Here is a 144,179-nt window from a genome sequence, read left to right on the forward strand (position 1 = left end):
CTACGACCACATTTTGTAATTTTTCCCCATGCTGCTTAACTATTGGTCCAATCAGCATACACCTAATTAGTGCCCAGTCTACAGAAAATGACAGCCGTTATCAGACACAAAGAGAGCACAGCCTGACAGGACCTGCAACTGAAGGCCACAGGTCTTTGGATCAGTCTCAAAGTTAGATCATCCGAACCTCAGCGTACTCCACTGGAAACCCAATTGTGGTTGTTCTTAAAGTGTACCCGAGGTGACATGTGACATGATGAGAAACATGTGCATGCACAGTGCCAAACATTAATAACCAGGATGTTTTACTTGTTTTATTTTGCTGTCTGAAAGAGTTAATTTCTAAGCATGGAAGTGGCAGCTTCTGTCTGGTCGGAACCTTGTCCGGAATATAGTAAACATCACTGATAAGCAAATTACAGCCATAAATGTTTTCCTGGCAGAATACAACTTCTGAGGACAGGGAGAGATAAAATACATGAACTATTGACCTTTTTCTAACTCTGGGGCACTTAATAGGCTGCCACTGATTAGGGAGTCAGTAAAACATTCAACCTACGTTGTAAAGGTTTAAAGGGAAGGTCCAAGCAAAAAAAAAAAAATGAGATTCACTTACCTGGGGCTTCTACCAGCCCCATGCAGCCATCCTGTGCCCTCGTAGTCACTCACTGCTGCTCCAGTCCCCCGCTGGCAGCTTTCTGACCTCGGAGGTCAGGGCCAAATTGCGTACATTTTTACACATTCCCGCTAGTGCAGGAACATTAACACATACATTTTTACGCGTTAGTGGTGAAACACGTAAATTTTTGTTCCTGCACTAGCTGGAATGCGTAAAAATGTATGCAATGTGGCCCTGATCTTCGAGGTCAGAAAGCTGCCAGCGGGGGACTGGAGCAGCAGTGAGTGACTACAAGGGCACAGGATGGCTACATGGGGCTGGTAGAAGCCCCAGGTAAGTGAATCTCATTTTTTTTTTTTTGCTTGAACCTTCCCTTTAAGTATTAAAAAAAAAAAAAAAAAAAAAAATACATGGGATACTTTTTTTTTTTTAGGAGGAGGATAAATATAATTGTTTATCTCATCTTTATTTTTACCTCGGGTTCACTTTAAGACTAATACCGTCTAATCTATGTGGGTCTCAGATCATGTATTACACACTGCGTGGAAAAAAAAAAAAAAAAGCAATGTATTGCCAGATTTAACATTATAAAGAAATTCACAGGCTCAAGACAACTAAACATTTGTCTGACAATATTTATACAGATGAATATGGAAATCTAGATACAGAAGTGTACACTGCATTGGTTACAACACATGGGAGGGTTGGAATCAGCCCTGGAGACTCTTGAGCCCACATACGACGAATATCGAACTGGCAAGACCCTGTTTCCATCAGATCCTTCTACAAACGCCCATCAAGTCCTTTAACACTTCTTTGGGTTTTGTCCAAAGCCTAAAACTCTCTAGCTTCCTGAAACTGCTTTAAATAGTCTTCTTCTGAAGGGTTTTCAGTACATTTTTGGCCATTGTTTGGTGGGCGCACCTCATTGTATCGACTCCAGTCTCCTTTGCACATGATCCATGGCAATACGTCCACTTTGTAATGAAGTTCTGCAGAAAATTCAATGCTGATCAGATTTGAGGTACCTGCTCCCTTACCCCGTGTGATCAGCTGCATGCTGTCATCAAAGCAGCAATGTTGAGCTGCTAAAGTCGTACTTTCCAAAGACAGCATTGAACGAATGCAGTATCTGGCTGTGGGCTTATAGATCTCCAATTTCTCCTTTGGACCGCTGGCATCCTTCCATCGAAAATCCTTTCTTTTAATACGGTCATATATATCGGCGGTGCTGTATGCAACTTCGGTTGGGTATGAGCAAGGACAGCTTGGAAGATCGTTGGCAACCTTATGCATATACTTTTTCAGAAACTCACTTTTGCAGTTCATCCAACGTTCACAACTATCAGTATCTACAAGAGAAGGTAGAAATTCATAACTACACATTAGGCTTCTCATTAATGGGTAATAAATAAAAAATAATCGGAAGCTGTAAAGAGAAACTTTAACCAAGGATTGAGCTTAATCACAATCAGCAGCCAATAACACCTTTCCCATGAGAATGATTTACCTTTTCTCAAACAGATTATCAAGGACATTTGTCGGTAATGCCAGATTTCTACTACTTACTGTAAGTGACAGCAACATAGGAGAAAAGTAATTTATGGCTCATTTTACTCTGGGATAAATGTACTTCCTATTTGTGTGCGTTTTAAATTTTCAGATTTTCGTGATCGTTCCTTTTTAAAGGGAATCTGAAGTGAAAATAAACTTATGAGATTTTTTGCATGTGTAGTACAGCTATGAAATAGAACATTAGTAGCACAGATGTGAGTCTCATCTGGTTTCCAGTACATGAAGAGTTAAACTTCAGTTATCTATGCAAAGGAGCTTCTATGAGATCTCCAACCAAGCTTGGTCAGCTACAGGGCCATTTTCTGTAGCATTTATTTCAACATGTCTCTCACGGTTGGTTTTTTTAAGGTTTTACTACCAGGAAGTTCAAAGGGTCATTAGCTCTGCTCTGTTTCATAGTTTAAAATACAGAGTGTAGTTTGCATCATTCTCTAATATTTGCAGTTTACAATGTTATAAAAATAAAGCTATATAACTAAAAATAAAAACATTAGACTCTCTTTGCTACTAAATGTTCTATTAATTATCTTTACTACACATACATTATATCACAAGTTTTTATTCACGTCAGTGCTACTTTAAATTAGAGCCTTTTTATGTTTTACTCTTGTTTAGCTGCTGATTAAAAGGCACTATGAGCAGAAAAATATACATTTTAATTTGATAATGTATTTTTGTTTTGCAACTATCCAGTAACAGCAATGGGAGTGCAACAGATGGGACTGTCCTAAAATCTAACCTTTCACTTTTGATTTAAAGGACAACTGAAGTGAGAGTTATATGAAGGCTGCCATATTTATTTCCTTTTGGGGCCGATTTCCACAAAGTGTGAATTCAAAATGCAAATTTTTTGCATCGAAAATGTAACCACCTTCTTCAATACAAAGAACACTTACCAACTCCAAACAACTTGGTGGCATTGAATTCTTCACTTCCTGCAAGCAGGCTCACCTCTGTTGCTGCAGTCCTGAATGTATCTTCAATTCCTGGGGAGGATGAAAAGCAAGATAAAGAACCACAGCCAAGGACTTTGATGCACTGATGGAGTACAGCCAATTCTTATTTCTACGCACAAATAGGTGCAGGTGGCTTGAAAGGATAAAAAGCAGGTGAAAACAGATTTTGTATAACATCTACAAAGGACAAAAACTACAGACATCAGTTTTACTTAAAGAGGAACGGTCGCGGAAATCTTAAAATTTAAAAACGCATACAAATAAGGAGTACATTGCTCCCAGAGTAAAATGAGCCCTAAATTACTTTTCTCCTATGTTGCTGTCACTTACAGTAAGTATTAAAAAATTGACATTACTGACAGGTTTTGGGCTAGTCCATCTGTCCATGGATATTCTCAGCATGGCCTTTATTCTTTATAAAGACATTCCCTGAAAAAGATTTATACAAAGATGCTGGCCAGCTTTCCTGCTCACTGCACACTGTTTGGCAGTTGGATAGAGCAACTGCTATTCACTAAGTGCTGAGAACCCCCCCCCCCCATGAGAAGATGGGCTAGTCCAAAATCTGTCGGTAATGTCAGATTTCTACTACTTACCGTAAGTGACAGCAACATAGGAGAAAAAGGGATTTATGGCCAATTTCACTCTAAGAAACGTACTTCTTATTTGTATATGTTTATATGTATTTAAAATTGTAAGATTTTCACAACAGAGATCCTTTAAGTTCCCGGCAGTGATAACCAACAGGCTGCTATGCAATAATGTGATCTACTTTGCATGCAGTAGTTTCCTTCATTTGGCCTCACTGTTTTATCAGTTTAGATGACTAGCCTGACTGTCTTTTAGTAAGAGCTGGTGGTGTAGCCAATGGTGAACTGCATTTTAGTTTCTGGGGGCAGGAGTACAGTTTTGTTTATTTGTGTCTACAGTATGAACCAAGGAGCTGCTGTTCCACCAAATTATCTGATCATGACATATCTCTTTCAACCCAGCATACTGAGGAGGTTTTACACCTAAGGCAATGTTCCACCCCATCACATTGCCGCAGGGTCCTCTGAATCCAGTTTTTGGCAGAGTGGGCTAACAGGGTCATATGCATAGCGCCCCCCCCCCCCCCCCGTGACGTACTCTCTGCTGGACAGGAAGTACATCACATTGGTTCCCAGCTCCCCAGCCGTATTAGTGCCATTCCACGCATATGCACCGACAACAAATTTAAAAATTTCTGCGTCGCACTTTGGACTTCTATGCATCCTAGGCTGCATCGCGGAAGTCGCACATTAATGCCCTGTTGACTTTCCAGCGCAATGCAATAGGGTAAGTGTGCTATGCCCCACAGACTTTCTTTGCTGTTGCATTTCCCTGCTTGCATGCAGAAAGTGTAACGCAATGTAAAGAAAGTGGCCGAGTGTAAAACGGGCCACAAGGTCCATGAGAGAAGAAGCACACGCATTTAGAAGCGAGGTGTCCAGGCTCTTACCTGTTGCTCCCTTCTCTCCCTGCTACACTTCTGGCCCAATGTATTGTTTGATTAGGTCACACCCATTTAATAGGGGCTTGGTAGAGAACAATCTGGAGTCTGTACCGACGCACCGGCAGAAGATCCACACTAGCAAATAGACTTAGATGAGTGCAGACCAGCCATATTAAGCCATGCAGTTCAGTCATCCCTCCCTTCCCCCCATTAAGTTTTTGGGGGCTATTCCACTGGTCTGGTGGTAGAGGGCTAAAAATCAAATCCATGCTGGGAAATTGCACAGATTTTGGTCAGAGAGGACATTCAAAAGGGAAGTAATCTGTGAGGAAGCCGGATTATTTATGATGGCGTTTAAAACCTTCTTTTGGACCCCCCCCCCCCCAAAAAAAAAAAACCACCTGACAACCCCACAAAACCCAAAACACACTGGAACACACTGGTAAACTGGCAGCCCAGTACAGTGAAGTAAGCAATTGCAAGATGGAAGGATAGAGTAGAGTAGGGACTCTCAAAACTGGCTGCCAACCAGCAACCATGTGGGGAATGCACATCCCCATACAGCGCTGCGTAATATGTTGGCGCTTTATAACTACAATAAATAAATAAATAAATCCCCACTCAGGTACGTAGCTATCTCCCTGGTAGTGGTGGGTGTGACAGAGGTGCTCAGAGCTACTGATGGATTGCTACTGTGGCACCTGATGAAGTGGGATTAAGGCCCACGAAATGCATTGTCACTGAAATACTTTTACCATTAGCAGTCAACTTTGTACTGTAGGTAGACAAGCTCTTTCTGAACACAGGTGTGCTTTGCTGTGTACATTTTATACTTCACAAGGCACAATAGAGAACTTGGAAAAAAAAAATCAGTTAATGTTTTCACTTAATGTTGAGTACCACTCAATCCTCTAAGTCATCTTTTGGCAGCTCTGAGCATTTCCTGAAGTTAGTAAGAAGTGTAAAATTTCAGAACCGATGAGGTGTTTGTCATTAAAGTCTGTGTGGTCCTGCAAGTCCCTTGTAGCCCTTTTTTTGCCATTTCCAGCACGATGCATTTATAGTTAGTGAAGTTTTTTTTTTTTTTTTTTTTTTTTTTTTACAACTTACAGGAAGCCAATATAAGACTGATTTTTATATCAGTGCACATGTTGCTGTCTTTGGCTAGTGGCTGAACGTGCCTTGGTACACTTCAGCAGTCGCTGTGCTTTATAGTACCAATTACAACAGTAAATTTGTGTTGGCGTATTTTCTGTGACTGGCTTGAGTGCAAAAAGAAGGACACTGGTGTGACTGGAAATTTCTCACAATCCCATATTACTTATGCTGAACACATTCTTGTGGTTAAAGATGCTTTGGCTAAAGGGGGGAAAAAAAAAACAAAAAAAACTATATAGAAAAAGAACTGGGAGTAACCGTTATTTAAAAGGATGTGAATGATCAATGCAATACCAAACTATAGGTGCTAAAATGACAGAAAAAGGTAAAAAAACAAAAAAACAAACAAACACAAACAAACATGTAAAGCATTACTGTACCCTCTTAAAAATCAGTACAGCGTTCTCTCCAGAATTTTTTTTGTCAGCTAGGTGGCATGAAAAAGTAGCCGAGTGGGGAAGTAAGGGCCCTTTTCCACTAGGAAGTGCAATTGCAATCTCGCTGTGATCACGTGACGCAACCTACAATTTCCACTACCCGTGATATACATATAGCTGCCGGGAACAAAAGCACGATCCCGCAACAATTGCAGTTCGGAAAAAACAAAAACTATGCATGCTAGTGGGAAATGAGCACCGCGATTGACATGTTATTGCAGTGCTCATTGTGATCAGCAAAACGGCTGCGATCTGCTTTCTGAAGCAGATTGCAGCTAGTGGAAAAAGGCCCTAAGGTCATGCTGGGTGGAAAGGGAAGGTTAGACCGAAGTAAGGTGGGCAAGTAGGTCAGGCTGGTGGCTAGTGGGTTGGGTGGGTGGTTAGGTAGGTCAGGCTGGTGGCTAGTGAGGTAGGTCAGGTGGGTGGCTAGTGGTGTGGGTAGGTCAGGCTAGTGGGGTAAGTGGGCAGGTGGTCAGGCTTGTGGGGTGGTCTGGTTGGTGGCTAGTGGGGTAGGTAGGTCAGGCTAGTGGGGTGGGTAGGTGGTCAGGCTGGTGGCTAGTGGAGTAGGTGAGTGGGTAGGTGGTCAGGCTGGTGGTTAGTGGGGTGGGTGGGTAGGTGGTCAGGCTGGTGGTTAGTGGGGTGGATCAGGCTAGAAGCTGGTGGCTAGTGGGAAGGGTGGCTCAGACTGGAGTCTGGCTGCTGGTGGGTTACGTTGGTGGGCTAGTGAGAAGGGTTTGCAGCTCACCTCGCCCCCCCCCCCCCCCCCCCCGCACGGCAGATAGAGCCTGGAGCCAGTGAAGCTTTCTCAGATGCTAGAGCACCAGCCAGCAGCCTGGTCCACGCCGTCTCCTCTGTGTAATGCTGCGCACACCAAAACAGGAAGTAGTATGTGCGGCATCGCAGAGAGGGAGACAGCGTGGATCAGGCAGCTGGCTGGTGCTCTAGCGTCTGAGCGTGCCATGAAACAGTGAAGCTGTATCTACCGCCTGTGGAGCTTGTTGGGGGGGGGGGGGGGGGGGGTAGGGGGGCGGGGAATACTCCACTCAGTATGAGGATTCACCTACCTCACACTGCTCGGCACTGCTCCTGGCTGAGATGCACTGCCCCACGCCGATAACGACGAGTCTTGATTGTTCCACCCCAGCCAATCACAACCCACAGCACTGACTTTTGGCAGTTTGGCGGGTTTTCAAAAAGTTTGGGTGGCCCGCCCACCTAATTAGACCTGAGAAGAACACAGATAGCAAGGAACGTGTACACAGCAAGTAAGCAAATCAGGGGTTAAAGCTGTGTACATACACTACATGATGAAATTCAGCCAAGGGGGTCGATAATGGCCGTCTCTGCTGAGAATCAAGTGTGTGTATACAGCGATCAGCTAGGCGGAACGTCCGAGAGCATTTTTCAACCCAGTCATCTGGATCCCTGTGCCGCTCCCTCTCCCCCTGAAAAGCGTTGTCTATGCTTATTAAAATTCATATTTATATGAACTAGTTATTAAGCATAGGCAACGCGTTTCATGGGTCTGCGCTTTCCACTTCCTCAGGCCAAATACAGTGCCAAAAGGTGTAGTATATTCACCACTGGGTGCCGCTTACCTCCTTGGTATCAAAGTATACTCCTCCAAAAGGAGGATGAGAAGTACCAAGGAGGTAAAAGGCACCAAGTGGTGAATATACACCTTTGGCACTGCTTTTGGCCTGAGGAAGTGGAAAGCGTAGACCCATGAAACGCGTTGCCTATGCTTAACAACAACAAGTTCATATAAATATGAATTTTAATAAGCATAGGCAATGCTTTTCATGGGTTTACGCTTTCCACTTCCCTCAGGCCAAATACAGTACCAGAGGTGAATTAATCACTGGGTGCCTCTTACCTCCTTTCTACTTCTCGCTCTCCTTTAAAAGGGGTATCCTTTGATACAAAGTAGCTTTGCAGCCATTAGGACCTTGTTTTTCCATGAGTGCGACGGCATCCAATTCCGGCTGGGCAGCCGAGTGGAGTCTGCTTATACATCTCCCCCGGCTTCCTGTAGTTGGTTGCCCCTAATGCCACCTCCCATTGGGAGTACCTAAATTGCCTCTGAAATGTATCACGCAGTCTGTAACTACTGCACCATTTAGGTTCCCATTGTTTCTTTTTAAGGGTGTTCGGTCACGCTCCACTCCAGTTCATAGGGATTACTGATTCTCTTGTGAAAATGAAAAAATCATATATTGAATTTCATTACCAGATCAGTGTAGCAACAATCTGGGCAATCTAATGTGATGTCCGCTTTAAAAATGTGTGACTATCAAAAAAAACAAAAGAAAAAAAACAAAAACAAAAAACACCACTTTAGAGATTCTATTCCTAGAGGACGGCAAAATCTTATTTAATATACTGGCCTCTAAAGTGCTGAATGCACTGGAAAGTCACACAGTTCCCCTCTTCTTTCTGGGAGGACAGAGTATGTAATGAATGCGTTATCGGGACATCAGGAATGCATTTTGTGAGCCAAAGCCAGACTGTACACTTTTCCAGGTGTTTTGCCGCTACCTCCAAGAACTGGCCAAATTACCCTTCTCTTTTCCTCCTCTTTTAAAATGCATTAGTCATATGTGTGCAGTGCACATCCACAGAACACCCACTTTATATTTCAGAGCGAGCATACGGATTGTGTCAGGGTGGGTTTGATGTGGTGGGAAGGAAGGGCTGACAGCCGCACAGATTTTTTCAGTTTCAGTTTCTCGGGAGTAATTTTACTCACCTGGACAGTTTGGCATATCACAGGTCCTGGACTCTGTGGCTGTGCAGGCGTATCCGCAAGACCTGGTACGCTTCTGGTTCCCGCTGCCGCAACTGACACTGCAGACAGACCAAGGGCTCCAATCCTCTCCATCAGCATACTCTGTGAAGAAAATGAGAAAACTTCATATATGTCAGCATGGCCTTAAAAAAGGGGCTTGACCACTATTCGTTTTTTTTAACCATGTGTGCTGTTGGGGGGAGTAAACATTTATTTTTTTCACAGGTGCACATTATTTTCTGGTGAAGCGCTGCCCACTTTACGATTATTTTCTAGTGAAACTTTGCCGCATTTTGATTATTTTCTGGTTAAAGATTGCTGCATTACGATTATTTTCTGGTGAAACGCTGCCTACATTACAATTATTTTCTGATGAAACGCCTACATTACGATTATTTTCTGGTGAAACATTGCTGCATTATTATTTTCTGGTGAAACACTGCCCTATTAAGATTATTTTATGGTGAAACATTGCCGCATTACGACTATATTCTGGTGAAACATTGCTGCATCAGGATTATTTTCTGGTGAAACACTGCCCCATTACGATTTTATGGTAAAAGTTTGCTGCATTATGATTATTTTCATGGGGGAGGCACCACAGGTTCTCTCGCCTGGAGTGACAAAATGGCTAGAGGCGCCCCTGCATTTGGGATTCGCCTTCTGGCAACATCTGGAGGATTTTGCAGCTCTTGGTGGTGTCTTGGGTGTGCCGCAAGTCATGCCAGAAGATGTAATCTGTGGTTGCGAGTACATTGCATTCACAGACTAGGATCTACCGGCAGGCATTTTGGCACGTGAGAGAGAACACCAGAAGCTTAAAAATCCTCCTGCTGGTTGAGTGGAGAAGATAGAAAATCCCGTATGGGCTGGGGGCTAGAAAAGCAGCGCCTTGTAGGAAAATAAAGATGCTCCCCCAACAGCCCACACCATTTCAAACCCCCCTTATGGAGAAAAACAAAAAAGTGCTAAGGCCACTTTAAAATGAGATTTCAGTCTGGATACAATATTTTTTATAAGTGTTGCAGAAAGATTTATGCTATATTTAGGGCAGTCAAAAATTAACTCCCATTTCCATGCAGCCATGCATTTTTAAACTTGGACTGTAAGACCATGTTGCAATCTAAAATCTGTACTCCGTGTTGCACTAGTTTAGGATAAGTGCAGACAGTCCAGTTATATTCCTTTACCTGCAGGAATAATTAGCTGCACACAGAACAAACAATTGTGGCTTGTTTTCCACACCTGTGCAAACTGAGTGGCTGTCAGGCAGCTCTGATACAGGAAGCTCTGAGTATCAGATCAGTGTAGAGCAATCAGAAATAAATTATGGAATTTGGAATTTCCAGCAATTTGTAGATTTGAACTGAAGGGTAGCAACACATCTGGGTTGGTCAGCTGTGACCATGGGGCATATTCACTAAACTGTGCCAAAACACAACATAACACACTTTATACGGGTCAATGATGCGGGTTACGCTATGAGCACTACGCAACTAATGCAAGTACCAATACATCTGCTGTGTTAAGGCAGTTAAGTGAACATACCCCATGTGAATAAAGAACAGATTCCGGACTACATTACCCAGTATTCTTACATAACCGCAGAAACCAAAATTTACCCAATCTATGTAGGGCATTACATTAGCAGTGCAAATCACACTGAACATGCTAAACACTATGTAGCCATTGCATGTGTAATGCAAGTTATGCTACTTGTGTAACATGCTAAGTAGATGGTGTAATGCCCAGTAAGCTTTATGTGTGTGCTCGGTGCACATACAGAGCATATTCAGTGCAGATTTCACAGTCTATTGATCCTCTACTAATATGAAGTTATAACTATCTGCCAGGTCTTTTTCTTCCAAATACCTTCCCCGAGCTTGACGGCTACCTACACATAGACCTGCCTTTTCGCAGAAAAGGGCCTTGGCATTTCTCTATCTCAAACTAGAGAAAGTTGCAAGGCATTTTCTGCAAGCGGGGAGGAAGCGGGGGGGGGGGGGGGGGGAGGGGGGCAATGCAGTGGAACTGGCGGACACGGGGCTTAAAAAGGTTTTATAAAACTTTATATTAGTAGACCAGAGTGACCAAGCAGCTCAGGGTGACCCAAAGTACTAGGAATGTATAGGGGGATAAAAGAGACCAAAAAGCCCTCCTACTAAAAAAAACAAAGCTTGGTGTATTTGCCTTCTTAAAACAGAAGGAAATATGCAAGAATTCAGCTATAAATGAACATTTGTGGTTATCCACAATGTACTACTACTGAATATGCAAATTATCCCTTTTTTCGCCCTTGGTAAGCCAAGCAAGCATCCAGAACCACTGGTGTATAGTAAGACTATAGCTTTCATTTTTACACAGCCATATCAAACCCACATGTAGACAGCCTGTTTCGGACTTTTGGCCCTCATCAGTACATGGCAGGGATTGATAAGGCTGTATGAGATAGGGCTTGGACCAGTACAACAGAGTAACCAAGCATCTCTTAGTAGAGGATCGATAGAATGTGAAATTCACACTGACTAAGCCCTTTGAGTTTAATGAAATTTTGTAAATATACTGTACCTCTGTGTCTATGTAAAGAGACAGGACTATTTCACAGTAAGTGGAATGTGACTAATTGTAAGCTCTCAAAACTGCTAACAGGAAACAGGGTTTGTGTTTTTTTTTTTTTTGTTTTTTAAGTCTGGAGGGATAGGGGGAATAACTGCAGGAAAATGCAGCTTCACAGGGGATTTTTGAATATGACCATTTCAGTTTGGAAGGTAGTACTTTAATACGTTACACTTGTCAACATGGCTGCTTTTGGAATCTGCCTCATTTCTGGGTATAGTTTGGGCATCAACTTGCCCAGGGCCAGCTTTCTGGAAAAGGCCACAAAGGCCCGGGCCTTGGGCGGCTACAGCCCAAGGGGGCACCTGAACATGGAAGAGGGGCTGTTACATATGAAAGAGGAGACTGAAAATGGGGAGCAACACATGAGAAAAGGAAGCGGATGCCTTAAAGAGACACTGAAGCGAGACTAAATCTCGCTTCAGGTCTTATATATAGCAGGGGCACGTGTGCCCCTGCTAAAACGCAGCTATCCCGCGGCTTAACGGGGGTCCCTTCACCCCCAACCCACCCCCCGCAAACCTGGGTCGGAAAAAGGTCGCTGGAGCTGATCTTCCTGGAGGCAGGGCTAACGGCTGCAGCCCTGCCTCCAGTCGCGTCTATCAGACGCGCATCGCCGCCTCTCCCCCGCCCCTCTCAGTGAAGGAAGACTGAGAGGGGCGGGGGAGAGGCGGAGGTACGCGTCTGACAGACGCGCATGGGGCAGGGCTGCGGCGGTTAGCCCTGCCCCAACCAGGAAGCGCTCCCCCGCTGCTCGGAGGGGGTTTGGGGGGACAGGGACCCCCGTTAAGCCGCGCTATAGCGGCGTTTTAGCAGGGGCACGCATGCCCCTGCTAGCTATGAGGTCTGAAGCGAGATCTATTCTCGCTTCAGACTCTCTTTAAGGACCTGTTCATGAAACAGGGGGCTGCATATGGTGAATGGGAGGGGCAATGCTGTACATGAAAGGGGAGCCACAACATATTGGCCTAGCCCTTGGGGAATAAAGTATAAATCCAGCCTTGAACTTGCCTCATTTGTGTCTGCTACAAGCTGAATGGCCGGTATGACAAATGGATACACTACTTCCACCCAATATTTTTTTTCATAGAGGCCATTATACATCAGTGGAAACTAACTCTTCTACATCAGCAAACTGTCACTCCGCAGTGATCAATGTGTATGCAGTGCTTATAGCATGAGGTGTGTAACATGAACTTACCATAGTCAGGCTGTTCTTTGAGATCAAACGTGCGATGGCTGGGTCCTTGCCTGTTCCAGCCACCCAGAGGATTTAAGAAGTTGCTATCCTCGGTCGTACTGTCATATTTGTAATCCTGGCCTCCATAATTTATCCTGGGCAACGTTGATGACCTCTGCCACCAGCTCCTAAAGTCTGGTGATGAGACCGGCCAGCTGGCCTTACTCTCTTTTTGCATTTCATTTTCTGGATCGGTGTCAGCGCTGTTCACCACTTCAATGGTGACCTGAGAAATACAGGAAGGCAGGGGGGAAAGGGTAAGACAATTTTCCTGTGCAATGGTGACATTTCCAAAATAAAATAATAAAAAGCTACTTTCTCTATAGATTTACAATTAAAAAAAATTATGGAACGTACAGAAAATACAAGCCCCTAGAATATGCCAAAGGGAACATCTAAGACCACTGCAAATTGTACTTTTCTTAGAGTATCTAAGATGTATAAAGTTTAAGGCATGGAACCCACTAGCAGTGCTTTTGTAAATGCTTGTAATTAGCAATATATGGGTGTAGTCCCACTTAGAGGTGATAAAAAAAACAAAACAAAAAAACACCCACAGCATTACATTAGCAAGACCTTTACAAATCATTAGTGCTTAGGAAAGCGCCGCTAGTGGGTTCTAGTCCTGATGAAGGTGTGTTTTTAATGCTCAACAGTTCAAGGTACAAAACTACATTTACATGAGTACATAGATGCTGTATGTGACTTGGGTCAGACAGTGATGTCGGTTAGGCAATTATAGTCCAGTCATGCCCAGCTTGGCACTTCATATAGTATGGAGACCGTTTCACTGCTGCTTACAAAAATAAATTTTTAGGAGGCGAAGGCAACAATATGGGGTTAAAAGAGGAGCTGTCAGCCATACGATCTCAGAAAAAAAACAACACATATAGGTATATAAATACTTGCATAACAGATGTATTGCAAGGTCCACATTTTTTTTTTCTATAGAAAAAGCCCTAAAATCAAAGACAATCCATTTTGACTGTGTATCTTGAAGCCAATCCTGACATCGTGTCCTCCCTTGTCTCAGCATGAGAAATATTGGCCAGAGAGGAACAGAGGTGTGGGAGGGGAAAACAGGAGATAAAGAGGCTTCAGCCAAATCAGGCTGCATTAGTTATGCCTGAAGGGAAAGTAAAGAGGTAAACAAGAAAACCCAGCATGCCCTGCAACTTCCTTTGTGCGGCAGATGTACCAAATAAGAACCAGGGAAACTGGGGAATGATCTTCTATGGAGAAGAAAAGTAAGAGAGTGATTTTAACTTTTGTATTGCCTGGTTAGCATCCTTTTTACTCGTTTAGCAGATAAAAGAATTGATTTTTTTATTTTATGCCTGACAGTTACACTTTAAAGAATTATTTATCCTACAAACAAAATCATGAATGTTAAAAAACAGGAAGCAACACATGACCATGTTATTGATTTGTGGGTTTATATAGCTGACTGCGATGATAGGTTTTATTTCTTCCTTTACAGTAAGGGTACTTTTCTACTAAAATCATGCAAATTCACATGCTATTTTGCTGGATCCGAAATTGCATTGAAGCCACACTTTTTGGGAACCCCCAGCTGTATTATTGTATTCATTCACCTCTTTTTGGTGGTTGATTTTTATGTTCCATACAGTGGAGTGTGACCACCCAGGAGTTTCCACGGCCAACTAAGTGGCATATTATAGGCATATTTAGTGGTTGATTACGCTGGCAACCCCCTTTTTTTTTTTGAGTGCCCACTAACTGTACTTTGTCTACTTGAAACACCTTTATCAGATATACTGCACTACATTTGGCTCAGAGATTCTGTTGGGTTTTTATGCTCAAGTTAACAGATCACCCGGATCCATCTTACAAGACTAGGGTGAGACTATTCACTTGTGGGTAAGACGAGACAAGACTGAATTGTTAGTAAGAAAAGAGGTCCCTCTTTTCTTACTAACAATTTAGTCTTGTCTCTCATGTCCTAAGACTGGGTTGAGACTGTTCAGTTGTGAATTGTTCAGCTTTGGATAAGAACAAGACTGCTATAAGACTGTTGAGTAGTAATGCCTGGTACACACCATGCAATTTCCCGTAAGATAGATTGTCAAATACATAATTTGTCAGGTCCGATTTGATTTCCAATCATTACTATACAAAATCAATCAGAACTCAGATCGGACCTGATCCATCTGCATGGTATGTACCAGGCATAACATATGAGGGACAGAACTTTTGAGAAGTAAGATAGGAGATACAAGACTGGGATGAGACTGTTGAGTTGTGGGTAAGATATGGAGGTCAAAACTGGGATGAGACTGGTGAGTTTAAAGGTAAGATATAAGAGACCTAATTGGCATGAGATTGTTGAGTTGAAGCGGTTGTGGGCCGGGGACCATGTAGGCGTCTGCAAAAAAAACCAAATGAGGTCCCAAAGCTGGTGCACAGAATAATTGCTGTAATGAAAATCAGAGCCACTATTAGCAGCTTTAATGCAGAATTTATAAGTGCACCTTTAACATTTCCACTTTTAATAAGCTTTTTTGCTACAGCATACATGAGGGTCACATTTACACCTTCATAATGAAGCATAGGTTTCCAGAAAGCAGAAGACATGTGCTAGGCAGATGGCTGACAAGCACCAGCAAAGTCAAAAACAGTAACATCTGCTTTAGGCTGAAGGTTTAATATATTTTTGCATACACCTAGAGGCCAGACAGTCCTTTTTCTAATAAAACAAGGATTTGGATATCACAAAAAGCAGACGTAGCAGGTTAAGACTTCCTTTTTTGGGGAGTTATCGTGAAGACTAAGGCTGAGGATTTGTACGTTTGAGAGCGACAATAAAAGCTGGCATAATTTGCTGCACTTGCTGCCAGATACAGAGGAGATGATGATTGTTACTAAAGTCTTTGATGGGAAGCCAAGCCATGACTTCTTGATCGCAGCTAGAGGAGGTTAGACATTTTCACAACACTTTTATCATTTGGATAACCTAACAGGGATAAGCAACCTGTCACACCGCAGCTGTTAGAACCTCTCTAAGTCTTTTGCATAAGGTGCTCATACGGCCACTTAGGCCTGGTGCACACCAAAAAACGCTAGCAGATCCGCAAAATGCTAGCAGATTTTGAAACGCTTTTTCTTATTTTTCTGTAGCGTTTCAGCTAGCATTTTGCGGTTTTGGGAAGCGTTTTTGGTGTAGTAGATTTCATGTATTGTTACAGTAAAGCTGTTACTGAACAGCTTCTGTAACAAAAAACGCCTGGCAAACCGCTCTAAGTGCCGTTTTTCAGAGCAGTTTGCGTTTTTCCTATACTTCACATTGAGGCAGAAACACATCCGCAATCCAAAATCTGCAGCAGCCCGGGAGTATGCGTTTCTGCAAAACGCCTCCCGCTCTGGTGTGCACCAGCCCATTGAAATACATTACCCAAGCGGATCCGCACCCGCAAGCCGATCGCAAACCGCAGCCGAAACGCTCTGGTGTGCCCTAGGCCTTAAAGAGGAACTTTAGCGAAAAAAAAAAAAAAAAAAAAAAAAAAAATCGATACATTGCAAAGTGAGAAGTTACAAATAGAAGAGAGATCAAGAAAATGACTGATATCCACCAGTTAATTTGTTAATATTGTTAATATTGTTTGAGCCACAATCAGTCTGTGCGTAATCATCTTTACTACTGGAAGACCTGGAGAAAAAAAAAAAAGAAAAAAAAAAAAAAAACACACAACACACGACAGCACCAACTGCCATTATCTATAACTACACCCCCTAACAATTTTGATAGGCTAAAATATATATAAATTTTTAAATGGATATACATATGTACAGAGTCGCATACTGGTTGCTTGGCAGTTGGAAACAGCTGATATTTCCCACGATGCAACAAGGTTCAGACAGGAAACTGTCAGGACCTTGGTCCTGACACCAGGGCCGGATTTGTACTTTTTACCGCCCAAGGCCAATTATACTGTCTGTATGGTTGTTATCTCCTTGTGCCCCAATGAGAATCCTACTTACATCATTGGATGTCACAGACAATAACTATTTCAGTAATACGCGTATAAATTATAAGTTATATTTTCCTTAAGAACTTTTACGTTATGTTTGCCATCTCATTAATGATGGACCCATTGTGCCACCATGAGAGTTAGGCTGAAGTATAACTGCAGGATAGAGCTTACAGGTCTTGCAGGGAAGACACAAGTACAGGACAGAGAGTTCAAAGGTTAAAGCTGTCCTTGTAGATAGGGATGGCTGCATGCAACAGCTTTACTGTCCCTCACTGAGCCGCCCCTAAATTTCTGGTGCCCTAGGCCATGGCCTATGTGGCCTTGCCAGAAATCCGGCCCTGCCTGACACACTGTGGGAGGCGTTCCACCACAAAAATCAGTTATACAGATGTCCCTGATGATCCATTTGAGAATAGGCAAACATTTATCATGGGAAAGGAGGGGAGGGGTTATCAGCTACTGATTGGAATGTAGTTCAATCCTTGGTTCCTCTTTGATGCCAGGTGCACACTTAGCAGAAATGCTAGCGTTGCGGAAAACGCTGCATTTTTGCCGCTAATGGAAGTCTATGGGCCGAAGGAAAAAAACGCATATCAAAAACGCATATGCGTTTTCAAAAACACTGGTTTTGTTGCACAATCTTCAAAAACGCACATAATGAAAGTCAATAGAAACGCAATGGTATATGTTTTCTATGAGTTTGGTTTAACCTCTTGCCGACCGCGTCACTCCGATGGGCGTGGCCGCGGCAGCAGCCCCAGGACCGCCTAACGCCAATTGGCGTAAAGTCCTGGGGCTCTGTTTTGCAGGAGATCGCGCGCAGGCTCTGCGCGCATCTCCTGCTTGGGGGGGCGGAGCTCCGCCCCGCCTTCAGTCTCCGAGCGGTTATTGCCACTCGGAGGCGTGATCGCCGTCTATTTACTCCGTGCAGCACTGCGATCAGCAGCAGCGCTGCACTGGGGACAGCCGTGTGACACGGCTGTCCCCCTGGGGGTCAAGAGAGCGATCGGCTGTCATAGGCAGAAGCCTATGACAGCCGATCGCCGTAATTGGCCGGCTGTGGGGAGGGAGGGAATGGATTTAAAGGAACAGCAGTTTTTTTTTTTTTTTTTTTTTAAAGCTGCAACAAAAATATTTATTAAAAATAAACAAACAAACAAACATGGGGGTAGCGATCAGACCCCACCAACAGAGAACGCTGTTGGTGGGGAGAAAAAGGGGGGGGGGGGGGGGGAATCACTTGTGTGCTATGTTGTGCGGCCCTGCAGCTTGGCCTTAAAGCTGCAGTGGCCTTTTTTACTAAAAATTACCTGGTCACTAGGGGGTTTCGCCCTGCAGTCCTCAAGAGGTATATTAAAAAAAAAAAAAAAAAAAAATGTTCTCTGATGTATATCAGCTTCCAGTTGTCTTCCTAGTGATTTCCATAAACCGCAAAAGAAAAAACGCATATGCGTTTTGTATATGCAAATGCATTAAAATGCACACAACATAACATGAAAGGCTGCTTTTTATGACATGTATTTTTTTTAATGTTAGGTTTGCACCTACCTTGAGGCCTACCCAAAGCAGACCTATTGCTAAAATTACATATCACATAAACTAGTAGGGCATATGCCAGCCATTACAGACATAGAACAATCCCCAAACCAAAAGAAAAAAAAAGAAAAAAAAAAAAAAGTGAGTTTTTATTTTCTCTTATTTCTAGACTTGAGAAAACTCAGTATCAACACACGGTAAAGGGCATGTTTCACATCAGAGGTTACAGATTGAATAAGGTCAAGAGATTTTCTTCAGTTATTTTTCTAATAAAACAAGGCTTCGGATATCACAAAAAGCCTTACACTGGCAGATCTTCTCCCGACTTGCCCAAAACAGCTCCTACTCTGATCAGAGAGGGATCCATCATTGCCACACACTGCACATAAATTCTCATGATGAAATGATAGGAAATGACAACATCCATAGAGGAGGCCAGCTGGAGCGGTGAATGAGAGATCTTTGCTACGATAATCCTCTACATAGATACTCAGGGAGAGCAGCATTAGCAGGGGGACATGTCCCTAGTTTTAGGCCCTCTACCCTGATTAACCAGTAAAAAAAAAAAATTAAAAAAATATCCTGGCTGATCAGTAAGGTTGGTTTATTTCTGCTACCAATCTTTAGCAGATTCGATCACAGTTATTGCATCTACCAAGGGATCTCTCAGTGTGTGGGCACCTTTAGCCACCATTGCGGTAGAAAAAGGTCAACAAAACATTTTATTTACCTGTGCAAATGATTAAAAGACATGGCTGTTCCCATTCGATTTTTAGAATAGATTTTTCCTATTAGATTTTTCAGCCTGCTGTGCAAAGTGCAGAAAACTTTCCTAAAATGCAAAAAAACCAAGAAAGAAGAAACTTCATTCAATACTGTCTGCTGACAGTGTCTGGCAATGGACACCATGAAAACGGATCCTGCCCCTTTCCTCCTGTACCACTCCTTCTGGGCCGCCTGCACCTCCTCTTCTGCACCGCCTTTTCTGCCCCCTGCACCTCCCCTTTCCTCACCTGCATGGGAAAGACTGGCTTCTAAATTCCATACTTATTTGTCCACTCCTGTTTCTAATCCTCCCTGGGTAATGGGAGACATGTGAGTGAGGAGGGCACAAACGATCAAGATGGCAGTTTTCATGCAGGAAATAAAGCAGGGGGAAAAAAAAAAAAAAAAAAAAAAAAAAAGGGAAAAAAAGGACATACCCTAGCTCTTCTCTACATCTCACATCATGACTTATTGCGTTATGAAAAACAAAAGTTTGCTTTCTTAAAACAGAAAGAATTTGCGATAATTCAGGTTGGAGTGAGCCTGAGATGTCTCCCAGGGCATCACTGCTGAATTTATGCAAATTAAGCATTGTTACCCTTAGAAGCTAAACACACCTCCAGAACCGCTGGAATGCAATGATGTGTCATCCTGTGAATTCGTACAGAGCCGGAACAATCCAACATGCATACAGACTGTTCCGGATTGTTTGATCCTCATCAGTGCATGGCATGGATTAATTTGGCTCTATGGAGTAGGGCTTGTAACACCGAGAGGTACAGACTAACCACCAAGCTCATGGTGACCCAGAACTCATTGGAGTGTGTAAGGGGCTACAATGGTCCTAAAAGCCCCCTTACTGAGATGTTAAGAAAAACAAAAAAGTTTGCTTTCTTAAAATAGAAAGAATTTGCGATAATTCAGGTTGGAGTGAGCTTGAGAGGTCTCCCAGTGCATCACTGCTGAATATATGCAAATTAACCATTGTTACCCTTAGAAGCTAAACACACCTCCAGAACCTGGGAGACATCTCAGGCTCACTCCAACCTGAATTATCGCAAATTCTTTCTGTTTTAAGAAAGCAAACTTTTGTTTTTCTTAACATCTTAGTAAGGGGGCTTTTAGGACCATTGTAGTTCATTACACACTCCAATGAGTTCTGGTTCACCATGAGCTTGCTGGTTAGTCTGTACTTATTGAGTTATGTTATGGATTTGTAAAGGTTGTATATTTTATAGCAGAACTGCTTTTTAACCATCATCTGTGCCCAACTTGTTCTGATCTCACTTTCTCAGTAAGTAATGGCGGATGCAGTCACTCCCCCTCCCCAATTACTGTGCCCCTCTGAGTGCATCCACTTCTAATGGCCCATACTCACGGGCTGCAAAAGTGGCCTGTCGCCAGCACACGTGAGCGTGTGGGAGACAGGCCGGCGACAGCTCCTCGCCAGGTCCCTCCACGTACACACGCGAAAGAGAGACCAGCGGTGCGACGGAAGCTGTCGCCGACGTTCCTCCTCCCCCCGCCGGAAGCTCCATATACCTCAATGGAGGTTGCTGTCGCTAGTCCGCGTACTCACGCGGACTAGCAACAGTTGCGGCGGAGGTGCGGCGGCGACAGTCGCCAGGCGATTGAAACTTTCAATCGCCTGGCGACATCAGCGACGGACGACAGTTCGGGGTGCGCGCCCGTGCGACGGCGCATACTCACGGGCGACAATTGTAGCCAGTGAGTATGGGCCATAAGTAACATAGGATTAACGGTTTCAGGTTCCCGCAGCAGTGAACAGGATAGCATATGTAAAAAAAAAAAACCTCCATGTCCGTCAGTAAACCAAGGGCCTTATTTATTTGCTATAAATACCTCATAATCCTTGCAAGATGCCTTGTAATAAATGTATCTGGGTGACACATATTTGCAAAAACAAAACAAAAACCCTCTCTACTTTCATCTGATGTTATGTTATAACATTATCAGTCAACAGGCATAGAGTATGAAGAAGGTTCGCAAGCCGAGTGCTTGATAGCCAATAAACTACAGCTTGTATTTTACAGACAGGAAGTTTTGAATCAGGATACATTTGGTTCCTATCATTGCTAAACTAGTTAGCCTTAATTTTATCACCAGAGTTAGGCAAAAAATATCTAAAGCTCACCATACAAAGATCGATTTTGATTACCCATCAATGGGCGCGCAGAAAAAAAAATTGAAGCTGGAGCCGCCGCTGGATGGAGTGGTGCTGTAGAATGTACACAGCACGGAGTAACATCATGCAGAATGGATGGAGTTATGCTTAGGTGGTATGCAGATTTTTATCAGAAAATGTAAAACAAGCATTTAGGCAAAAAATATCTAAAGCTCACCATACAAAGATCGATTTTGATTACCCATCAATGGGCGCGCAGAAAAAAAAATTGAAGCTGGAGCCGCCGCTGGATGGAGTGGTGCTGTAGAATGTACACAGCACGGAGTAACATCATGCAGAATGGATGGAGTTAGGCTTAGGTGGTATGCAGATTTTTATCAGAAAATGTAAAACAGGCAGCAGCGGCTGATTTCCACCAGGGGCCCGTCCAGCCTGCTGTGCAATGCCAGCTGCAGGAACTTTGGATCTAGTACAATTTCTAAGCCCACTAGAATGACATTCCGAAATAAGCCACTTTATTCCCATTCAAGATAAACTGACCCGATTAAAGAAATTACAGGCATTACTGAAATAACTGTTTACATTATTAAAGGTAGGAAATTGCACTCAAAACAAGACACTGAAATTGTTAACATCTGTATTTAGGATCGCCACTTAAGGGTTTAACTCTGCCTGCTTTTCAGGATCCGAGTTCTCCGTAAGCCTTCGGAGTTCACCAAGCAGGAAGCGTTTTGGGAAAACATTAACACGAACAATCGGCACATTCAAAAGGCAAAAAAACTGAAGTGATGGATGAGCGTTTGATTTTTCTAACACACAAAACTGGAGACACTGGCATAAAAGCAGGTTTCCCTGGCATAACTGGGAGCGATAGTAATCTATAGAATGAACTCATTAAGAATAATTTGTGACAAAACTGGGGAACAACCCCCTCCCTCCCCCCCTCCGTAGTTTTATTCTAAGGGAGAAAAAAACAAAACAAAAAAAAAACAAAGTTCATTTTTGTGGTTCTATGATTGTTAAAGGGAACCTTAACTGTATGAAAAAAATAAAAAAAAAAAAATAAATAAATAATAAATTATGAACTTACCTGGGGCTTCTAACATCCCCCTGAAGCAGCCCTGTGCCGGCTCTGTCACTATCCCTCCAGTCCCCCGCAGCAACCCTCTTCCGGCTGGCCGACTGGCGACAGGCCACGGTGCATGCGTAGCCGTGCAAGTCCTCGATCGCGCTCCCATCCATGGATGGGGAGAGCCATTAGGAGGTGGGTGGACCAGGGTTGCGCATCACAACGAAACTGAGTCACTGCGGGGGACTGGAGGATGGGTTTGTCCTGGTGCGGGCACATGGCGGCTGGTAGAAGCCCCTGGTAAGTTAATTTTTTTTTTTATACAGTTAAGGTTCCCTTTAACAATCATAGAACCACAAAAATGAACTTTGTGTTTTTTGTTAATACGGTTAAGGTTCACTTCTGATCTGATTTACAAGCACAATAAAATATCCAATAGACTCGTACAAATGCTTGATTAAAGTTGACCACCTCAGCCTATAAACTGGCATTTGTACGGCAGCCCTCGACCCAGAACTGCTCACCTGCAAGCGACCTGCCCGGTGGATCAACTCACCCATGCGACGCCGGATTCCTTAGATCACATCGCTCCCCACGTGACATAATGCAAGCACCGCTCCGTCGTCCCTCCGCATAACAGAACGCGTTCTCAGCTACACAGCTGACTGTGTCTGTACAGCCCAGCGATGTCACTCAAGGGGATCAGGTACTGATCCGACCGGCGAACATCAATCACAGATGGGTACGCACTTTTGTATTAAACCTAACTATCGACAGTGGCGAAGGTGTATACACACAACCAAATTTGATTGACTAATTTTACCATGTTCATGCAGTATAAAAGCCAACCAATTTTGAACAACATGAACAAATTATATTAGGTAAGCACTCAGTTTATATGGAGGTGGTCATTGGCCAATCAAAATTGGATGAGAGTGTACCAGGCTTTATGGTCAATGCTTTATTACAGAACTGCTAATAGAGACCATGAAGCGTCACTGGATTGGGCTCTCACCTATGCAAAAGCATCTGAAGATAATCAGAAGGAGAGGACTGATTTGTTTTTTTCATTACAGCTGTAAGGACAACTGTGTGGTCTTTGAAGACAATACTAGCAGCTTTCTAATTGCTTAAAATGGGTTAAAACTGTGACATAACATTCAATAAAAATGTGTTTTCCTACTTATTACCCATACAGTTACCAGATTTGCTTTTGTGCACAACTAATATGGTCTGTTTATAAAATTACAAGTTCCAAAAGTATAGTTTATCTGCTCTGAAAGCTGCCAATGTAATTTATTGAATAGCTGCTGTAGTTCTATATTAAAAGCGAATCTAGTGATCACTTCTCAGCTCTCTCTGCTTTTACTGTGTGCACAGCTCAGTTTCAGAACTGCTCCTAATGTATACTAATAGTAGCTGACAAAGGAATGTAAACAGCAGATAATGTAACTGCCTCTTCAGATTCGGCAACAAGCTTTTGGCTCGGTTCACACAGGCGTCATTCGGCGGTGGGTGGTTCACGTAGTTACCTGCCATCTTTTTCAGACGCATGCAGCGCCTGGAAAGGACGGCACTTTTAGCCATCAGGGGCACGCAAACACACAGTGATCTCACAAATGACAGTAAACAATAATGAACGAGGGCACCGTTAGTAAATAAAACGCATGCTACAGAATAATACATAAAATAATTATAATCTTCTACAGCCGTGACTAAAATCCCTAATAAGAGACAGATATCACAGATAAGACACGGCTGCCTCTTGGGGACTGAAATCAAGGACCACCAAGGAAATAAATGTACTCCACACAAAGAAAACAAAAATCAGCACTTTGTAGATGGACTCCTTAGCATTGCAACAGATGTTACAAATTCCGAATCTCTTCAAAACAGTCGGCTGCTTATTTACAAAATTGAAAAGAAGATAAGAAACGAGACATGGCCTATGTCAATAGAAAGATCTTAGGCAAGACATTCTACTTGTATTAACCATTTAGCGGAGAGGGCTCTGGCCTGCAGACAGACCCCGAGACAGCTGCTGTAACTGGGATCCCACACAGATCATAAAGGACCTGTTACTGACGTCAGTGGAAGTAAACATGCAGTCTGAACTGAATTTGTGAGACAGCAACAACCGGACCGGCAGAAGGACTGAAAAATGGACCAGCAGCAGATAGAATCATCAGATTTTTGTACTCAGATGGCACAATCATACTGCAGAACACTTTACAGAGTGTACTGAGCCATTCATATCACTCCCAAGAAGCCACATTTGAATGGTCCCAGCAAGGTGCCAGCAACCCCCCTTAAACGATTTGTTGGCAGGCCCCCCTAACCTCCCATCAAGGGGACCGGAAACTAGGGGGGGGGGGGGGGGCCTGATCCTGTGGCTATACAGAGCACCTGCTCCCAGCGGCGATACAGGTCCTCTTCAGTCCCCGTACACTCTTCAGCTCAGTGTTACAGCACATTGGACATTAGGGGGGACAGCGGAGGACCGGCGGCCAATTCCAGATTTATTTCAGCATAAAATTGATCAGTAATTGGCCAGCAGACAAATCTCTCTCAAATCTGTCCATCATTGCCTGATGTATGGCTACCTTACGTTTTCTCATGAGAGATAATTTTTTATTACATTAATAGCTTTCTAGCACTTTTTAGCTGAAAAGTACCAAAACGTTGGTGAAAAAGTACTATCAAAATTATTTTGGAGTATTTTCTTGCTTTCTGGTGGCTTCAAAAGCATTTTATTGACAAGCTTAAAAAATTATCACCTTGGAGAAAACTCAGGAGAAAAAGTTAATAGCATGTGGGCCATTATGTTAAACATCTCTTGACTTCCCACCAGTATCCTCCCCCACATCAGACTAGAGCTCTTAACTTCAATACGAAATCTGAGTAAAGATCTTGGTCACTGGTATTTAGCCATATTTTTTTAAGCCAGGAGTTGTCTGCACATTAGGAGAGTTGTCATTAACATATGTGAATCGTGTGGAATGTTTATAGTACAATAATAATGCCAAGAGTCAGGGCAGATTATGAACAACAGATAAATCACACCTCGTGCTCCTTTCATGTTCAGGGTTCAGTAGCAGATGTTTGGCAACACAAGGCTGGGTCACAGAGAATGACTGCCACTCAGGTTTTCAAGTTCTACTTATTTGGATAGAGGTCAGACATTAAACAGGAAAACATCTTGGGTACTTTACAACCTTGACTTGTCTCATTTTCTCCTTCACAGACTAAAACCTGCAGAGGCTGCACGGAGGCCTGGGCCAAACACAAGAAGACCTGCTTCAGCGGGAATGTGTCTTTTTTTCTCTCAACCATTATTTTGTCCGATTACATTTACTATGATAAAGAAAAAATTTTTCTTCCACAAAAAATGTTTTTTTAATAAGGAAACTTTAAAGAGACTCTGTAACAAATTTTTCAGCCTTAGTTCTTCTATCCTACAAGTTCCTATGCCTGTTCTAATCTGCTCTGGCTTACTGCAGTCTTTCCTAACTGCACTGTCTCTGTAATAAATCAATGTATCTTTCCTCTGTCCTGTTTGTCGGGCTAAGGATTGATTGTGTGGAATGTGCAGGGCTGCTTGTGATTGGTAGAAGCGATACACACCCTCTGCAGGCCCCCTGCACACTGTGAATGACTCAAACACTATGCTTAGCTGAGCCTATTAGAAGCTGGTTAGTTTGTTTGTAAACACTGCCTAAAACTGTTAATTACAAGCCAGGATTGCAGCAGAGAGTGGCAGAAACAGCACAGAGTGGCACAGGAGAAAATAATGAATAGAATGGTATGTTTTTTATTGTAAGAATATTAGAGTACAGATTCTCTTTAAAGCAGGGGTGCCCAATAGGTCGATCGCGATCTACCGGTAGATCGCGACAGCCTGATCAGTAGATCGCGGCCTCTTGGCCGCGTCCCATTGAATTTAGCAGCCAGCAGCTGTAGAACGCAGTTTCTGCTGCTGGCCGCGAAGGAGGAGAGAGCCTGGCCAATCAGGGGAGAAGAGGCGCGCAGCCAATCAGGGGAGGAGAGACGCGCAGAGTTCTGACTCCACTCACGCTGCCCACCGGAGCCTCCATCAGCCGCGGCTGAGGGAGTGAAGACCTGGTCGCCACGACGGGAAGACACCGGCCCTATACCCAGGTAACCTATACTGAAGGGACCTATACCCGGCTAACCTATACTGAAGGGACCTATACCCAGCTAACCTATACCGAAGGGACCTTTACCCAGCTAACCTATACCTAAGGGACCTATATCCAGCTAACCTATGCTGAAGGGACCTATACCCAGCTAACCTATACTGAAGGGACCTATACCCAGCTAACCTATCCTGAAGGGACCTATACCTAACTACATTTCTGGGGGGGGTTGCATTTAAAACATCGGTAGATCTCCTGGCCTCTGCGAATTTTAAAGTAGCTCGCGAGCCTAAAAAGTGTGGGCACCCCTGCTTTAAAGGAAACCTAATACTTTAAACACACAAGCATTTATACTTCCCATACCTGGGCCCTGTAGGCTTTGGGCTCCCTCGCAGCCTTTCTGGTCTGCTTTGCTGTCTTGCAGTGAGAACCTATACATTGCCCAGTCTCACTCCACTGCGCTGGTGCGTTCTACGCAAATGCTGTCTGCCAACACTAACTGCGAAGACACAAAACGCTCCCGGCTACAGTAGTGTGATCAGGAGGCGCACAGAGCTGGGACTGCACAAGCACAGTGGAGAGCGACTGACCAATTTACCGGAGTTGACTGCAGGACAATGGAGCAGCCCAGGACGATGGGGAGGAAGCCCACTGCCTACAGCAGGCTGGAGAAAGCCCCAGGTAAGTATAAATGTGTTTTACGTCTCAGGTACGCTTTAAAGTCTAAATTAATCTTTAACAAAATGTTTTACTGTAAAACAGTTTGTCGTTCACACAGTAGATCTAGGTGTACTTGCAGCAGTCCCCCCCCCCCCCATTAAAGCAAACCTGCCACTCAGATAACAGAAGTTGGATGCTTAAAGCCCCGGGATGGTCCATAGGCTTGATCAATCATTCATAAGCCCACAGTTGCTGTGCAGGGTCCTTTGAAACATATCTGACAAGAGCTTGTTGGACATGTTCTTGTGGCCGCTCTCCCCTCCATGTTGAGCGTGGCGGTACTGCGCATGTGTGAGTACGACAGCATCTGCGCAGTAAGCTGAAGTAGTCAGTCCACAAGCGGCTTCGATCAACATCACAGGTGTGACCATTATTTATTTATTTATTTATTGTATTTATAAAGCGCCAACATATTACGCAGCGCTGAACATTAATTTAGGTTACAGACAATATTTAGGGGTGACATACAGCAATATGACAATACAGGAATACAAGAAAACCAGATCACACAGCACAGTATTAGTACAAGGTAATGCTCAGTCAGTCACTGGATGAAGCATGGAGATTAGGCAAGTTATGTTCACTCAGATGCATAGCATGGGTTCACAGTAATGGAGGTGCCAGATCAGGTAGGACACAAAAGGAGGAGGACCCTGCCCAAAGGCTTACAACCTAGAGGGAGAGGTAAGGACACGAATGGTAGGGGACCAGAGTTCAGCTGTAGGTTTAGAGCACTTGTGAGGGGTAGTAGGCCAGAGTTAAAAGGTGAGTTTTGAGGGCTTTCTTGAAGATGTTGAAGGAGGGGGCTGCCCTAATGGGTGAAGGTAGGGAGTTCCATAGTGTTGGAGCAGCTCTTGAGAAGTCCTGGAGGCGTGCATGGGACTGGGTGATGCGGGGGGCGGTTAGGCGAAGTTCATTGGAAGAGCGGAGTGAGCGGCTAGGTGTGTACCTCTGAGTAAGATCGGAAATGTAGGTTGGACAGGTTTTGTGGACAGATTTGTAGGTCAGACACAGTATCTTGAATCTGATTCTGGACTGGATAGGAAGCCAGTGGAGGGATTCTAGGAGGGGATCTGCCGTGGTGGAGCGATGGGAGCAGTGGATAATTCTGGCTGCCGCATTCATGATGGACTGCAGTGGGGCTGTTCGGGTCATAGGGAGACCAGACAGCAGGGCATTGCAGTAGTCAAGGCGGGAAATTACGAGGGCATGGATGAGGAGTTTGGTGGTGGCAGAGGTCAGGAAAGGGCGAATCTTACAGATGTTACGAAGGTGGAAGTTGCAGGACTTTGTGAGGTTTTGGATGTGGGAAGTGAAGGAGAGTGCGGAGTCCAGGGTGACACCCAGACAGCGGGCTTGAGAGGTAGGGTGAATGGTAGTGTGGTTAACAGTGACATGCACATCTGGGAGGTTCGTGGATGGCCGGGGTGGGAAGATCATAAATTCCGTTTTGTCTAGATTTAGTTGACCATAGTCAAGTATTACACCTACGCTTGTAAACGGAGGAGAGTGTGGTTGTGAAGAAGATGAGGGTACTGGCCTGGAGGTGGGGAGGTTGAGGAAGACATGGGAAGGCTCTGGACTATCCACTTAGGCAAGTATGTATTTTTTTTTTTTTTTTTTTTTTTAAAAGGACCGGTGTTGCAAAAATCTTAAAATTTAAACTACATGTTAACATCTACAAATAAGAAGTACGTTTCTTCCAGAGTTAAAGGGGCCATAAATTACTTTTCTCCTATGTCGCTGTCACAGTAAGTAGTAGAAATCTGACATTACTGACTTTGGGCTATTTTTTTTTTTTTTTTTTTTTTAATTTGGACTAGCCCATCTATTCATAGCGACTTCTTTGGGTTTTCTTTATTTTTAAAAGCACTTAGTGAATGGCAGTTTCTATGTCCAACTGCCAAAAAAAGTGTACGATGAGCAGTGAGGCTGGCCAGCACCATTGTATAATCCTTTTCAGGGAATGTCTTTGTAAAGAATAAAGGGCATGCCGAGAATCCCACATGAAGAGATGGACTAACCCTTTACCTGTCGGTAATGTCAGATTTCTACTACCTACTGTCAGTGACAATCAACATAGGAGAAAAGTCATTTATGGCTCATTTTACTCTGGAAGAAATGCATTTATTTTTATGAGTTTTAAATTTAAGATTTTTGCGACAGTTCCTCTTTAAATGTTACAGGTTTGCTTTAACTATTTACCATTGTAAGACTTTGTGGTCCAATTCTAATGATAATCTATGAGAGCCAGGGCTGTAAGAAACAGAGGTAGCAAGGAAGCTGCTTCGGGGCAAAGAAGAAAAACCAAAGTTAATACACCCCATGATTATAGCCACCTACTAACAATCGCCTCTGGCAGCACAGCCTGCATCCAGGTGTCATGGGAGTAACTCAGTAAGACGCTGGATGGCTACTAGAGGTGCCATACAGACAGTTGTGCATTCGATAGTTTGGTCGATTTTATTTCTGAATATGATGACCAAGGTGGCCTAACACTGCTTGATTGTGTGGAGGTCTGGGGATTTTGGGGGCCAGGGAAATTTCGCTCAAAACGACTAGGCAGAGAAGGCTCACCGGAACAGGCTGGTGATGGGTCTTGAGAATCGAGAGGACTGCCCCTTCCCGAGTTGATGCACCCCGTAGGGGCACAGATACGCTCCAAAATGTGTACACAGTAGACAAGACACAGAACTTACTGAATAGGAAGAGCTGTGATTCAAACGCAGGTCTCCTGTATTAGAAATAAAGACCTTAACCTGTACACTATCCAGCCACACTAGATAAAACTCAGCAGCGGTGGCTGATATCAACCTCCTCAGAGAAAAAAAAAAAAGTTGGGGCCATTGAAGGGTAAGACAGCTTCAATAGTCTATCTTTAGAGACTGATTTGCTTATTTTCTTCCCTTCTATAGATAAACTATACATAAATATTGCTGCTATTTTTTGTACTGCCTTATTGAACAAAAAAATTTTTTTATGCCCAAACCCATCAAAATCCAGGACATTCAAGGGCATTTAAAGCATTTACTCCCGTAAAAAGAAGTCACATTTACCTGAATGTTTGGATTCTGTCCATTGATATCAGCTTTGGAGAGGTCAGGAAAGTTTGGAAGATCCAGAAGGAATGAGCCGGTTCCATCCCTTTGTAAAGGAGAATGTCCATCAGTCATAAAGTGATGTTTGGGAAGAGACCGGCGTGCTGCTTGGTCATCCAGATATTCTGGTCTTTCACCATGGGGAAATGGATAGTTGCTTTCAGAGAAGGGCTCTCCATTCTACAGGCAGGAAAAATAAAAACACATCTATGCATTAGGAGATGTGCAATATTATAACAGGTTTATACAGTTAAGACATTTTTTATGCAGCATTTGTTAGATAGAGTACATTAACTGTTCTCAGCGGGGTTCATGATGAAATGTCCCTACCAACTCGTAGAGCTTATTTTCAGGAAAGCCAGTTGTTTTTTTAGACGTTGGAGGATTTAGAATCTCAACACTACAGATCTTCGTTCTCAATGACTACCTCAAAGACTCGATCCTAGATGACTAGATCCTACGATGATGAGTTTATCATCCCTCTGTTCTCTGACAGCAGTGGACAAATGAATATGACATTTAAAAGTCAGTATATCCAACCCAGGATCCCGCAGGAATTTTTAAGTAGACAGCTTAACAGACAATCTAAAAAAAAAAAAAAAAAAGTGTAAATCTAAAAGGACAGCAACAAGAGGGATATGATGGCTGCCATATTTATTTCATTCAAAACAATACAATTTGCCTGGCTATCCTGCTGACCCTCTGCCTCTAATACTTTTAGCCATAGACCCTGAAGAAGCATGCAGGAGATCAGGTGTTTCTGACATCATAGTCAGACCTGACTATTAGCAGCATGCTTGTTTTTGTGCTCTTTAGACATTGCTGCAGCCAAACAGGCCAGCAGGGTTGCCAGGAAACTGGTATTGTTGAAAAGGAAATAAATATGGCTGCCTCTATATTCTTCTCTCTTCAGTTGTCCTTTAAGGACCCTTTGGTACCGGACTCATGCGAGGCATCAGGCCATGTAGTAAGGTAACCCAGCAATACATCAAAGCTGTTAAGCTGCATACACAATTCTGATGAAACTTGGCCAAGGTGGTTGATAACGAGAATGCCCCACCAATTCTTCAGCCAGTGATCAGCCAGGTGGATAGATTCTGCCATGCACCAGCCAAGAACATTGTTATTTACACTCACTCCACCAGCCATGTGATGTCACTCTCGTGCCACTCCATTGGCCCTCCTTCCCCTGCATAACAGAACATGTTGCTATCCCACATGGTATACATACAAAAAACATGCAGTGAAAAGCATTCCTTTCAACAAAAATAGGACAGTTATGACCAGGTTAAATCGATTCATTTGACTTATTACTGTCACAAGCAAAGTGACTTTGTGGATGCAGCTCTGTATAACGAGAATTGAAAACAATTGAACATTGGGGACACCAAGCAACCACCCCCAATGAGATAAGCCATAGCTGTTAAAACCGCAAAAAAAAAAAAACACAAACAAACACAAAAACACAAACCCAAACAAACCAAACAAAACCACAAACCTCTTTACCCTGTAAGGAGACCTTCAAAACCATTTAGCAAAAACATAGAATGCAGTTTTATCATCTTTACCTAGAGGTTTCATCATCTAACTAGATCAGGGCTCAGGAACAGGGGCGTAGCAATAGGGGGTGCAGAGGTAGCGACCGCATCGGGGCCCTTGGGCCAGAGGGGCCCCGGAGGACCCTCCCTCAACCACAGTATTAGCTCTCTATTGGTCCTGTGCTCATAATAATCACTTCTATAGATACTTTGAACAGTGGTAATCATTAACAAACTACTTCCCATTCCCTTCTTGCACCTCTGACACTGTAGTTGCCATTGGCAGGTTTTTGTGCACCGTATTAATTGTTATGTATAGAGTGCTTGGGGGGCCCCATTGTAAAACTTGCATCGGGGTCCACAGCTCCTTAGCTACGCCACTGGTCAGGAACCTTTGTCTGAGAGAGCCATAAACGCCACATATTTTAAAAAGTACTTCCGTGAGAGCCATACAATAGGTTTCAAACTGGGGCAGCAGAACTCACGTCCCTGCTGCCATAGTGATATATATACAGTTGATCCGCCAGGCAGCAGAAGTGTCAGACAAGTCTTCAGCTTTTCTCTTGGGTTTCAGCAATTTCCTGAGAGCCAGACAGGAGAAATACTGACTAACAGCTTGTACAATTACTTAGGTGTTGATTCAGTTTGTAGGGCGAGATCCCCACACTTTCATTGGCCCAATAGATTGCCTGTCACTTGGCAGGCAGCCTATCAGGCCAAAGGGCGGGGATCTCATCCTACAAAGTCACTGGACCTGACAGGGTCCAGAGTGGGACAATAGGAGCAGCCATTGTTTGTTTTGGGATAGCGTGAGTAAGTTAGTAGTGCATGCTACAGCAGTAGCGTGTCTACTTTGAAAATGTTACGTGCACTGCCACACTAAGCTGCGCTGCTTGAGCAGTGTAGCTTAGTGAATCAACCCCTACTGATTTGTATGTGAGCCACATGTAGCCATCAAAAGAGCCACATCTGGCTCCCGAGCCATAGGTTCCCCACCCCTGAACTAGATGTTATAAAGGTTATACACACCTTCAGCAAGGCACCATTAAAATCTGTTGTAATATATACCTAATAAACTATACTGTTGGATGGTGTAAATGGTTTATGCCTGTGCATTTCCATCACTTATAACTAAAGAAGCTCCTTAGTGGGAATGACTGAATATTTTCTAGAACACTAAAAATAGTCCCCATTTTCCTACTTTTAGACATGCCCTCAGATAAGTGAGCTTTTCTCAGTCTTTGAGAACACATGACTACCAGTCTTCTACAGATGCAGACAGGTTTGATCAGTGATTAGACGGTTAGGGCTGATTCCCATGGGTAGTAAACACAATGTTTTTTTTTTTTTTTTGACCGACCAAACAGTCATTTAGAAAAGGGATCTACCGCCATTCCATTCAAATGAATGGAAGCATTTTTTACACTACAGTGACAGCAGTTGGCCTTGTTCGTGTAAACATTGCGGTAGATCCCATTGTCTCGGGTGCTACATGTAGAGTTCAGCATCGGCTGCGCTCACAGTTCCATGTCCTCCTAGGGGCTCAAAAAATGCGATGGTGGAACAACAGGAACCAATGCCATACACTCCTCCGTGCAGCAACAGAAAAATGTGGGATTGGCTAAACAAGACACAGAGAAGAAGCCTGTGTGAGCCAGCCTTCAACCTGAGAGCCCCAGTATAGATTTTACTATGTAGTAACCAATCAGCCATAAAATGCATTCTAAGCTGGAACCTCAAAAGGGAAGTGAAAGAAAAAAAAAATAGGAATAAGGTACAAAGCATTAAACCAAACATTGTATTTCCCCAATGGAAATGAAAATCATTTGAAGTCAGGACTGGGTTCTCGTTTCCACAACCCAACCCATTTCCAGTATTTGCTAAAACCTTTAAGCTGTTAATAACCAAACTACCTTTGGGGATATTGATTGTTTCAGGCTTAGTTTCCACGGGATGTGGGTCACTGGTTCTGCTATTATTCCGCTGCTTCTCAGTTTTGGTGTGCATATTACACCTTCCTTCAACACCCACCCCAGTCCTCACCACAAGGTGGAAAAGCATTGCGTGTCATGCTATCCATGCCTGGGTGTGGCAACAGCAAGGCGTGAGGATCTGGGAAAGTGGTAGGTAGTGTGCACATGTCCCAGATTTTTCTTCTATGCATATGTGCACACAGGCTCTCAGGTGAGATAAAAAGTCAGATTTGTTCAGTCCAGGGTGTCCTGCTTTGGGAATCACATGTCTCAGGTGGAGATTCGGATTTTGAGCTGGCGGTTTTGTTTTTTTCTTAATTTTTGCTTTGTTTGGGACAAACATTAGGTTTTCCCAAGTAGAGAGCATTTTCAGCTTTATTTTGTTTTCTTATTGCTGGATATTATTTCTGTTTTGAATATTGGGCATATGTTGAACACTGATTTGTTCAAGTCAGCTCAAAGTGAATGCTGAGAAATCAGAGCAGGTTTCGTCGTCACCTCCCGCTCGGCGGGTTTTCAGCAGACAGTACAGCATGTGTACAATCTGTCGGTGGACTGATAAGGCTGTTTCTGAGCGATCCGCCCGGCGGATTATCAGCCTCATCAGTCCGCCGACAGACTGTACACACGCCGTACTGTCTGCTGAAAAACCTGCCCGGCGGGAGGTGACGACGGACCCGTCGTTGCCTTTCGTCAGGTGTGTGTACGAGCCTTAACCTTCCTAGCGTTCTATTAAGATCGCCAGGGAGGCTGCGGGAGGGTTTTTTTTTTAATAAAAAAACAAAAAACTATTTCATGCAGCCGACTGAAAGTTTGCTGCATGAAAGCCCACTAGAGGGCACTCCGGAGGCGTTCTTCCGATCGCCTCCGGCGGCCAGAAGTAACACGGAAGGCCGCAATGAGCGGCCTTCCGTGTTTCGCTTACCTCGTCGCCATGGCGACGAGCGGAGTGACGTCATGGACGTCAGCCGACGTCCTGACGTCAGCCGCCTCCGATCCAGCCCTTAGCGCTGGCCGGAACTTTTTGTTCCGGCTACGCTGGGCTCAGGCGGCTGGGGGGGACCCTCTTTCGCCGCTGCATGCGGCGGATCGCCGCGCTGCAGTGGCGATCAGGTAGCACACGCGGCTGGCAAAGTGCCGGCTGCGTGTGCTGCTTTTTATTTGAGCCAAATCGGCCCAGCAGGGCCTGAGCGGCAGGCTCCGGCAGTACTGGACGAGCTGAGCTCGTCCAGACCGCTCAGCAGGTTAAGGCTGTGTTCCCACTAGAGTGGATGCAAAATGGCAGGATGCGCTTTTACCCATGTCCATTGTGCATCTGCAGCGATCGCCGCTCATTTGTCCTGCCGCCGATCGGTCCCCCTATATTCAGCCTGGAGACCAGCAGAAGCATGAGGCTCTCCATAGGCTGCATTATGCCAATTCTCCCGAGCAACAGGGAGACTTTTCATTGGTCCACCATGAACCGATAAGAATTCTCCCTGTTGCTGAGGATTCCCATTGGTCATTTGCAGCCCAATGGGGATCCCCATGTTACTTTCCTGTGTACAGGAAGCGAGCAGCATATCCCTGGGCAGATGCAGACTCATCCACCTGCCCAGAATTATCGCGGACTGCACAGACGTGCGGTCCACTTACTGCAACGGATCCCACGGATCCGCTGCAGAGTGACAAGTGTGAACGGCTCCCATTTATAAACTAGCAGCCATTAACTGTCCATTTAGTGATGAGATCAAATAAAATTAAAGTTTTGGTGTTGGTAAAATACAAACACTGCCTTATGTTTCATCCCTCGTTACTGGTCCTATGTTACACTGTTATAGACTAAGGCCCCGTTCACACTTACGTTTTGCCATGCAAACGGACCTGATCCTGATCGGATCAGGACCTGATCCGGATCAGAACCGTACGGTTCCGATCCGGATCCGGTCCGTTTGCATCAGGCATGCATCAGGCTGCCATCTGGATCCGTGGGCAAAAAATAGCGAAATTTTAAGAAAAAAAAAGTTGGGGTCAGCAGAAGGTGCACCTGGTGCACCTGTAGAATCAGGTTCCTCCGCTGTAGGCCTCACCTCCACCTCCGACATTCTGCCAAACAGCTCCAGCACGTCTGTCACTGCTGCTCCACTCCAGACATGCTTGGCCCATGTGTCCCCATCCAAAATGGCCGCTTGGATACGCATAGGAAGTGGGGTAGAACGTCAGGTGTTTGTAGGCAGTGTGTTCTGTGCCTTCCGTTTTCCATTGGTTTCTGTGTTCCGGATGGTGCTGTCAGGCTCAGGTCCGGCTCCGGTCCGGGTGCGTGGGCCGGAGATCCGGACCCAAAAAATAGCGCATGCTGGAAAACTGTCCGGAGTCCGGTCCTGCTCCATACTGTACGGAACGTACGTATGTGAACGTCCGCATAGCCTTTGCATTGCTATGCGGAACGTGCGTTCCATTTGTACAGTATACGGTCCGGATCCAATCAGGCGGATCCGGACAGGGAACGATAATATGAACCAGGTCTAAAGGTGAACTCAGGAATTAGCCGGATATTTTGAGTATTTCTCTGACTTAACGAAAATGGCACCTAAAGATAATGATACATCCAGTAACCATAACTCTCCTGCCCCATTTTTCATGGGTCTTTGATGTTCTTGTTTGTAATAAAAAGCATAGTAGAATTCACACAGCTATTACCTCTGCTTAAAAAAAAAAAATTTGCTTAAAGGGAACCTTTACCAAGAGGGATATGGATGTTTCCTTTTAAACCATGTCAGTTTCTTGGCAGTCCTGCTGATCCTACTGGATGCAGTAGTGGCTGAATCACACACCTGAAACAAGCATGCAGCTAATCCAGTCTGAGGCCCAGTGCACACCAAAACCGCTAGCAGATCCGCAATACGCTAGCGGTTTTGGGAGCTGATTTCAGAGCGATTCTAGGTATGTTTAGAGAGGTTTTCTAAACATACCTAGCGGTTTTGCGTGCGTTTTTGTGTAGCAGATTACACATATTGTTACAGTAAAAGCTGTTACTGAACAGCTACTGTAACAAAAATGCCTGGCAAACCGCTCTGAACTAGCGTTTTTCAGAGCGGTTTGCGTTTTTCCTATACTTTACATTGAGGACGAAACGCTTCCGAAAACCGCAAACGCGCAGCAGGAGGCGCGTTTGCGGCTTGGCAAAAACCGCAAACCGCCGGTGTGCACCATCCCATTGCAATACATTAGACAAGCGTTTTTAGAGGCGGATGCGGCCGGCGGATCGCTCCAAAAACCGCTCGGTGTGCACTGGGCCTGACTCCATTCAGAGCACCTGATCTGCATGCTTGTTGAGGGGCTGTGGCTAAAAGTATTAGAGACACAGGATAAGCAGGATAGTCGGGTAACTGGTATTGGCCTCAATTCACTAAGCTTATCTCCTGTCTTTAATAAAGTTTCTCTAGTTATCACCATGGTGATAAGGCATGTAATATTCAGGAAACATTTTACCTCAGGCAAACCTAAAGTTAACTCTTCTATCTTGAAGTTAACTTTTCAATCCTTAAAATAAAACTCCAGAGTTAGACAGGTTGTTAATTAACTGCATGTGAAAATAACTACAGAGGTGGTAACTTAAGGAATGAAGAGATAAGATAACTCTCTCACTGTGTGGAGGTACGTTTTTCTCTTGCCTTATCTCCAGCATCATCTTAGTGAATTGAGGCCATGGTTTTAAAAAACAATCCATATCCTTCTCAGTTTAGGAATTCCTCCTGGTTTCTAATAGCTACAGGAGCGGCCATGTTCCTCTCTACCTGCCCTTATTTACATAAGTCAGATGCCATCTTCACACCTTTCCTCTGGATAAGCCCTTTGAAGCAGTTCTCCCAATTACCCAACCCCCTCCTCTGGATGAAAGGTATTGTTTACCTTTTGCTAATGTGTGCATTAAAACAATTAAATTAGTCCTTAGCTGCCTGAAACCTCCGCAAAAAAACAAACATTAAAAAACAAAACAAAACAAAACAAAAACAAAAAAAACCCCACACATCGTAGTGACCTCGGAGAAGCTGTATTGTGAGAATAGATGACATGCGTGGCAGCACTGCAGTTCTGTCCTCAGTGCCCTGACCTCAGAAGAACTGTTTATTGGCCATAAACTGCACTGCTATGTGCCCCCTCATTTCATGCCAAAACCCCCTCACGTTTTTCTTTTCTTTTCTACAATTTCACAAATTTAACCTTTGTTAACTAAACTTTTAACCTTCCCACATTTTAAAAACCTCATTTGGCCTCACGCTGGGTAGCTGCTGGGGCATCTTGGCGGGAAGCAGACCTTACAGTAAAATATATCAGTTTGTTGCCAGGAAGAAAAAAAATACACGCCGAAAAAGAATATCAAGTACTTAACTATGCAAAGGGTTAATAGCAGTAAGCTTTCTTTTTATTCCTCAAGGGCCCTAATCTTCTACTATGTCAATGTTCTATTGTTACAACTTCAAAGAGTCCCTGCTGCAAGAGACACACAGTCAATGTGAAAAGGGAGAGCACTGGATTTACTGCTTGACTTCATTCCCTTTAAACAGGACAGTCATCAAAACCCAAAGAAACAGAAAAGTCCTCAAGATGCAGCCTAGCAGTAGGAGATCTCAAGAAAGTGCAAGCTTAAAAAAAAAAAAAAAAAAAAAAAAAAAAAAGGTAGTTTGTCATATTTTTTTTTTTTTAAAAAAAGTGTTTGTTTTTTTGTTGTTTTTTTAAGTCAGGCAACTATGAAATCATACCATTTATTGGCATAACTTAGAGAAAAACAAAAAGTAAGCTTTTGGCTAATAAGCCTTCTTCAGACTTTGTTTCTATCCAGTGTATACAAGTTGTGTGTTGCTGTTTATTAACAAGATTTTAATGCAAAGGCTTATTAGCCGAAAGCTGACTTTTTGTTTTGCTCCAAGTTAGCCAATAAATAGTATCATGCTGATTCAAAACTTCTTGCTTTTACTGATGGCTAACAGTAGAAAACACTCTACTGCTACTCCCTTGAATCATACCTGAGTACCTGAAGTGACCTGTAATTGGATGAGATAACCAAGTCTGAATCTTACATAGAACTAGTTGTAAGGGTGGCCACACTTTTTTTTTTTTTAATACATTTTTTAAAATTTGAGAATTACCGCACTTGTGGTTACTTTTGAAACATCTGAACACACAAGTGTTCAATTATCCCCCCAATTATGAAAAAAAAAATAAAAACCACACACCTCTGGAAAATGTTCTCTCCTTTCCTTCTTAAAGAGAACCTGAACTGAAAATAAAAAGTCAAAATAAACATACAGGTCATACTTACCTCCCGCGTCGTCTACTCATCAATCTCTTTCTCTCCTGAGTCCTGTTTGTCCACTGTGATCAATGGAATTCTCTGTCCTCCATTTTGAAAATGGCCATTACCCCATAACAGCTTCGTGGTCAGAACACTGTTAAACTGTTATATCGCCCACTTGAGCCATAGGGAAACATGGACATTACCTTGCACATTCAGTTGTAACTGACAGCAGCTGATATATAACTGACAGCAACTGGTATATTTCATTTCTGACAAAATGTCAGAACTGGAAGGGATCACTGTAAGAAGAAAATTGTGAGCCTCTGAGAGAGGAACTGATGGTGAGGTTAGTATGTAATTCATTTGCAGGTACATCATGTGTTTATTTTAAATAATTTTACTCTGTTCAGGTTCCCTTTAACCCTACACTCACCATTACTTACCATTTATTTTGGAGATCTAGAAGGTACATAAGCAATTTTAATTGTATGTTGGACAATGCTACTAGACTGGAGAGAGAGGTGTGTGTGTGTGTGTGTGTGTGTGTGTGTGTGTGTGTGTGTGTGTGTGTGTGTGTGTGTGTGTGTGTGTGTGTGTGTGTGTGTGTGTGTGTGTGTCATGTGCTCACCTCTCACCTGGAGTGAGAAAGGATTATAGAGCTTCAGTGGCGTAGCCAAGGAGCTTTGGGCCCCAGTGCAAGTTTTATTGGGACCTCTCCCCCCCACCCTTTGTTTCATTATACTACCTATTTTTGGGTGCCTCCACCCCCCAATACTATACATTATACCTCCTTTGGAGGTGTTCCCATCTACAACCAAAAAGTACTAACCAGGAGAGCGACCATCCATTCCTAGCAGGACTTGGAGTACCGAGCGGGGAGGGTAATTTCCCCATAGGCAATATCCGCTGGTTGCAGAGACTGCAACCCATCTTTGTAAGTGTAAATACTCTTGTACTCTGAACCAACATCAAATACCCTATAATACTGCACCATTTGGCTCCTGAGCTTTCTTTATCATATGGTTGACCGTAGTGTCCCCACAAATATATACATACATACATACATACATACATACATACACACACACACACACACATATTCCACAACAACTCTGGAAAAAATGGCTTGGGTCTATAAATCAAGATAAATTAGATCTATCCTACACCATTCAATTTTCGGAAAAATTGATCAGAATTTTTGGCCACTCTTGGTTGACTTATATTGAAAATAAAATTAAGAAATGTAATTCCATTTTTACTGAACACCGCTCCCCCCCCAGTTTTTCTGTAGAAAATCGTACTTTTATTGAAAAAAATAGAAGGATGTTATCTTCTTGTATTGTGTGTGACCCACCTTTAAGGAGGCCACTAATGAGCCAATCTTTTTTTTATCCAATTTTACCAAATCTAAGTAGAATAAGGGTAAATGTAGTGAATATATTGCATAGATAATTTAGGCAGTGCCTCATCTATATATATAATAGACTAAGTGCCTCAACCTTCAAACAAGAAGAAGTACTTTGCATGAGAAAATGTATGCGTGCTCAAACACCAAGTTTAAGGCCTCTTTTCCACGGACTGTTGAGCTGTGTGCGCAGCGAGCAGTTACCAGGCAGCAGCGAGCAGTTACCAGGCAGCAGCGAGCAGTTACCAGGCAGCAGCGAGCAGTTACCAGGCAGCAGCGAGCAGTTACCAGGCAGCAGCGAGCAGTTGTGAGAGTTTGAGAGCCATTTCACTGCCTATTCACAGTCCATGGAAAAGAGGCCTTACCCTAGCAAGTCTGACATTGCAAATCTGGCCTAATTGGCTATTCATGAGGCAATGCTCATGCAAATGCATGCACAAACCAATACCACAAAGCAGTCACCCTGCTACATGCTACATTAGCACTATCCGGCTTAGTGCACACCAGAGCGGTTCGGCAGAGTTTTGCGATCCACTTGCGGCTGCGGATACGCTTGGGTAATGTATTTCAATGGGCTGGTGCACACCAGAGCGGGAGGCGTTTTGCTGAAACACATACTCCCAAGGTGAGGCATTTTTTGGATTGCGGAGGCGTTTCTGCCTCCAATGTAGAGTATAGGAAAAACGCAAACCGCTCTGAAAAACGGCAGTTCAAAGCAGTTTTGCAGGCGTTTTTGTTACAGAAGCTGTTCAGTAACAGCTTTACTGTAACAATATATGAAATCTACTACACCAAAAACGCTTTACAAAACCGCAAAATGCTAGGTGAAATGCTACAGAAAAATAAGAAAAAGCGTTTCAAAATCTGCTAGCATTTTGCGGATCTGCTAGCAGTTTTGGTGTGCTCCAGGCCTCCAGGAGCGCCACGGGGAGGATTCCCAATGCCCCCTTTTTATACAACTGGGGGGACCGCAGGGTCCCAGGCTCTCTCACTGCCTGGAAACCACAGCGGCACCCCGGAGGGGGAGGCTGGGTGGCGTGGACGAACCCCCCCCAAGTGTGGCCAGCGCCGGGGAGAGCCGTCTGCACCCACCTCCCAATATTAAAAACAGGCACTTACCTGAACGTCCATTGCGGTCTGCTACATGCGCATTAATTTGGGGGCACCACATGAGAAAGGAGAGAAGCATGGGTCACCCCGAGCTTTAGAGCTCAGGGCTGGCTCACATACAGCACTCCAGAGGGGGGGGGGGGGGGGGGGGGGGGGGGGGAAGGACAGGCGCACTCACTCCAGGGTTCACACCACCGGAGCAAGCCATCCACCACCTGCCTCCAAAGGATACAAACTGCACAAAAGGCTTTCCATGAGAAAATTAATGCGCATGTAGCAGAACCCAATGGACGTTAAGGTAAGTGGCCGTTTTTATATTAGGAGGTGGGTGCGGACGGCTCTCCCCAGCGCTGGCCACGCTTGGGGGGGGGGGGGGCGGCTGCGCCACCCAGCCTCCCACTCCGGGGTGCCGCTGTGGTTCCCAGGCAGCGAGAGAGCACTTTGCAGTATTGGTTTTTTGACCCTGCATAGTTTGGCATGCGAAAGCAAATGCATATTTGCATGAGCATTGCCTCATGAATAGCCAATTAGGCCGGATTTGCAAAGCCAGACTTGCTAGGGTTAAACTTGGTGTTTGAGCACGCATACATTTTCTCATGGAAAGCCTACTACTTCTTGCTTCAAGGTTGAGGCACGTACTCTATTAGATAGATAGAAGATGCGGCGTATGCTACGGCGCGGGTTGGCTAGTATTATATAAAAATGTTAAGATGGGAGGGCAGCACAGTGGTTAGCGCTCTCACCTTGCAGCGATGGGTCCTCAGTTCGAATCCCAGGCAGAACAACATGTGCAAAGAGTTTGTATGTTCTTCCCGTGTCAGTGTGGGTTTCCTCTGGACACTACGGTTTCCTCCCACATCCCAAAAACCATATAGATAAGTTAATTGGCTCCCCCTAAAATTGGCCCTAGACTTCGATACATACATAGACCTAGGACTATGGAAGGGACTAGATTGTGAGCCCCTCTAAGGGACAGTTAGTGACAAGACAGTCTGTACAGCTTTGCGTAATAAATAAGATAAATTGGATGAAAAAGATTGGCTCATTAGTGGCCACCATAAGTCAATGCTTCAAGATAAAAGGTATGGGTACCCGCAGTGTTGTGAGCGAGGTGGCAGGTAGAATACACCTCTCCTTCACTATGCAAGCACCTCAGCCAGTCTCACCAAGACGCTAGATTTGGGCCTATCCCTTCCACAACATTCAGTTAAACCATAAACCAGCTATTGAGTTCTCCCAATATATTCGCATGTGAAAGCGTGTGTGTGTGTGTGTGTGTGTGTGTGTGTGTGTGTGTGTGTGTGTGTGTGTGTGTGTGTGTGTGTGTGTGTGTGTGTGTGTGTGTGTGTGTTAAGCACGAGAGTGCACCTACTCTAAGGGACAAGGATGAATTCCATATAAAAATGTGGGTCATTATACATCTAAAGGTGCCCATACACTCGTCAGATTTGCAGCAGATAGATAAGAAATGCATCTGATGATCTATCTGATGCGTTTTTAGAGCATTTTTTACCAGGATAGAATTCCAATAGATTTCAGTTTGAAATCTATTGAAATTCGATCTGATGGCATTTTTTTGCCATCAGATTTCCATTAAGGCCAATGCAAACTGATAAGCAATCTCATCAGATCGACCTAAATTTTCCACCCTGCAAGTTCGATGGAAATCCATCGAAATCGATCGAAATCGGCCGTCGATCGGTCGATTGGCCAACCGATTTGCAATCGATCGATCGGGATCGATCGGTCGGCCAGAAAATCGGCTTAGTGTATGGGCTGCTTAAGACCCTCTAGAGCCACATATCTGTGTAAACAAGGGATCAGTACTTCCCATATGGGCTATACGACATACCCTGCAGTGAGTCACCATCCTAGCACATCGGTATAGGCCATAAAGGTCTGTGAGCTACACGTGTGCTAGCAGCTGTCTCACTGCTCAGTTCCTGGAGGAGTCTCTGTACATCACTATATTCCAGGGTTACCAGAAGTCATAGCGACTGACAGAGCTTCAGGCCAGCCACATACATTCTAACAATCAGGAGGAGCCCTGCTCCACTATTTTCAGGACCAAAGCTAAAGTTAGGAACAGAAAGCTGATATTACACTTATTGGATAATCCTAGCAGTTTCTTGTACAGCTATTCTAAGTCGACTTTAGAACTCTGGCTCCCATTCCAAGGCCTTCAGATAAGGTTTAAAAAGGCAAACAGGTGCATTTCAAGCTACAAATGTCAAGTGACTGCATTAACCTCTGAGCAGACGTCAGTCAGTCCGCTCTCATCTAAAAACACGAGGAAACCAGAGACTGCAGGTTCAAAACTACAGAAACTTAAAGAGTAGAACGGTTCATATTTAACTGTATTCAGAAATTAAAGAGGGATAAAACTGATAATGTTCAATAAAAATGATTTTTCCAACTTATTACCCATACAGTTACCATATTTGCTTTTGTGCACAAATAATAGTCTGTTGACAAATTACAAGTTCCTAAAGTAGTTTATCTGCTCTGAAAGCTGCAATTACATTTTTTTTGGGGGGGGGGGGGGGGGGGGGAGGGGGGGAAGCTGCTGTATTTATATATTAAAATATATCTAGTGATCACTTCTCAGGTGTACACTTACTAGAAGTAGAGAGAGCTCAATTTCAGCACTTTGCTGATGTTTACTAGATGTATGTGATAAAGGAATGTAAACAAAATATAATGTTATCACCTCCTCAGATGTGGCCAGAAGCTGCCCACTAAAGCAAGAAGCTTTCCACTGAAGAACAAAGTGCTGTGTTTAATGGCCTATATCCACTGCGTGATTTCCCTGATGACCATCAAGTGTTTGAGCGATGAGCAATCATTTCTATGATCTCAAGATTTGGGTACATGCGCACGATCGTCCGTTAGCATCTCAACTGTCACTGCGGATCGGATTTTTAAGATCCCTTACAATTCAACGCAAAGTAACGCCATCGCTTGACTTCCTGTTCGTACCAGTCAGGTAATCTCAGGAAGATGGATCAGGCAGTGATCGTCGTTGGGAGGACGTCGCTGTATCCTTCTTCCTGCATAGCTGCAGCGAGTATGTAGCTTGACTGTTTGAATGCTGTTCTGATACAAAAAACAAACAAAAAAGAAAAGAAAAAGACAAAAACAAAACAAAAAAAACCCTGCCGCACACAAATCACAACATATAGTCAAAAACTGTGTTATGCCTGATGTGGTCATGGTCTCCTGCTTGGATAGTTAGGGAGATGCAAATCATTCTATTCCAGGATTATGTAAATTCTATAAGCAAATGTATGCACTTATGGACTAAGTGAATCCTGCAAAGAGGCACTTTGCAAGCTGTATAAAGTTGTATAATCCTGAATTTTTCCGCATCTCAGGCCTATCGCTTGAGGAACTCTCTCTGGTGTGCTTGGTTCAGCATCACCTTAATTTTAAGATTCACAGTGGGGCGTTGCAATGCAGCATAACGGCCACTTTGTAACACGGTTTGCCGCACTGAAATGCACGACCTATGCGAAATGCACAGTGCAGCCTGTACAGTATAACAGCAAGCAGCATCTTAACGCACTGCATGAGGTACGATATTGCAAAATGCGCACCTTAAAGGTGATCGTGAAGCATACTTTTCATTGACTGTATGCGGCAAAATGCGCGGATAACATGGAGTAGTTTTCTCACTCTCGCGGTTACAGGGAATGCCACGCTCACTGTGAGCCTAGCCTTACTTAGGTCCAGGAGGATAGCCACTGGACTGCCACTATTCCTAAATGAGCTGTTGGGCTCACGTTACTTCAGGTACCCTTTAACATAAAAAGGACAGGTTCTCTTAAATGTGGGTGAGCTTTGTACACCAGAGCTACAATCAAGACACAGCAGTCTAGACAAAACATACATGCAGGTAAAGTCCTGGCCTGGAGGAATGAAACCATTTGAAAGAGAAGGGGAAAAAAATAAATAAATTATAAAGTACCATTTACATTCAGCCCATAATTTAAAACAGGCCAATGTTCCTTTTCAGGTGACTGCAGGTCTCTATGAAGCAAACCTCATAAAATATGGGAACTATTATACATGGCTCAGATAGAAAAAAGGCAACCATTTCACATGCGATTACCGAAATGTGTGCAATCCAACCTTCTAGCATGATCTATTTAGGAGTGCTTAGTGAAAAGAAAAAAAAAAAAAAAAAAAGAAGAAGAAAAAATTATAGTTGTAAACCAGCATTTGGTAGATTTGCTGAAAAGCACATTTTACCACAAAATAAAAGTTAATGTCCCTTTAACAAATCTCCTTTGAGCATTTTATAATCTTACATATTTTTATGGTCTTCCAGCACCTGCTTTAACCTATAGTGGAATGCAGCGGAATATGTATTAATTGTTATAATTGAAACCACCTGGGCCAGCCAGAAAACACCCCTAGAACATGCAGGCGATGACTTGCATGCTGGTTTAAACAGCAAAACAATCAAAAAGGCGGTTTCGGCAGTCAAGCCCATTTGTGTTTGTAGGCCGGATGACCGTTGTGACAACACATCCTGATCACCGTACAATCTACTGAAGAGAAAGTCCTCCTGCTGCTTGGGACTGCGGCCAAGTGACCCGACTGAGGCATAGATGGCGATAGAAGGCATGATAGATAATTACCAACATCTGGTTTCGTCTTTATCAAATTTTATGGTAGAAAGCCTTGAAGGGATTATTACGCATCAGTAACCTTCTAGAGGCGAGCTGGCCTCCACATGCCACATCTAATGCCGATATTTCAACACGGAACTACAAGAAAGTGAATTATGACCAAACACATGCAACGAAAAAGGTTGTTCCTGCTCGGTTCTACAGAAGCACCCGTATAAACTTAAAGCTAAGCGCATCTTCGTGATAAAAAAAAACAACGCTAGAACGTTCCTCTAATCTGAATGTATTCAGTACCATGAGCCAGCCATAATCTGACTTTTATACAGCACCTAACTTTGAGATCATTCTCACATACTATGCAAGAAAATGATAGAACAGAAAAAGCAGGCAAAGTAGTTTCCGGATACTTCAGCTAAATATATACTGTACCATGTGACCTCTGCCAGCCAACAGAGTTCAAGCCTCCAGGACAGCAAATGGGTTTTAGCAGGCCATACATCTAGCGATATTGTGGGCTGATCGATGATTCGACCGATTTTGCTGGAAAATATCGGTCCAATGTGGCCAACTGAGTGCACGGCAGTAACGGCATGCAATATTGCGGTGACCCATGATGCAACAGAACCGCAGTCGCTGTACCCTAAAGTGTGTGTGTGATAGAGATCTGTCAATTCATCGCTAGACGCTAGACACCATTTGTGTTATGCAAATACAAGTTTGGATAGATGTGGAAGCCTGATCGGGCCACCTCTGGCAAACTGGTCACCGACTTGCTCATGGACACTGAACCCAAAGAATTGGTGGAAATTGGGGTGGAGTGGACAACAGGAAGGAAGCAGAGAGAATTGTCTCAAAATCCACTGAGTTCTTTACCAAAGAGAGCTGGTCAAAAACTTGACTATGACGGGTTGTCAGCTTATGCCGATAGGCAGGTCCAGAACTCTAAACTGAAAACCTAGTTTAAACCAACAACAAGGGCTTGGAATACCTGCAGTTATTACAGAATAGAAAAGTACAGACAAAAATCAGAGGAAATTGAACAAAAACTGGGATTTCACAAGCCTGGGTTACAGAATGGCAATTATGTATAAAGCTTGAGTGTGGTAGGTCCTACTTCTCTTATGGGTATGTTCGGTTGATTTCCAAAAAAGGTTATAGTTGGGCGTAAAAAATTAAAACAGATGCCAGAACTAAAAAGAAACCCCTGAGGGATAACTGATCAGAGGGAGGAAGACCCCCCCCTCCCCCCCAACCCCCCCCCTCCCCCCCCAACCCACCCCCCCCCTCCCCTCCCCCCCCCTGCAAAACTGGACATGCGCAGAACACTCCTGTCAAGGGTAGCGTGATAAGGGGGCATGCATGGCAAGGACTGCGCACGCACAGTGAAGCATGACTGGGGTATACCGGAGAGGACTGCTGGACATATGAGCTGAGGACAGGCAGCTAAAGGCCTACAGGGGACTGGCGAAAGCCCCAGGTAAGTCTAAATGCTCGTTTTTCTTTTATCTCAGGTACACTTTAAGGCCTCTATGCACAAATAGGAAGAAAAAAAATATATGGATGATAATGATGAGGATGTGGAAGATCATATTTGGCCTGCCCAGCCATGACCATGAAATAAATGAATGAAAACCTTCACAAGAACACCTTCATGATGAAATGGAGTGCTGCGAGCCAGACCCATCATATACAGCTAATACCTAACCTCACCAATGTATGAATGGGAGAAAATCCTTACATCTATGTTCCAAAATCTAGTGGAAGTCCTTCCAAGAAAGAGTAGAGACTTTGGCCCAGTGCACACCGAGCGGTTTTGGATGCGATCCGCCAGCCACAACCGCCTGTAAATCAGCTTGGCTAATGTATTTCAATGGGATGGTGCACACCGACAGTTTGCGGTTTTCAGAAGAGTTTCTGCCTCAATGGAGAGTATAGGAAAAAACGCAAACCGCTCTGAAAAACGCTACATCAGAGCGGTTTGCTAGGTGTTTTTGTTACAGAAGCTGTTCAGTACCAGCTTTTACTGTAACAATATGTGTAATCTGCTACAAAAAAACAAAAAACATATTTTGTAACAGTAGAGCTGTAACTGAACAGCTTCTGTAACAAAAACGCTTGGGGGGAAAAAAAAAAAAAAAAAAAAAAAAAAAAAAAAAAATTGCTCTGGTGTGCAGCATCTCATTGAAATACATTAGCCAAGCTCTTTTCAAAGCGCAAGAGTTTTTTTTTTTTTAAAGCTCAGAACCGCTTATTGGTGTGCACCAGCCCTTAAACTTTTTTTTCCTTACTAGAACTAATCTGAGGCCCTGTCAGAATTATTCTGCAGTGCAACTGACCACTGTGAATGTCAAACTCACTGCTCACATAATTCATATAATGGGCCTGTTCATAGTGTACATTACAGTCTATGCCCAGTCTTCCATTGCAGTTCACACATTTTAATTAGTGCTTTATGCAACTGACCACTGTGAACCTACCCCAAGGCTCCATTCACAGTGGGATGTTGCGCTATTGCGATGGTAAGGGCACACAACACTAAACGCAACCCAAAGTTATACAAATGTGTCTGCGTTAAACTACGTTAGGTCGCATTAAATCACACGATGTGGACATGTGCTGACTTCATTATGTGAGGAAGTCTAACGTATGTAATTCATTAACTTCTGCGTTGTCATAGGCTACCATTCTATCTGTCAACGCATCAGTTATGCCCAACACACTGCATGCTGTGAGTCTTGATAACGTGATGCGTTACAACTCAACGCAATGCATGAACTGAACGGCGCATAGACACCAATACACCTCTAGCTATTTTAAGAACTTCTAAACTGAGCGCAGACCAGACTTTGTACAGGATTAGGTTTAAAACAAACCTGAACTGAAAATAATCAAGAGATAAGTGTATGTGAAGCACTAGTGATAAACAGAGCTTTCCTGGAGTCCTCATGTCAGAAGACTGATTTCTAAACACCTGTCAGGTTAAAGGGACTCCGAGCAGTGCAGAAACTATGGAAAGATGCATATCATTTTAAAGCTCTCTTTCTCCTCTTTCCAATGATATATAAACCGCTGCCCTACGTCTTTTAGTTTGCTATTTTCGCGATTGAAATTGCCGCGGCCGCGATTTCAATCTAAAAGGCGTAGGGCAACGATTATGGTGTCGCCAGAAAGAGGAGAAAGAGAGCTTTAAAATGATATCCATCTTTCCATAGTTACATTGTATTACACAGGCCGACTTTTTCTGCTGGATGGAGCTGCTGACACTGGGAAAAGTGTCGTCCTGTGTAATACAAGTAACTATGGAAAGATGGATATCATTTTAAAGCTCTCTTTCTCCTCTTTCTGGCGACACCTAAATCGTCGCTCTACACCTTTTAGTTTTCTTTATTTTCGCGATTGAAATTGGGCGGCGGTTTATATATTATTGGAAAGAGGAGAAAGAGAGCTTTAAAATGATATGCATCTTTCCATAGTTTCTGCACTGCTCGGAGTCCCTTTAAAGCTTTGCTGCAACCTCGCTGGATTTCACCCCCTGTCTCTGCAGCCACGTGGTGGGCAGATAGGCGCCATCTTTCCTGCGAGGAATGTCTCCCAGGCTTGCTTCATCAATGTTCTGTCTCATCATGCCAGCCTTGTTTGGGGGTTAAAAAGAGGATACAACACTTTGGGCACCTTCCTCTCTCAGGATCTGGGGGACCGTTCAGCCCTCAGGATTGGAAAACAGAAGCTCTCGGGAGCGGTGTGAGACACGTCTGCTCACATTGCCAGTTGGCCACCACCCCCAATTGCAGTTTGGCCACCCAACCTCCTCCATGCAAACGTCAAGATCTTTTGACTGGCTTACAAATCTAGAGACTTGCCTAACCTAGATTTCTGATCTGGTCCGCAGATACAACCGGCCGCTTACTCCGCTCCTCCAACCACCTTCACCTGACCGTCCTGCGCATCTCGTACTCCCACAGTACTTCTGTAGGGCTGCCCTCCACCAGAACTCCCTCCCGTTGCCCATTAGGCTTCTCTTCTGCTTCAACATCTTAAAACAAGCCCACAAAACCCATCTCTTCAAGATGGCCTACCCCTAACACCCCCCTCCCCCTCAAAATAAATAATAATATGGCAGCCCCCATATACCTCTCACTTCAGTTGTCCTTTGATAGCAGCCTCAGGCTATCTGCTTACTCCTACCCCACTACTGGTCAGTCTGAAACAACGCCTCCCTTCAGGAACCTGACAGACATGGCAGCCAAACTTTGCAAAACTTTGTTTTTTGTTAAAGCATCTTAAAGGGAACCTAAACTGAGAAGGATATGGATTTTTCCTGTTAAAAAAAAAATAATACCAGTGGCCTCAATCTCCTGCTGATCCTGTGTCTCCAATACTTTTAGCCACAGCCCCTCAACAAGCATGCAGATCTGGTGCTCTGAAGTTAGACTGGATTAGCTGCATGGGGGGGGGGGCACTTACCTGGGGTTTCTACCGGCCCCCTGAAGCTGTAATGTCCCGGGCTGTCCTCCAATGATCTGCCAATCTCCGCCGCTGGGGACCTGAGACCCCCAACGGCTGCAAAATTTGTACTCCGGATAACGTGCGCGGGAGCGAGCATTCATCTTGTTAGACGAATATATTACCGGGACCGACGGCGGGGAACCGTCAGTCGCCCCCCCCCCCAAGAGAACCCCTTTAAAGTTCCCTTGTAAACTTAGTTTAAAGTAACATCCTATTTAATACACATAAAAAAGTAAATCTGTGCCTGAATTGGTGCAATAAAAGAGGAAAGCTAAGACTGACATCTACATAGATAATTGTCCTGGAGGCTGTAGAAATTCTTTCAGAGTCCCCTTTACTGAAAGTCGTTTCCTAACACCAGGCTGACCTGTACACAAGGCAAACAGGAAGAAGCAAAGTAACTGTTGCTGACAAAGCCCTTAAAAAGTATGTTTTAATGAAAGGAAAGAAAAAATTCAGCTGAGAGGAGACATTGCAGTCATTCCTGGAATAGGCACGTAAAATAGTGATGAAACGAAATGCAAGACATAATGAAATATCAACAGAGCTGCTATATTCATTATAGGGTGCAGAAAGAAGGCTTTGCATTGTGATCTCAAATATCACACAGCCCGGGCGGGCGCAGGCTACCTCCGAAGGAATCACTTCAATGCTGCACAGATGTGCTCTTAAATTGTCAGGGGGGAAATCAATGATGTTTTCAACAGAAGGATTTTGTGCTGGAGATGGCCAGTGGTTTCTAGAAGTGCCATCATTTCTCTATAGCTTCTCCAGCTGTGTCTCTTTCTTTTCTAATTTATCACAGGCAAAGTCAAGTTTAAGCTACCGGTTGTACCTCTTAAGGAAGACCTCAATCAGTAGCTCAGGATGTTTCCAATATACCAGCATTGCTCCACACCAGTCCTTAAAGGGAACGCACAAGCATACATGTTTTACAGTTAGGGCTCTTACACAGTGGGAAGTGAGTTGCAGGAGACGTTTAAGGACGCATAACGTTCCCCTAACGCAACGCATGGTGGTGCTAAAGGAGGACACTACATAGAGCTGCGTTATGCGGCTCTTGGTGCGCAGTTTTCGTTCGATAGAACCGGCAATGATTAATATGAATCATTGCTAGCAGGAAGAGAACCGGCATTGCAGTGCAGTGAATATTAATCAGCTATGTGGCTAGGCAAAATAGCAGACTCTCCTCCTCTCCTGCACACACAAAAAAAAAAAAAAAAAAAAAAAAAAAAAAAAAAAAAAAAAAAACCACACCACAACATTACTGAGCATATGCAAACAGTCTAACGGCTCAAACCGTGTATAAACGCACAGCATGCTGCACTTACATAGAACGTGCAGCGTTAACACAACGTGGGCACTGTGAACAGCCCATTGATTTTTCATTACTGTGAGTTGGGCTGCGTTACAGGCTGCTGTAACGTGCGCCTGTAACGTCCCACTGAGAAAGCAGCCTTAATTGGAGTAAAACACTACTTTTTCCCCCCATTTTCCTAGATTGTAGGCCTATTTGGCAGGGCCCTTCCTCCCCATGTGGCGTACGTGTTATGTAGTTGGGCGCAGGGCGAACCGAATGACGGCCCATCCTGCTGCCACGGAAATATCTGGTGGTGTAATATACTATTCCCCTTCTGAGTTGTGAGGGGGGAGAGGGAGAAAGGAACATGTAATTTGGGTTTTGGCAATCGCCAACATCCGAATTACAGCTACATAGCCGAGGGCTATAGGACTGCGGCTATAGGACTGCAGCTAAAGCCGCGCTGATATCAGGCGCTACATGGTGCCGAAGGGACCTGCTTCGCCCATGTGCTCTTCTCAGCTACCATATGGACTGTAACAAAATCGCTAGGGAAAATAAAATAAAATCGCTCTGATCTAGATTTTCCACTTTCCTATAGTTAACATTGAGGCAGAATCACCTCAGAAATATGCAAAAATGCTGCAGGACCCGAGTTTGCATTTGGGGAAAAAAACAAATCGCTCTGGTGTGATCCATCCTACTGAAATACGATAGCCTCTTCAAAGCTCAAGAGTTTTTAAAAACGCTCAGAACCGCTCTAGGTGTGCACCAGCCCTCAGTGACTTGTCTGCTATATTTATCTCTACATTATTACATTACCATTTTGTGTACCATTTGTTGACTGCTATAATGTCCCTGTGTAACATTGATTAATGTTGTAATGTCTTCCCTACTTCACTTTGGCTTCCTCCAGCCCACCGTAGTCCAAGGGCTCCCTCGTTCTCCATCTGGTCCAGTCCGTTCCGCCAATGGAAGCCCCGGTACAGTCCGGGACTACTGAACATGTGCAGCTCGTTTTACACCTCCTTGGTCGCGCTCCAATGACTAGGAGTATTCTGAACCTGCACAGCATAAGCCTTAACTAACGGCACAGGCACAGAATACTCCCGGCGCATGGCCAGAACCGAGCCGTTAGCAGGGCTGACAGCAGATGAACAAACTGGACTAGATGTGCCTCAAAGGAGCTACAGAACTACAGGGGGCTGGAGGCAGCCCCAGGTATGTAAAAATCCTAGTTTTCTCATCTCAGGTTTACGTAAATGACACCTGCTCAAAAATGCCAAAAATAGTGTGCAAACAGGTAGGGAAGCCTGCCTGCATCTTTGTATAGATCCCTTACAAGGCTTGGACGGGGTGTGTGTACGTGTGTGTGACGGCTTGACCGATTTGAACGAAACTTGGTATACAGATCCCTTACTACCAGGGATGATATTTTCCGGGGGTCTCGTGTCCCCCTTCACACCTGGGCGGAGCTACAAACAGCAAATTCGATTTCACCCATTCATGTCATTAGAAAAAATGGAAAAGGCTGCCATTCTCACAGTAATCAAGCCAGAGTCCCCAAACTTGGCACAGTTGGTCACTTGGTGACTGAGGTTACAACTCCAAGAAAAGTGGATGGAACATAAAACAGCCAATCAAATTTCAGCCATTCATTTTTCATGGGAAAATATAAACTGCAGCCATTCTTACACTGTTGATCGCAGGGTTCTCAAACTTGGCACACTTGGTCACTGGGTGACTGAGATTAAGATTCAGGAAAGTGCGTGGAGTCTACGACAGCCAATCAAAATTCACCTATTGATTTTCAGGGGGAAGATTTAAACTCTGCCATTCTTACATTGTTTATGGCAGAGGCTTCAAACATGCTACAGTCAGTCATTGGGTAACTGGGGTCAAAATTCACTAAAGGGGCGGGGGTCACAAACAGATTTCTTTGCTGGATAAACTGCTTCCATTCTCACATTTCGATGCCAGGAACCTGAAAGCTCACAAACTTGGTCATTGAGTGACTGTGTCAAGGTTACAAAACGTGGGCAGAGCCAAAAACAAATTTCACTGGTCAAATATAAACTGCTTGTTCTCAAACTTTGTACAGTTGGTCACTGGGTACTCTGGGATTAATATTCAGGAAAATGGGTGGAGCCTATAACAGCCAATCAAAAAATGCACCTGTTGATTTTCAAGGGGAATATTTAAATTGCTGCTAATCAGATTTGATGAATTTCAATGGGAATATACAAATTATTAATACCAAGGACACCAAAGCTCATACACGTGGTAATTGAGTGACTATAGGTCAAGGTCAGAAAAAAAAAAAAAAAGAAAAAAAAAAAAGGAAAACATTTTTTTACATGGGAAAATATAAATTGCAACCATTCTTACACTGTTAATGGCAGGATTCCCAAATTTGACACAGTTGCCCAGTGGGTGACTGGGATTAATAGTTAGAAAGTGGGTGGAGCCTACAACAGCCAATCAAAATTCACCTATTGATTTTCAAGGGGAATATTTACATTGCTGCCATTCTTACACGGTTTGTGGCAGATGCCTCAAATCTGGTACAGTCAGTCACTGGGAGACTGGGGTTTAAATTCTAAAAATGGGGCGGGCTACAAACAGCCAATCAGATTTGTTTAATTTCAATGGAAAAATGCAACTTATTGATGCCAAGGACCCCAAAGCTCATAAACTTGGTCATTGAGTGACTGTATGTCAAGGTTAGAAACAGCCAAAAACAAACTAACTTTTTACATGGGAAAATATAAACTGCAGCCATTCTTACACTGTTAATGGCAGGGTTCTCAAACTTGATACAGTTGGTCACTGGGTGACTGGGATTAATATTCAGAAAAGTAGGTGGAGCCTACAACAGTCAATCAAAATTCACCTTTTGATTTTCAAGGGAAAAATTTACATTTCTGCCATTCTTACACTGTTAATGGCAAAGGTCTCAAACCTGCTACAGACTGAATTTGACTTGGGTTCAAATTCACTAAAGGGGCAGAACCATAAACAGCCAATCAGATTTTTTTACTGGATAAACTGCTTCCACTCACACAACTTTGATGCCAGGAAACTGAAAGTTCACAAACTTGGTCATTAAGCGACTGTGTGTCAACGTTACAAAAACTGGGTGGAGTCAAAAACAGATTTCCCTGGGAAAATGTTATCTGCAGCCCTTCTTCACTGTTAATGGCAGGGTTCTCTAATTTTGCAGTTGGTTACTGGGTGACTTGGATTAATATTCAGAAAAGCAGGTAGAGCCTAAGAAAGCCAATCAATATTCACCTGCTGATAGTCAAGGGGAAGATTAAAATGCTGCCATTATTGTACGGTTAATGGTACAAGCCTCAAAGCTGGTACAGTTGGTCATTGGGTCACTGGGCTTCACATTCAAAAAAGGGGTGGATCCACAAACTGCCTCACTAAGAAAATATAAACTGCAGTCTTACTGTTAATGGCAGGGTTTTCAAAACTTTGCCAAGATGGTCACTGGGTGACTGAGATTAATATTCAGGGATGTAGGTGGAGCCTATGAGCCAATAAAATTCACCTGTTGATGTTCAAGGGCAATATTTAAATTGCTGCCATTTTTACACTGTTAATAGCAGATGCCTCAAACCTGCTACAGTTGGTCATTGGGTGACTGGGGTTCAAATGCTAGAGAGGGGCGGAGTCACAAACCACCAATCTGATTTATTTCATTTCTATGGGAATATACAAATTATTGATGCCAAAGCTCACAAACTTGGTCATTGAGTGTTTGTATGTTAGGGTTAGGAAAAGTAGGCAGAGCCGACACCAGCCAAATAAATACCGGGCAACGCTGGGTCATCAGCTAGTAAAGAATAAAAGGGAATACCAAGAATCCCTTTGAGAAGATGGACTAGTCCAAATCCTGACAGATTTATTAGACGTTTACTACTTAAAGGGATACTGTAGGGGGGTTGGGGGAAAATGAGCTGAACTTACCCGGGGCTTCTAATGGTCCCCCGCAGACATCCTGTGTTGGCGCAGCCACTCACCGATGCTCTGGCCCCGCCTCTGGGTCACTTCTGGAATTTCCGACTTTAAAGTCAGAAAACCACTGCGCCAGCACGCCCGTGTCCTCGCTCCCGCTGATGTCACCAGGAGTGTACTGCGCAGACACAGACCATACTGGGCCTGCGCTGTGCACTCTTGATGACATCAGCGGGATCGAGGACACGGAAACGCAGGCGCAGTGGTTTTCAGACTTTAAAGTCTGAAATTCCAGAAGTGAACCGGAGGCGGGGCCGTAGCATCGGTGAGTGGCTGCGCCAACACAGGATGTCTGCGGGGGACCATTAGAAGCCCCGGGTAAGTTCAACTCATTTTCCCCTGACCCCCCTACAGTATCCCTTTAAGTAAAGGCAACAAAGGGAAACCGTAATTTATAGCTCAGTTTACTCTGGAAGAAATGTACCGTACTTACATATAAAAGGAGTTGATGAATGCAACTGCGGTAATATAGTTGTGCACAGAGAATATTATGGTTTCTAGCGTGAGTTACACCATTAATGCGACCTGCAGTGGTTGAGTACTGTGAGCGTTGCTATGGCAATGCGCACTACTGGTAACTGCTACAATAGCAACACTCGCGCTAATAGTGTAACTCGCAGAAATCTGTTAAGTGTAGTAACTCGGGCGGTACGGTTACAAACCCTTCATATTGTGCACAAATAAAAAGTGTGTCGGGGCTGGTTCACACCAAGAGTGCTTCAGAGCGCTTTCCGAAAGAGCTAGGGATTTGAAAAGCGATTGGCTAATGTCTTTCTATTGGGTAGTTCAAACCAGAGCAATGTTTTTTTTTTTTTTTCTTCTTCTTCAACCAAACGCTGGTTTTGCAGCATTTTGGAGGCGATTACGCCTCAAAGTATAATTGTATATATATATATATATATATATATATATATATATATATATATATATATATATATATATATATATATATATATATATATATATATATATATATATATATATATATATATATATATATATATATATATATATATATATATATATATATATATATATATATATATATATATTTGCAAAAAGAAAAAAAAACTGCTAAACAGAGCAATTTTAAAAGCTTTTTTTTTTTTTTTTTTTATTTGCCAAAAGCTGTTCTCTTCCAGGTCAAAGTGTACTTTTGCCACAAGAACGACAAAGTAGCTAAAAAGCACCCTTAAATCACTAGGCATAAATAGAAAAATCTCTAGGCACATGCCAGGAATGGCTGCAAAAAGCGCTAAGCGTTTGCGATTATACTTAACGATTCTTGGTGTGAACTAGCGCTTAGGCCTCGTTCACATCCAAAATCGTAATTGCAACCGTTTTGCGATTGTGCAGCTTTTATTTTCCCCTCCCGGCGTACCACTGCGTTTTTGGTAAAAGCGCTTTTCCGGCAGTTTTTAAATTTACTCCGAGGCAAGTCAGGAAGTGAGCTCTTTGACCCGGAAAAGAATACAATTTATTCTTAAAAACGCAAATGCAATTGCTGCACAAAGCGATTGTGAGAGTTTGCGTTTTTCCCATACCTTCCATTGAGGCGGAATCACCCCAAAATGGTCCAGGCACCGCTTTGCTGAACGCACAGCGCACGAACTGCGCTGATATGAACCTTCTCATAGAGACTCATTGCACAAGTGTTGTGGGCGATTTTAAAAATCACCTGCACTTGAAAAAAGGCCGAAAACGCCCCTAGTGTGAAGGAGGCCCTAAGAGTATAAGGGTGCGTTTCCACTAACGCGAATTTGCATGCGTTCCCCGCATGCAAATTCGCATAACCAATAAAAGTGAATGAGCCTGTGTCCACTTGTCAGGAAAACGGAGCGTTTACTTGTGCAGGAAAAATCTGCTCAGCAGAGCCATCCAAATTTGGACACCGCACACACGCATGCGATTCGCATACAATGTATTTAATAGGGAATTCGCATGGTGTTTTTTCATGCGAATTTTCATGCGAATTCGCATACGATTTCGCATGGAATCAATGAAAAAGCACACAGGCACTGACATGGTTAAATTCGCACACAGCGTCATCCATGCAAAATCGTATGCGAATTCGCGGTAAAATTCGCATACATCCGCATGCGATTTCGCTCCTGCATGCGAATTCGTCCGCGGAGAATCCGCGGCGATTTCTCACCGCACTAGTGGAAACGCACCCTATGGCCTGGTGCACACCAAAAACCGCTAGCAGATCCGCAAAATGCTAACAGATTTTGAAACGCTTTTTCTTATTTTTCTGCAGCGTTTCAGCTAGCGTTTTGCGGTTTTGTGTAGCGGTTTTGGTGTAGTAGATTTCATGTATTGTTACAGTAAAGCTGTTACTGAACAGCTACTGTAACAAAAAACGCCTGGCAAACCGCTCTGAAGTGCCGTTTTTCAGAGCGGTTTGCGGTTTTCCTATACTTAACATTGAGGCAGAAACGCATCCGCAATCCAAAATCTGCAGCAGCCCGGGAGTATGCGTTTCTGCAAAACGCCTCCCGCTCTGGTGTGCACCAGCCCATTGAAATACATTACCCTAGCGGATCCGCACCCGCAAGCAGATTGCAAACAGCAGCGGAAACGCTCCGGTGTGCACTAGGCCTAAAAGAAGAAGTCCATTTTTAATAGCTGTGCAGCCTTTGGCTCTCAGAACACAGTTGCCAGCAAGAATCACTCCACATGGCAACTCCAACCACATTAGTTACTTTTTGGTAAGGGAAAGGAAGTAAAGATACAATGTATAGTATCAATTAGGCTGCATTTCCACTTGTGCGGTGCGGAATCGCCGAGAAATCACCGCAGACGAAATCGCATGCGGGTGCGATTTTGCATGCGTTTTTCCCACGATTTCGCATAGAGTAGTAGGTGGGCGATTTTAACCATGTCACTGCCTGTTTAAATTAACATTACCTCCTATGCGAAATCGCGGGGAAAAACGCATACCAAAACCGCATGCGATTTCCCTATTAGATACATTGTATGCGATTCGCTTAGCGGTGTGCGAATTCTGATGGCTCTGCCGTGCAGATTTTCCCCGCACACAAAAACGCTCTGCACAACGCACAAGTGGAAACAGGCCCATCCACTTGTATTGGCTGTGCGAATCCGCATGCGGGCAACGCATGCGGATTCGCTATAGTGGAAATGAGCCCTTAAAGAGGAACTGTACTGAAAGCAACTTAAAGAGACACTGAAGCGAAAAAAAATATATGATATAATGAATTGGTTGTGTACTATGAATAATTACTAGAAGATTAGCAGCAAAGAAAATATTCTCATACTTTTATTTTCAGGTATATAGTGTTTTTTCTAACATTGCATTATTCTATAATATGTGCAGATTACACAACACTCAGCATTCAAAATGAGTCTTTCAGAGCAGTCTGTGAAGTAATGAACTCTCCTCTAGCAGAGGAAAAGTAAACAGTTCAATTACAGTTGAGATAATAAAAGTCAGATAACAGCCCTCTCCACGACTAACTTAAGGTGTCCATACACTCGTCAGATTGGCAGCAGATAGATAAGAAATGCATCTGATGATGAATCTATCTGATGCGTTTTTAGAACATTTTTTACCAGGATAGAATTCCAATAGATTTCAGTTTGAAATCTATTGAAATTCGATCTGATGGCATTTTTTTGCCATCAGATTTCCATTAAGGCCAATGCAAACTGATAAGCAATCTCATCAGATCGACCTAAATTTTCCATCCTGCCAGTTCGACAGAAATCGATCGAAATCGGCCATCGATCGGTCGATTGGCCAACCGATTTTCAACCGATCAATCTGGATCGATCGGTCGGCCAGAAAATCGGCTCAGTGTATGGGCCCCTTTAGTCGGAGAGCTTAATAGCTTTTTTGCATAGAGATAACAACTGGAGTTTCTCAACTCTTCCTGTACTGGAAACAATTAGACTGATGTATCTGATCTTAATGTTTTATTTCTTAGTTGTACTACACATACAAATCATAATATCATAATTTTTTTTTCGCTTCAGTGTCTCTTTAAGGGATACAAGATTACTTTACAAATAATTTAGTTGGTGTTGGCCCAATGTAAACACTTCTCCTTGCCACAGGTGGCAACATCTTGATTGCTGTCGGGTGCAGCTCCGTGGAAGGTTTGTATATGAAGGTGAATGTGGCATTAAGGTCCCTGCGAAAGCAGAATTGCAATGGAGTGGGTCAACCACGCCACACGTTATCTGCACTGCGTCAGGTACAGTAAAGCTTTCAATCAATAAAACGTATGCTTCACCCCTACTGTTAACACGTGCATTTAGCAGTAATGCACTGCCGGAATGCTGCCGGAGGGTTATAATGTATTGAAGTGGTTTTTGGTCCCAGGAATTATGCAAATGTATGAAAAAAAAAAAAAAAAATATATAGATATAGATATATATATATAGGGAAGTTGTTTTGTTATTTTAAAATCACAGATGTTCTGAAGTGTTCCAAGAATATTAAATAGAAGTGCTTTTTCCCCACAACTCAACACTTCTAGATGGCCACATCAAACTTTACTGCGGTTGTACTGAGCGGTTTATGGCCATTTCAGTAGCGGAAAAATAGTGGGAAGTCTTTTTTTCCACCCATGGAGACAGGACTTTGGAAAGTTTTACTCCCTTGTCCCAGCCCTATTTGCAGAGCAATGCTTCAGCTGACACCAGAACTGGACAATCTTTGGCTGGGATGGTAGATTGACACCATCTCAGGCAAGTCTAAAGCTGAGTACACACGTACGATAACGATCGTTGGAAAACTTGGAACGCACGATTATCGGTCCGATTATCGTTTGTTTTCGAACGATCGTTTTTTTGGACGATAACGACCGTTATCGTTCAATCCGACCGATCCAACCCGGCGGATTTTTTCGAAAGATAATCGTTCAATCGTTGCAGTGTGTACAAAGATCGTCCGATAATGATTATCTGTGGAGTAGTACGCATGTTCTTATTGCCTGTCATAACGTCACTTCCGTTTGCGCACGCATTTTTTTATCGTTCGTCGTTCAGTACTTTATACTTATATCGTTCATGTGTGTACACAATCGTTCATTAAGAACGATCTTTTCGGTCTAATTTGAATATCGTGTAAACGTCACGAATCGTTCGTAACGAACGATCTTTATCGGACGTGTATACGAACCTTAACACTGTAGTTGCCAATGGTATGTTTTGGTGCGCCGTATCGATTATGTATAGAGTGCTTTGGGGGGCATTGTAAAACTTGCATCGGGCCCATAGTTCCTTAGCTACGCCACTGGAAGCAGGAGTGCTGTACAGACATGCTGCTCATCATTAGTGTAGGTGGGAGAGAAGGTGATGGTATATGGAAAACTATGCTCATTTATTGGTTGCCATTTTTAATGATCTGGCATGCCAGGTTGCTAAACTACACAGCTGTACGCATGTAAAGGTTCGTATACACGTCCGATAAAGATCGTTCGTTACGAACGATTCGTGACGTTTACACGATATTCAAATTAGACCGAAAAGATCGTTCGTAATGAACGATTGTGTACACACGTGAACGATATAAGTATAAAGTACTGAACGATAAAAAAAAATGCGTGCGCAAACGGGAGTGACGTTATGACAGGCAATAAGAACATGCGTACTACTCCACAGATAATCATTATCGGACGATCTTTGTACACACTGCAACGATTGAACGATTATCTTTCGAAAAAATCCGCCGGGTTGGATCGGTCGGATTGAACGATAACGGTCGTTATCGTCCAAAAAAACGATCGTTCGAAAACAAACGATAATCGGACCGATAATCGTGCGTTCCAAGTTTTCCAACGATCGTTATCGTACGTGTGTACTCAGCTTTAGACTTGCCTGAGATGGTGTCAATCTACCATCCCAGCCAAAGATTGTCCAGTTCTGGTGTCAGCTGAAGCATTGCTCTGCAAATTGGAAAGTTTTACTCCCTTGTCCCAGCCCTATTTGCAGAGCAATGCTTCAGCTGACACCAGAACTGGACAATCTTTGGCTGGGATGGTAGATTGACACCATCTCAGGCAAGTCTAAAGCTGAGTACACACGTACGATAACGATCGTTGGAAAACTTGGAACGCACGATTATCGGTCCGATTATCGTTTGTTTTCGAACGATCGTTTTTTTGGACGATAACGACCGTTATCGTTCAATCCGACCGATCCAACCCGGCGGATTTTTTCGAAAGATAATCGTTCAATCGTTGCAGTGTGTACAAAGATCGTCCGATAATGATTATCTGTGGAGTAGTACGCATGTTCTTATTGCCTGTCATAACGTCACTCCCGTTTGCGCACGCATTTTTTTTTATCGTTCAGTACTTTATACTTATATCGTTCACGTGTGTACACAATCGTTCATTACGAACGATCTTTTCGGTCTAATTTGAATATCGTGTAAACGTCACGAATCGTTCGTAACGAACGATCTTTATCGGACGTGTATACGAACCTTTACATGCGTACAGCTGTGTAGTTTAGCAACCTGGCATGCCAGATCATTAAAAATGGCAACCAATAAATGAGCATAGTTTTCCATATACCATCACCTTCTCTCCCACCTACACTAATGATGAGCAGCATGTCTGTACAGCACTCCTGCTTCCAGTGGCGTAGCTAAGGAACTATGGGCCCGATGCAAGTTTTACAATGCCCCCCAAAGCACTCTATACATAATCGATACGGCGCACCAAAACATACCATTGGCAACTACAGTGTTAAGGTTCGTATACACGTCCGATAAAGATCGTTCGTTACGAACGATTCGTGACGTTTACACGATATTCAAATTAGACCGAAAAGATCGTTCTTAATGAACGATTGTGTACACACATGAACGATATAAGTATAAAGTACTGAACGACGAACGATAAAAAAATGCGTGCGCAAACGGAAGTGACGTTATGACAGGCAATAAGAACATGCGTACTACTCCACAGATAATCATTATCGGACGATCTTTGTACACACTGCAACGATTGAACGATTATCTTTCGAAAAAATCCGCCGGGTTGGATCGGTCGGATTGAACGATAACGGTCGTTATCGTCCAAAAAAACGATCGTTCGAAAACAAACGATAATCGGACCGATAATCGTGCGTTCCAAGTTTTCCAACGATCGTTATCGTACGTGTGTACTCAGCTTTAGACTTGCCTGAGATGGTGTCAATCTACCATCCCAGCCAAAGATTGTCCAGTTCTGGTGTCAGCTGAAGCATTGCTCTGCAAATTGGAAAGTTTTACTCCCTTGTCCCAGCCCTATTTGCAGAGCAATGCTTCAGCTGACACCAGAACTGGACAATCTTTGGCTGGGATGGTAGATTGACACCATCTCAGGCAAGTCTAAAGCTGAGTACACACGTACGATAACGATCGTTGGAAAACTTGGAACGCACGATTATCGGTCCGATTATCGTTTGTTTTCGAACGATCGTTTTTTTGGACGATAACGACCGTTATCGTTCAATCCGACCGATCCAACCCGGCGGATTTTTTCGAAAGATAATCGTTCAATCGTTGCAGTGTGTACAAAGATCGTCCGATAATGATTATCTGTGGAGTAGTACGCATGTTCTTATTGCCTGTCATAACGTCACTCCCGTTTGCGCACGCATTTTTTTTTATCGTTCAGTACTTTATACTTATATCGTTCACGTGTGTACACAATCGTTCATTACGAACGATCTTTTCGGTCTAATTTGAATATCGTGTAAACGTCACGAATCGTTCGTAACGAACGATCTTTATCGGACGTGTATACGAACCTTTACATGCGTACAGCTGTGTAGTTTAGCAACCTGGCATGCCAGATCATTAAAAATGGCAACCAATAAATGAGCATAGTTTTCCATATACCATCACCTTCTCTCCCACCTACACTAATGATGAGCAGCATGTCTGTACAGCACTCCTGCTTCCAGTGGCGTAGCTAAGGAACTATGGGCCCGATGCAAGTTTTACAATGCCCCCCAAAGCACTCTATACATAATCGATACGGCGCACCAAAACATACCATTGGCAACTACAGTGTTAAGGTTCGTATACACGTCCGATAAAGATCGTTCGTTACGAACGATTCGTGACGTTTACACGATATTCAAATTAGACCGAAAAGATCGTTCTTAATGAACGATTGTGTACACACATGAACGATATAAGTATAAAGTACTGAACGACGAACGATAAAAAAATGCGTGCGCAAACGGAAGTGACGTTATGACAGGCAATAAGAACATGCGTACTACTCCACAGATAATCATTATCGAACGATCTTTGTACACACTGCAACGATTGAACGATTATCTTTCGAAAAAATCCGCCGGGTTGGATCGGTCGGATTGAACGATAACGGTCGTTATCGTCCAAAAAAATGATCGTTGGAAAATTTGGAACGCACGATTATCGGTCCGATTGTCGTTATCGTTCGTTTTCGAACGATCGTTATCGTACGTGTGTACTCAGCTTTAGGCCTGGAACCCACTACAAATTGCTATCGCTAATTGCAATCGCTCACGTTTTGAGTGAGCATTTTGTAAGCTATTTCAGTGTTTTTGGCAGAGATTTTAAAAAGTGCAAGGTTTTTGCCAACGATTGTGTAGCGATTAGAGTTTTTAATTCTAATTGGTCCTTTCAATTCATTTTAATTTCACAGTGTAAAGTAACTTCAAAACGCTAGCAAAATCGCTCGGTGTAGGTTTTGATGAGCAATTATGCCAGCGTTTATATACTTTACATTGCAGAAACGCTACAGCTAAAACGCTAAAAATGCTGCATGTCCTGCGTTTTGGGAATTGCAATCGCTCCAGTGGAATTTGGCCCATCCATTAACATTAGCTGAGCATTTAGGGAAATCGCTAGCGGTTTGAATCGCTCACAAAATCGCTCTAGTGGGCTCCAGGTGCAAGAAGGAGATGTAGAACAGTTTAGTAAGGATTACTACTATTCAAAGCATCTATAGAAGTGAGTATTACTAGCACAGGACCAATAGAAAGCTAATACTGAGGTTGAGGGAGGGCCCTCTGGCCCCAATGCGGTCGCAAACTCTGCACCCCCTAGTGCTACGCCACTGCCTGCTTCAGTGTTGCACTAACAATCCAGCAACAATCGTTCAGGACACAGGATTTGGCTCACATTGAAAATGAACTTTAGTCAGTTCAAGGTCAGAGAACAAAAAGGGCAAAGGAAGCTGTTCAACCTGTACACAAAAAGCAGTAACACCTGACAGTCGTTCCCGATTCAATACAAAAAAAAAAAAAAAAAAAAAAAAAAAAAAAAAAAGTAGGCTCCAGTAAGATCAAATGGGTGCATTGTCTGCCTCCAAAACAATATCTACTCAGAACTTTCAGTAGCATTTGACAAGGTGTTTTTTCCCACTTGTTTTATTGTGTGTGGACTTAGCAACTTGGACTAGGCCAAGAACCTGTAATGAAGTCACACTGTACAAAGATGAAGCACAAACCTCACCTAAAAGGGAAGGAAACGGAGGTCTAAATCTACTGCAAGGCCCTCAGTGCACACCAAAAACCTCTAGCAGATCTGTGAAACGCTAGAGGTTTTTGAAGCAGATTTCAGAGCGATTCTAGGCATGTTTAGAGAGATTTTCTAAACATGCCTAGCGTTTTCTGGAGCGGTTTTGTGTAGCAGAATTCATATATTGTTACAGTAAAAGCTGTTACTGAACAGCTACTGTAACAAAAACGCCTGGAAAACCGCTCTGATCTAGCATTTTTTCAGAGTGGTTTTCCACTTTCCTATACAATCTAAAAAATGCTGCAGCCCCCGAGTTTGCGTTTGTGGAAAAAACGGTCCGTTTTGGTGTGCACCATCCCATTCACTTTCATTAGCCAAGCGGTTTTCCCCCTGCAAGAGTTTTAAAAAACGCTTCAGAACCGCTCTGGTGTGCACCAGTCGTAACTTGGAAGCAAAGAGAGGATTTGCATATTCAGCAGTGATGTATTGTGGGACACCTCAGAGCTCACTCCAAACTGAATGAAACGCAAATACTGTCTGTTTTAAGAAGGAAAACCTGTTTTACATAGCATTTTAGTAAGGAGGCTTTTTGGTTTCTTTCAGCCCCTTACACACTCCTATGAGTTATGGTTCACCGTGAGCTTGCAAGGAAATCTGTAACGCTCAAAATGCAAGTGCAATACACACACACTAAGGCCTGGTGCACACCGAGCGTTTTTTGATGCAATCCGCAAACCGCCTGTGAAAACGCTTGACTAATTTCAATGGGATGGTGCACACCAGCGGTTTGAGGTTTTTAGCAAACCGCAAACGTGGGTCCTGTAGCACTTTTGCGGTTTACAGAAGCGTTTCTGCCTCAATGTAAAGTATAGGAAAACCGCAAACCGCTCTGGAAAATGCTAGGTCAGAGCAGTTTTCCAGGCGTTTTTGTTACAGAAGGTGTTTAGTAACAGCTTTTACTGTAACAATATTTGTAATCTGCTACACAAAAACGCTCCAAAAAACGCCAGGCATGTTTAGAAAACATCTCTAAACATGCCTAGAATCGCTCTGAAATCTGCTCCAAAACCCTCTAGCGTTTTGAGGATCTGCTAGCGGTTTGGTGTGCACTGGGCCAAAAACTGCTAGACCATGTTGGATACTGAATGAGGTCACTTTTTAGGGCGTTTTTGCTACAATGGCAGGTATAGGAAAAACACAAAATGCTCACAAAATAGCTTTATGCGGCGATTGCGTTCGCGCTTTTTAGAATTAATACATTTTATTCACTTGCGTCAGGAAGCGAAAAAAACAAAAATCGCTCTGCAAAAGCGCAAAAAAAAAAAAAAAGAGAGATCACTCACAAAGTCGCAAAAACGCTGGCCTCAGCGATTGCAGATGTGAACAAAGCCTAAGGGCTCAAACCCACTAGCAGCCTTTTCTAAAGCGCTAGTGATCTGAAAAAGCTCTTGCTAATGCTATAAATGAATTTTATAAATCACATCTCAAGTGGGATCACATCCATAGCATTACATTAGCATGAGCTTTTAAAATCACAAAGCGCTCAGAAAAGCGCCTTTAGGGCCCATTCACACTTGCTGATCGCAAACCGCTAGAGATTTTGCTAGCGTTTTGCTCTGCCGGTTTTTGGCGATTAACGCCAAATAAAATAAATCACCATTCACACCTGGCAATTTTTTAGCAATCACGTTTTGCGCTTCTATAGCACTAAACCGCGATCGCCGGGAAATCGCCTGAAAATGGTGCAGGCTACGCGTTTGCGTTTCTGGGCAATTTGCGCAAATAGCCCAAATGAGAACGGGCCCATAGACTTATTGCCCTAGCGCTTTGAAAAGCGCTAGCGTTTGAGCGTTTTGCTGAAAATAGCCGGCAAAACGCTCAAGTGTGAATGGGCCCTTAATGGGTTTCAGGCCTCAGAAAAACTACCAAGCAATAACCTCCCTGGCGTTATGATTATTTCCAGATTTAGGCCAGGTACACACTTGTTAGCGAATGGAAGGCCACGGTTTCTGTCATGTGCGTATCTAGTGGCATAAAAAGCGCATACAAGACACATTACATTGCGTCATCATTGACTTTCATTATGTGCGTTTTTGAAAAATATGCAACAAAACCAGCGTTTTTTAAAACGCATATTATAAAACGCATATGCGTTTGATGCGGGCCACTGACCAACATTGCAGGCAAAACCGCTGCGTTTTCCGCAACGCTAGCGTTTCTGCTAAGTGTGTTCCCAGCCTCAAGGTCTAAAAGCTGTGCAATTCTTTCACAAGCTTTTACATCGGGAAAAAAACAAAACAAAAAATACTTATCACAGAGAGATCTGCAGCAGCTCCTCCATATAACTCACTCAGGCAACGGGATTACCTCTCTGAGCTGCGGAATTCCGTCCCGAGCGCGACTCTGGATTACCACCAAGGAGGTAAAAGTGAACCCAAGGTGAGAGTGATATGGAGACTGCCATATTTATTTCCTTTAAAAAAAATAAAAAAATAATACCAGTTGCCTGGCAGTCCTGCTGATCTATTTGGCTGCAGTAGTGTCTGAATAGCACCACAAACAGCTAATCTTGTCAGATCTGACAATAATGTCAGAAACACCTAATCTTCATATGCTTGTTCAGTGTCTATGGCTGAAAGTATTATGCTAAGTACAGACTTTAGACTATAGTCGTTTGCAACAGCAGTTAACGATCGTTCAGCCGACAATTGGGGAAGAATGTTTAGCGAACTATCATTAAATATGATGAACGATAATTGGTAGGAGGAAATTTGGGGTTGAAATGGAATAAACTGAATGACAATCAATACAAAACAAAGGTGTGTATAGATGTCGTTAGATAACGATCCTTGGCGCATGCGCAGAATCCATCACCCAGCAAACTGACGTCACTTTTGTATTCGCACGCAACAATCATTCATGATCCGTCGTTTGGACATAAAGTCAGTTGTAAAGTTTGTTCAATTAAGAGCTCAGCGAATGGTCGTTCGTCTAACTATCTGTTACGAATAGAGATGGGCCGAACCTCCGATTTTAGGTTCGCGAACCGCAATAGACTTTAATGGAGAGGCGAACTTGGAAATTTAGAAAAAATTATGGTGGCCAGAAAAATGATGGAAAAGATGTTTCAAACGGTCTAAGGGCTGGTTCAGACGGACGCTTGCAGAGCGTTTACTGCCAGCGTTCGGGCTTGGTGTTAAACGCTCCCATTCAAGTGAATGGGAGCGTTTGTACCAAGCTTTCACACACGTTTACACGAACGCGGCGTTCGGGTCCCGATTTTTCCTGGCGTTCAAGGAGCCCCTGGAAGCTACATGTAGCTTCCAGGGGCGGTTAACCGCGATGGGTAATGTCCCCCCAGGGGAAGAAAAAACGCGACCGCATCCGAACGCAACGCGAACGCTGCTGAAAGCCCAAACACATTGCCGCCGCGACGCCTCCAAACGTCCGTCTGAACCAGCCCTAACACCTGGACAGAGATATGGTGGAGTGGGATACACGTCAAAAGTCTCAATAAAAAAACCTAGACTTGATACAAACCACTGTTTTAAGGTCAGAAATCTCATTGAATGTTAAATTGCAGGCCTACACTGCTTTACAACATCAGGAAGTGTAATCTTCTCTCCCCCTTCCCTCCTCCCTCCCTCCTTCCCTGGCTTCAGCACGTAGCATTGTAGTGTGTGGTGTTGGTGGTATAATGGTTAGGATAGCAGCCTACCAAGTGGTAGGCCTGGGTTCGATTCCTGGCCAATGTATGCCAGTTGGCTTTTGACATCCTACAAATCCCAAAGCAAGCTCATTTTTCTCTTGGATATATTATAATGGTACATGCTAGGCTGGCTTCTGCATGTAGTGTTGGTGGTGGTATAGTGGTGAGGAGAGCTGCCTACCAAGCACTAGACCTGGGTTCTATTCCCGGCCAATGTATGTGAGCTGGTTTTTGAAATCCTACAATTCCCTGGAAGACAAGACCCTCCTCCAGAGGAGGAGGGAGATGTTATGGGGTTCAATATAAGGAATAACAATCAACCAGGAGCAAGCCAACAATCCTACAAGAGCCTAACTAAGCTCTCCCTAGCAGTCTATCAGCAGCTGTCCCTTAACTAATTACTGTAGGCAGACGAGTGAGTAAAATGGCTGGAGGACCTTGCCTTTTATAGGGGGGGGGGGGGGCTCCAGGAGTGAGCATAGTCTGATTGGTGATAATGTGCCTGCTGACTGATGTAGAGGGTCAAAGTTGACCTTAATGGAGCATTATGGGGGCAAATCGAACTGACGGAAAAGTTCGCTTTCCTGGCGAACGCGAACCGCCCAAAGTTCGCGGGCGAACCGGTCGGCCCATCTCTAGTTACGAACTATAGTAGTCTAAAGTCTGTACTTAGCATTAGAGGCAGAGGATCAGCAGGATAGCCAGGCAACGGCTATTGCTTAAAAGGAAATAAATATGGCAGCCCTTCAATAAAATGTCATCAAAGTGGCAAAGCCACTGCTGAGGAGGGTAACAGGTGTAATCAGGTCATTTAACAAGTGAAATGAATTCAAAATGCAGACTAGACTAGTAATAAACAAATACTGTTCTTAAAAGCTTGTAAGCCCTTCGTTGAAACTGCAGTGTGCCCACCTGATAGATCGTAATGGCCCAGGCATCACGATTAGATAAGTTATGAGTAGGAAATATATTAGGCTATCATAAAAAAACATATCTGAGCTTTGAAAGCCTGCCACTGGTTTCATAAAAAAAAAAAAAAGGAAAAAAAAAAAAAAAAAAAACAAACAACCTTGTAATGCATTTTTATTCCTGTGCGGGAACCGCGTGTCTGAGCTGTGAAGTTTCAGCACAATAAGCATAAGTTTCCTCTCTGCCCAATAACTGTACTGAAATAGCGCTACAATTGCCATGCCCACCCACAGACCTGAATCTGTGCCAGCCATAGATCTTGTGAACAATATTTGTAGATGGAATTGTAACATTAACAAAATTTGTTCACTCTAGAACCTGAACCAATTGTTCAATAATTCTGGTTGAAGCTAGTGCTAGTTGGGGGGGGGGGGGGGGGAGGAAAGGGGGGGGGAGCCTTCACATTGCGTTCAGTTCGCATGGCCATTAGAGGTGGGCATTTTTTTTACCCCCCCTCCAATTCCCAGCGCTTGGGTGAGCGATTTGTTTTTGTGCTAAGCGGTTTTCTAAGCGTTTTTCACCGAGTGGTTTTGTAATTCACTCCCTGATGCAGGAAGTGTACTCTGAGCCGAGGAGAACTTAGAGGGAAGGTTCACGGACAGGTTTAAAAAAAAAAAAAAAAAAAAAAAAAAAAAAATTCTAATGCACTTACCTGGGGTTTCCTCCAGCCCGTGGCAGGCAGGACGTGCCCTCGACGTCGCTCGAGGCTCCCGGTCTTCTCCGGTGGATCACCCGACCTGGCCAGGGGCTGCAGGAAGCCCCAGGTAAGTGGATTAGAATTTTTATTTTATTAAACATGTCCGTGAACCTTCCCTTTAAAAAACACGAACCCAATCGCTGCACAAAGCAATTGTGAGCGTTTTGCGTTTTCCTATACCTTCCATTGAGGCGGAATCACCTCAAAAATGCAGCGCTTCTCTGAGCGGATCGGAAACAAACCGCTCAGATGTGAACTCCATCATAGAGAATTATTGCACAAGCGTTTGAAAAAAAAAAAAAAAAAAAAAAAAGGGCAAAAATCCCTTCAATGTGAAAGAACCCTAAACAAGTTGAAATGATGTACTGAACTGCTAAAAACAATATTATTTGGGTATGCAGAACATGACAAAGATAGAAAATTTAAGTGAAGGAGGATCTGACCAGTATTGCACTAACTTTGGTGTCTTGTCATAGGAAAAGCTATATGGTATAGACCTGAGGAAGGGGACCTAGAGTCACGAAACAAACTCCAACGTGTTGATTGCAAATATACCAGCTCTTATCATTTTTACCTTTTTATTAAAAAATAGATAAATAAATAAAAAATATTGGTATGCAAGTCAGGCTAAGAAATGACTCTTTAAAGAGACACTGAAGAGAAAGAAAAATTATAAAGAATTGGTTGTGTAGTACGGATAATTACTAGAACATTAGTCGCAAAGAAAAATATTCTCATTTTTATTTTCAGTTAGTTTGTTTTTAATAAAATTGCATAATTTTCTAATATTTGCAGTTTACACACTACTAAGCACTCTAAATGATTTTACAGAGCAGGCTAGTTAACTTCTGAACTGTCCTCTGCAGGAAATAAAAATTAAAAAAACACAGATATAGACACTTGAGATAATATGCTTCAGAAGACAGAGCTCTCTGCGACTTTGAGGGCTGGAACCCACAAGGGAGATTTTGAGCGTTTGAAAACGCTAGCGTTTTGTAAAAAACGCTCAGCTACTGTAAATGGATGGAGCAACTTCCACTGGAGCGATTGTGATTAGAAAAATCACAAACGCAGGACATGCAGCATTTTGGGAGCGTTAGCGCTTTAATGTTAAGTATGTAATCGCTGGCGTAATCGCTCATCAAAACCTGAACTGAGCGATTTTGCAAGCTTGTTGAAGTTACTGCACACTAACAAAATTAAAATTAAATTGAAAGGACCAATCAGACTTTAAAAACGCTAATCGCTACACAACCGCTGGCAAATTGATACATTTTTTAAAAGTGCTCCCTAAAACACTCATGAAATCGCTTACAAACTGCTCATACAAAACGCTAGCGATTGCGATTAGCGATAGCGTTTTGTAGTGGGTTCCAGGCCTGAAAGTGTGGAGCTCAGTGGCTCTTTTGCATAGATAACACCTGGAGTTTCTTAACTCTTTCTGTACTGGAAACATTATTAGACTTATGTCTGCGCCTAATGTTTTATTTCTTAGCTGTACTACACAACCAATTTTTTCCCCCTTCTCTTCAGTGTCTCTTTTAAGGGTTCAAACCCACTAGTAGCCTTTTCTAAGCGCTAGTGATTTTGAAAAGCTCTTGCTAATGCACTGCTATGAGCGATTTTTATTTTAAATCACATCACTCAAGTGGGATCATACCCCTAGCATTACATTAACAAGGGCTTTTCAAATCACAAGCACTTAGTAACGGCTTAAGGTAGCCAAACATCTAGTGGTGATGGGCAGAGTCAACCTAGAGACAAATCTCATCTGAGTAGAGAGAGATCTGTTGGCTGCCCATACACCACAGGCCAATTCCCGATCAATTTTATGCTGAAATCGATCAGGAATCGGCCTTGTGATGCCGCATGCAACTGCCTTGCTGTCTCGATGCTATCCCCCTAATGTTAAATGTCCCCCTGGTGCCCAGTGCAAGTACACTGTCAGCGACCTGCGCTTGTCCCCACTGGCTCCAGGCGCACTCAGTTCTCCATACAAGTGCGCCACAAGGTTGCCTAAGGTAAGGTGTCGGCATGTGTGACGTCTGCCATCAACATGTGCACTTACTAGGTAATAGGCCTGAACGATTTTAGGAAAAAATTGAATTGAGCGATTTCTGTCTGAAATTGCGATTTTGATTCGATGCACGGTTTCCTTCTAATCAAGCTTTGTTCCACCTCTTTGCCTAGTTGTTCCCTCCTCTGTCTCTTTGTGCCCCCTTTATGCCTCCTCTGGGTCTCTCTCTTGCCCCCTTTGTGTCTCTCTGTGCCTCCTCTGTCCCCCAAGCTGCATCAGTTCTGGACATAGCTTCTAATGCACAGAATACTTCCTGTATGTCATGTGACATACAGGAACCCGGAGTTTTGCCATGTGAAAATGACGTGATCGCGATAATTGCCGCTTAGACGATTCCGAAATTGTGATCTTGGTGATCACGATTTCGATTTAAATTCGATTTATCTTTCAGGCCTACTAGGTAACCACGTGGGGCACGGGTGTATGTGGAGCGGAGTGCGCCCAGAGTTCATCTCATTCTTCCTGCTTCCCATAACTCCATGAAAAAAAAATCATTTGGCTAAAGTAAAATTTTCGGACAGGAAGTTCGCCTTTTACTTTCAACCCCATCCTCATCACAGCAACCCTGCCTCTTCCTGCCGTAAAGGAATCATCAGGCATTTTTAAGATATATTCCATTTACTTACCTGGGGCTTTCCCCAGCCCCTCACAGCTTGCTGACCCACGCTAACCTCTCCATTCGCAGCCGCCGGCCCGGGGTCCCTGCACGGTGCAGAGGATGACCTCGAGGTCGTCCTTACTGTGGCCTGATTGAAGCACCACTGTCAACCCAGCCCATGTTGTCTGTGGCGTACTATGCAGGCGCACAGTCTGCAGTCTTCTTAGCATTTCCAATGTTAACTGTGGAGATTTTGAATCCAATCCTGATGCAATTTCCTCCCTTATGCTGGGGATACACAGTACGTTTCTGTACCGTGTATTGACCAGCTGATCTGGCCAGCTCATAATATTCAGCTGGTCCAATAACGCTGCTCGATCCACGCCGGCGGTAATCGATCTGCGCGGACAAGCGGGGACGCGGCGGGAGTCGATCCGGAGGCATAAAATAAACAATTTTTTATTTTATGCACCACAGTTACACTTTAAAAATAACACCCCTGTGTTTAGCTTAGGTAGCTTTGCCTTAGGTCAGGTATACTTTGTGTTAAGTAAACAAGCACTTTTACTAAAGTAAAGTCTGGTACACACTTTCAATTATGGATTGGTCAATCACTGACCAATCATGCTACAGTAAAGCCAGGTGCAGGCTTTCAATTATGATTGGCCTATCAATGACCAATCTTACCACCTCTCTGTAGGAGGAGGGTTTACTTATACACAATCTGCTCAAAGAATGCAAGATCTATTGACCCTCATACTACATGGAGGTGGTAAAATTGGTCAGTGGTTGGCCAATCATAAATAAATGTGTACCAAGCTTAATTCTAAAAACTAGGTAAAAAGGAAGAAAACAACTCCAGGAAGTCACAATTCCCACTTTATTGGCACAATCCGCCTTTAACTATCCATACAAGCGCTTGGAATTCTGGCAGAGTTTTGCATCACTGTTTTGAATCCATTCACAAACACACATCATAAACGCAAGGTCATAATCAGCACTTCAAAACTCACTCAGAATAGATTACAGCCGCAGAGGTTTTTAGAAGCCATAAAATGAAAGGGACTGAAAGGGAACACCAGCCTCTCCCCCCTCCCTCATCCCCACCACTCTTTCCAGCACTCATGCAGAACTGTGCAAGCGTACAAACAAAACGCCAGGGAGCATGGAAGCCCGAGTCGTCTCTCCCTCCTGGAAAGCTGCTTATAGTGGAACAGTAAACAGAGACCTTTAATTAATTCGGAGCCCCTCGTCTGTCCTGTATCGCACTGTATGTACAGCTTGCGAACCAGATCCGAGATTTCCGCCGCGGATGTTTCATCCGCCCCAGCTTGATATTAATTGCCCGAATACGATCGCACAAAATATTTGCTCTGGGTACTTAAATTCAAAAAAATACAGCTGCTCAAACAAAAACAAAAAAAATAATTTACTAGAAAGGCCGTCAGCAGATAGAATTACCATATTGAAGCTTTCAAATCCTGTTACATTAAAGGGGGATAATCTAAACCAGTTGGTAGCAAAGGGGGACTTCTAGGGTCCAGAAATGGCAAGAAGTGTTGGACTAGACGTAGAAGGACTGTCACGTGTAGCTGGAAGGAGAAGGACATTCCACAATGAGTGACAACTTTCTCAAGTGATGTGTTGCACATTCCAGTGGCAGGCATATGACCACATATACCCTTCTGCAATAAACAAAAACCACAAAACAACAAAATAAAAAAGGTTCCATTACAACAACCAAAATTTAAAGTCTAACGCTACGAACAGACATTTGATAATTGTCGTCTGAAACGTCAGATAACGACAGTTTCAGCTGCGTGTACAGCGGCAGATGATCGATATTGCTCAGGCATCGAGGGTAGAGGCGTATCTAGAGGGGCGCAGGCATGGCTCATGCCATGGGCGCCACAGTACCATGGGCACCAAGCCTGCTCCGTTGCTGCATCGCCATGCCTGCCCCATCACTCAGACCCCAAATCAGAATAATTCAGTTATTTGGGGAACATGGCTACTTAATTTATGTACTTGGCTTACTGTTAGAAAACAGGACATAGTGGGAATAGGTTTAACTTTTGCAATATCCCAAGCCAAAAATTCAGGCAACCATAACACATGTATGCGAGAAAGGATGCAGTTTTTATAGGTTAGGGGACTCTAACCAGGAGGAGGGGGGGGGGGGGGGGGGGTTGGGCAATTTCAGTGATCGTCATAGGCTCTATATTACCCAGATACACCTCTGATCGAGGGTCGTTAAAGAGGAACTTCAGCCCAAACAATTTCATTAAGTTACAATAGTTCTGTTAAATTAAACTAGATAGGTAATATAATCTCTTAGGCCTTGTTCATATTGCATTACGAAAAATCCTGTAATTTAAAAAAAGTCCCCTGGGGGAGGTACTTACCTCGGGAGGGGGAAGCCTCTGGATCCTAATGAGGCTTCCCCTGTGATTCTCAGTCCCTGCGTTATCCAGCTGCATCCCCCAAGTGCGGTGATGTAAATATTTACCTTCCGGGATCCAGCGCAGGTGCACTAGCCAATCTCCAGTCTTCTTAAAGGGATACTTAAGTCAGGGCAAAAAAAATGAGGTTAACTCACCTGGGGCTCCCCTCAGCCCCCTGCAGCTGATCGGTGCCCTCGCAGCTCTGGTCCGATGCTCCTGGGCCCGCCGGCGACGACTTCCGGTTTCGCCGTCACCGGCAGACAGGCATGGGAACGCGAGTGATTCTTCGCGTTCCCAGCCGCAATAGCAGACAGCCACAATAGCACCCCCTATACTGCTATTGCGGCAAGAAGGCCGCAATAGCAGTATAGGGGGTGCTATTGTGGCTGGGAACGCGAAGAATCACTCGCGTTCCCATGCCCGTCGCCCGGTGACGGCGAAACCGGAAGTCGACGCCGGCGGGTCCAGGAGCATCGGACCGGAGCTGTGAGGGCACCGATCAGCTGCAGGGGGCTGAGGGGAGCCCCAGGTGAGTTAACCTCATTTTTTTTTGCCCTGACTTAAGTATCCCTTTAAGGCGGAAATAGCCGAACCCGATCGATCCGCTCTACTACGCAGGCACAAGTCCTTTTGCAGTGCTCCTACTCCTCCACCTGCTCACTCCTAGTCAGTCTGCGGATTCAGGTATATTGGAAACAGGCCCTAAAAAGCTGTATTTGGCATGGTTCTTTCAACAGAAGGAGCGTAAGGCAACTATCATTTTGCCTATGCCTCAAAAGTGTAATTCCATGTTCATTGTAAATAAACATAAAGTTGCTAAGGCAGATCAATACCACACTGGCAATTTTGTGATTTAATGCAAACCTGTTGAGTACATGACAGGAAACGGTCATTTAAAGGACAACAAAAGTGAGAGGTATATGGAAGCGTCCCTATTTTATTTCCTTTTCAGCAATACCATTTGCCTGGCAGCCCTGCTGGTCTATTTGGCTGCAGTAGTGTCTGAATCACACCACAAACAAGCATGCAGATTTGAAGAAAATGCCAGAAACACCTAGTCTGCATGCTTGTTCAGGGTCTATAACTAAAAGTATTAGAGGCAAAGGATCAGCAGGATAGCCAGGCAACTGGTAATGCTTAAAAGACAATACGGCAGCCTCCAAATAATTCTCACTTCAGTTGTCCTTTAAAGTGGATCTGAACTCACTTCTCTGCTCTAAATAATGGCAGCCTCCGTATGCCTCTCAGTTCAGGTGTACTTGAAATGTGATTGATTGCAGTGAATTACTGCAAATAAGCTGAGCGTCTTATGCCATTACCAAAGCCAATACTCAATTGTCACTAGTAATGCTCCGATCTGCTAAAGGAAATTGGGCCATACGTGGCTTTTTATAGCACCACCATAGAACCAAGATGACACATGACCCGAGGATGCATAAGTTAAACAATGACCTCATGCTTTACTGAACCCATTTTATATAGGAACACTATGACTGAACCCACATTGCACAACGCAGGAGACGGGACATGCACTAGTAGCAGCAACTCACTGTACTTCACTTTCAACTCCCTCATTCCAATTGCTTCAATATGTGCTGATCTTCAGCTCAGAGAATCAAAAACGAGACTTATCAGCACTGATTAAGAGTCCGGTCATACTACGATGACGTCTGGAAGTAACCATGAACGACTCAATTCATCACCATGATCTGATCTCCTCAAGTACAGCCTTTTGACAGCTTAACCACGCATGGAGAGAATACTAACTGTAACAGTAGGAAAGACTAGAAAGATTTCCTATCATTCCTTTCCACCGCTTCTGAGCAAGTGGCTGAATAATGCACCGCTGGGTGGCCATGATCTCTGAGTTCAGAAAACTGCTGTGTTGGAGTGGCCACTTTGCTGCCTCCCCTCCCAACAGGCTGCTCTTTAACCTGTAAGCTTCACCTGTCACAAACTCACCTAAGAAAAAGGAAGGCACTGGATCCCTTGGAGCAGGGTCGTCAAACCCAACTACAAAGTGGGCCGAAACTGAACACTGGGATCAAGTCGCGGGCCAACCTCAATGTCTACTAGCCACCTCCCTTTTAATGTTTCCTGGTATCTAATGTCTTCTCTCCACCCACTATACAGTTCCCCGGTGTCTAGTGGCCTTCTTACCTCCCCTATACATTTCCCTAGTGGCTAGTAGCACCTACCTCCAATATACAATGCTTTAGTGTTTAATGCTTTCCCCCCTACCTAAACCATATGGCTTCCCTGGTGTTCTAGGGCTTCACCTCCAACATAGCTTCCCTGGTGGTCTAGAGTGGGCCAAACATAATGCTAAGTTGGGAAACCACTTAGGAGCCAAATGTGATGGCTCTGAGGGCCAGATAGGGCCCATGGGCCAGAGTTGGACATGTATTCCTTAGAGCCTTCTTAGTCCTCTCTATGTCCCCTTGTTCCACCACCGGCCTCCAATTGCAGTGGTCCACCTTTAATGCTGAAGTCTTCTGCAGGAATCAGGACTTGATCCATCGAGTGACAATTTGAGTCTGAGTGCTATATAGACGCATCAATTGCCTATAGGCCAGTGACATTTTACGTTGCTATGGAAGGAGGGGGTGGGGCAGTGCGGGTTCATTCGGAAAGGGTAAGGTGGAGAACAATGTTCCTGGACAGGGTGATCTGGCACTACCAATCTCTTGGGAACACAATGGAGCCACTATACATAGAATAGATTTTCAGCAGAGTTGCTCCACCTGGCCACCACGGAAGAGAACCAATGATGGTTTTATCACAGGCACAGCAGATTCGTTTTTTCACTTATCTACACAACTTAAGATAGCAAATTAGCCATCTGATTCATAAAGAATAAAAAGAAGGAGTAGGAGAAGAAGTAGTAGCAAGAACTGGTTGTCACGAAGTAGAAAGAAAGACACTCCTACATTAAAGATCAACATTTTAGGATATAATGAAAATATCCAACAATACCAGGCTATCAGATTTGAGCTCAACTACATATCTCTCTCTTATACCTTTATGCCCCGAGGCCAGGCTTACATCCAGAAAGTTGGGTTGATGTGGCTCTGTACATTTTATAGGATTGCTATACACCAGCGGTTCTGTATGTAAGCCTGGCTTCAGGGGCGTAAAGAGATCATTTGCACATTCAGTAGTAAAACATTGTGGGAGACTTAAAGCTGAATTATCGCAAATACCTAAGAATACAATACAATAACATTTCTATAGTGCTTTTCTCCCATAGGACAAACTACACTGAGCACTTATGTGAAAGGAGATGCAATGTAAATGTAGACAGTACCCGACTGATGTTTGGATATAACAGGACCAGCTATGGTGTGCTTCAAGCTAAGCGGGTCACAAAATGTTCTCAGATCTGCACAAATACTTCAGCCAACATTAAAAAAAAAAAATCCACGTGAATAGTTTTCAGTTATTAGAAACTACACAGGGCCCTGTAGGAGAGGAGAGCAGACACACCTTTGATGTCCATATGTTTGGAATTTGGAGTTTGCTGCACTACACAGTATAAATCTCAGCCCTAATCTGTCTCTGCCTGGAAGATTTTACAATCTCATCATTTTGCAGCGCTATAAAGTAAAGGAGTAAGCATATGGCAGCAGTTTCTGAAGTGACAGACGCTGGGCCTTGTTTTTCTCATCTTGTGCCAAGTTTCTTTTAATGGATATTCTACTACCAATGTATAGTTCAGTATCGGGCTACACACAGTTTATGCCGTACCACTATTCCTAAGAAGTTCTGCCATCGATAAAAGCCAACTGGAGACAGGCAGATTTCTGTCCATTAATGAGAGATAGTGAAGGAGATCGGCATGCTTCTGAGACATCATAAAGTAGATGGGATCAATGTAACACACCTATATAGATGAGGTGACCCAATATGACGCTTTATGATTCAATGACAGCTTGGTGTTGCTAAACAGGTCACCCCACCTTGTGCAGTCAGCCCTTCATGGTGATCAGAAACTAGGCACAGTGGTTTTTGTAAGCCTAGTCGTTCCCATGCTAGAGCATTCTTGGCTAAGGCAGCCGAGAATCTAATGTGTATATAGTGGTCCTGATGCATTGGCCAGATCCTCTACCTTACTTCTCCCACTTGAAGCCACTCTGTCATGCACCATGCAGTCGTCCCTCTCCACAACAACCGAACTCAACACTACTCTACAGGTTGGAGATGTTTCTATACAGAACTTAGCCCTGAACTGTGGCCCAAGGGATCTATTCCTGAATGCTGAGGGCAACAGAAATGGTGTGTATGCACCTTCCTAAGCTGATTGCTATTGTATTCCACTGCAGCCGGAGGCCACTGCTCTCCCCCCCCCCCCACAGTACAATCAGTATATGTTGCTTTGGCTGAGCATATACTGTACATCTGTATAGACTAAGTAGGATAGAAAGTGCTTCTCTAAACATTCCCTTTACTACACAGGAAAGGCAATACGAGCTCAAATTCACCATCAACATATCATCCAAGAAATATCAATAACTCTTGAGAAGATCTGATATGACTCAGGTAAGGGTGGGTGGAAAGCCCTACTCACTTGATAAGGGGAAAAAAAAAGAAACAAAAAAACAAAAAAAAAACAAACAAAAAAAAAAAACACACCACTCCTCTCAAGAGACAACTTCAGCTCCTCGTCCCATAGCATATTCTATTCTTTAAAGGGCAGTACAATAGGCAGTGTCACAATGGGGGAAGCTGAAGTTTCAGCAGAAACAACAGTTATCAGCTGAGCACTCTTTTCCTCTGTCACTGAAGAGTTCCAGTGATGTCAGGGTGCACCTGTACACACCCACATGTCCGACACCATCTGGAAGTATCGCTTTGTCCAAGGAAACACAAACGTTTACAACAACTTAAGATACCAAATTTCACTTAGCTGACATAGAACAGTCTCAGGGACTAAATGACTGGAGGTTACAAATGAACTCTTCTAGATGACTAGTTAGTTATGACAGTATTCTACTTCTAGCTCCACTGACATAAACTGGTACGCTCAGCCAAGTGTCCAAGTTTACTCTGAACATTTTTTTGCCTGACAGCAGTCGTATCCCACTTGTATGTCCACCATTCTCTAAAGTCTATCAGTAGCAGAAAGAGCAGTAATGGTTCAAGTTCTGCCATTAGCACAACCATTGTTATAGCATCCCCTGAAGATTGCCCCCATGTCAGAGGTCAGATGTGTAGTCTCTCTAAATTACTACTGAGCAATATACAGCAGAGACAAACTGACTACCCCTTCTGGGTGGAAGCCAAATTTTAGATCTTATCTCCTTTCTTTATTCTACTATGCAGACAAAAGTTGGCTTCAGCCAATTAACCTCCACACCAAACAATGACCAGGAGCCAGGCATCCAAAATAAAAAACTACAGCTGGTGCTAAACTTAGCTTTTCTATTACCATCAATGAACACACATCTTCCCTGATACTTGAAAGAACCTACTGCCTCCTAGACTGGACAAGCTGGCTCCAAATAACTCCATGTATTCGCTTGTCCCTCTTTACACAAGTGATCACTGGGACCAATATACAGCACTTGGCAATACAGACTCATTCTTGACCAACGTCACATGTATTCATAGTTCAAATACACTTTTTTCCTCCTCCATTTTCAACTAGGATGAAAAACTTGTCTGACAGAAAAGATGTTAGTGGACTCACTTTGGATCCATTACGTACTAGAAATGTCCACATGTTTGTTAAATAATTGGAAATAGTTTGTGCTACAAACAGCTCCAACAATAAAAAGGTTACGTTATAAAATAACATCCTATAGTTACTCTAGTTGGTTGAGTTGTCATCCAGTTTTCCAGGACATCAATATCCTCTTACCTACCAGTCACTTTCAGAGTAACTGGCTACTAGCAAACACTGGGTATAAGATCTTCCAACTGTAGAAACTCTGGAGAAATTGAAAGCTACTTTAGTTTTGGTTAGGCACATTCCTTTCTTTGCAAAGAAAAAAAAAAAAAAAAAAAAAAAAAAAAGGGGACTTGTCATCCAGGGCTTGCCACATCTTTGGACAACGTGTTGCCAAATCAGTGTCAAAAGGTATTCTAGTTCAGACTGGATTGAGTAGAGACCCTTTCCTCCTGTACCATTAGCCTCTACTTACTAAGCAAGCAACTTTAAAACTGCACCCCAAAACATTTACAGTACAGGGCAACTTAATATTTTGGTGCTATATAGATGAAATAATCATTAAGATGTGTAAGAGCTAAACCTCAGTCAATGCCATTGGCATTCAAAGTGGTTAGCACTCATCTTGAAGAAGATCTACCAATCTACACCAATATAACATCACAGGTTTGATTCCCAGCCAGGACACTTAAGGCCCATACACACGTCTGATTTTCGCAAACGACCCGTCGGTTGGACTTCCAATCGACCGGTCGTTCGGACGTCAAATCGGGCGTGTGTATAGTCTGTCGCTCAGCTGATAAGACTGGACTTGAGCGATCCGCTTGGCGTGCTCTTCTACTGAAGTCAGTTTCATTTTGACATTTGTGTTGCCATTGATAATTATTAATTTATAAATTTATATAGCACCATCTCTTCCACAGCGCTGTACAGAGTATATTGTCTTGTCACTTAGCTGTCCCTCAAGAGGGGCTCACAATCTAATCACTACCATAGCCATAAGTCTATGCATGTATCGTAGTCTAGGGCCAATTAACTTATATGTATGTTTTTTGGGATGTGGGAGGAAGCCAATGAGCCTGGAGGAAACCCACACAGACATGGGAAGAACATACAAACTCATTGCAGATAGTGCGCTGGCTGGGTTTTCGAACCAGAGACCCATCTCTGCATGCTACCCCAAATTATCCTTGGTATATGATACATTTACCTTTGAGGTTTTTCTGAGGGACTCAGAAACGTGCAGTGTAAAGTACCGCAAACTATATGTATTTCAATATGCTTACTAGGAATAACTATGACAGCCTTGTATATGTACTATTCAGCATCTTGTCTTATCTACTAATCAAAAACTTTATACATCTAGCCAAGGGCATGCAACTTCTGCATCTCAACAAGCCAACATCCTGATAAACCAGTTGCTGATGAGCTATATGAAGACATCTACAGACATGGCAATGTCTCACCTGGTGCTGGCTGACATTGGCAGGGCTGGCAGGGCTGCCCCTGAGCACAGTGATGTGCAGAGTCAGTAAGAGAAGTCCAAGAAGCAGCAGTAACTCGGCTGCCAGCCGCACCATCCTCTTGATGCGCCCAGCTTTCAGTGCCCGCTCACTCGGGCCAGCTGCACCCCCGCTCTCCGGGTCCAGGGGGTCCGGCTGGGTGGAGGAGCCACCACCGCAGCACTGCGAAGCCACTGCGGGACGGGAAGGAACAAAGCCCCAGGGAAAGCTGCAGGGGAGGGGGCAGGCGAGGGTCTCCCCAAGCCCGGGGGTGGAGGCAGATCAGCAGCGGGCAGGACTTCCCCGAGCCAGCTGAGATCCAGAGTTATCATGGGCCGCTTCCTGCACCCCACTGCTCACCCCCCCACCCCTTACAGCACGCGTGCCCAGGTGAGAGGTGTGCAGTACCCCGGCGCACCGGATCGTCCAGGGGGGCGCTGTGCCGGGACTGCTGGGGGTTATTGTCCAGCCGCGCTCCACGTGTAGCCAGGCATGCACAGATCACAGGGGAGATCTCCGGCCAGAGGGCAATCCTGGGACGCCTTGTAGGGAGATCGCATCCAACTCACTCCAGATCAGGGATTCCCGAGCACACGCCGAGCGATGTCCGATGTGCACACTGTATCCATCCTGCAGCGCAAATCTCTACAGCCAGGCTGCTACCTGGCTCATCACAACAGCTGGAGATCTGGATTTCCCGCTGTAGCTTTTTGATGCTCTATCTCCGCCCCCCGGACTGCCTCCACCATCCCCACTACTCCTGGGCTGTGTACTCCGGGGCTCTGCAGCGGCTGCCTGCCTGACTCTACAGACACTCGTCCAGCGTGTCAAATGGGCTTTATTTGCAGTGCTTGTTGTTGGTGTGTACGTGTTACCCCCTCCCCCTGTCATTACCCTACACTGCCATCTCCTCTCTCTCCCCTCTCCCTGTCATTACTCTGCCCTTCCACCTCAAATCTACCCTCTCTCTTCCCCCAGCTCCTCCCTCATTGCCCTACCCTCCAACCTCCATCTCCTCTATACCCTCATCTCCCCTCTTATTACCCAGCCCTCCTAATCTGTCCTCTCTCCCTGTCATTACTCTGCCCTCCCACTTCCAATCCAAATCCAATCCAATCTCCGCACTAACCCCATCTCTCCTCTCATTACTCTGCTCTCCCACCCCCATCTCCTTTCTCCTTGATCTTTCCCCTCTCATTACCCTGCCCCCATCTCCCCTCTAATTACCCTGCCATCCATCTCTACTCTCATTACCCTGCCCTCCATCTCACCTCTAACCAGAGCAGGGACAAGGTCCTCCAGCACCCAAGGCTGAGACACCAAAGTGCGCCCCTCCATCCCTCCCACCCCAGCTGTCACACACTGATTGCTATTAGACTAAGATGGCCACAGGGCCCACAACCTCCCCAACACCTTAATATCTAGTTATCTGGCTTGCAGTCACTGCTATGTATCCCCTTTTCTTATTTCTTTCTGCTTCATACACAATTAGGAATGACAGCTGAATGAATTGTGCGCCCCCTCCTACACTGCGCCCTGAGGCTGGAGCCTCTCCAGCCTATGCCTCGGCCCGGCCCTGCCTCTAACTACCCTGCCCCACATCTCCTCTCATTACACTTCCCCATCTTCTCTCTCATTACCCTGCCACCCCATCTCTCCTCTCATTACCCTGCTACCCCATCTCTACTTTCATTACCCTGCCCCATCTCCCCTCTCATTACCCTGCCACCCCATCTCTCCTCTCATTACCCTGCCCCACATCTCCCCTCTCATTACCCTGTTCCCCCTCTCCCCTCTCATTACCCTGCTACCCCATCTCTACTTTCATTACCCTGCCTTCCCACACCAATCTCCTTTCTCCTCCATCTCCTCCCCTCTCATTACCCTGCCTCCATCTCTCCTCTCATTACCCTGCCCCCACCATCTCCCCTCTCATTACCCCACCCTACCCCCTCCCTCCCCCATCTCCTCTTTCATTACCCTGCCCTCACCCTCAATGTCCAAATCCAAATCCAAAAAAGCTTTATTGGCAGGACCAAATACATTTAGCATTGCCAAAGCAAAACAACAAAACATTAACATGGGGGGGGGGGGGGGGGGGAATTGTGGGAATAAGGGAAGGATAAAGGGGGTTGGGGTATATAGTCCATAGGTGTGTGGAGGATGTAAGGGACAGCATGGGGGACTGGGATATACAGTCCATAGGGGGGTATTGGGGGGAATACAGTCCATGTGGTATCATGTTCCTCTCAGTTGGTGGCAGGTTGTGACATATCGGGCAGCTATTTGCACGGTTGTTTCCTCCTCCCCCAGTAGGATGTAGAGTTTCCTCTCCTCATCTGTGGAGGTAAAATCCTGGATGTGGGCGGAGAGTTTCTGGAAGTGGGCGGTCCTCACAGGTGCATATTTGCTGCAGTGTAGCAGGAAGTGGGCCTCATCCTCCAAGACCTCCTGGTCGCATTGTCTGCACAGTCTCTCCTCCCGGGGCTTCCATGTCTGTCTGTGCCGCCCTGTCTCTATCTCCAGGCTGTGGGCACTCAGGCTGTGGCCACCCCTCTCCCCATCCCTTTTAACATCCTTCCATCCCTCAATCCACCCCTCTCCCCATCCCTTCTAACATCCTTCCATCCCTCCATCCACCCCTCTCCCCATCCCTTCTAACATCCTTCCATCCCTCCATCCACCCCTCTCCCCATCCTCTTTCTTCCCCCATCTCTTATCTCCCCATCTCCCCTCTCATTACCCGGCCCTTCCACCCCTAATCTCCTCACTTTACCTATCCCTCTCATTGCCAAGCCTCCCCCCCCCCCCCCCCCCAATCATTCCCTGTCCCTCTGCCTGTCATTACCCTGTTCTCCCGTAACTCCCCTGTGGACTTTGATACAGCTCAGCCAGGCATAGTTTACAAACAAACTCCCATAGTGGCCACAGGGGGATGCCGAGCAGCAGCAGCGCACGTCCAGAGACCACCAAAGGGCTGCCCGGCCAGTCTGGGGGTCTCACAGAAGGTCAGCCTCTTAGTGCATTGCCACAACCAATAATTCCTTCCAGCCTGATGGAAATGACACTAGGCTTCTCTGATTTCACCTAAACTTTCTGGAAGTTCACAAGTATTGGGCAATAAGTAATTATATAATATAATTATATATAATATAATTATCAGAAAACACAATTTGATTCCCATAGAGAGAGCCTGTATATACATATAAAATATAACTTTTATTGTTCTACATTAAAACCATATTGTTTTGTTTTACATTTTACTATATGAGGTAGGTTTAGTATTTTATGATCAATAATTTGACCTGCAGGTCCAAATCACAATTGGTCACACCTATTCCTCACTAAGATTGCTTTGTGCTATTAAAGACCCCCACCACAAATCCAACATGTTTCAACTCCCTATAATGGAGCTGTCGTCAGGGACAAAAAAAGGCGTACGTTAAAAAGGGGCGATGGGAAAAAAGGGCGCCGGGTTTTTAACGATAAACATGGATTACGTTTAAAAATGTATTTCGTTTAAAAGTAATGTTTTTAAACGTTATAAATCATTAAATAATGTGCATTAAATCGGCAATTGTAAAAACGTTAATCTTTTGTTTAAATAATGAAACGTATAATAACGTTTAAAAAAAAAAAATTACTAAGTAACCCTCCCTGTACCTACCCCTAACCCCTAGACCCCCCTGTTGATGCCTAAACCTAAGACCCCCCCTGTTGGTGCCTAAGTAACCCTCCCTGTACCTACCCCTAACCCCTAGACCCCCCTGTTAGTGCCTAAACCTAAGACCCCCCTGTTGGTGCCTAAACCTAAGACCCCCCTGTTAGTGCCTAAACCTAAGACCCCCCTGTTGGTGCCTAAACCTAAGACCCCCCTGTTGGTGCCTAAACCTAAGACCCCCCTGTTGGTGCCTAAACCTAAGACCCCCCTTTTGGTGCCTAAACCTAAGACCCCCCTGTTGGTGCCTAACCCTAAGACCCCCCTGTTATTTTTTTCGTTTAAAAATAATGTAAAAAAAAAAAAAAAATAAAGAAAAGAAAAAAAAAGTAATGTTTTTCGTTTAAAAATAATGTTTGGAAAAAATATTGTACTGGTTTTCGTTTAAAAATAATATTTAAACATGTATAAATCATTAAATAATGTGTAATCATGAGAAACAGTAATAAAATATTAAGTCTCCGGGCGCCGCTTTTAAAACGTTAGTTTTCTCCGGCGCCCTTTTTTCCTACCGGGCGCCCATTAAACGATATTTATTATAGAAGTGAATGGCGGCGCCCGATTTGTCCACTAGCCTCAGGCGCCCGAATTTACTGTTTCCCAAAAAAAGTGCTACGTGATAGGGTGCTAAGTGCATAAACAAATCACATTGCAATCAGGAGATATAGAAAATTAAAAAAGAGAGCTGCGCTCTCAAGCTCAGTCAAGCATGCATGCTGCTCCTCCCCCAGCAAAACTTTGGTGGGACCCCCCCCCCCCCAATGCTCAGACCCTTTGGCCTACCCCTGGTGATCCTTACAGCCTGGGGGCCCATCTTGCATTGAGCATAAAACAAGTGTGGCCATCATAGCCTTCACACCCATAACAAGTGTAGCTACAAAAACACCATCTTATCCATTGCGTGCCAGCAGTCTCTGGCCCCTTAAGGACCAGAGGCTGCTGATACCACAAAACGGTGCCTCCCTTACGAATCGCCGCACATACCTGCTACTCCCGCCGGTCATGTCACTCTTCCATCACCGCAGGCCCCTCCCTCTGCCGTCTCTGATGGCAGAGCTGTGTCAGCTGCTTTCATTGGCTCAGTGTAAACCAGTTATCTGCAAACTTCGCTCTCCAGTTGTTAAGGAACTACAAGTCCAACAATGCATTGTGGGAGTCTGACAGCCACAGTCATGATTCATAAAGGCAAATGCATTGTGGGACTTTTAGTTCCTTAACAGCTGGAGAGCCCAGTTTGCAGATCACTGGTGTAAACCAATGCGATTGGCTCACAGTGATCACGTGGCCAGGAGCCAATTAAATTGTCTCCTGACTGGTTCACAGAGCTTTGTCATCTTATTGATGGCAGAGCGAGTGAATTGCGGCGGGGGCAGAGTGGTGGGACCGCACGGCGGCGATGTTGAAATCTACATCCTGTTAGAGCCACTCAGCCACCAGCAGGTCGTAGATTTCAACTGCACTGGTCCAGAATAGAGTTGGGCCGAACGGTTCGCCGGCGAACGTGGTTCGCGCGAACTTAGGTACCCGCACGCGAACGTTTTGCGGAAGAAGTTCGGTTCGCCCCATAATGCACCTGAGGGTCAACTTTGACCCTCTACATCACAGTCAGCAGGCCCAGTGTAGCCAATTAGGCTACACTAGCCCCTGGAGCCCCACCCCCCTTATATAAGGCAGGCAGCGGCGGCCATTACGGCCACTCGTGTGCCTGCATTAGTGAGAGTAGGGCGAGCTGCTGCAGTCTCTCATATAGGGAAAGATTAGTTAGGCTTAACTTCTTCCTGGCTGCATACCTGTTCTGTTCAGTGAGCCCTCAGCCCACTGCATACCTGTACTGTGATCCTGCCACTGCATACCTGTTCAGTGATCCTGCCACTGCATACCTGTTCTGTGAACCCACCCACCACCACTGCATACCTGTTCAGTGATCCTGCCACTGCATACCTGTTCTGTGAACCCACCCACCACTGCATACCTGTTCAGTGATCCTGCTGCCACTGCATACCTGTTCTGTGAACCCACCCACCACTGCATACCTGTTCAGTGATCCTGCCACTGCATACTTGTTCTGTGAACCCACCCACCACCACTGCATACCTGTTCAGTGATCCTGCCACTGCATACCTGTTCTGTGAACCTACCACTGCATACCTGTTCTGTGAACCCACCCACCACTGCATACCTGTTCAGTGATCCTGCTGCCACTGCATACCTGTTCTGTGAACCCACCCACCACTGCATACCTGTTCAGTGATCCTGCCACTGCATACTTGTTCTGTGAACCCACCCACCACCACTGCATACCTGTTCAGTGATCCTGCCACTGCATACCTGTTCTGTGAACCCACCACTGCATACCTGTTCTGTGAACCCACCCACCACTGCATACCTGTTCAGTGATCCTGCTGCCACTGCATACCTGTTCTGTGAACCCACCCACCACTGCATACCTGTTCAGTGATCCTGCCACTGCATACTTGTTCTGTGAACCCACCCACCACCACTGCATACCTGTTCAGTGATCCTGTCACTGCATACCTGTTCTGTGAACCCACCACTGCATACCTGTTCTGTGAACCCACCCACCACTGCATACCTGTTCAGTGATCCTGCTGCCACTGCATACCTGTTCTGTGAACCCACCACTGCATACCTGTTCAGTGAACCCGCCACTGCATACCTGTTCTGTTCAGTGGACCCGCCACTGTATACCTGTTTAGTGAACCCGCCACTGCATACCTGTTCTGTTCAGTGGAGTTTGGTGTGTCAGTGTGAAGCAGTACCTTAATTACACTCCCTGATTGATGTATACACATGCAAGATGTTTTAAAGCACTTTAGGCCTGTCATTTAGCATTCAATGTGATTTCTGCCCTTAAAACGCTGCTTTTCGTCAAATCCAGATTTTTCCCGGGGACTTTTGGCGTGTATCCCACTCCGCCATGCCCCCCTCCAGGTGTTAGACCCCTTGAAACATTTTTTCCATCACTTTTGTGGCCAGCATAATTATTTTTTTTTTTCAAAGTTCGCATCCCCATTGAAGTCTATTGCGGTTCGCGAACTTTAACGCGAACCGAACCTTCCGCGGAAGTTCGCGAACCCGGTTCGCGAACCTAAAATCGGAGGTTCGGCCCAACTCTAGTCCAGAAGCAGTTAAGGGTGGACCCCTTTTATCAGAGGGAGTGAAGTAGTAGTTAGGACCCCTTACAGCTGTGGGTCGCTCTGCGGTCACAAGGGCTTTTCTCCTGTAGTTACACACAGTCTCCATTGCAGTTAGAGTCAATGGAAAGTCCTGTAATTATGTTCCACATGCGAGTGAATGATGGAACCTGTGTACACTTAGCTGTGTTTGCCAATAGAGGTCAGATTGCAGATTGTACTAAGCAGCCATGTAATGATCTCACAGGTACAAAGCACAAGTCAGATCTATGTAGAGTACCAAATCTCTGTGAACATAGTAAAATTACATACGGATATCAGACTTTTCTCGGATTGTTCCAGCTGTCACCTTGAAGTCTGTATAGTCATCCCCCATTGATTCTTGATTTAAATAATTTCCCTGATTAGATATTTTCAGGGACTTGCTTTTTCTCTAAGTGCTTCCTCCTGGAACAGGAAAAAAGGGAGCCGCTATAGGCTCTCATTATAAAAGCCGCGGTTTGTGGCAATTGGAGGAAATTTGGGTGCAGGGAGGCGTCCTATAGAATAGCGAGCGTCTGCTATGCAAAGCTTCAATTTGCATAGTGCCAATTCTATGTAGCTATTCTATTGGGCGCCTCTCTGCGTTGGGTTGTTGGGGGCGGGACATGAGGCACGGTGATGAAATGCTGAAAGGGTGTACAAAATACAGAGGCGCCAAAAGAATAAAAGGTAATTAAATGAACTTAAAAAACCAACTGGTTAAACAGAGGAGGCAGCGGTGGTCTTTCTCCCTCCAAACAGACACAGGCAAGGACTGCGATTCAGACAGTCAACAATTTATTCGGAACTCCAAAAAACAATGCAACGCGTTTCACGGGCCATACCTCCCGCTTCCTCAGGCAAAATACAGTAGGAGTCACAGCTGCAGAAAATACACGAACAGACAACCAGAGGCATAAAATCGTCAGTGCTTCTGATATGAATACGTAAATTGACATTTTGCATTACATTTTAGTGACAAGTTGTGCGCGGGTTATAAATATTAGTTTCGAACTGATAGTAGTCTCAAAGGTATGCTTGACAGCTTTAGAATGGGTAGGGGGAATGTTAAAGGTGCATCGTGCTGAACAGAGTAAGACCAATGATAAATACAAACAAATATGCAAATACTCAAAGTAAAAATTGGCTGGGTTTGCTGCCGGTTGTTGCGGACATCATGCAGAACAACAGTGAATAGTGGCAGCAAACCCAGCCAATCTTTTGGCGCCTCTGTATCTTGTACACTACATTGAGTCCACCCTGGGTGGAGGGTTGTTACCCTATTTTCCTGTCTACAGAGAGCGACTTTTTATTCCTGAGTGGGGTCAGGATTGTTCTTCCCACCTGCCGATACATTGGTTGCCTATTGGTAACCCTGGTTTGTAAGTATCATTTTAACTTCTCATTTATTTGTTGTCCCCAAGACGCATTACAATATTGGGGCTCTTGGTGTCCCTCTGCTTTAAATACTGAAAGGGGTACTACTTGTTGCCATTTTTTAATTAAAGGGAACCTTAACTGTAAAAAAAAGAAGAGTTTTACTTACCTGGAGCATCTACCAGCCCCCTGCAGCCATTCCCCCCATTTTTTGGCACCCCCCCCCCCCTTTTTTGCCTCCCCTCCTGGAAAATTTTCTGCGGACGCCCATGCTGCCTAGGCTCGAGTCCTATATGGCAACTTCTGCATGCTTGGACTACTGTTTGAGAGGCTTGATGAACCTTCTGTCCCACTAGGACATCTAGGCGCATCTAAGTGTGAATTCCGCCTCAATGTTTTCTATTTTATAAATAGCATTTTTTAGTCTTCTAAATAGAGCATACCTGCTGAATGGAAGGAATTACAGAACATTCTTCGCTGATTAAATCCTAGCTGGTAACTGAGCTGCAGCTTGCAGGAATCACTTTGAGGCCTGAAACCCAATAAAAAACGCTATTGCAATCGCTAGTGTTTTGTATCAGTGGTTTGTAAGCTATTTTATGAACGATTTTGGTAGCGTTTTTAAAAAGTGTCAGCTTTTTGCCAGCAGTTTACAGTGTGCAGTAATGTAAAAACGCTAGCAAAATCGCTCTGTGTAGGTTTTGACGAACGATTATGCCAGGGTTTATATACTTTACATTGCAGAAATGCTAATCGCTAAAAATGCTGCATGTCTTGCGTTTGCGATTTTGGTAATCGCAATCGCTCCAGTGGAATTTGGCCCATCCATTATCATTAGCTGAGTGTTTAGGGAAATCGCTAGCGGTTTGGATCACAAAATCGCTGTAGTGGGTTCCAGCCTTGATACAGGTTGTTTGCTAACAAATTATAGATGATCAGTAATTGGTTAAAGTAAAATTCCACAGTCACTGAAGTTCCCATAGAACAATGGGAATTGGACAATAAAGAAACATCCAAAAGGCCAGCACCGTTAAGAGACACTTGTATACACTTTAGATTTCTGTCTGAACTGATCAGGATTATGCTGGCTAAAAAAAAAAAAATCTGTATAAGTGTATACATAGCGTTACTTTTTTAGCTTTATATATCTAAATAGATGCAGAAGTGCTGGAATTGCCTATCAACATTTTTTCTGAATATCTGGGGACCGGCTTTTTTTTTTTAAAAGTGGACCTGAACTCTTTCACAGGACAGAAGGATGAAGGAAAACATAGAAAAATGCACCCTGTATGTATTTTGAGAGTTTAGCCTGTCTAATTCCCCCTCATTTGTGTCTAATCACCAGTTGATTGTGATTGCAATTTGATCTCTTCCCTGTGTCACATGACTGCCATGGCAGATAAGCTCATTTGAAAGTACAGGATGTTAACAATATGTCTGCTTCCATGAATTATTATTATTTATTGTATTTATAAAGCACCAACATATTACGCAGCGCTGGACGATAAATATATACAATGATACAAGGATGACAGACATAACAAGGTTATACAACATAGAACAAAGTTATACAAGGCAAATTGTACAAAATACATGATTATGCAATATGGGCTGGTTAGGTAGGCCCAGTAATACAAGTACAGGCTGTCATAGGACAGGAGCACACGATCCTGTAGTTTACACTAGGGAAGGGAGGACCCTGCCAGAGGCTTACAATCTAAGGGGGTGGGTTGGAAACACTAGGTGGGGCTGTGAAATAAATATTCAGTAGAGATTTACTGTGTGGTAGGGGGTGGATAGGCCATCTTAAAGAGGGGGGTTTCGAGGGCTTGCTTGAATGTGTTGAAGGAGGGAGCAAGTCTGATGGGTGGTGGAAGGGTGTTCCAGAGGGTGGGGGCGGCTCTTGAGAAATCCTGCAGGCAGGCATGGGAGTGAGAAATGCGTGGGGCGGTGAGGCGAAGGTGATTGGAGGGGGCGACCTGGTGTATACCTGTGAACAAGCTCCAAGATGTAGGTAGGGCAGGTTTTGTGCACAGATTTATACGCCAGGCATAGAATCTTGAAACTTATCCTGAAACGGATAGGGAGCCAGTGCAGGGATTTACAAAGGGGAGATGTGGATGCGGAGCGGTGCGAAGAATGGAGTCTTGCAGCCGCGTTCATCACTGATTGAAGGGTAGCAGTGGGGAAGCCAGAAAGGAGGGAGTTACAGTAATCAAGGTGGGAGATGATGAGGGCATGGATGCAGTGCAATTATTAGGTCAAACTGCTTCCAGGGCAGGGCAGGGCACTGCTTCCCCCCTCCCCATACAGGCGGTGATGCCACTTGCCTCGTGCTGGCTCCCAGACTCCCTCAGCCAAGCGCCAAGGACCGATTTTGTATTTATCACTACCCAAGGCCTCACTGCCTGCCCCTCCTAAGACTATCAGGTGTAAAGGAGCAGAGATGGGCAAAAGGAAGGTGGTCTGTTACAGAGAGGAGGTAGCATGTAGCACTACAGGCTACACTACACGATACAGACATATGACTATGGGAAGGATTAGATTGTGAGCCACTCACAAAAAAAGAGGGACAGTTAGTGACAAGCCTATACTCTGTACAGTGCTGTAGAAGATGTTGACGCTATATAAATACTAAATAATAACAGAGTGCAGCAGAGACTTGCGTTTATGGGCAGCAGCAGTCAGAAGCCAATGGGGTGAGGCATGACGTAGCAGTTAGGTACTGATGTTTAGAGGTAAATGGTTAAAAAAAAAGTACAGAAGGGGTTAACACTTTCTAAAACCAGTCAGAAGGAGAAGCTGCCACTGTGTTAAAGGGTGTCAGATTGTGCAGCTGCACAGTTGTTCAAAGTGAAAGTAAATCCTCCCAGCTCACTGCCTGTGCGCTCCCACAGTCCTCCCCACTACTACAGAATCCTGTGACAAGAAGTATCAGTGACTTACAAGAGACAGGAATGAACATCCATCACAATAGCTGTGGGGGAACCTCATATACCAAACTTAGACCCACAACAGTCAGTTCAGCCATCTCTCCTGCATACCTCCCAACATTTTAAAATAAGAAACCGGGACACTGGCCACACCCCCAACACGCCTACCAACGTTTTTTGAAGATTTTTTTTTATTTTATTAATATTTATGCCCTTATAATTTTTTTTTATAAATATACCCTCTTACACCCTGCCCGTGGGTGGGGAGGAGGGTAAGGGTGCCCGTGGGTAGGGAGGAGGGTGAGGATGGGTGCCACTGCAAAAAAAAAAAAATGATCGAGGCGCCAGCCGCGCCTAAGTGATATGCGGGATGCGGCAATATCATTACTACCTCCCTCCCTCCTTCCCTTGAGATCTGCCCCCCTGTGTTCCCCATAGCAGAGTGCTCAGCGAGCGGAGCGGGCTGTCATCTTACCTGCGTCCATGCACGCATACCGATGTCTTTATCCAGCTTCCTGTGACGTCACAGGAAGCAGAGTAAGGTCGGACATCGGTATGCGTGCATGGACGCAGGTAAAATGACAGCCCGCTCCGCTCGCTGCGCACTCTGCTATGGGGAACACAGGGGGGCAGATCTCAAGGGAAGGAGGGAGGGAGGTAGTAATGATATTGCCGCATCCCGCATACCACTTAGGCGCGGCTGGCGCCTCGATCATTTTTTTTTTACTTGCTGCCCACTGCCGCCCGGGACTTGGGGGGCTCATACCGTGACAGCGGGAGAGCCCCCCCAAATCGTGACGGTCCCGACGAGATCGGGACGGTTGGGTCCTATGCTCCTGTGTGCTGTATCACAAAAAGCAGCCCAGACTGAAGCAATGCATTAAAAAAAAAATCTCATTTGTCAATCCATTTCCTCCTGCAAAGTCTTCTCCACTAAAGTTCTTCTGGTGGGATTGAAAGTACAGGGTCAGGGGACAAGCAAACTAGCCTTGTGATCTCTCTCTGCTGCATCTCTGTTTGTTTCCCTGCTGACATCCTCCCTCTTCTCTGTGTAGGTGTAGCAGAGCTCTCTCAGCAGCTGCTTCACAAATACCTTTCCTGACTACTACTTTTCTCCCTCAAGGGCTGGGGCGGTACTTCCCTTCCTCACAGTGTGGTGTGGTAGCAGAGGAGCTGGGTCACATGATCGCCCATCTTCCTCTCACTTCCTCCTCCTGGAGTCTCCTGCTCTGCTCCATCTGACACTTTCTAGTATTTCCTCTCCTCATTCAGTGCCCCCTTCCTCTAAACTCCTGCACTGCGCTCAGGGCAGTTGCACGTCCTGCACGGCCCAAGAAACGGCAGTGCATGGATGAGCAGTTTGGTCGTGTCCAGGCTAAGAAGGGGCGAATCTCGGAGATATTACGGAGGTGGAAATTGCAGGCTCTGGTGATGTTTTGGATGTGAAGGATAAAGGAGAAGTCAGAGTCCAAGGTGACACCCAGACAGCGGGCCTGGGAGGTAGGGTGAATGGTTGTGTTATCAATTGTGAGGTGGAAATCTGGGAAGGGTGCAGTAGCATGGGGTGGAAAGATCAGGAACTCAGTTTTGTCTAGGTTAAGCTTCAGGAACATAGCTGACATCTAGGAGGAAATTGTTGAGAGACATGAGGAGACCTTGTTTATGGTGGTGGATGAGAGGTCGGGGGTATGGAGGTAAATCTGAGTGTCATCGGCATAAAGGTGGTATTTGAAGCCCAGGGAGGAGATAAGCTTGCCAATTGAGGAAGTGTATATGGAGAACAGAAGGGGGCCCAGAACAGAGCCCTGGGGGACCCCAACTGAGAGGGGGGCAGGGGTTAAGGAGGAGCCATTGAAGGAAGGTGTGAAGGAGTAATTGGATAGGTAGGAGGAGATCTAGGCCAAGGCAGGACTATGGATGCCCATGGACTGTAGTGATTGGAGGAGGAGGAGGAGGGGGTGGTCTACAGTATCAAATGCTGCAGAAAGTAAAGGAGGAGTAGGATGCAGGCTCTGACAGGCCCGCGGGAGCTCAGGTTTCTGCCCGGTAGGCCTCTTGCCCCCGGGGGCCCTGGAGGCCCCAGTGCTGAAAAGGAGGGGGGCACAGCGCAGGACGGGGGGAAAGTGGCACAGAGCAGTGGGGAGGGGGGGGAAGCGTCCCCCTCCCCTCACCTAGGGCCCTCCTTCCGCGCTCCCCCTCCAGAATTACAGCCAGAAAGCGGCAGCAGTGGGGAATGGCTTACCGAGAAAGATCGATAGCTCTGCGTGTCGCTGGTCTGGTCTTCTGCACTTACACTATCCAGTCACGCTCTCACTGTACTTCCTGTGAGAGCGTGATTGGACGGTGCAGTGCAGGAGACCAGACCAGCAGCAGCACGAAGAGCTCTCTGATTCTCTCGGTAAGTGATTCCCGCTCGCTGCCGCTGCTGGCTGCAATTTTGGAGGGGGGAGCATGGAATGGGGGGCTCCAGGTGAGGGAGGGGGGGAGGCTTCCCCCCCTCCCCAAGTCCCCGCCGCTCTGTGCCCACTGCCCCCCATTCCAGGCTGGGGACACTTAGACCTGCTTACCTAACTGGGGACACTTATAGACCTGCCTACCTAAACTGGGGACACCTATAGACCTGGCTACCAAACCGGGGACACTTATAGACCTGGCTACCAAACCGGGGACACTTATAGACCTGCCTACCTAAACTGGGGACACCTATATACCTACCTACCTAAACTAGGGACACCTATAGACCTGGCTACATATACTGGGGACCGCTATACACCTGGCTACCTATACTGGGGACACCTATGTACGTGCCTACCTAAACTAGGGACACCTATAGACCTGGCTAACTATACTGGGGGGACACTTATAGACCTGCCTACCTAAACTGGGGACCTGCACGCCAGGCCCTCTCTTTTTTTGGGGAATCTTCTGTAAATCTGATTGCACTTTGTGGGGAAATCTGACAATCTGATTGCATTTTGTGGGGAAATATGATGACAATCTGATTGCAACAAAATGACCCTCCATGCACCCGAAGTTGGACAGCACTGGACTACTCAATATTTTTATTTTGCGTCATTTGACTACTTGATGAATTATCATGAGGCATGTAACTACTTGATTATTGATGACCCATCATGACCACGCCCATGTTCCAGTGCGTGGTGACACCCATTTATTGACATCTCCCTGTTGGGGACTGTCCTCAGAAGTGCACACAATGTATTTCCTGCCATAATCTAATGTCCTACCAGATTATGTATATAATATACAGTATATAGTGCAAAATTTCTAAAGTACATGTGTAAGTGAGCCCAAAATGGGGGGGGGGGGGGGGGGGAAGGGATTGGGTGGGGGGAGGAGGGCCCATGCTAAATTTTTCCTGGTGGGCCCTTATTGTCCCAGTCCGACCCTGGCAGGGTGGAATAACTACCTTTGGCCCTGGCAAGGGTAATGTCGTTCACCACTTTGGCGAGGGCTGTATCTGGGATTAGAAACAATGCAGATATATTTTATGATTTGTTTCAGCTGTAAGGGCTTGTTCACACTGCAGGCGTTTTCAGCTTTTTTTCGCATGCATGCGGTTTTAAAAACACCCCCCGACCACGTGGACAATGAATGTCTATGAGAAGGTTCAAATCAGCGCTGGTCGTGCGCTGTCCGTTCAGTAAAGCAGTGCGTGGAACATTTTTGAGGTGATTCCGCCTCAATGGAAAGTATAGGAGCAACGCAAAATGCTCACAAAATCGCTTTGTGTAGTGATCTAGTTTGCGTTTTTAAGAATAAATACATTGTATTTATTATTTTCCGGGTCAAAGAGTTCACTTCCTGACTGCATCAGGGAGTGAATTACAAAACCGCTCGGAAAAAATGCTTTGAAAATCACTAAGCACAAAAACAAATCGCCCACCCAAGTGCTGGGAATCAGAAAAAAGAGTCGTCTCAAAAAACAGCCCAACGTGGATGGACAGGCGAACGGAAGAAATGTGAACAAGGCCTAACAAAGCCCTACACTAACCTGCTTGAGAGGCACAAGTGTTTCACAATTGTAGCTGTATTATAATTCAGGGCTGTGGACTCGGAGTTGAGAAGTAATTAATGGGTACCTGGAGTGGATTTTTGTACCCACTCCATAGCTCTACAAGGGCTGTGAAGTCAGAACAATTTTGGGTACCTGCAGTCGATGGTTTCATAAACTTCGGAGTCAGATGATGTTTGTACTGACTCCACAGCGCTGTTATAATGTAACCAAATAATTACTGAACATTATCACAGAGCACCCAAGGCTGAGACACTAAAGTGCGCCCCTCCATCCCTCCCACCCCAGCCGTCACACACTGATTGCTATTAGACTAAGAGGTGCCCTAGGGCCCCCAACACCTTAATCTCTAATTATCTGGCTTGCAGTTACTGCCATGTATCATCTTTTCTTATTTCTCTCTGCTTCAAACACAATAGGGGAATGATAGCTGAGTGAGTTGTGTGCCCCCTCCTACACTGCGCCCTGAGGCTGGTGCCTTTCTTGCCTCGGCCTCGCCCTGCATTATCATTTTTCATAACAATACACACTGGTGCATTTGTTTATTTCTGACTATAGACTATATCTTACATGGTTATTTGGGTTGAAAAAAGGCATACGTCCATCAAGTTCAACCAATAAATATATTGATTTGTACAAAATCCAAAATATATTAAAGCCAATTGAAGTCTTTTGTATGTACCCTTTTAATCAGATGCAATATTAATTCTATATTCATTTTTTGTTCCTGTAATACTGTATTAAGTTGTTTAACCCTTTGGGCTTTTTTTGTTTTGTAAGAGATCGCTGACAATAGAATATGCTGTTGTTGAATTCCAACATTCTGGTTGTGATGAGACATTCTACTTATGTCCAGTTTATCCGTATGTTGTTCGCGATGGTGTTTTCATGTTTTTTCGTATTTTATCTAAAGACCTCTCCAAGCAACCCATAATTCTAAATTGCATTATACTGTAAATTTGAATCCTTATTTATGCTATAAAGTTATTGGTTTGCCAGCAGTTTAGCAAAATGTACGGCTGGAGAACACCGAAAGTAAGAATTGCCCATTGTGCTGCTGCAAATATATTGGTTAGTTATTTTTAATTTGGTTGTTCAGTTCCTTTGCTCGGTAATTCAGCAAAGCATTCCACTGTTGAAGGACCACTACAGCATAAAATTTAAAATCATGTGAATTTACGCATTATCCACTTTGCATCCAGACCTTGCTTCCCACTTGTGGATCAGAGCAGTTTTGACATTTCAGCTATGCCCCTTTGTAATCAGCCATAACTTTATCCATACTTATGACACCTAAATGAAATAATTATCTTTTTTTTTTCAAGACAAACTAGGCTGTCGTACGGCATTTTTCCCTTGAACAATTTTATTTTCTATGCATTTTAATGGGAAAAAATATGAAAAAAATAGAAAAAACACACTATTTCTCAGTTTTACCAATTCCAGTTTAAAAATAAAAAGCGCTACTGTAGATAAGAAAAACACAAACTTAGTTTGGCTATTTATACCATTTATCACAAAACTTAGATTATGTTCCTGTCACAATTTATGGTGAGGATATTTGATTCTGAAATAATGCTACAGCGTGTATTTTCACTATGAACTGAGAAAATAAAAGTATTTTTAATGGTAAAAATCAATAGTATTGGCTCAGGGAACATATATTCCCTTTCACCAATTAGTGCAGCAGCAGATAGTGCCAGAGGTGTGTACAGGAGCAAGCCCAATCGTGCACAGCTGTGATTCAGCTACACGACTTATATCTACATCCTTGTGGTTTAGATGAAGTCACAGAGGATGTAGTTATACTGTTTTGGTGGATAAAGTGGTTAAAGATGTAGGCTGCTGGATAATGTAATGGTTTTAGACACCACCTTTGACACAGGAAATTAGGCTTCCATTCCTGGCTTCAGCCAGTTAGCTATTCAGCAAGGAGTCCTTAGGCAAGACTCCCTACCACTCCAGGGTGTTTTGTCGAGTGCGCCCTTAGTGGCTGCAGCTCTCAAGCAAGTCCAACAGGAGAAAAGCATTATACAAACGTTAACATTATTATTATTTATCACAGAGCAAAATGCATTATAACTTATTTTTTCCTATGTCGCTTCCACTTACAGTAAGTAGGACAAATCTGACAGGTTTTGGACTAGTCCATCTCATGGGGGATTCTCAAAGTTTTCTTTATTTTCATAAACAGTTACTGAACTCTGTCCAGCATCTTTGTATAGTTTCTTTTAAGTGAGAGCTTTTGTAAGGAAAATACTGGGACTTGTCTTTTAAATTAATCCCTACCTTGCAATCTGTACACCCTTGTTTATTGTTACATCACTATTTGTGTACTATTCTTTAACACTGTGTTATGTCTCCACTATCTATTGTACAGTGCTGAATGCTTAGTTAGGGCTTTATAAGTAAAGTTTATTGATAATAATTGATAATAATTAAACATTTAAATTCATTCAACTTTCTTGATTGACTCTATTGTTTGAAAACAATCCACCATATACTTATTTTTTTTAAACATTGATCACAATTATCCACCACAGCCAATAGATAATTTTCAAGAAAGTAGATTTTTCTCAGAAAATGATTATAATATTACATTTTTCTATACAAGCGATCATTTTTCTAAAAAAAAATGTAAAATATAATATTTTGGTTGAGTTGTGTGTGACTACCTGTAGTTTAACAAGCTGCTGATCTCTCCACCACTGAAATATCAGTGAACAAAGTTTCAATTATTTAGCATCGGATGGGACTGTGATCTCTATGTCATGAAATTATACTGAATTAAAAAAAAAAAATCAGAAAATGTCAAGTATTAGATAACTAATTTTTTTTTTATACTGTACATACTTTTTTTTCCTGTTGATCATCTGGGATGACATTAATCCTAGCAGGGCGGTTGGACAAAAGGTAGCTGATTCAAAATTCACTTTCACCGACGTGAAAACGAAGGAGTTAGTCATTTTTTGGCTTCTGTATTAAATCCTGGCAAATAAGGTTGATTAATTCTTTAAGGACAACTGTCCTTTAAGCAATACCAGTTGCCTGGCTATACTGCTGATCCTCTGCCTCTAATACTTTTAGCCATAGACCCTGAACAAGCATGCAGCATATCAGGTGTTTCTGACATTATTGTCAGATCTGACAAGATTATCTGCATGCTTGTTTATGGTGCAATTCAGACACTACTGCAGCCAAATAGATCAGCAGGGCTTCCAGGCAACTGGTATTATTTACAAGGAAATAAATATGGCAGCCTCCATATACCTCTCGTTACACGTCCTTTAACTTGTATATAGACAAATATTATTATTAGTGCTTTACAGTATCTCACAAAAGTGGGTATACCTGTTATACTGTATATTTGTAAATATTTTATCACTGTTGTTTGTTTGCCGCTCCACAATAAACACTTTTTCTCCTCCAAAAGTGGAGTGAAAACAAATAAACACACATTCTCTCTTTGCTTCTGCCACCCTCCGTGAAGGAAATCCCGCTCCCCCCCAGTTACAGTAATCACTGCGGCAGAGTGCACAGTGGAAACCGTCAATTCTCAGCGCTGCGTAATATGTTGGCGCTTTATGAATACAATAAATAAAATTATTCTCCACCTGGTGCACTCTGAGTCCTCCGTCTGGTATCTTTTTTCAGCTTGTATGGTCATTGGCACCCTCTCTCCATGACCTGGCGGCACACGTGTGAGATGAGGGCTTCCACGGGCACTCTGCAGTTGCCACAGGGATTTATGTAACTGATGGGGCCACTGGAATTTCTTTAGTGGGATGGGCCGGAGAGACAGTGTGGGAGGGATGGGAGAGCTGGCACTCTGTGCAAGGGCCCTGGGGAACAATAACTTGGGAATGGGAGACAGCTTGGGGTGGGGAGGGAGAGAAGCTCACAAGATGCCCCTGCACCATGGATGCACCAGGTTTAGTATATTTTTCCCCAGTTGTTGTCCTCTAAACCTAGTTGCGTCTTATGGTCAGGTGCGTCCTATGTTGTGAAAAAATACGGTAGTACAAAGTTCCCATTAGTTAATCTAATGATCGGCGGCGGTAACGAGCGAGCAGAGGGCAGCACGACGGAACTACTTAAGAATGATCACCGTTTTTGAATAAAAACAGTGATCATTCTCGGCGGAAAAGAACGGATTGGCTCAGGGGAATTTTGTCCCCGTAGTGATCATGGGCTTTCACCTGCACCATCACAGCCCCCCCAAACTGCAGTGACGTGGGCCTCACATGCCTGCAGCTGTAGAAGCACCTGCTGTGGACGTGAGGGTCACGTCACTGCGGCTAAAGTGGTTAAACAAGCAGCACCAGACATTGGGACAGGAAGACAGCTTTACAAACTCAGGCAGACAAAAATGCAAAAATGGTTTACATGCAATGCACAGCACCTTGTGCACCTCATATTTTGATATGTCCCATATAATGTGCATTAGGGCTCTTTCACACCAGAGCCCATTTTCCGCGTTTTAACGCAAAGTCTATACTTTGCGTTAACCAAGGTAAAAGGAAAGTCCGTAGACTTTCCTTTTACCTTTCACACCCGACGCTGCGTTTCGATACGTTGCGGTACGACGCGTCCCGGCGCATTTTATCGTCGGGAATTGCCGTTTCCCCTTCGGGTTAATTAACTACTACCGCCGCTACTGAGCGTCGCACTGGAGTTTCCCGACGACACGCCGCAACGCGTGCAGGAGCCGCCCTCCTGCACGCTTTCAGTGTGTAACGGGCCTTAACAAACACAAGTCAGTGAAAAGGTGTTAGATAAAGTACAGTTCAGCACCATGGAGAGCCCCTGCTGTGCATTACAGGACATCTGAACTGGGAGGGATATGGTGGCTGACATATTTATTTCCCTTTGGACAATACCAGTTGCCTGGCAGTCATGCTGATCTCTGGGTGCACTAGCATCTGAATGACACACCTCCTGAAACAAGCATGTGGATAGTCCAGCCAGACTTCAGTCAGAAACACCTGATCTGCATGCTTGTCAGGCTCTTTGGGTAAGGGTACTGGAGGCAGAGGATCAGCAGGACGGCCAGGCAACTGGTATTGTTTGAAAGGAAATAAATATGGCAGCCTCCATATCCCTCTCGGTTCAGATGTGTTTTAACTCTATACCCTGTTTGTGTCCTAGAAATGTTCATCCCGACATAAACCCACATAACATAAAATACCATCCTCCCACTATACCCTATCCATACCTCCCAACTTTTTGAGGTAAGAAAGAGGGACACTTAAGCCCTGCCCCTGCCACACCCGTAACCACCCCATTACACACCCCTAATCACACATACCATAAAGATTTCACAAGAAAAATATGTTTTTTAATTCAAACCACACTGGTTCTTTCTATCATGGTTCATTTTCCTTCATTTTAACTCATGAAAATAGATCTATCAATTTAAAGGATGGGAATAAAGTTTAGAGTCAATTAAACACATTTTCAGTAGATAAAATACATATATTTACACAGATCTGTACATCAGTCCTGAAAGAGTGACAAATGAGGAAGAAAGAGGGACAGTGGGACAGGGTTCCCAAAAAGGAACTGTCCCTCCAAAAGAGTGACAGTTGGGAGCTATGCCAATCCATTTCTCACCTAACGCCAACCACCAACATAACCCCTTCGTAGTCATAGAACCACCTACAAGCAAGCTCCTAAACCTGGCTTGTCCTAAACACCAAATGCTTACCTTAAACAGAAGTTGCACACTGAAATCTGACATCAACCGGCTCCAAAACAATCAGTGCTGACTCAGCGCCATGACAGTGGATATGCCGGCTGATACCAGAAGACAGGGTGGTGGAACGGGAGAGCTAATACGACGGAAAAGACAACAAAGGGATCCAGGAGTAGGTGAGTTGTGTGGTGAAGCTCTGGTAACCCCTACCTGTGTTGCTGCGGCCTGCCACCAATTATGCCTGGGCTACAGAGCTGTGGGAAGACTGTGGAATGCAGGTGAGGGCGACCAGCGCTTTGGAAGACTTTAGAAGAAAAAAAAATGCCACTTTGGCTTTGCTAACGAGGGGGTGGAGTTTCTAATATTGATGAATCACAGTGGAGCGGGTCAGTTATTGGCCCTGTGACCAAGGCTGTCAATAGACTTTTTGCCGCCTGAGGCAAACTTAGAAAAAATCGCCGCCCCCCCCCCTCCTCAAGCTGTGGGTGGGGGGAGGGGGGGCACCGAACTGGGGGGGGTAGCGGGCAGGAAGGGGGTATTGGGCAAAGCGGAGCGGAGGGGGTCAGACCACCTCCTCCCTCACCTGGGTCCCTGATCTGCTCTCCCCCTCCAGCTTTAAAAAGTTAAAGGGAACCAGAGATGAACGTTTCACACAAAATAAACATATCAGTTGATAGCTTGTAAAGAATAAATGCTCTACCTGATAATTTTGCCGCTCTGGTGTGCCTTTTTTAGTGTTTTTTATCCATTATTGCTCCAGGAAAAATCAAATATGGCCGCCGGCTCATATCCCTTCTCCTTCCGGGTTATCAGTTGTTCTGGATGTGCTGTCTAGGCTATATGAGACTATGCTGCTATCTAGGCTAAATGCAGCCTTTCATCTATGTGCTTTCATTTTGGTATGATGTACAGCTGCCTGTAGGAAGTCTCTCTCATAGAAATGAAACTGCCGTTATTATCAGTATCTATGCACACAGAGCACACAGGGATCATATTACAGCCACAGAGCTTCTCTCTCAGGAGCAGCAGCCTCTCCCATATCATCACAGCTCTCAGTATGCAAAGCAGGAAATCTAAGCTAGGAGAGGGGAAGGCTTGGGCTTGAAAAGACTACACAGAAGAGTGACTCAGCTATAATGATTCCAGGTCAAACCTCGACTGAATAGTCGGTGGATTCTTATCACAGTTGCTAATAGACTAATTAAGCAGATAACAATGAAACTAAAAGCAGGGTAGGTGTTTACTGTCATGTTCCCACTGATAAATGTAATAAAATACATGAGGGTGCTTCATCTCTGGTTCTCTTTAAGTAGCAGCCGCTACTAGTAAGAGGCAACGGGCGGGGATCACTCACCTCTTATGCGTTCCAGCGTGCATTCCACTGTCGTCACTTCCTGCAACGCTGTCCACTTACAATACAGTGGGCGGCGCTGCAGGAAGTGACGACAGTGGAACGCACGCTGGAACGCGGAAGAGGTGAGAGATCCCGTCCGTTGCCTCTTACTAGTAGCAGCTGCTACTTAACTTTTTAAAGGTGGGGGGAGCGCAGATCAGGGTACCTAGGCGAGGGAGGGGGGGGTCCGACCCCCCTCCCCGCCGCTTCGCCCAATACCCCCTGCCTGCCCGCTACCCCCTCCAGCTCTGCGCCCCCCCACACCCACAGACAGGTGGGTGCCGCCCCCCCCCCTGAAGTGCCGCCTGAGGCATTTGTTTCACCCCGCCTCATGGGCGGACCGGCCCTGCCTGCGACCCACTAATCCTGGCACTATTAAGGTTAAGGCTGTTAGCACACTTGGCGGTGCAATTTTACAGGCGTTTTCACTTTTGTATTTTTTGAAGGCGGCACTCTGCATTTCCAAATGCGTTTCCTGCATGGTAAACTTCAGGTGACAGTAATTGTGTGTACCCACATTTATTCTGAATGCGCTTAAGGAGGCACTGTAGTGACAAATAGTAGAATGCAGTAAATTATTCAGATTATTCACTTTTATGGGAATTTTCCTGTTTTCAGACTCAGAAACACTTCCTATAGCTATATTCTGCTGTATATTGGTATGAATCCCCGCCCTCCCAGGGGTGTTTAGCCAAGGCTGTTTAGTTATGCAGCAGAGTCTTCTGGGAGAACAGGCATTATTTTCACTGGCTTTGGAATTCTCAGAAAGAAACATTTTGCAGAGCTGCCCCTGACAGCTAAATATGTTGCCACCTTCATTCTTTCGAATATGTTGCTACCTGTGAGAAATTTTAGAATGTAAATCAGGGAGAAGAAAGATTTTACAATAGGCAAACACTGACTAAAGCATTTATAAATTAATATTGGGGAAAAAATAAGCAATTTCATGTTATTTTCGATACAGTTCTTCTTTAAAAACAAACAAATGTATCACATATTCAAAATAAAGGCACTGGGAAATTTGTGGGCCAGGGAATAGCCTATAGTAGAATATGGGTAACATCACAGCTCATTCTAACCATACTCTTACACAGAGCCCTCCGCCTCCAAACCTAACCAACCCCGTGATGCCTAACCTTAACTTCCCAACCCACCCCCCTGCCGCAAACCTCCTTTCTAACACCTAACCTTAAACCTTAAGCACCGCCCCCCAGCCGTAAGCCCTCTTCCTGACACCCTAAACTGCCCTCTCCCCCGGTCGGTGAAAACCCCCTACCTGACATCTAACCTTAACCACTCCAAAAAAGGAAAATACTGGGAGGTGCCATAGAAGTTTGGGCGCAGCCATAGGCGCACATACAATTGTTGTTTGCCAGTGGAAATTTGGACCGCCCCCTATGCAAATTGCAGTTACGAATAGCAGGGGTCAAAGCCCTCTATTTGTCTGGCGCTTTCCATCTATAAATTATATTTGTATGGGTGCCTATGGCAGCGCTCAAACTTACTGTTTCTGATGTATCTGTAATGTTACCAGTATATCATTAAGTTGTGCCCAAACGTTTGGTCAGTCAGTCAGTAAGCATCACGGCATTTATGATGCATTGCTGATGTACTTATTAAGCCGTGTCTTTCCTAACAGCTGTCACTGAGAACTTCCTCTGCCTCTCATCTGTATGAAAGCCGCCCAACACTGACTGTAAAAAGAGCAGCTAGGATTTCCTGTGAGAGAGGAGGATTCTTTTCAGTGGATAAATGAGAAATGACAGTCGCAGCACACATACAGTATGTCGAGCCTGACTGGAGGCAGAAGGTCGCAGCGTATTTGGGATCAGCATAGAAAAAAATAAATAAACTCTAGGAAAGGATAGTGTGAGAGGTCAGCGGGGTCCACCCTGGGCAGCGTGTGTACAGGAGCCTCATTGTGGTTTCCCTAATTTCTGCCACATGGTTTCCACGTACCATCGCTGTCAGAGTTCTGTGGGCGTTCGTAACGGGAGCGGAAATATGAATAAGAAGTGGGAATGTGGCCCCTGCTCCCTGGGATTGTAAAAAGGATTTGCAGATGGTGCCTGGGCCAAATGGCATTTTCTACAGTTCTTCCTCAGGTTCTGAGTGAGTTGAGTAATAGCAGCAGATTTTCACATAAATATGGTAAGTCATGAGGGAGGAATGCTTGGTGCGTAGTGAGGAGAATATCGCTTTTTCAGGGACAGTGATCAGCTGTGGAGTCATAGTATAGAAATTCCTTATTTATACTATATGTGAAAAGAAGAACCGAGAGCCAAAATATAGTGTAGTAGGTTATGATAATAATGGGAAAATAAAGCAGAGTACAATAATATACTCACAAACACAGGTTACCTCCAGGTAACCACTATATAAGCAGGTGGGGAGATTAGCCTGTCCCCACTCAGGATTAAGAAGTCGCTCTCTGTAGATAGGAAGAAGTGGGGTATCCCCCTCCACCAAGGGTGGATATTCAATATGACAAAGACAGAGGCGCCAAAAGAATAAAAGCAATACTTAAAAGGTTTAAAAATTGCTGAGGAGGCAGTGGTGGACTTACCTCCAGCAGGCAGACACAACAAGCTGTGTATTTAGAACAAATTAAATTTATTGGTACACTCCGGGGGTAGTCGCAACGCGTTTCGCAGGCAAAAGCCCGCTTCCTCAGGCAATAGTGGACGGAGTACACAACAGCATTAGGTCCGGGTAACACCTGGCGCCTCGTTGGCTTTATACTATGGTGGGACTTAAAGCAGGATTGTCAGCCACAAAATCAAATTCCATATACCCACTGCTCTGTGTTTATTACGCAGCCAGTAACCTTACCCTGCATTCTAAGCACTCCAATCTATTCAGAAATGTTTCTGCTGAAATAAATCTTATCTCAGTCAGCCTGGCTCTATTTGGTGCATTGCCGACGAGAAGGAAGCTTGTCATCACCACTCACACATTCCTGCTCCTCACTGATTGGCTGAGGGTCATTCTGTGAGCTGCTGAAATCTGATCTACATGCTCATATGTGTTTACTAAGCAAGAGTGTTTACAAAGCATGAAACACGTCGAGCACTTTATGTAACACTGTAAATATGTACAAACTTTGCACTCCTTAGGTCTGTTAGCACTTCGTACCCCCCTCCTTCCAGTTTGGAACTGTCTTGTTTTTGTGTATGTATGGGGCTGGCATATAGATCAAGTGTGTAGGCTGACCTGTCATAATAAATTCTGACAAGTGATAAGGCAGCCCAAAACACACTGCTACACACATTTACTGCCCCATGCACATAGACAAATCATCCTGATAGAAATAATTGTGTACTGTGTTAGTTGTATAGGGCTGGCTATATGTCTGAGTGGCGACACGTATCTGACTAGTGTGTCATCCACCAGGCTTGGATCAGCATATAAACTGACGTAAACAGCATTTTTGTTCTGCCCTTTGCTTTATTCTAATGAATATTTAATAAACTTTATAGTTTTAAATATGTAACAAATAATACCATGCTATTGGTACTTAAAAGGGCAATTTGAGCCAGCATTGACTCACATATTGCATGTTAATATTCCCTGTACATGTCGGCTTCTGTTGCAGATAGTATGGCTGTACCTGCTGCTTTAAAGAGGAACTTTAACAAAGGGTTGAACTTCATCCCAATCAGTAGCTGATACCCCCTTTCCCTCGAGAAATCTTTACCTTTTCTAGAATAGATCATCAGGAACATCTGTATGGCTGATATTGTGGTGAAACCCCTCCCACAGTGTGATGTCATTGCCATGGTCCTGACAGTTTTCTGTCTGTAAACCTCATTGCATTGTGGGAAATAACAGCTGTTTCTAACTGCCAAGCAAGCGGTATCTCCCTCTGTGTACAGAACTCTCAGTAAGTCAGTAACGAACATTCCGTACAGATCACATGACGGGACTAAAGATGTTGCCACCTGTGATACATTTCATAATGTTAATCAGGGAGAAGAAAGATTTTACAATGGGCAAACACTGACTAAATAATATATAAATCTATATATATAATAGACTAAGTGCCTCAACCTTCAAACAAGAAGAAGAAGTACTTTGCATGAGAAAATGTATGCGTGCTCAAACACCAAGTTTAAGGCCTCTTTTCCACGGACTGTTGAGCTGTGTGCTCAGCAAGCAGTTACCAGGCAGCAGTGAGCAGATACCAGGCAGCAGCAAGCAGTTATCAGTCAGCAGTGAGCAGATACCAGGCAGCAACAAGCAGTTACCAGGCAGCAGCAAGCAGTTACCAGGCAGCAGTGAGCAGATACCAGGCAGCAGCAAGCAGTTACCAGGCAGCAACAAGCAGATACCAGGCAGCAGCAAGCAGTTACCAGGCAGCCGCAAGCAGTTACCAGGCAGCAGCAAGCAGTTACCAGGCAGCAGCAAGCAGTTACCAGGCAGCAGTGAGCAGTTACCAGGCAGCAGTGAGCAGTTGTGAGAGTTTGAGAGCCATTTCACTGCCTATTCACAGTCCATGGAAAAGAGGCCTTACCCTAGCAAGTCTGACATTGCAAATCTGGCCTAATTGGCTATTCATGAGGCAATGCTCATGCAAATGCATGCACAAACCAATACCACAAAGCAGTCACCCTGCTACATTAGCACTATCCGGCTTAGTGCACACCAGATCGGTTCGGCAGCGTTTTGCGATCCACTTGCGGCTGCGGATACGCTTGGGTAATGTATTTCAATGGGCTGGTGCACACCAGAGCGGGAGGCGTTTTGCTGAAACGCATACTCCCGAGGTGAGGCATTTTTTGGATTGCGGAGGCGTTTCTGCCTCCAATGTAAAGTATAGGAAAAACGCAAACCGCTCTGAAAAACGGCAGTTCAGAGCAGTTTTGCAGGCGTTTTTGTTACAGAAGCTGTTCAGTAACAGCTTTACTGTAACAATATATGAAATCTACTACACCAAAAACGCTTTACAAAACCGCAAAATGCTAGGTGAAATGCTACAGAAAAATAAGAAAAAGCGTTTCAAAATCTGCTAGCATTTTGCGGATCTGCTAGCAGTTTTTGTTGTGCTCCAGGCCTCCAGGAGCGCCACGGGGAGGATTCCCAATGCCCCCTTTTTATACAACTGGGGGGACCGCAGGGTCCCAGGCTCTCTCACTGCCTGGAAACCACAGCGGCACCCCGGAGGGGGAGGCTGGGTGGCGTGGACGACCCCCCCAAGTGTGGCCAGCGCCGGGGAGAGCCGTCTGCACCCACCTCCCAATATTAAAAACAGGCACTTACCTTAACGTCCATTGCGTTCTGCTATATGCGCATTAATTTGGGGGCACCACATGAGAAAGGAGAGAAGCATGGGTCACCCCGAGCTTTAGAGCTCAGGGCTGGCTCACATACAGCACTCCAGAGGGGGGGGGGGGGGGGGGGAGGACAGGCGCACTCACTCCAGGGTTCACACCACCGGAGCAAGCCATCCACCACCTGCCTCCAAAGGATACAAACTGCACAAAATGCTTTCCATGAGAAAATTAATGCGCATGTAGCAGAACCCAATGGACGTTAAGGTAAGTGGCTGTTTTTAATATTAGGAGGTGGGTGCGGACGGCTCTCCCCAGCGCTGGCCACGCTTGGGGGGGGGCCTCCCACTCAGAGTGGGAGGCCCACCCAGCCTCCCACTCCGGGGTGCCGCTGTGGTTCCCAGTCAGCGAGAGAGCACTTTGCAGTATTGGTTTTTTGACCCTGCATAGTTTGGCATGCGAAAGCAAATGCATATTTGCATGAGCATTGCCTCATGAATAGCCAATTAGGCCGGATTTGCAAAGCCAGACTTGCTAGGGTTAAACTTGGTGTTTGAGCACGCATACATTTTCTCATGGAAAGCCTACTTCTTCTTGCTTCAAGGTTGAGGCACGTATTCTATTAGATAGATAGAAGATGCGGCGTATTCTACGACGCGGGTTGGCTAGTAATATATAAATTAATATTGTAAAAAATATGTGGTTTTTATTCATTGTTATTTTTCCTACAGTTCCTTTTTAAGGCAAATCACTTCTTCCAGTGTTACATAGAGTGGAAATAGACCTGGTCACGCCCAGTGACGTGACCGCGGCGGCAGCCCCAGGACCGCCTAACGCCACTTGGGGTCAAGTCCTGGGGCCGGCTACTGCAGGAAATCGTGCACAGGCTGCGCGTGCATCTCCTGCTTGGGAGACGGAGCTCGGGAGAAGCCGCCATCTAATAGGGCTGTACAGCGTTGAGATCTGCAGCAGCGCTGTACTGGGGACAGCCATGTGACACTAGAGAGCGATCAGCTGTCATAGGCAGAAACCTATGACGGCTGATCGCCAGGATTGGCCGGCTGGGGGGAGGGAGGGATTTTAGAAAAAAATAAATAAATAAATAAATAAAAAAAATTAATTACTAAAAAAAAATAATGTAAATATTTGTAATAAAAAAATAACACTGTGGGGAAGCTCTGTTGGTGGGTAGAAAAGGAAGGGGGGGTCACTTGTGTGCTGAGTTGTGCGAGCCTGCAGCTATGCCTTAAAGCTGCAGTGGTCAATTAAAGGGGAACTGAAGTAAGAGGTATACAGAGGCTGCCATATTTATTTCCTTTTAATCAATACTAGTTGCCTGGCAGCCCTGCTGGTCTGTTTCTCTGCAGTAGTATCTGAATAACACCAGAAACAAGCATGCAGCTAATCTTGTCAGATCTGACTTTAAAGTCTGAAACACCTGATCTGCTGCATGCTTGTTCAGGGGCTATGGCTAATAGCAGAGGATCAGCAGGGCTGCCAGGCAACTGGTATTGATTAAAAGGAAATAAATATGGCAGCCTCCGTATACCTCTTACTTCAGTTCCCCTGAAAAATGGCCTAGTCTTTAGAGGGTTTAGCACTGCGGTCCTGAAGTGGTTAAAGGACACCTGAATACAAGTGGGAAGGATATGGAGGCTGCCTTATTTATTTTTAGGCTACGTGTACAGTGGTGTGTTGCAGTGCAACTTAATGTTTAAGGATGAGCCTGTGAATTCCACAGAATTTTGTTTTCCGCTTTTCTGATCCAAAATCAGCTTTCCGAAAAACAAAACAAAATTCGGGAAATCTAAATTTTGCAGAATACCGCATTGCTGAGAATGATATTCCGAGCACCAAGACTTGGAAATTTTAGGCCAATCACAAGACTCAGAAATGTTAGGCCAATCAGTATTAGCCACACTTAACTCACATAATGAAAGAGGCACAGTGAGTGGCTGTATTAGCCCACCCACCTCCCATAATTAAGAGCACTAGGGAGGGTTAGTGGCTGTATTAGCCATGCTCACATCACATAATGAAGAGCATGAGGGAGGGTGAGTGGCAGTATAATCCACAAGCACCCTCCTACCTTCATTCACTGGGAACCTGACTACCTGTTTCAGGCTATCCACATCCTTCTCTCTCCTCAGGGCACATGTGCTCTCCATAAACACTAGAGGAAGTGAGACTGACTGACTAGTCACTGTAAGAAGAAGGTTGGTACACTGACAAAGCCCAGTTCCCCACAGGATTCCTGAGCCCAAGCTAGAAAATGATATCACACTAGGAAAAGGTAGTAAACCTGGAATAGTCACCTGCTCTTATCCTAACCCACCTCCCATAATTAAGAGCAGGAGGGAGAGTTTGTGGCTGTAACTCTCTCTCCCTTAGTTCCCATAGTGACGAGCAGGGGGAGGGTGAATGGCAGTATTAGCCACAAGCACCTTCCATAGGGAAGAGCAGGAGAGAGGGTGAGTGGCAGTATTATCCACAAGCACCTTTCATAGTGAATAGCAGGGGGGATGGTGAGTGTCAGTACTAGCCACAAGCACCTCCCATAATGAAGAGCAGGAGGGAGGGTTAGTGGCAGTATTATCCACAAGCACCTGCCATAGCGAAGAACAGGAGGAAAGGTTAGTGGAAGTATTAGCCACAAGCACCTTCCATAGTGAAGAACAGGAGGGAGGGTGAGTGGCAGTATTATCCACAAGCACCTCCCATAGTGAAGAGCAGGAGGGAGGGTTAGTGGCAGTATTATCCACAAGCACCTGCCATAGCAAACAACAGGAGGGAAGGTCAGTGGCAGTATTAGCCACAAGAACCTTCCATACTGAAGAGCAGGAGAGAGGGTGAGTGGCAGTATTATCCACAAGCACCTGCCATAGTGAAGAGCAGGAGGGAAGGTTAGTGGCAGTATTAGCCACAAGCACCTTCCATAGTGAAGAGCAGGAGGGAGGGTTATTCAGTATTATCCACAAGCACCTGACATAGCAAAGAACAGGAGGGAAGGTTAGTGGCAGTATTAGCCACAAGCACCTTCCATAGTGAAGAGCAGGAGGGAGGGTCAGTGGCTGTATTAGTTACAAGCACCACCCACAGTGAAGAGCAGGGGGGAGGGTGGGTGCCAGTACTAGCCACAAGCACCTCCCATAATGAAGAGCAGTAGGGGAGGGCGAATGGCAGCACTAACTACATGTGTTCTCAAGAGTCACTGTAGGAAGAAGGTTGGTGCACTGACGTAGCCTTTCCACCAGAAGACCCTTGGGCCCAAGCTACAAAATGATATCACACTGTGAAAAGGTAGTAAATATTATGAATTTATTTCTTTTTTTATGTGTTAATATGTTAGGGTGTTTTGGAGAGGATTACAAAACTATTTATTGGGAACCTTTGGAATCTTTAAAAAGATTCCCCCCCCCCCTTTTCGTGTATCACGCTAGGTGCTATGTGGACCAATACACAATATACAATACAATACAATACAATAACATTTCTATAGCGCTTTTCTCCCATAGGACTCAAAGCGCTTGGGCTCTCTCAGATTCAGTAGTTGGTAGTAGGATCTGCTGATGTAAGGAGTTCCAAAACGTAGGAGCAGCATGACAGAAGGCTCTGGGACCAAAAGTTTCCAAGTGGACTCTGGGTATGACTCGATTATTAGAACCTGTGGGTCTGAGATTGCAGGGATTGCTACGCAGCTGTAGCATTTGTTTCATGTATCCAGGACCCAGATTATTTAGTGATTTAAATGTCAGTAGGCCGATCTTGAATAGGACACTCCATTTTATGGGTAGCCAATGAAGGAAGTGCAGGACTGGCATTATGTGGCAGTGACGGGGTTGGTTGGTTAGCAGTCTGGCAGCAGTATTCTGTATCAGCTGTAGGCGGTACAAGACCTTTTTTGGAAGGCCAGTGTAGAGAGCATTGCAGTAGTCCAGTCAGGATGTGATGAATATATCAGTTGGTTGCAGTACGATGAGCAAGGCAGAATCGGAGTCGGTAACAGGCTAGGGTCATACACATTAGATGATAGATCAGATGGCTGCAGTACCAAGGGCTAGGCGTAATCGGCGTCGGTAACAGGCTAAGGTCATACACATTAGATCAGATAACTGCAGTACAAAGAGCTAGGCAGAGAGTGGTCAGTAAAGCTAAGGTCATATCTAAGTCAGTCTGGCAGTCGTATTGAGATACAATAATGAAATACCACACGATTATCACGGAGTGATAAAGTGCCCAGCAAAATCAGCATACTGATTGCTATCACGGGCAGTGAGCAACTGAATGAAAAGAGCTTAAATACAGGAGGAAAAGATCATAGAAAAGCCCAGAAAAGGAACTGGACAATCAGCAACGGTCCCAGCAGAAAAGTGTCAGCTGAACAGTGTGTCAGCTGTCACCCACTAGACCCCGCCTCCTCAACCTATAAGAACTGCTCTAAATCACAGCCGCAGGGGTGCAGGGGATGCCGCTGCAGAAATCGGAAGAGGAAGTTTCCTGCAGCAGCCCAGTGCTGCCTGAGCCCTCGCTGGAACCATTAGCAGGTAAGAGCGTTACATCGTGTCACCACCCCCTGCCTCTAGATTGTAAGCCTTTGGCAGGGCCCTCTCTCCTTGTGTATCATACTTGATTTTACACTCTACCCAGAATATGTGAATTTGTATTAATGGCACTACCACTCCAGTGTATGATCTGGCAATGTATTACTGCCTGTATTGTGTTGTGTATCTTATTGCTTATTACCTGTATTGTTGTACCTATTGCTTATTACCTGTATTGTGCTGTCGCTCACCCCTGTTATCATTCCCTGTAATCCTATGCATTGTACAGCGCTGCATAATATATTGGTGTCATATCAATCCATTAAATAATAATAATAAGATTAAAAAAAATGAACCTGTAATATTCACCTGCTCTCCTATCCCAAACTAAATATTATATTTATGTGGGCTGACCCTTAAAGTGTAATATTATCTTACCAATTCTTTCCCCCTCAGTACATTCCAGCCCTGACCTCTGTCTCAGGCGTCCACACAAAAAGTCAAGAAATCAGTAACACAGGTAGAGACTGAGCTGACATCCATGGTTAAGCGTTCAAATGTAAAGATCAGCCAGGTTATACTTTAATCTTCCCATATTTCTTTATAAGTTATTTCCTGACTGAGATTTTTCCAGGAACGAGTATCAATCGTTTACAGCATTATTTATATACGGGCTACGGCTTCAACAGACTGCAGCTTTAAACATATGTAGAAAATATATGTCTAAAACAGATAGCTTGATTCTGTTTTTTCCTTGAAGTATATGTTATTACTTAAAATGGGGTCAGGAAAAAGGTATGTTCTATGATTCATGTCACTGTCTATGTGTCCTTCATATAATATTTCCAGACCTTTCTATTAAAAGTCATCTCAAAACCAGGCCTCATATTATAGATTTTGGTTTCATCATTGAATCACTTCAGGGCCAGGGGTATCTAGTCTTCAGGGGTATCTAGTGATGGGCTCACAGGTAGAAAACTAGCCGAATCCGTGATTCTTATGAGGCTTAATTGCCTCAGGTGTGTGCATGGGGACAGGGGGTTAATTACCCAAATGTCCGGGCGCTTCTACGCGTCTCACATGCTAGCACGTGTCGATAGGACGCGTTCCACAACTCAATACCGCACACTTCCTCCTTCGGCCGGAAGGAGGAAGTGCGCGCTATTGAGTCATGGAATGTGTCCCATTGGACCCGTGCGAGCGTGTGATAAGCATTGAAGCGCCTGGACATCTGAGTAATTAACCCCCTGTCGGCATGCACACACCTGAGGCAATTAAGCCTCATTAGAATCACGGATTTGGTTAGTTTTCTACACGTGAGCCCATCACTAGTGGTATCCTCTAGAAGCTCATGCAGGGGCGTAACTAGGACCCACCGGGCCCCCCTGCAAAAAAAAATTCAGCACCCTCCCCACCCCCCAGAGCCCGCTCGGGGACCTTTTGTGGGGGCTGGAGGGGTCACAGCATGAGGGGAAAGCCGTGGCCACAGTCGGCGGGGAGGGGGGACGTTCCCCCCCTCCCTCACCTCGGGACTCTCCCCTCTGCGCTCCCCTCCAGTTAAAATTTGTGTCCGGGCAGCGGCGGGCAGAAGACAGATACATACCTTCCGTGCGCTCCAGCCTGCGTTCCTCTCGCTAGCCTCTGACGCGACTTCCTGAGACATGCTGGCTGTGAGACATGCTGGCTGTGAGCAGAGACCTTGCCTCGTAACTTGTCCTTATCACAGCACAGGCAGCCCATTCCTCCCTGGGTCGACAAAGCTTGACAAAGAAAAGAAGATTAGATATATTAGAGAGATTGTGCAACTAGAAAAGGCTGCAGTAATCTAGACCACATTACAACAGGTATAGGAACTTGTAGGATAGAAGAAATAAGGCTAAAAATTGTGTTACAGAGTCTGTTTAACTTTTCCTTTTAAACTGTTTTTTTTTAAATAATGTTGTTTCTTGGTGTCCTTGTTGTTCCTGAGCTTCTTTTGTGATCCAGCTTGTTTGACCTTGGCTTGTAACCTTGACCTCTGCCTGCCCTGACCTCAGCTTGTGACCTCAACTCCTCTAGATCTTCACATTGCAGCATAACCTGCTCTCATTGTGAATGGTGGGGAAATGTCAGAGGCTGTTACCTTGTATTCACTTGAGGCAAGATAATTTGCTGCCCACTAGGGGTATCAGCCAATCAATCCTTGCAGGAGACCCTGCAGTGACTACTTAGATTCTGGGCCCTGGGAGATCCCATGCCAGCTATTAGTGATTGAGTTATCATAACCTCAAGAATGACATCAATCAGTCTCTACAATCACCTCTGACTGTTTTAACTAGGCGATATTCTCAGCATAGGCGGCCCTGACCATCCACCCTGGCTGAGAAGGCCCTGACCCCCCAATTCTGGCTGAGAACCATCTAGCGTTTGTACAAGACTTTAAACCAGGCATACAAAAGTCAATTACAACTTGATATGCCAAGCCAATCAATCCCTCTCAGCAATCGACAGATTGTCTTTGGTTCCTACATGACAACACATGCTTAATCTGAACATATTTCAGCAGAAATCCTTCAAGCATGGGTTGAGCTGCAATCATTGTACCGGATCAATGAATGCAATGCTATGCATTCATCAATCCCTATAGCTCCTCTCCTGCCTAATCACGCAGAAATTCTCCATGTCCGATCGTACTTTCAATTGATAAACTGTCCAAAATAGAAATCAAAAGTAAATTGATTGGATATGTTAGGAGCAACACGTCTGGCAAATTTTATCGTAAGAGAACAGAGGCGCCAGCAGGATAAAAGGTAATAACAATTTTAAAATTTGCTGGGAGGCAGTGGTGGACTTACCTCCGGAAAGCAGACTCAAAATACTGTCTGAATTATACAAATACATTTATTATTGGTACCCCAAAAGATGCAACGCGTTTCGCAGGCACAGCCCGCTTCATCAGGCAATAAGATAGTGGACAAACAGTAGCTCGTCCCTCTGACAGAGACGCTATTCGTGCTACTGACGAGCTACTGTTTGTCCCCTATCTTATTGCCTGATGAAGCAGGCTGTGCCTGCGAAACGCGTTGCATCTTTTGGGGTACCAATAATAAATGTATTTGTTTAATTCAGACAGTATTTTGAGTCTGCTTCCTGGAGGTAAGTCCACCACTGCCTCCCAGCAAATTTTAAAATTTGTATTACCTTTTATCCTGCTGGCGCCTCTGTTCTCTTATGATACCACTGTGTCCACCCCTGGTGGAGGGGTGACCTACCCCTACTTTCCTGATCTACAGAGAGCGACATCTTAATCCTGAGTGAGGACAGGTCTAATCTCCTCACCTACATCTACAGTGGTTGCCTAAGAGCAGAGCAGGGACAAGGTCCTCCAGCACCCAAGGCTGAGACACCAAAGTGCGCCCCTCCATCCCTCCCACCCCAGCAGTCACACACTAATTGCTATTAGACTAAGAGGGCCACAGGGCCCACAACCTCCCCAACACCTTAATATCTAGTTATCTGGCTTGCAGTCACTGCTATGTATCCCCTTTTCTTATTTCTTTCTGCTTCATACACAATTAGGAATGACAACTGAATGAATTGTGCACCCCTCCTACACTGCGCCCTGAGGCTGGAGCCTCTCCAGCCTATGCCTCGGCCCGGCCCTGCCTAAGAGGTAACCCATGTTTGTGAGTATATTCATCTCACACTTACATTTATCCACGGTTTCCAATACATACTACACTATATTGGGTTCTCGGTGTTTCTTATTTACATCTGGCAAATTTGATCAAAGTGATGGAATTAGGTCGAAACCTTTATCCGTGAGTGTCCAGCTTAACTCTTGAAAGAAGAACTCACAGAGAAGCAAGGGGTCGATCTAACAAGTGATGGAGAAATCAGAAACTGATGTGTGCTTCTTTGATTGGCTGCAGGGGCATAACTACAGGGGAGAAGCCCCTGTGACCGCAGGGGGGAGGGGGGGCAGAGCTGTAAGGGGGCCCCAACTACTACTTCAATCCCTTTGATAAAGGCATCCATCCTTTAGGTCAGGTGTTTTCGTGGCTACACTTGTTATGGGTGTGAAGATTACGATGGCCACACTTGTTTTATGTCCTTTGCAATATGGGTCCCTGGCTGTGAGGGTCACATGGGATAAGGGGGGGTCACATGGGATAAGGAAAAGGGGGTGAACATTGGGGGGCCCCATCAAAGTTTTGTTGGGAGTGGGCCATGATTTGTAGTTATGCCTCTGATTGGCTGGTCATCTGAATCTCATCCACCAGATACCCCACATAGCGCAGTAAAAATGAATCACCAAAAATTGAGAGGAGATGTGGTGCCTGGACATCCTAGGTAAAAAGACACAGAGACAACGGGAGCCCAGATAGTGTAGTATGTTTAGTTAAAAAGGGAAAAATGTAAATGACAGAATGACTACTCAAAGGTGGGTTGCAACTGGGGCAACCAACCACTAGAAGCTGGTGGAGACAATTAACCCGACTCCATTCGTGGTGTCCAGCCTGGACTGGATACGGATGCTCTCTAGTAAATAAAGGACTGGCTTTCACAATGGTGTCCACCATGTGAGGTCAGTGAGGAACCCTCCATCCTTGGTAGGGTGGGGGTTAGTATGCACAAAGGGGTAAAGAGGGACTGAAAGCTGTTTTTCCTTTGGGCACTTGTATGGGCTTGGACCCATAAAATGTGTTGCCTGTGCTAAATAAAACCTTTGTCTTACAGGATTATCTTTATTAAGGTAAGCCACCTTACCTGTTTACGTTTTTAGTGTTTTTAACCTAGTTTCGTCTACATCTGGGCTCCTCTTTACCCCTTTGTGCCCCTTATAACCTGACCACGTGTTTCTCCTGGGATGAATCATCTGTACTCAGGGAGCCTGGAAGAGAGAAGAAAGTGGCACTTTATTTTAATACTGGCCTGGCAGCACCACATGTTTGCCAGGATGCCGCAGAGCACCATGTGGCGGAGAATAACTTTACTACGAATTAGTTTTTCAGCCGAGTGATATGTCACTTGTTAACTCCAGTTGTGAGTGACTCATAAATGGAGCCGTATATTTAGCAGTTCCCATAATTCTGTATGTTTCCATTCTGGTTTTAATCTTTGTTTTTACACGGAGGTCAATTCGGCAGTGATGGCAGAGACCAGCAGCATTCAGGAGTCGTCTGAGGTCTTCATTGAGAAGGCTACATCCTGTGAAAGGTCTGCAGACACGCTAATTGAACTGTACTTTGTCATAACATACATCCCATTAAGCCTCCTGTCTACAGTCACACAGGATCCCATCTACTGGATGACCTCTTGCACTGTCAGCACCATATGTACTGAATGCCAAGCACCGTTTTGGGATTTGTTTGTGCCTGTTGTGTTACCGTAGCGACTGTGTGGAGGCTATGTACTATTGCGGCACTTGTGACCCCCTCAGAAGAGGCAAACAGGCTGACTACTCTATGACAGCTCCATTCCTGCAGTTATTCTGTTGACCGTTTGTGTTAGCAGCTCTAAATAACTGCACTGTATTGCTTCATTCAGTCACTACTACTTTAAAAAAAAATGTTTAAAGGAAAACCTCCAGTATCAGAACAGTTGTCAGCCAAACTCAGAAAACACATATATAAGAAGATAAATACTTGCTCTACTTACATTACATATGTATTGCACTATCCACGTTTTGATTTTAGTGATTTTTCTACAGTAAAAAAAAAGAGAAAATCCTTCTTAGCATTTCCCATTTTAACTGTGGCTATTTTGAAGCCAATTCTGATGTAATTTCCTCCCTTGCTCTCCTCTGCCTGATTTGCCCGCCCTTAAATATAGAAAGTGCATTGTCTCAGCATGAGTAATATTGGCCAATCAGAGGAACAGAGGTGTGGGAGGGGAAAAGGCTTCAGCCAATCAGGCTGCCTTAGTTAAGTCTGAGTGGAAGTATAGAAGCAAAAAAGGACAACCCAGCATGCCCTGCAAATTTTTTTTTTTGTGTACCAAATTTTGTGTGTACCAAATAAGAGTCAGGTAAACTAGAACGATCATTTATTAACATGAAACGTAATAGTGATTTTAACTTTTGGATTGCCTGGTTAGCATCTTTATTATTTGTTTACCAGGTACAAATAAAGAATTGATTTTTTATTTTATGCCTGACAGTTACACTTTAAAGCATTCTTGTAGTGCACCCTGCCATGTTATCAGTAGTAAGGCTGCGTTTTATATAGCCTTACAACTGTAGCAGAAATGGATGCTGTAATAAATGAGGATCTGCTGGGCCTAAGGTTCCCCACATTTACAGGGCTGGACTTGGACATTTTACCCCCCCCCCCCCCCCCCCCAACTGCCTCGTCCTATGTGCCACCTGTTCTGTGTGCTCCCCTTGTCCGTTTGTTCCCCTGGTCCTGTGCTCTTGTCTTGTGCTCCCCCATCCTGTGTACTTTCCTGGTCCTGTGCTCCCCCCATTCTGTGCTGTGCTTGAAGGAAGCACAGCAGAGTATGTGGGCAGAGCAGGACAAGTACTTCACTGCTCGCCCCTATGGAAGCAGGGTGTCTGTGGACGTGATTCGTGACTACTGTGGTTTACATTTTTGGCAGTTTAACTGCCTTAATGTGCTAGCCCGCTGCCCGTCCCTTGCTTCTTCATGCCCTGAGCCATGGCCTCTGTGGCCTTGCCTCAAATCTGGCCATGGACATCCTGAGTTGGAAGTCCAGTCATGCCATACATCCTACTGCCCATACCCACACCCATCCTGTGTTTCGCCTCATCCTGATTCGCCTCATCTTGCCTCTATGGCCCATCATGGATTGGGTTGTGCTAATTGGTTATAACGTGAGGGAGGGGTGGGGCTTGGAGGTTAGTTCCATAGGTGGATTCCTATCTGTCTAGGGGCAATGCTAGGCCCAAGCAAATGGAAAATATGTACAGTAACTAGTAGTGGTTCTCATACATTTTGTATCAGAAATCTTGTCGGGTCTTCTATCCAGGACCAGGATAGGGCCAGATTTCTGGAAAGACAACAGAGGCCTAGGCCTAGGGTTGCTGCTGCCTCACAGGGTGACTGGACATGGAATCTCCCACTGCATTTAGAAGAGCAGACTGAACATGCATGTCCGGTGCAAATGCACTCCTCTACAGTTACTGGGCATGCAGTTCGTCAACTCGCGCATGCCCAGTTATTCTGGACCTCGAAGAATTCGACTGCTTGCAACTCAAATAATTTAAGTTACCAAATCAGATAAAAGGAAAGACTCTGGAGGCCACAGAAAGTTGTAAGAGCTTTCTAAAACTTATATCAGCACCTGGCATTATTATTTTTTTACTGATTTTACCAAATTTGCTTTTAACTTAACCAGGAAGCTGCCTAAAACTTGCCAAGCTAAACATCTAAGTGCTTTTATTGTGTGGGACCGTCTCATCCCGACTGTATTGCTTTCTCTGTGGCATCCATTAAATAAGGGCGTGAGGAAAAAAGGGCGCAGGGTGAAGCTGACATTTCAAAATATAGTTTATAACAATCTAGTTTTTATTGTTTTTTCATCTGTATCTCCATTAGAAACTATGTTATGTAATAACAGAATTAAAAAGAATGCAGGGTGAAGCTGAAATTTTAAAATATCGTATATAACAATGTTTCTTATCCCTTTTTTCATGAATATCTCTGTTAGACTAATAAATAAGGTAAAATAACAGTATTAAAAGGGTGCGGGGTGAAGTTGAAATCAGTGTGAACGATAAATACCATTGTATATTTGGAGCCAAATGAACACGAAAAAATATTTACAGTAGTAATGAGGATAGTAAAACACTGGTAAATATTACTGATATTTTACTACAATTAAACCTATCCCTCCTCTCACACAGAACCCTCCCCCTTTCTGACTCCTAACCCTAAACCCCCCTTCCTAATGCCTAACCCTAACCCCCCCCCCTTCCTGACGCCTAACCCTAAAACCCCCCTTCCTAATGCCTAACCCTAACCCCCCCTTCCTGACGCCTAACCCTAAAACCCCCGTTCCTAATGCCTAACCCTAACCCCCCCTTCCTGATGCCTAACCCTAAAACCCCCCTTCCTAATGCCTAACCCTAAAACCCCCAATTCCTGATGCATAACCCTAAAACCCCCCTTCCTGATGCCTAATCCTAAAACCCCCAATTCCTGATGCATAACCCTAAAACCCCCCTTCCTGACGCCTAACCCTAAAACCCCCCTTCCTAATGCCTAACCCTAAAACCCCCAATTCCTGATGCATAACCCTAAGACCCCCCTTCCTAATGCCTAATCCTAAAACCCCCAATTCCTGATGCATAACCCTAAAACCCCCTTTTCTGTCGCCCAACCCTAAGACCTCGCTTCATGACGCTTAACCTTAACACTCCCCTTTCTTCACCGCAAATGACATTAATTACAAAAAAAAATAAAAAATAATGTCTAAAATAATACATTTAAAAGCAATAATTCACACAATGATAATTCTCAAAACGAGTTTCAAAATGATAATTCGGTTGGAAGGTCCCAGGACACTCTTATTTCTGCTTTTGGCGCCCGATAGCCAATAGTCCATTAGCTGCAGGTTCCCAAATGTCCACGCTTCCTTCTCTCTGTTCCATTTGCAAGTCTCACCTTGTATAATATGTCTGTTTTATATAAATATAAGTAGATATACCACCTCCCACTGTTCTCCTGACCTATAGGGCGCCTCACTGGTAGGGACAACAAAGGGCAGGACAGAGACAAGAGGACAGGTCATGTGTAAACCATGAGAGTCAATCAGACATCTTTTTACTATCCTATTTACCAAGTGCCGAATAAACTTAATTACTGCTTGAATCTTACAGCATTATGTACATTTTTAACCAAATGCAGTTCTACTAGGTAAACATAAAAGTGTGTCCATTGTCCAGGACTGGAGGCTGCTAGTATTTTGTGGCCTAATCCTCCATTCACACCTCAGGTTGCTATTTCCTGATGTTGTCTCCATTTCCACAGCTTGGGCAGGATTTCACAGGTTTTTACCAGCAGCCTCTATTAACTGGGAGGTGATGTCCTTTCCACAGCCACAGTGTGACTTAAGCAATGTGCTGAAAGGGCTCAACAACACAAAATACACAACGCTGGTCAAAGGAATAATAATTCACAAATAGGGGGCTGGATAAGATAAGACAAGACAAATAACATTTATATCGCGCTTTTCTCCTGGGGGACTCAAAGCGCCAGAGCTGCAGCCACTAGGACGCGCTCTACAGGGAGTAGCAGTGTTAGGGAGACTTGCCTAAGGTCTCCTACTGAATAGGTGCTGGCCTACTGAACAGGCAGAGCCGAGATTCGAACCCTGGTCTCTTGCGTCAGAGGCAGAGCCCTTAACCATTACACCATCCAGCCACTAAAAGGAACTCACCTGCCACTCTCAGCAACTATGCTTTACTATTTAATATTAAGTTGTACACATATCATGAATCAATAAGGTACTTGACAGTAGTATAAAATCACATGATTATTTTAAAGTAATCGGCCATCTTTACCGTGATGAATGAGAATGATAAGGTGGGCATACACTGGCTGATGGCCAAAAGATCAAAACCTGTTCAGAAAAAAATCTAGTCTTGCCACACACTTCAAATAGATTTTTCATTGATTTCAGCTTTAAATCTATTTAGGCCCCTTTAACATTTACCTTACAAGTGTGTGTTGCGCTACCCTGTTTCTGGCCACGTTCACATCATGAAACGCGGATGGCCGTGGTTCGGAACGCAACGTGTACGAACGTACGCCATCTGCGTTTCTATGCGTTGTGTGGCTGACCCCATTCACTGAAAGTGAATGGGTCAGCCGCGCGTTTTGGTAAGAAATGCGTTCAGCATGCGTTCCCGGACCGCACTGGTCTGGAACGCATGCAGTGTGAACATCAGACAGTGCAGTCTATGCACTTTCTGATGTCCTGCGTGTCGGTCTCCTGCATGCATTGCCGAAATCCAGACGGCAACGCGTGCAGTGTGAACGGGGCCTTACCGCAGGTTAACGCAGTGACAATGCAAGGCAATGAGGCCTAGCACACTTATTGCATCGCTTTGTGCTGGAAGTTCACGATCGTCCGCCGAACTGTCAAAAGGTCAACATGTTAAGGTCAGATATTCGTTGCGATACAGTGGCAGTGGAAGTCACGCAAGTCAACTTTAAAAATGTTGGCAGCGGAGGCGGTATAGTGGGCATGTGTGAAATGACATGAAGACGGGGAAACCCCTGGAATCCTAGTGACGTACTTCCTGCCTAGCAGGAAGTACGTCACTGGTCGAGGGATGGTGACGGGCGGCGAAGGGCAAAGGGGCAGCGCTATGCATATAGCTCCATTGGCGCACTCTGCTGCAGGGTCATATGAATGATTTTTTTGTGTTGCGATGCAATGGGGGTGGAGCATTGCACAACAACGCAATGGCCCGGTGTAAACCCGGCATAAAGGAAACCTGAAGAATAAAAAGTGTCCAATTTGAGTACTCAGCTAGGTAGAGGGAAGCTTCCTCACCGTTCCCCTGCTAGGTCCAGCCAATTCTACCGACAATCGCTTGTTGACGGCTCACACATGCACAGTAACACGGACCCACTTGCCTGAGCCATCTGCTCATGCACTGTAGCACAGACCTGCTCAGGCTTCGAAACAGCTGAGCCCGGTCAGGTGTGTGCTACTGTGTATTTATGTGCCGTCTGCACACAGTAGCACAGACCAGATGGGGCTTGGCTTTTTCCAAAGCTCAAGCGAGTCTGTGCTGCTCTGCAAAATAGCAATGGAACTGCTGCAGAGCAGTGGGGTCTGACAGCCCCACCCCCAGGCCTCCCCCAAATTAATAGTGCTCCCCCGGGGTTCCTGCACTGCACTCACCTGTCCGGTATACTCCCTCCTGTGTTCTTCTGTCTTCATCCCCGAACACCGGCGCCTGTTTTCCGTGACCTGGTGGCATGTACTTACTCACGTAACATACCGCCGGGTCATGGGAACAGAGATGAAAGGACACGGGAGGGAGTGTGCCGACCAGACAGGTGAGTGTGTTCTACTACGAGGATTCTACATAAAAACGGGGCCCCGAGGGAACATAATTAAAACTTAGGGAGAGACCTGGGGAGTCAGACGGTCTTCGATCTACTGCCACAACCCCCTTTTGGGTGAGTTTGTCTTTTCAGATCGATCAATAGTTTTGATCTAGGCTGTAAATTGATCGAAATTATGACCGGGGCAACCATGTTGGGGTATCAGACTCGTCCCAGGGGTGGCAGAATTTAGGAAACAGCTAAGTTTGTGAATTGTAGTTAAAGCGTACCCTGAGTGGATGAATTTAAGCTTTTCAGTGACCAGACATGGTAATCAAGAGGCAGCACAAGCCATCAATATGAGAGTTGGACTTAGGGTAGGTTGGTGCAGACTGAAGGTTATGGTCTGGGGCCTTTGATACCTTTGGAAGGCAATGTCCGCTGATACAAGTATGTCTCCATCCTTGCAAATTAAACCCATGTATGGTTATGGTTTTCCATGTGGTCTATGTTTTCTTTCAGCAGGATAATGCGACATGTCATATCACAAGAATTGTTCAAGAGTGGATCACAGAGCACAACCATGACTTCTAGCTATTCCCCTCCAAATTTGATTGAGATGTTTCTCAACACAATCCACTACTACAGCATCGTTGCCTCGGCGCTGTCCTCCGCCTCCTGGATCTTCGGCCAGTCGGCGCCAGTCAGCGCATGCGCAGTGCGACCATTCTTGCTCCCGCATCCAGGAGAGTTCTGCACCGGTGCAGTAGTATTGCGCAGGCGCAGGAAGCTCCCCGTGACAGGAGCCAGGCATGCGCAGTAAGCCCTGACTAGCTGAAGATAACGGGAGCCTTTATGGAAGATCCAGGAGACGGAGGACAGCGCTGAGGGAGCGATCAGGACGAAGGGGGCTGGAGGAAGCCCCAGGTATGTATGAATATTTATTTTATTTTCCTCTCAGGTTCCCTTTAAGCAGTTTAATTTTTGAAATACAATTCTCTACTATTCACATTACTTATTGTAGAATTTTAAAAATGCCATGAGAAATGCAATAACAAAAGGTATTACTGTGGTAAATTGTGGTTATCATATTCATTAATCAGTAAATAAGCAGTGATTACATATTTGTATGTATCCAATAAAGCTGATGGTAAAAGTTCAAGAAAATGTGGTCTTGTTGGACATCATACTACCAGTTAAAATTCGAGGATTAAACACTGTTGCACAGCGGGAAACCCCTGGAAGGTTGCGGGGAGATGCACTCGAGCCGCGCCACCCTTAATTTTATAAAACAGATATCCTCTTTTACTCTTCAGCTGTCGGATGGAGTGATAATGTATTCTATGTATCTGCTATAAAATGGAAAATGGTCATGTTGATGTTATTGTTTTGTCAAGTGCCGCCACGGTTGGCAGGCACAATTGTCTTTTTGTTTATATGCAAAATATGAATAAAAATTATACTTTCAAAAAAATAAAAATAAAGCTGATGGTTTCATTTGGGATAAACTGAAATCAGGCCTGAGGTGAGAACATTGCATTACCTCTGCATCACTTGGAGGGGATGGGTCAGTTGCAGTGTAGACTCTTGTTAAACTTCACTAGGCCAAATGTTTAAAGTGAGCACTCCAAACAACTAATAAAAAGCTTTATTTCTAGCCCATGTGTTAAATTTCACAGTGAACATAGGCAGCTAGCAGGGGGGTCGCCGTGGCAACTGACAAGCCATTTTTTTTTTCTAAAGGCTCACAGCTGATAGTTGATAGCTCACCTCTATACAGGCCATTGTGGCTAGTTGCATGTTACATTCTGTGAGGAAAAAATGCAACAACATTTTACCAACATTCTAAGCGGTGGTTTGGGTTGTGGTTGGAGACTAAGACCCTGTTCATACTTTCAGCGTTTGCAGAACGCATAGAAATTCAAAGAAACGCAAGTTGAAAAACGCATGCGTTTGTATGCGTTTTTCTTGTGTTCAAATGCGTTTTCTATTGCATTTTGCACACACACGTCACACAGGAAACAGAAAAGAATGATCTGAAACGCAGAGGGAAACGTACACTAAAAATGCAGGTACTTACTTATCCGTTAGCCGGGCGCATCCGCAGGTGGCGCTAATTACTATTCCCCTTCCAGGCCGCCATGGATAGTAGGGAAAGATGTAACTCTGGTGGAGTTTTGTCGCCACCTGCCGGATGTGCCCGGCTAACGGATAAGTACCAAAATGCAATAGTACGCGTTTTTGCTGCGTGCCCATAGACTTTCATTGCGTCCGTTTCTGTGCGTGACGCACAGAACTGCGTGCAGCAATGCGGATGAGAAACGTATGCGTCTCATACGCATACATGTGAACGAGGCCATTACAAAACATTAGCTAGGAACGCGCATAGTCTGATCGGGCGGAGCAGTGCTTTTCAGCGCTGCTAGAATTGGGCGCAGCCGGCGCCACTATAGACTGTAATGGGAATCACTCCTATTGCAACGCTCAGTGAGTAACGTCGGCTCCGTCAGAAGACGGAGACGAGGTTGCTTAAAAAACACAATAATTCGGCCTCCAGCAATCACTGGAAACCGAATTATATCATCCCCCAAATATCCATGGCGGCCTGGAGGGGGAATAGTAATTAATACGGCCCGGACTTGTGCAGAAGCAGGATCAGCCATATAACAGCTGTATCCTGCGCTCAAGTCTACCGGCGCCGATTTCAAATGTACTCTGATCGGGGCCTAATAGCGGAGAGCTGGGCAGTTAGTAGTATTCTGCTCCCTGCAGGCAATGTGTCCAGTTTCAGCATTGAATCATGAATAAGTGATACCGAGAAGAGATAATCAGTTTGTCTTATTTAATTTAAAGGAAACACTAGGTGAAAATAAACTAATGAGATAAACAATTTTATCTATCTTCCTTTTAAATGTTCACTTATAACTGAATCATTGCAAATTTCTTTCAGAAGGCAATTACACCAAGCTTTGCTTTTTTAGTAGGAGGGCTTTTTGGTTCCTTTTATCCCCCTATACATTCCTAGTAGTTTGGGTCACCCTGAGCTGCTTGGTTACTCTGTTGTTCCTTTTCCTAAAAATGACATTTTTAGACTTTTTTTTAGATATTCCACGGTTTTTACTGATTCATTGTGTCAAACAATGACACATGCTTGGAAGTATGCCATAACTAAAATCTATAAACAGTTGACCCTTTTTATCTATTTTCTGCTCTCAGAAGCCATTTTCTGCCAGGAAAGTGTTTTATAGCTGTAAGGGCCCATTTCCACTTACATACCTGATATTTAACTATTTCAGACAGAGAAAGAAAAAAAGGAACACAGCATAGTTATTTGTGTGCTAGGTACTGTACATACACATGTCTATCTCATCATGGGGATCAGTGAATAATGGCGCACAGCGCCTATGCATAAAAATGGCGCCGCATTAAAAAGATACGCTTATCGCTATTTATCGTTAGTACTGCATAATAATGGCGCACAGGGAAAAAAGAAGAAAAACGACACACACTAACGTTATTTATCAATAGTGGCACACACTAACGTTATTTATCAATAGCGCCCTACATAAGCCAAACTGCAGACGTTATTTAACTGCAAAACCGGGAATGGATTTAATGTAACACTGTCAAGGTTAGGGTTAGGCACCACTGGGGGGGTCTTAAGGTTAGGCACCACCAGGGGGGGGTCTTAGGGTTAGGCACCACTAGGGGGGTCTTAGGGTTAGGCACCACCAGGGGGTCTTAGGGTTAGGCACCACCAGGGGGGTCTTAAGGTTAGGCACCACCAGGGGGGTTCTTAGGGTTAGGCACCACTAGGGGGGTCTTAGGGTTAGGCACCACCAGGGGGTCTTAGGGTTAGGCACCACCAGGGGGGTCTTAGGGTTAGGCAACACCAGGGGGGTCTAAGGGTTAGGCAACACCAGGGGGGTCTTAGGGTTAGGCACCACTAGGGGGTCTCAGGGTTAGGCACCACCAGGGGGGTCTTAGGGTTAGGCACCATCAGGGGGGTCTTAGGGTTAGACAACACCAGGGGGGTCTTAGGGTTAGGCACCACCAGGGGGTGCTTAGGGTTAGGCACCACCAGGGGGTGGTTAGGGTTAGCCACCACCAGGGGGGTTTAGGGGTTAGGGATAGGTACAGAGAGGGTTCTGTGTGTTAACGGTAAATAACAATAAGGCTTTAACGTTAAATAACAATAAGGCTTTAACGTTAAATAGCGATAAGCGGCAAACGGATTAGCGGCAACACAGTGCGCCATTATTCGCAGGCGCCATTTTCAGATGAATGCCTCATCATGTCACATGTCAGTTCTGGTATCTTTTAAACAATTCCAGTTTCCTGGCAGCCCTGCTGATTTAATTGGCTGCAGTAGTGTCTGAATAACACCAGAAACAAGCATGCAGCTAGTCTGGTCAGATCTGACAATAATGTCAGAAACACCTGTTCTGCTGCATGCTTGTTCAGGGTCTATGGCTGAAAGTATTAGAGGCAGAGGATCAGCAGGGATGCCAGGCAACTGGTATTGCTTAAAAGGAAATAAACATGGCAGCCCTCTGCATCTATGCATCTCTACTCATGACCACTAGATGTCAGCATGAATCTCTGACACATTCGGTCATCTGACCTGATTCCCCATGTGATTTGCTAACTCACTCCAGAGTTGAGGAAGCTGGGTGAGGAGCGTATTACAAAGTTTTTAAAAAGTATAAATAATATTTTTTAATGCTATTGGGCAGGAGGCGGTAATCAGGTGGATAAGCAGCGAGACAAATATTTGAATTACGCCCATCTCTAACCACAAGAAGCTGTGAAAGGGCCGAGTGTAATTCTAACTGCTAAGCAATGAGCTATTGTTGCCTGTCTCCATGTGATCGCCCTGAACTGCTAATACACATGTTAAACTGTGGTTTCCATTTAAGTGTTGTTTAATTTGGGAGATGGAAAGAGAAGAAAGGGTTTCACCATCCTTTCACCATTCACATAATAGAGATGATTCATTAATTCTGTTCATTGTGAAGCCATTAAGGAAGTGGCCTAAGTTATGAATAGGCCTGAAAGACTCCAGCAAGCACAGTGGGGCTAATGATAAAGGCAGAGAGGAAGTCTCGGATTATGCGGACAACACTTATTGAACAGCTTTAAATAAACACCTGGGCCGCCTGTAAACATAGGAGGTCTTTGCTTTACTCTAATACACTGGCAGCCTCACCCACATTCAACATGCATTTTCCACCAATCACTGCAGAGGCAGAGCCATAAATACAATATTCTGTGAGCAAATACAGACGAGATCACACAATCACCTGCAATTTAAAGCACACCTGAAACCAAAAAGACGTATTAAATAATCAATTTGATGTGTAGTACATATAATGAATAGAACGTTAGTAGCAAAGAAAAGAATCTCATATTTTTATTTTCAGTTATATGGCTTTTTTTTTTTTTATAACATTGCTTCATTCTGTCATAATGCAGTTTAGAAACCACATTCTGTATTTTAAGCTATAAAACAAAGCAAAAATAATGACCCTCTGAACTTTCCTGCAGTAAAACCTTATCTCAAGCTGTCTGTTTGTTTCTTGGCTGTTTATGTGCTTCAGAAAATATGTAATCGGGAATGTTCCTTTGAAAGGGAAGGGCAAAAACACAAAGTACTTTAATGGGCGATCCACCACACCCACTTCCAATACATGTATCTTTAGAAAGGACTGTAGGCTGTAGCTTTCAATAAAATGCTGTAGCACAATCTTGCAGTACAAAACTTGATACAACTTTATTAGCACAATAAGTACAATAAAGTTTTATTCATAAAAAGTTGTTATCCGTGAATGCAATCTTCATGAACAACAATATAGTATATCCAAAAAAAGGACTTTTCTGAGACTGCTAAATGTTATGATCTGGCTTGACGTGATGAACAATAACAATAAAAGTGCATTCCCCTCATAGGTGCATGGTTATTCTCAATTGCTGGCCGGCGGGATTGTGTTAATGGCATCTGGTTGGTACAGATGCTATCCCTTTTTTCTATGCAGTTCTGGTTGTTGCTGCTGACTTGGCGCGCACAAAATAGCCCAAAACAAACATGTGTCATTGCCTAAGGGCTTTTACACAGTGGGACGATGCGTTGCAGTGGACGTTAAGGTCGCATAACGTTCCCCTAATGCAACGCATGGTGGTGCTAAAAGTGGATGCTACATAGAGCCGCGTTATGCGGCTCTTGGTGCACCCTTTTCGTTCGATAGAACCGGCAATGATTCATATGAATCATTGCTAGCAGGCAGAGAACAGAGAATGATTCATATGAATCAATGCTAGCAGGAAGAGAACCGGAATTGCAGTGCAGTGAATATTAATTAGCCATATGGGTAGGCAAAATAGCAGACCCTCCTCCTCTCCTGCACACAAAAAACAATAAAACAACATTACTGAGCATGTGCAAACAGTCTAACGCGGCTAAAACCGCGTATAACGCACAGCATGCTGCACTTTCATTAACCGTGCAGTAAAGTGTTGTACCGTGTTAGCCATGAGTAAAAGCAAGAAGTTTTGAATCAGGATGATACCATTTATTGGCTAACTTAGAGATGGATAAACAGTGAGCTTTCGACTTATAAAAAGCCTTCGTCGGATTGGTTCCTGACCAAAACTGAAAAACACAGCTAATATACACTGACATACAGAGGAGAAACATTCTTTAGCAAACATAAATGTAATTAGATGCCTTAACTGTTACTGAGGAGGCTTTCCCAGGCATCCTATCTAAATTCATAAGATCAATAGAACGTGCAGCGTTACACTGTAACGTAACGTGGGCACTGTGAACAGCCCATTGATTTTTCATTACTGTGAGTTGGGCTGCGTTACAGGCTGCTCTAACATGCGCCTGTAACGTCCCACTGTGAAAGCAGCCTAAATGATTATTGTTCATTACCTCAAGCCAGATACTAACATTTATCAGTCTCATGAAAGTCCCTTTTTTGGGGGGATATACTCTATTGTGGTTCATGAAGATTGCATTCACAGATAAAAAAGTTTTATGAATCTGTCAATTTTTTTGAATTTTGTATTGTGCTAATAAAGTTGTATCAAGTTTTGTGCTTGGCTGGCGGGTCCATGTGATGTGGAGTGTTCCGAACACATGGTCTCCACAGTCTTTTGACGCATGCACCGTTTTCGTTCTATCAGTATCGAATGAAAACGGCGCACCAAGAGACGCATAACGCGTCTCTCTCTATGTAGCGTCCAACTTTAGGGGAACGTTAGGGGAACGTTGTGCGACCTTAACGTCCCCTGTAACGCAACGTCCCTGTGTGAAAGAGCCCTAACTCTTCCTGTACTGGGAAGCAACATGAGCCTTTTTTCTTTGCTACTAAAGTTCTATTTCTTAGCTGTACTACACGTACAATTCATTAGCTCATAGGTTTATTTTCGCTTCAGGTTTACTTTAAGAAGTTTCCTTTCTCAGTTCACAATTGAAAATTCTGTGGTAAGTCGGATATTTTCTAATTCTAATACAATATCATCTTTTCTTTTCAGTTTGCAGATGTGAATATCTAGAATTGTTTTGGAAACAGTTAAATTAGCAAAAAAAATGTCATACTCAGTAGAGTACAGGCCAGCTAGTAACTTCTGATTTGCAAAACTTTTTTTTGCAGAACTAAACCATTAGAAAACTTTTTAAAGGTGCATACACATGCACAACGGCTGGCACCCAATGGATCAGGACTTTAAGAGGAACTGTAGTGAAAATAACAAAATGATTAAAATTGCTTATTTGTTTTACACTATTTATTAATAGATTATTTAATCAGGATTACATTAATTTACGTACAGGGGCTGCTCTGTAGCCCATCTCTACCAGGGCATCCATCCTGCAGCTGCGAATGACACAATGCCACAGTTCAAAGTGCCCGCGATGCCCAGAGTGTTCCGGACGCTTTTGCATGCCAGGAGATGTGGTTTGCCCAGCCACTGGTGCATGCCAACTGGGAAGCAAAATCCTGTCCCACTATTTTGAGCATATTGCAGTTCTCAAATTCAAAAAGAGCAAAAAATACACCCAGAGAGCATACTGGGCAGCAGTAGTGGATCACTTCGGATCCCAGCCAGGACAATATCTGCACAGAGTTTTTATGTCCTCTCCGTGTCTGCGTGGGTTTCCTCCCGGCACCCTGGATTTCTCCCAAATCCCAAAAACATACAGATAAATTAATTGGCTTCCGCCTTAAAAAAATGGCCCTAGACTACACTGGACATAGGACTATGGCAAGGATTAGATTATTTATGGTCTCCTGGTGTCTGTGTGCGTTTTCTCGGGGCACCCCGGGTTTCCTCCCACATTCCAAAAACATACAAACAACTTAATTGGCTTCCCTCTAAATTGGCCCTAGACTGAGGGCTGGTGCACACCGAGCGGCTTTTTCAGCGTTTCTGCAGCCGCTTGCGGCTGCGGATCCGCTTGGTCAATGTATCTCAATGGGGTGGTTCACACCAGAGCAGGAAGCGTTTTGCAGAAACGCATACTCCTGGGGTGAGGCATTTTTTGGATTGCGGGTGCGTTTCTGCCTCAATGTTAAGTATAGGAAAAACGCAAACCGCTCTGAAAAACGGCACTTCAGAGCGGTTTTGCAGGCGTTTTTGTTACAGAAGCTGTTCAGTAACAGCTTTACTGTAACAATATATGAAATCTACTATACTGAAAACCGCAGCAGCAATCCGCAAAACGCTAGCAAAACGCCATAGAAAAATAAAAGAAAAAGCGTTTCAAAATCTGCTAGCATTTTGCGGATCTGCTAGCGGTTTTTGGTGTGCACCAGGCCTAAGATGGACATATGACTGTGATATGTATAAGTGTGTGAGCCCATCTGAGGGACAGTTTGTAGGAGTACCCAATTATATTTTAAAAACCTTGAATCATGGTGACTGTTCCTGCCCACATTTGTATGACTTCACCAACTTGTTAAGGTGAATACTTCTAGCAATGTATGGGCAGATTCAACCAAGAGACAGATCTCTCTCTAATCAAATCTGATCAGATAGAGATCTGTTGGCTGTCCAGCAAGAAATCTTTCAGGAATTGGACTTGTGACACTGCCTGGGAAATCTTGAGTTGATGTGGTTGATTGGGTGCGTGGCGGTAACAGTGTGCAATATTTCAAGGACCAATTAATGTGATGGAACCCCCAGCCGCTGTCCACCAAACGTTAGATGTCCCCCTTGTACCCATGCATGTAAATACCTTACCTGTCCACTGCTCTGGATTGTCCGTTGTACTTCTGCATTGGCGCTCCATGTGGCTGCTGGCCAAATAGCATGTGGGCGTGTGTGTGAAGTCACACGCATGCCCACATACTATATGCCGGTAGACACGAATGTGGCAGCACTGCAGAGACATGGGATGCAGTGGACAGGTAAAGTATTTACATGCACAAGCACCAGGGGAACATTTAACATTTGAGGAACAGCGACTGGGGGTTCCAGATATTGCATGCTGTTACCCTGACGCACCTCGATTGAACACATCAACCTGAGATTTCCCAGCATGGCTGTTGAAAAGCCAACCCCGCCATTGCCACATAACACAGATCCTTTACTCACTCCACTAGCTACCCATAAAATGGAGAATTCTATTTAAGATTGGGTTATTGACATTCACATTTTTGCCCTGGATACCTGAGGGATTTGTTGTAACTGCATCACAACTCCCACAATCTTAGGTCAAAAGCATCCGATAACTTGGCCACACCCAGAGTCATCTCCTATCCATCCATCTCAAGTCTTTGGAGACTGAGCCTTCTGTTATGCTGCCCCTACACTTCCCAAACTCCCTGCCACACCTAATCAGGACATCTCTATCCCTGGAAACATTGAAATACTAACTGAAAAGCCACCTGTTAAGTATAGCGTTTATGAATGCTTGACTATTTCCTCTGTAACACAGTCCACCCTGCAACTATTATTATTATTATTTTTTATTTATATAGCGCCAACGTCTTCCATAGTAGTACATAGTAGAAAACAAATATTGGGGAACTTATAAACATGAGAAGTTCAAGACACTGTACAGTCATGACATCCAGTAATACAGGTTCAAAAACATACAAAGTTAATGTGTGGATTGCGATATCACTAAAATTGGTACACCTTCATATGGTAAATTTCAGCAAAATAAGAGACTATGGGAGGAGGTCTCTGCCCTTTGCGAGCTTACAATTTAGACGGTAGTGGGGTGGAAACAATAGGGTAGGAAACACAGGGGTTAGTAGATGAAGCAGTGAACTTCCAATGCTACCTTGAGCAAATTATAGGCTTACCGTATATACTCGCAAGCAAGCCGAATTTTTCATCCCCAAAGAGGGGGTCAAAAGTTGGGGGGTCGGCTTGCTTGCAAGTCACCTGCCCCGCGGCCGCCGCTATCACCTGAGCTGGCGCCGCATCTTCTATTATTCCCCTCTCCGCTCGTATAGTAATTCACTGACTGTGATGACGAGGCAGGAAGCCATAGAGAGAGAGAGCGGTTCCCATAGCTACAGGAAGCCGCTCTCTCTATGGCTTCCTGCCTCGTCATCACAGCAGCCCCGTGGGGCGCGCTGCTGTGAGTGAATTACTTTACGAGTGGAGAGGGGAATAATAGACGATGCGGCGAAAGCTCAGGTAATAGCGGCGACCACGGGGCGGGGGAGAGGAGGGGGCACAACCTATACTGGGCACTGTACTAGCTATACTGGGGCACTATACTGGGCGCTATACTGGGCACTACCTACCTATACTGGGCACTATACTAGCTATACTGGGGCATTATACTGGGCACTACCTACCTATACTGGACACTATACTAGCTATACTGGGCGCTATACAGGGCACTATACTAGCTATACTGGGCACTACCTATACTGGGCACTATACTAGCTATACAGGGCACTATACTAGCTAAACTGGGGCACTACCTACCCATACTGGGCACTATACTAGCTATACTGGGGCACTACCTACCCATAATGGGCACTATACTAGCTATACTGGGGCACACTGGGGCACTATACTAGCTATACTGGGGCACTATACTAGCTATACTGGGGCACTATACTAGCTATACTGGGCACTATACTAGCTATACTGGGCACTGTACTAGCTATACTGGGCACTATACTAGCTATACTAGCTATACTGGGGAACTACCTACCCATACTGGGCACTATACTAGCTATACTGGGCACTATACTAGCTATACTGGGACACACTGAGGGGATCATGCGGCCAGCATTTCCTACCCCCGGCTTATATGAGAGTCAATCATTTTTACCTGTTTTTTTCAGGTAAAAGTTGGGGGGTCGGCTTATATGCGGGTCGGCTTGCTTGCGAGTATATACGGGTATCTGAATTGGTGTGTTTTCAGAGAACATTTGAAAGTTTCCAGGCTCGAAGCATGACAGACAGGCTGTGGGAGAGAGTTCCAAAGGAGAGGGACCGCCCGTGAGAAGTCCTGGATGCAGGAGTTAGAGTAGGTGACCGAGCTAGAGGACAAAAGGGTTGCATGGGAAGAATGGAGGTTCTGGCCGGGGAGGAATCTGGAGATTACCGTAATGAGGAAATATATGGAGGTGACAACTTGTGTCACTCACAACTATGTATTGATCTGAGTCCTATGGGAGAAAAGCGCTTTAAAAATGCTATTCTATATTTTATCTTATTATACGCATAGGTGATGTTTTTTAAAAATATAAATGCTAAAGGGTCTTCCATTTTTTACAGGAAGTTCCATAGCTTGGTTGTTCCACATCTGGATGTATACTTGTGATATGATGCGTATGTTCGGATTAAACTGTCCACTGCATGGCATACACACTGCAATGCGCACAGCAAGAACTTTAAACAAGGATTTCCATCAGTGGCGGACATACGGCCGTGCAGGCCGTGCCACCGCACGAGGGCCCCTGAAGTTCCATTTTCTTCAGGGGCCCATTAAGTTTTTTTTTTTTTTTTAATATATATATTTTTTTATTTTTTTTCCCCCGGGGGGGCCCCGACTCCTATCCTCCCTCCCTCCCTCACCTCGGGGGCCCCCCTCCCGGTATGCGCGGCGGGAGAGCGGCAAATCCGGGTCTCCAGGCATGCGCTAGAGGGCTCAGCCGCTTGGTCTCCAATATGTCGACAGAGTTGGAGACATATTGGAGACCAAGCAGCGGAGCCCTCTAGCGTCTGCCTGGAGAGCCGAAGACTTCCTGTATTTGCCGCTCGCTCTCCCGCCGCGCATATCGGGAGGGGGGCCCTCCGAGGTGAGGAAGGAAGGGAGGGAGGGAGGATAGGAGTCGGGCCCCCCACCCGGATAGCTACTAAAAGGGCTACCTGCCTACCCACCCGGCTACCTAACCACCTACCCACCCGGCTACTTACCCACCCACCAGGCTTCCTACCTACCTACCCACCCGACTACCTAACCACCTACCAGGCTTGCTACCTACCTACCCACCAGGCTACCTACCCACCCACCAGGCTTCCTACCTACCCACCCGGCTACCTACCCACCCACCAGGCTTCCTACCTAACCACCCACCCGACTACCTAACCACCCACCCGGCTACCTACCCACCCGGCTACCTAGCCACCTACCCACCCGGCTACCTACCCACCCACCAGGCTACCTACCCACCGGCTACCTACCTACCTACCCACCCGGCTACCTAACCACCTACCCACCCGGCTACCTACCCACCCACCAGGCTTCCTACCTACCTACCCACCCGACTACCTAACCACCCACCAGGCTTCCTACCTACCTACCCACCCGGCTACCTAACCACCTACCCACCCGGCTACCTACCCACCCACCAGGCTTCCTACCTACCTACCCACCCGACTACCTAACCACCCACCAGGCTTCCTACCTACCTACCCACCCGGCTACCTACCCACCCACCAGGCTTCCTACCTACCCACCCGGCTACCTACCCACCCACCAGGCTTCCTACCTACCTACCCACCCGGCTCCCTACCTAACCACCAACCCGGCTACCTACCTACCCACCCGGCTACCTACCTAACCACCCACCCGGCTACCTACTGGGCTAGTTACCAACCCACCCACCAGGCTACCTACCCACCCACCCACCCGGCTACCCACCCACCAGGCTACCTACCTACCTACCCACCCACCCACCCACCAGGCTACCTACCTAACCACCCACCCGGCTACCTACCGGGCTAGTTACCAACCCACAAACCAGGCTACCTACCCACCAGGCTACCTACCTACCCACCCACCAGGCTACCTACCTACCGGGCTAGTTACCAACCCACCCACCAGGCTACCTACCCACCAGGCTACCTGCCCACCCACCCACCAGGCTACAAATCCACTCACCCACCCACTCACCCACCCACCAGGCTACCTATCCACCCAACCACCCATGGGAGCTGCGCGCCGGATGGAGGCTGGGACAGGAAGTCTGCTGCTGCAGGTGAGTAAATGTTTTTGTTTTTTTATTTATATTAGCAGGTGTATGTTCTGGGCAGGTCTGCCACATGATTGCATGTATTTTCTGCGCAAATCTGCCGACATGATTGCACGTATTTTCTGGGCATATCTGCCGACATGATTGCACGTATTTTCTGGGCATATCTGCCGACTTGATTGCACGTATTTTCTGGGCATATCTGCCGACTTGATTGCACGTATTTTCTGGGCATATCTGCCGACTTGATTGCACTTATTTTCTGGGCATATCTGCCGACATGATTGCACGTATTTTCTGGGCATATCTGCCGACATGATTGCACGTATTTTCTGGGCACATCTGCCGACATGATTGCACGTATTTTCTGGGCATATCTGCCGACTTGATTGCACGTATTTTCTGGGCATATCTGCCGAAATGATTGCACGTATTTTCTGGGCATATCTGCCGAAATGATTGCACGTATTTTCTGGGCATATCTGCCGAAATGATTGCACGTATTTTCTGGGCATATCTGCCGAAATGATTGCACGTATTTTCTGGGCATATCTGCCGACATGATGTGTATTTTCTTGAGAAAACCTGCACAATTATGTGAATTTTCTGGGGAAAGGGTCACCAAAACTTGGGCCCACTGTCTTTGCGTTGCACTTTTCAAGGGAACCTGAGGTGAGAATAATCTTGAGGCTGCCATATTTCTCTCCTTTTAAGCAATACCAGTTGCCTGGCTGCCGTGCTGGTCCTCTGCCTCTTATTCTTTCAACCATAGACCCAGAACAAGCATGCAGCAGGTCAGGGGTTTCTGACAATATTGTCAGAACTGAGAAGATTAGCTGCATGCTTGTTGCTGGTGTAATTCAGGTTGTGGCCACGCCCATATTTTGCCGCTGCGCGCGCCGCATGTCGTGGGGGGCCCACAATTACAATTTTGCACAGGGGCCCACTGCTGGCTGTGTCCACCACTGATTTCCATTAAATAAACTACTGATCATGGAAAACCCTTAATCCAGGACAAGATTTGCATTATTTCATAATAATTTTGACATAAAGTTGACTTATGATGCAGAGTTCAGCCACTTCATTAGCTTGGCTTGCCGCAATAACTCATGTCCTTACTACCTGAACACATGTTTCCAGAGCCTTTCATGCCGATAGATTTATCCTCTTTTGAACTATTGCGTCTATGATAAAATGCAAAAGAAATCCAGACGGACTGAGGCACACAGCATTGATAAACCAGATGGTCGATCATAGTGAAGGAACGCCGCTCATCGAAGTGAACAGAATGAAAAAAGATGTAGTTCTTATTAAGAAATATTGTAAATATTCAACAGGGTTTTTTCCTCTACGATTCATGTATAATTATTGGCGCCATATGACACAATGGTGCTTAATTACAAAAGGCTGGTAAATGACCGTGCGCACACAGGTACAGCATATTTACTAGAATTTACGCAACTGACGTAGGGTGCCAGTTAAGCTGCATGCATAAAAAAATGCTAAAATGTAACTTTCACTAATATATCTAAAATCTTCTGAGAATTCAAAGGATGCATAGAGTGCTTCATAAGCAGTGCAGGCGGTCAATAAATAGGGAGGTACATGTGGGCTGTGGCAGGCCTACGTAGGGCCTATGTCCACCTGGACACACCTGAAACTGCACTAAATTATCAGTGACTAAAAACATCACAAAAGCTCTCTAAATGTTTCACCCAGAGGGGCTTCGTCAGGGGAGGCCCCAGTGAAAGTGCTAAGTACAAGGTGCTAAAGTTACAAAGTTTAAAGTGTACTTAAGGTGAACTTTGGGTACAAAAACACATGCTTACCTAAGAAGAGGGAAGCCTTTGGATGCTATAGACGCTACCCATGCTATCCTCCAGTCCCCTGTTGTCGAGCATGGCCACCTTCAAGAATTGCAACAAGAGCTTGAATAAAAATCAAGGACACAGTGCAATACAGATTAGCAAACGAAGTAAATTAGTTATTTATCGTAATATAGATAGCGCTCACCTCTTTCCCCTTTCAGGGTCGGGGAGGGGGGGGGGGGGGGCGGCGCAGATAGCGGCGACTTGCGTGGTGGACCGTTGAGTCCCTCCTGCCTCAAGTGCGGGCACAGGTGAGCGCTCCAGCTTTTTAATTGGTTCCTCCATATGTACTTGTGTTCCCCATCAGGTCCATTTAGTGCCCTGGTTTTACCTGATTGGCTGACATTTGTGTGCAACCCAGGATTGGTCATTTTGAATAATGGGTGGGGGTATATAATGTTGCTATTGCTGTGAATCATGTAGGCTGTCACCAACTTGAGAAAGGGGTTGCGCCCTGAAACGTCGTTTCTTGTGATTGCTATGAAGTTATGATAAAAGAGCATTATACAATCTAGATGGTGCCGGCTCTACATCTCTACATTTAGGATCCGTCTGGTGACCGAAAACCTGTGGCACATTTCACTACTTGCTTTGGACGGAGTGCTGCCTCTGAATCTCACTGTAATATAGATAGCCGTTATGCTATTTAGCAGGCCAATGCAAATAGATTGAAATGTATCACATTATTAGGCACCACTAAGGGGGGTCTTAGGGTTAGGCACCACCGGGGAAGTCTTAGGGTTAGGCACCACCAGGGGGGTCTTAGGGTTAGGCACCACCAGGGGGGTCTTAGGGTTAGACACTAACAGGGTGGTTTTAGGGTTAGGCACCATCACGGGAGGGTTCTGTGTGAGAGTAGGGAGAAGTACAAACATTATCGATAAATTTACTGATAATGTAATACCGCAATTAAATTGTTATTTACCATTTTTGTTATCATTTTTGTTATTTAATGTTGTGCTTAAATTGTTATTTACCGATATTGCTAGTAACGCCGTTATTTTGCGACTTTTTCAAATGTATGTCAAACAACAGCTCTGAGAGGTCTATCCTTTCTAACAGAGTGAGAAGGTGCTCTCCTGGTTGATGTTAAACTGGGAGTGCTGCCATTGGTCACTGAGCAGATGGTGGCTGGAAGCTAGCGCTGGCTGAATGCTCTGGTAGTGTGGCCAGCATGGCCTGCTCAATCCAAATACTCATTACTTCATAAATGTATTACACACAGCAACAAAACGGAATGCAGGGGTTGAACCTGACGCTCGGATGGTAGAGATTTATGTTGAACTTGATGGACACATATTAACTATATTTAGGCACATGTGCACACCCAATGGAGTGGTAGTGCACAATCTGATAGTTCTTTTAAGGACACCTAAATTGAGAGGGATATGGAGGCTACCATACTTATCGATTCTTAAACAATGCAGATTGCCTGGCAGTCTTGATGATTATCTGCCTCTAATACTTTTAACCATAGACCCAGAACAAGCAGGGAGATCAGATGTTTCTGACTGAAGTCAGACTTAATCTAGTTGCTTCGGTTGCAAGCTGCATGTTTCAGGTGTGTGATCCAGACACTACTGCAGCCAAAAAGATCAGTAGAACTTCCTGGAAAACTGTGATGGTTTATAAAGAGATAACTATGGCAGCCTCCATATACCAAACTTTTCTTGTGGGCTCTGCATATGAGCATCTGCAGGAGAAGAGGTTATGGTTGTGACTACATCTCTGAGACCACGTTCTGCATTGATCATGCTTTATTTGTGACCGGACTTTACTGTATCTACTCATATCTTTGTGGCAGGGAAGGTGCTATTCCTGAGGCTCCTTTCACACTGAAACCTTTTCATTGTGTGGCGTTACCCATTTTTTACTGCAGGGTGACGCTAAAGCAATGAAAGTCTATGGGACATTTCATATTGGGTGCGATGCGGTGAAAGTAGGTCGAATTAATTCATTAGTGCAACAGTGCACTATGGGCCAGTGTCTGCGGTGACGTACATTGGCCAGAAGTCATGTAAGTCAATGGTGCCGCAGATATTTTAAACTATTTCGCATTGCGGTGCCCAAGTGCAGAAGCAAAATTTGTCAGTTGCTTGCAATACCTATTTCTGCCACAGGAAGTGAGCAGTAGAGAGCCTCAATTATGGTTCGTTTTACCAACAGGGCTACTCAAATCCGATCCGGATGCTACTCGAATAGTAGCTGACTAAAAACACTTCCTCCTTCCGGGTTGAAGGAGAAAGTGTATAATCACGTGACGCCGGATTGGAGCGCATCGTGGGAGGTGCCGAGAGACGGACGAAGAAGACGTCATGATAGGTAAGATTAAACCCCCCGCCCAGGCCGCAAAGCATTACTGGGAGAAATCCGGATAGCTACTATCCGAGTAGCATCCGGATCGGATTTGAGCAGCCCTATTTACCAACATGAATTAGATGAATGCGCATTACCGCTGGT

The 144,179-nt window shown here is 44.7% G+C and overlaps 1 protein-coding gene across 1 annotated transcript; it reads right to left on the reverse strand.

Annotated features, from left to right (window-relative positions):
• Positions 1-1,239: 1,239 nt before the first annotated feature.
• Positions 1,240-84,171, reverse strand: ISM1 (isthmin 1). The gene is made up of 6 exons (XM_068232475.1): positions 83,220-84,171; positions 30,305-30,526; positions 12,825-13,089; positions 8,969-9,109; positions 3,091-3,180; positions 1,240-1,971 (listed from the first exon to the last, which is right to left on the reverse strand). The coding sequence occupies exons 1-6, from the start codon at positions 83,331-83,333 to the stop codon at positions 1,454-1,456; spliced, it is 1,350 nt and encodes a 449-aa protein (XP_068088576.1). The 5' UTR covers positions 83,334-84,171; the 3' UTR covers positions 1,240-1,453.
• Between the last annotated feature and the right edge of the window lie 60,008 nt (positions 84,172-144,179).

This window comes from Hyperolius riggenbachi, chromosome 4 (genome assembly GCF_040937935.1).
Source record: "Hyperolius riggenbachi isolate aHypRig1 chromosome 4, aHypRig1.pri, whole genome shotgun sequence".
NCBI classification, from domain to species: Eukaryota; Metazoa; Chordata; class Amphibia; order Anura; family Hyperoliidae; genus Hyperolius; species Hyperolius riggenbachi.

What these genes read in the sequence shown, in the direction of transcription:
- ISM1 (XM_068232475.1), bottom strand. Translation starts at nt 83,333, where the DNA reads ATGGTGCGGCTGGCAGCCGAGTTACTGCTGCTTCTTGGACTTCTCTTA. An exon ending in CCAATGTCAGCCAGCACCAG is followed by an intron (nt 30,527 to 83,219) that starts GTGAGACATTGC and finishes TCCTGCCTGTAG; the next exon opens with AATGGAGAGCCCTTCTCTGA. An exon ending in TGATATGCCAAACTGTCCAG is followed by an intron (nt 3,181 to 8,968) that starts GTGAGTAAAATT and finishes CATCCTCCCCAG; the next exon opens with GAATTGAAGATACATTCAGG.